Genomic DNA, 144,179 nt, shown 5'->3' on the forward strand with positions numbered 1-144,179 from the left:
GAGGATACTTTCCTAAGCATTTCTGTCTGATTGGAGCCAGACTGAGCCATGACGTAGAATGGATCCTCAGAAATCAATGGAACTCATTTAATCACAATCAAATTAACTCCCATTGATGTGCATGGGTTTGCTCTACATCCGACTATGTTTGGATCTGACCCTTAATCTTTGAAACCACATTGGCTTCTGCTGTTTCTTAATGAGATCTAGTAATTAATTTTGCTTAGAGAAGCCAAATATCTGCTGAGCAATCTATGCACACTGGCTGATAATTGACAGAATTCATAGTTGTGGATAACAGTGGGCTTACCAGAGCTTTTGGAGTGAGATATTCTGCACACTGATTGACAGTCCTCTTGACAGCAACCTAAGCCAAAGGTTAACCATACAGTATGGCCTCCCTGGGTTAAAAGGGGATGTTCTCCTAGACCCTATAATATATACCAGTGGTTAATATGTCATTAGCTGGCAGCCCTATCAAGTTGCAATGAAGACACAAAGGGCTTTATCTCTGTATTTTATATTTTAATGGCAATTAAAAATTGCACAACCATTGTAGAATTTCTTGATGTAAAGACAGTTAGCAACCTGTCTTACACTTTCCTGGCAAATAATTGTTTAGGTCTTTGCTTTTCTTAATCTGGGCTATGCAGCTGTATATTATCAGAAATTTGTTGCTAATACAGCTTTCCGATTTATCAACAAAAAAGCAGGTAAGGCTGTTGGTAAATAAAAATGAAGGACACTTCCACATTGGAGCCCCCTCTATTCTCTTGTTGCCAAGAATGAAAGGAATAATAGGCTTGATTTGTCTTGTTGTTGGGTTTGTTCTTGAAGTCTAACTTCCCACACCACATTTTAAGGGTGATTTTAATTCTAAAAATCATTTCCCAATGAAATTAATGCTGGTTGTTGTGGGTTTTTTGGGCTCTTTGGCCATGTTCTGAAGGTTGTTCTACCTAACGTTTCGCCAGTCTCTGTGGTCGGCATCTTCAGAGGACAGGAGTAGCTGCTTAGAGTTTTCTGCACACATCTCATCATTGGCATCCTTCAGTCTCGAGAGACTATGGTAACGTGCTCTAGCAAATGGCCAAGATAATGTTATTGAAGTAGCCCACTTGAGGTCAAAAACAGTATAATTGTCTCAACATTTAAATTTGTTTCAATTTTACTCATATATAATATACTTCCATAATTTTAAGTCGAGCAACACTCTGCAACAAATAAGGAAGGAATTAAAGGAAAAATTTAATTAATTAGGAGATCAGGAAGGTAACATTTCTTCATCTTTTCAATAACATCAGAGAAGAACTATAGAGCATTATAATGGCAGCTTTGATCTGTTTTGGAATTGATGTTCTTCAGATATAAGGACTAAAGAACAGTGTTTGACTGCTCGTTGCTTATCTTCCAGGTATTGGGTATTAGATTATTTATGCTCTTTTCTTTTTTTAATCCCCTTCCTAGTTGTGCCTACCCAGCATTGCAGTTCTCTTGAATGCTGGTTTGTCACAGAGAGTTTCGAAAATCAGTTCCAGCAGTGGAGCTTATGCAACTCAATGGCAGATTTACATTTTTGGGGGCTCTGAAGCTTGAACTGTTATGGGAGCCCCTTCAAAATTAGCAATGAGGTCTGGATAATCAATGTTATCTTCTTCAGTGGGGTTGTTCCATGACAGATCACCACATTCTTTTTTTAAAAAAAATGTGGACTAAAGTCGCTTTTGGGACCCCTCAAGCATTAGGGCCCCTAAAGATCAAGCCTCTTTAGTTTCATAGTAGAAAGGGATCCCTCCTGGAGACCAGAGCCTGAAACAAATTAGTTGCAAGTAACTTAATTAACCTGGAACTAATTAGATTCAAATAATGCAATTGACCTGTAACTAGCTACTTTTGAAGTAACAATTAATGTAGCTAGTAATTAGAAAATAACATTCTAGGTGTTGCAAGCATTAATGTTCAGTTACTTTCAAAAGTTACTTTCAAAACTTTTAAAACATTTTTAGAGGCATCTTGATAAGAAGTTTTCAGATTTGATACAATTCTCTTATTTGTCCTAAGGCAAACATTCTTTTCTTTTGTCTTCTGCCTTTTAATAAATATTGTCAAAGCAGAACACCAGAACTGTTCACTAAGGGGAACCAGAGTGTATTTCTCTGGCCTATTAGTAATCACAATGCAAAGTATTAGTAGCATCAATGGAACAAGTTATTTGTGTGTTTGGGGCAACAGTAACAATACTGATAACAATAGCAGCACTCTTGCTGCCCAAAGGCCATGAGCAATACAATGTGTTTCTTTTAAAATGCAACGCTCCGGTATGGACGCTAGTGGGGCTCATAGCAGGAACATGACAGTGGACAAAGTTGGCTATTGCATCGCTGATCTTCTTTCCTGAAGTCCTCCTGGCATGTGCAAAAAAACATCTGAATAGTGAGGTGGAGTAGGGGAGTTTGATTCCCCACTATGCCTTTGGGGAGTCTTGGGCAAGCCACACCATTCTGGAGTGCCACCAAAAACGAACTGGTAAACTATTTCTGAGTACTGTACTTTTTAGCTAGGAAACCCTGCCAACAGTCACCATAAGTGAGAATTGACTCGAAAGCACATTATTATTATTATTTCAATGTATCAATTCATGCCTAGTAGCCACTGATAGCCCATCCTCCATGAATGGGTCTAATTCCCCTTTTAAAGCCCTGCAAATTGTTGCCCATTGCTATGACCTGTGGTAATAAATCCACAGTTTATGACTGGCAATTATGTATTGCGTGGAGAGAGATTTCCTCAACAAACTCTCTCATCATCCAGCTTTAGGGGGTGACCCTAATTTCTTATACTAAAAGCAAGAGAGAAAATGTTTTACCACTCCATCTTTTTTAAAACATGTATCCCCTTATTCTCCTTTCTTTCCTGCTAACCCCTCAAGGAAAATATATCATAGAAGCCAATCATTATTCGACAGCATCTATCAGAGAATAAGCAGGCTGTACCTTGAAAACAGCATTGTTTTCCTGTCCCTTCGATGGTTGAACCAGTGACTGATTTTTATTATCATTGTTCTTCTGTTGTACTGGTGGAGCATTAAATTTGCTAGCCACCTTGGCTTTTTTTTTTTAATAATGGAATACAGGATATAAATACAGTACCTTATAAAATACAAAATGCGTCACATAACAGCTGAATCAATCCGTTCGTGATCCGTTTGTGCTTTTGTGAATGAGGTTTTAGGAGTTCAGTAGCATGAAGAGGGCTGCTACAGTGGATAAAACCCATGAAGACTGCTAATCGTTTTAAAGCAAGACTCCAAATGCCATTTCACTTTTAAATCCCCAACGGAGACCAATTGCCATGCACACTTATTGAATCCAAGCAAGAAAAGCCTTCCTTTTAAAGATTCTGATCATGTAAACAATGTTGGGATGAAAATATGCATTATATCGTATTTTACTGAAAGTGTGCCACGGCTGATTTGTATGAATGGCTGTGTTGTATTTTCCCCCCACAACTGTGAAATCTTTAATTATCTAAGTTCTAATTAAGCTTTTATAGCTTCTGAAAGCACAAGCTTATTTTATTCTTGCTTCATGCTAAGGTTTTCAGATGCACTTATCTTAGAGGCAACAATGTATTATGAACATAAAGCAAGCATGAGGTCTTTGAATTTCCTTGCTTTTTGTGGATCGCACCATTTCCTCCCCTTATTTACAGAAAATCTCAACAAATTCCAGTTCTCCTTCTTAGAATATCTCTCCTAAATTCACCTTGGCTATGTGACTTCCTGTAAATCACAGGAGCCAAGACAAGGATGAATAAAGACTGGTTTGCTCAAAATTACCTGCCAAGGAAGAAGATGCTGAGTGAAAGGGAATTATCTGCAGTATTGTGTTTCTTTTTTCCTGGTGGGTTTTTGGCTTGTGATGCTTGCAGAGGTCTACAGACGGATTTCTTGGACAATGATATTATGGAACAGGCTGGACATTTTGCCAGTCAGAACCCAACCAAGAGTTAGGCACGTTCTCTGACTGTTTCAAAAGAACCACACAATACCAGTTTTGGCAGCTCGGTGGTCAGATCATTGCCATTTTTAATGGAAAATAGAACAGCTTTCTAAGAGTTTGCATTCTTTTTGTTTTGGAGTGATATAACTTTCCAGTTTCCTGATTAATTTGCTTCCATGTTAGAACAGGGAGTCATGTTTTGCTGAGTTATCCATATTTTAAAATTTCATTTCACTAGCTGCAGTTCTTGGTTTCCATCTTAAATATTTTATATACAGCAATGAATGGTAGCTTTATCCCTTCCTAATTAAATATAGTGTCTGTTATAAGTGTCTATTATGGTACAAATGTTGTGTTCTGATATTCTGAGGCATTGTACTTCATGGTGTAAATCTCTGCGATGCTAAGAACCTAAGGCAGTGGAGGATTGTTCTCTCTAAAACAATGGTTCCCAACCTTGGGCTCCAGTTGTTCTTGGACTAAAATTCCCAGAAGCCTTCACCACTAGCTGTGCTTGCCAGGACTTATGGGAATTGTAGTTCAAAAACATCTAGTGATTCAAGGTTGGAAACCACTCCTCTAAAACTTTGCTATAGCTATACATTTTTGTGAATCAAAAGCATTTTAGTTCAGCTAAAGAGTTTCAACATTACAGAGATTTCTCTGGGAATTCTTCTGATCCTTCTGATGTTGTTAGTTGTTTAGTGGTGTCCGATTCTTTGTGACCCCATGGACCAGAGCATGCCAGGCCCTCCTGTCTTCTCTGATGTTAGTACTAACCAAGTCAAGATATTGGATCAAACAAATTACTTTCCTTCATTGTTAATGTTTTAGAGCCAACTTTTAGTTCTCCCATGGGTCTGTGACTTTATCTGCCCAACTGGCAGAGGGGGGCTGAAAGGGCCTGAATGCCACCACAGGTACTGATGAAGTGGGGCATTAAAAGATCTTTATCAAATTGGTGGACAAAGGAAAGTCAAGGAAGCTGCTTATGGCTGGAGTTGAAAACCCAGGCACCTTTCCCTCTAACTATCTCAAAGAGGTTGCTCTTGTCTTGAGAGGACAATCTTCTATAGTCCTTATAGCACATGGGAGTTCAGTTACACCAGAGGCCCTGCCCAGTGAAGTGCTCTGTACTCATTTGAACCATCTTTATAGGCAGAAGGATCAAGACACTAGTTTCAGACAGTATGTCCTCCAAAACTTAGTCTGTTTGTGTGCTTTCATTTGAAGCAGAGACGGAGAACAGGGAGTCCTACAGATTTTGGTGGACTGAGGCTCCCATCAGCCCTAGCTAGCATAGCTAATTTTGAGGGATAATACTGTACTAGTTGTGCTCCAATGACAGCTGGTGGACCCACCATTCCCTTTGTTGTTGTTACATTCCTTCATGTTGGAACCAACTCAAAGTGATCCTATCAGGACTTTCAAGGTAAGTGAGATATTTAAGGAGTGGTTTTACCAATTCTACACCCCTAGTGAGTTTCTGTGGCTGAGCCAGGATTAAAATCTAGACCTCCTAGTTTCTTACTCTGTCCACTATACCACACAGGATATCAGATATTCTCTATCTGCACATGAAATTTAGTCTGTTTCTTTGCCCCCTCAACCCCAGAATAAAGACATGAGACAGATAATATGGGTCAAAATACGGGCCAAACCTTATTGATTGAAAATTCAAATTAGCCATCCTTTGGCAAAGGGGAGAACTGCTGTAGTGTGGAAACAGGTAAATCGCAGAGATATCCAAACCTCTTAATCAACATATGGGCAAGTCCCCGGCCCCAGGTTCTCATGGTCTTAAAGACAGCAGGAACCGGGCCGGCCGCTAATAAACACCCCAGACCTCAAGCCATCTTTAGTTGATGACTGTTGGTCCGGAAGTGGCCCAGCGCATCTCCCCCCCCAATCACTGTAATCGCACTATCCGCAGTGCTGGGAGGTCCGATCCGCTGTTAGCTTACCTGATCTTACAGTGGGACTCACTGGAAAATACCTGCTTTTTCCGCACTACGCGCCAGTGTGACTGGAATTTCCACCAAAAATGCCAAGCCCTGTTCCAGTGCGGGATAGGTCGAAAATCCCCCCATCCAAAGGCCAATCAGGATGAAGGTCAAAAATTCCTATCTGGCCCCAAAGGCGACCAGAAAACTCGCATTAGAATTAGGGCAGAAGAGGGTGGCTCGAGGGGGAATGCCCCATAAGTAACCTGGCATTCCTCCCTCACTCTTTAGACCTCTCAAGAGACCCTCAATGTCTCATGTTATCTGGGGGTGGGAGGGAAAGAGCCGGCTGCCCGAAGCCTTTCTGACTCGGCAACGGCTGCAGCATTCTCTGAGTGGTTAGCTGTAATGCTTCTGACAGTCTAGATAAGGTAACAAGATGTTGCTAGACTTCTTCTAGGACACCAAAGCAGGAAGACAAGGCATTAAATGGTCCTGCAAGTAAAGTTATTTCATTTGGGACTTGGTGTGAGATCCATGGATATCAGGTATTTTCTTGTTTGGTTGAATCCTTATTCCAACTTGGGATTTTCTTTCTGCTACACAGTTCAATTTGAAGAAAGACTTTCATATAAAGATTTGGGTTCTGTCCTTGCTGAGGGAAAAAAAGTAAAGGCTCCTTCTCAGCCTTGCACCCAGTCTTGCACTGGCTGCCTCACAGCCACTAGCTGCTACTGTGGTGTCATTTTAACGAACATATTAAACCTTTAAAATATCTTGCAATCTGGCATAGCACTAGAATGGAATGACAGCTACCAAAAACAAAAAAAATAAAAAATAAATAAAAATAAAACAGAGGTTTCCCTGCACCCCACTCAGACACACACACACACACACACACACACACACACACACACACACACACACACACACACACACACACACACACACACACACACACACACACACACACACACACACACACACACACAGAGACCCCAGTGGAGAAGGAGAATAGAACCCTCAGCTGGGGCTGAAACTAAGTCTTGAACTGACCAGAGACATAACTAGGCACACACACACACTTTGGAGAAGGGCAGGGAGCACAGAAGGCACACCAGTGAGTGGTAAACCCCACAGACACAATTTATACCGATAGAGGCTTTCACGTGTATCAAATTGATTCAAATCAAATCAATGTGACATCTAAGTTAAAATAAACAACCATCTGATTGAAAAGTAAAGTGCCTCACTTCTGATCAAAATAATATGATTCCTTGTCAAAACAATCTGTGCTTTCGTGTGCGTCATGTAGTCACGTTTAAAAAGATTGATTTAAACCATGCAAAACCTGATTTAAAAGTGTTTTTCCCCTAGCGTAACCCTGCTGTCACTTACATCAGACAGGCTTTGCAAAACTGATTCAGATGTCCATACAGAACAGACTGCTCCTCACTATCATTTGGCCTGTCACTATTTTTGACCCTATATGCAAATCAGTAGTTTTGAATATGTGTTCAGGGAACAAATAGAAATATTGGAGCTCCTGCACATCTTTTGCTGATCTTACTTTTAAGGAGGTTTGGTTCAGGCTTGCCATTCCTCCATTGGCAGGTGCCAGAGGTTAGGATAAAGAAGCAGAGGCAGCCTGTGAGATGAACACTGTTGCATAGTTGGAAACGATGAGAGTTTGTCACACGAAAGAACCATATTGCTGGCAGGACTAAATTTGTTACAGTTTCTACAGCTGTCTAAGTCTTCCTGCCAAAGCTTGTGCTTTTACAATGGTGTGTTCCTGTTTGTTTCTTTCTCTCTCTCTCTCTTCCTCCCCCCCCTTACTGTGCAAAAGCCCACACAAACAGGGAAAACTGGCAATATGGGGCGTAGGGGTGGTGAAGACTCTCGGTGCTTATTCACAAAGCATTCAGTCAAACGAAATGTGTAAATAATGTTCCAAAATAGTTCCTCTCCTTGTTATTTCCTTCAGATGGGCCATGTCATCTGCTTTTTAAAATTTCAGCAACAGTGGCCTTAAACAGCATTGGAGGTCTTTGTGAGATAAAAGACTCAGACATCAGGACAGATTCTAAATATTTTTGTTCAACCTGTGAATCACTCTATAGCCAAAATCCTTGGGTTGATGTGCATAAATGCAAAAGAAACACAAGAAATTCAATAAAATCTACCTAAACACAAGCAGCACCCACAATTTTGTTTTACACTGAAGACTAAAAGATCAGACACCACAAATATTCAAAGGATCAGAAAAATATCCACAGATATAGTTCAAACATGCAGGTTTTAAGAGACATCTAAGTAATTTAAAGCAAATGAAAAACAAATAGATTAGATTTTGTCCAATTCTGAAAAATCTGTGTAGGGCATGTATGAGGCAGCCTCAAAATCGCTGTTTAGTTATTATAAGTTCTGGGTCTGCCAGCGCACTTAGAGGGGATCATGTAACCTGAACTCCTCTGGCTCTGAAGAGGTGAATGGCCCAGCTCGTCTGCAAGTTCTACATATGAGTAAGAACTCAAGTTTTCCAGGTTTCTTCTTTCTGGAGCCTACACATGAACAGGGACTACCTAGTGACAAAGGATATAATTTATACTCCGTATTGCCACTTGCTGAAAAACTTCATGAGGGATTATATTGGATTGGAGCCATTTTTAAAAAAAAAAAAAAAAACTAGACTCAGGAAGAAGGTGTACAGGAAGGCTGGGGTGGGGTCAGGGGTTGTTAACCTAGTTCAAAATATGCTCGCCCTTGTGAAGCCACTGTTTACCTAAACACAAAAGGTGCCATTGGCATTAATAGCCACTTTCCTTTTAGAGGAAGTAATGGCTGTCTAGATGGGTGACAGCAATTCTCATCAAGACCACAGCTTGTTGAGGGATGATTATGCTGATGCTGTTACCTTGCCTTCATGTGTCATAGCTCTACAAGTGAGTTTTTAAAATAAATATTTCCCACTAAAGGCACATTAAATGTAATACAATATATTGCATTACAGTGGACCCTCGACTTACAGATGGCTCGACTTATTAACTTTTCGAGTTACAGACTTCTCTGGCCGCAAAATGTAGGTTCGACTTGCGGCCAGATAATCGACCTGCAGACCAGAAAAAACCAATGTAGAACAAAAACAGCTGGTTACGGATTAATCGGTTTTCAGTGCATTGTAGGTCAATGGAGACTTGACCTACAGACTTTTCGACCTGCAGCCACCATTCCAATACTCATTAATTCCGTAAGTAGAGGGTCCACTGTATTGGACTGATAGTTCATTTTAGCTGATCAGTTTCCATTGAAACACAATTTAATTTTAAAAAATTGAACTCTATTTCCCATGAGCTATTTTTAAATCCCTGTTTTGATCTTGAAAAATTAATTGTTTAGCGCTTGTCACTTTATAATTGTTCATCTTTTAGTTTTATTTCGACAATTGTGCCCTGTATTCTTTATTTTGTCCATTGGTGTCATCTTGATTTTTAAATCTATTGCTTTGATGTATAGATATATTGTATCTTACTTTATAAGATAATAGAATCAAACATCAGGACAGATTTTAAATATTTTAAATTCAGTCTGTGAATCATTCTATAGCCAAAGCTCTTGGGGTGATGGGAATAAATGCAAAGGAAACACAATAAAATCTAGCTAAACACAAGCAGCACCTATAATTTTTTAAATACTGAAGACTAAAAGATATTTGAGTAGGATTTGGCTGTTCTTTGTATGTTTATTTTATTGCTATAAACCACTCAGAGTAGTGGCAAGGCCACTAGGTGGTGAGGTATAAAAATATAAATAATAAATAAATTGTAATACATTGCTTTCTAAGCCCTATTCTGCATACATAATTTGAAAACCCTCCTATTCATCCCCTGGCTTGTTGGGAGCTTGATTCTCCACTCAGCCTCCTGGGAAAATAGCATGCCTGTGTAGCCTTGAGGAAGCTGCACAATCCCAGAATGCCCCTAGGAGAAGGGAACGACAAACCACTTCTGAGTACTCCATATCCATAAAACCTTGGAATTGATTGCCATAAGTAGACATCAACTTGATGTCTGAGGATGATGATGGATCCCTCTCATCATGTATTGTGAGTACTCTTGGGCACCCCCTAGGCAATGGCATGCCACTGGCAAATCCTGCACTTCCAGAAGTGTTGCACTGGAACATCATGGAACCGGCCCATTCCATGGATGCCAGCCCCTGGACAACAACTGAAGTCAAGAAAAAGTTTCTGCGCATATCTCAAGCTCTGACCACTTCATGTCAAAAACAGACTGATGGTCCTGTCATTTTAATTAGTTTTTTTTTTTCTGTATTTCATGTGCACACATGATTTTGAATTGTGAAGTGTTGTGATATGAATAAAGAAAGACTAGGAGCAGAATTTGTTAGAACTGACTCCTTTCTAAAGAAATGGAAACAGCTATCTTTTGCATGTGAGTAGTGACTGACTAATAATTATTTATGGGAAACTGGAGTCTACTTTGGCAGGAAGTAGGAACTAAGATAGGCTAGCATGCTTCCGTGCTAGAAGTGCCTTACATTTATCATGTAAGACAAGGGGAAGTTATATAAAGAGTTTCAGCATGATGAGGATGGGACGATTTAGTACATCCAGAGACTGTTTTTTTTTAATAATTCAGAATGAACTTAATTTTAACAATGAAGGCAAAGGGCAGTCACAGGCTTATTGTTTGGCTCACACTTAAATAACTTCCTGTACTAGACCTGTAAAGAAGCAAAATACACATTAGTTGATAAACTTAAGTGGTTGAAAACAGAGGCTTCATTGCTCACGTTAAAATATAGCAGTTTGTCTTTAAGTTGCCACAACTTTTTTGTCTTCTTTATTTTCATTTTCATTTTGTCTTTGCCTGATATATTAGCATGGATTAAACTCTGGTACCTATGTATACCTTTTGCAAAATCTTGCTGTTTAATCAGATAATCAAGGAATGAGATTAAAGTGGTTGAATGAAAGCTAGGAGAAAAATGTATTTGTGAAGGCTTTCACGGCCGGGATCTAATGGTTGTTGTGGTTTTTTCGGGTTCTTTGGCCATGTTCTGAAGGTTGTTCTTCCTAACGTTTTGCCAGTCTCTGTGGCCGACATCTTCAGAGGACAGCACTCTGTGCTCTGGTGCAGTTTGTCAGGGAGCTGAGAATTTATGGCTGTGAGATCAGCTTTTGTCCTTTTCAGGAGATGGGTGATCAGTATGTTTTTGTTGTGGGTGTATTGTTGTGATAAGGGAGAGAGATTATCTGTTACTGTGATTGATGGGTGTCCTTTGTGTGTAGGAGAAAAACTCAGCACAAAGCCTTTGCTCCCTTCTGCCCCCCCCACAATAAAACAACTGAAGAATCCAGTAGGATGAAGTTTCTGAGATGTCTGCTTGTTTCTCAGATGGAAAGCCCATAACTGAGTCTTGCAGCAGGTGCGTTTAAGTTGATTTCAACCATAACATGGACCAAGTATTTCAAATACATCTGTTAGAAGATATTCTATCACTGGGAAGACATCAAACAAAGTAGCGAGTCCTCAGTTGTCAGTGTAAATAAAACTTTTGGTGCCTTGAGGAAGTAGTTGGTTGTCGACATAGATGTTGAACAAAATAGGAACCAGTACTCTGCTCCAGGATGGACCATTCTTCTGAGTCTTCCATTCACTGTGCTGTCCGTAAAAAATCTGTGATCTTGCAAAAGGCTTGCTATGTAATTACTTTATAATCCTAGCATAGACTATAGAATAAATAAATAATAAAACACGACATTGCAAAATGTGTGTGTGTTTCATACATTTGCCATGATAAATTTCAATTTGTTTTTCTCCCCCAAAAGTTAAAGATTTTTGTCGTAGAGATGGATACAAACTGTGGTTCAGCAGTTCAGCTGCATAGCTATTCTGTGGGTGCCCCCAGCTTCCTTTGCCCTGCCTCCTCTAATGGGCTCCCACTCAGAGGCAGCAGCGTGGCTTCCCACCCCTGTATCCTCTGGGTGCTGCCTCTGGGTGGGTGCCCACCAGAGGATGGGGGGCAAGGGAAACAGAGGCGACTGTGGAACAGCTGTGCAGCAGAACAGCTGAACTGCACCGAACTGCCAAACTGTGATTTGTGCCCTTTTCTCTAAACTGTTGTGATGCTATAGGATTTATACTACAAATGTTTTGAGATCAATCGGAGAGTCAGGGGTCAAAGCCTAATTCAGCTGGAAAGTCTTGGACCATCAGGTATCTCTCTACCAACTTACCTTACTGGTTTGTTGAGAATATGAAGTGTGTGCTTTCGTAAGCTCACTGGAGGAGGACATTAACAAAGAAATGATAAATACATGTAATACACAGCTGGATTCTTTGTGTATTTACTCATAGGTAAGTAGCAACCTACAGGTAAATGGCATCCCCTCTTGAATAGGCCTTGCTCCCAGATAAATGTGCTTAGAAGATTGCACACAAAAGTTGCATTGACTCCACTGAACCTGGAAAAATGTTGCTGGTTTTTTGCTTTCTGGGTGTGTTGGAAAAAGCTGTGTACAGTGGACCCTTGACTTACAGGTGGCTCCACTTACAGACTTTTCGAGTTACAGACCTCTGGCTGCAAAATTTAGGTTCGACTTGCAGCCGGAGAATCAACCTACAGACCGGGAGGAAAAAAACCAAAATGGAACAAAAATGGCCGGTTACGGATTAATCGGTTTTCAATGCATTGTAGGTCAATGGAGCCTCGACCTACAGACTTTTTGACCTGCAGCCACCGTTCCAATACAAATTAATTCCTTAAGTTGAGGGTCCACTGTACCTAAAACTGTGATTTTGAAAAAAAACTTGACAATGTTACTTTTTTGGCATGACAACTCTTAAATATTCCCATGGATTCTGGGAGTTGTATTTTTTTTTAAAAGAGTGTAACATTTTCTGTGCTCTCGTTTTGAAAGATGCACCCCAGCAATCACCACTCCATTCAAAGGTCCAGCAGCAGAAGCATTGTGGATCTAATGCTGAAATCCCCAGGTGTGATCTGATAGGAAAGGGGCAGCCTGCCAAAAGTGGCAGATGAAAGATGGGCAAAATCTTTGATTGCCTCTGTCTGATTTATGGTCCATGCCACTAGACAGGGATGCTGTTGCTTTAATGATGCCTGTGACAGGTTTATATGTTTATGCTTGCAAAGGTGGTTCTGAAACATCAGTGAAGGCAGAGCAAGCCTCAGCTCCATCAGTGCACCACTTCTGGCTAAAAAAATCCACCACTACCACCATGAAACCAACAATTCTTCTCTACAGATGAATGTAGAGGCATAGGTATAGTTCTCATCCTTCTCCATATTTTCTTACCTGTGCCACTTTCTATGCATGCTCCAGCATACAGTTCCCCCTTTTTAAACTAGTGTATTTCTCATCTTAGGAATTCATTGTGGCATTTGGAAGAGAAATATGGGGAGGTAGTTCAGTATTTGATTTAGTAAGCTGTACCTTAAGAGCAGCAAATGCACACTCGCCCTGCACACAGAGAATGATGAAGGTATCAGCTGGGTACTGCCTCCAGTTATGTCAAACAAAGTATGCATTGAAGTGCCAGCTTTCCTTTTGCGCGGTGACACTGAATGCTGCCAAAAGTTATTCAAACAAGCTTGCGTGAACTAGGTGGTGGCAGCTATAACTATCTAAGTTATTGCTTGGCAGCTGAAAATGCTACTTGGAAGCTTCTGGCAGTGAGTACATATGTGTGTATACACACACACACACACACACACACACACACACTCACTCACACACACACACACACACACACACACACAGAGAGAGAGAGAGAGAGAGAGAGAGAGAGAGAGAGAAAGAGAGAGAGATCTTCTGTTTGTTCCTATTCTACCAGCTGAAGGCATCAAAAGCAGGCGACCGTGGTGACACCACAGCACAAGGCCCCTCGCTACCACAAAAGAGGCAGCAGCTTAGCAAAGTCAACGGAGAGGCTCTTGGGCAGCTGCTGATAGAAGGCATATTTCTTTTGGATGGTGCCCCAATCTGCTTCCTCCTCCCTCCCTCCCTCCCTCCTGTGGGTCAATGTGGATCCAAGACGAGCGGATGGCAAAACAGCAAACGTACGCACACACGCACACACTCCCACAAAACACCCCGCCCTCAGCTTTTCTGTGTTATTTCCATGTTGGCTCCAAATGAACGAGTACAATATAGCCAGATCCACGGCCGTGCCAATACTACATCTGCTCTCTAAAACCTCCAGCAAATAAGAATTACTGTGGGCTTGTTTAACCAATGCTTACAATATACACACTTTTCATTTTTTTAAAATTTTTCTTTTCTTTTTTTGGTCACTGCTTCTCTCTGCACGCTGGTGGCAAAGGTTTGAGAGATAATGGAGAATGATACCCATCAGGCGCTTGCTGTTTTTTCGTCTTCTTCACTTCTACCCACCCCCATCTCCCGGGTGCTGTGATGCAGGGCAGAGGCAGTAGCAAGCTAGCCTCATCTGCTGGCAAGTGAATCAGAGATATAAAATTTATTTCATTGTCCTGGGCTTCTGCGCGGGGGGGGGGGAGTTTGGCTCTGTGGTGTATGTGCATATGTGTGTGATTTTTGTTGTTGCTATTGTAGTCTTATGTTGAGTTTTCTCTTATTCAGCTGGCTGTTAAATAATTCATACACCTCATGAATGTAGCAATTTTGGAGGTCCCTTTCTTTCTTTCTTTCTTTCTTTCTTTCTTCCTTCCTTCCTTCCTTCCTTCCTTCCTTCCTTCCTTCCTTCCTTCCTTCCTTCCTTCCTTCCTTCCTTCCTTCCTTCCTTCCTTCCTTCCTTCCTTCCTTCCTTCCTTCCTTCCTTCCTTCCTTCCTTCCTTCCTTCCTTCCTTCCTCATTTTGCTTCCTTGTGAAGTCAAGTCCTGTATTTTTTTAAAAAATACAACAGGACAATAAGAGTATTTTGTTTGGCTTGAAATAAGTATTTAATAGTTTTCTTCACAAATGTAGATTGGTCTGTCTGTTTTTATGTCCATGCAAAAACACATGCATTTATCCGCACACAGAAGCGCATGTACAGATGAATACACACACACCTTTCTTGAAGGAGAAGTTTTGCAGCAGCACACAACATGCTAGACTCGGAAAATGTAATAGAAGATCTGGAAGATCTTTTGCGTTAAGCATCTTCCACAGCAAGGTGAGTTAACAAGAAAAACAACATGATAATTAATATAATCAATAACCCTTTCTTCCCACTTTTCAAAATAAGAGGTAACTGAACACACATTTTAGTCCATTTCCTCCTGAGACAACTGAGTCTTTGAATCTTTTCTGTGTCGTTTGAGCTAAATCTCAATGTTCCTACTTCCTAAAAGCCAGAGGAATCAAATGTACATATTCTTTTCAGTGAAGGTTTTATGTTCATATGTTAGAATGGTCATTGAAGGAAAAGAGTATTTAGACATCTTTCTTTACAACAACAGTTCTAAAACCAGCAGAGTTAGAGTGTGGAACTCAGCTCATTTTTTATATGGAGTTTGATTCAAACCCAGATCCACAGGACTTCACCATCTTGCTCCAGAAGGTTGAGGGACCCTCTTGAATGGTGCATGATGGGTTGAAAGACTTCTAGAGCAGGATAGGAGAATTTGGAGAGTTAGGTAGTTCTAACATATATATAAATACAATAAATCAATCAATAAATACTTGGTAAAATCCATAGGTTGGGTTTGCAGATGTGTTACACACGTGGAAAAGCCCTTATGCACGTGAAAAAAAAACAAGTAAGAAAATAGAGCACCTCCACAATAACATGCCACATCCTTAGCAACCAGCTAGTTCCCCAAACCAAACTTGAATTAAAAACAACAACAACTGAAGAACAGCAGGAAAGGGACTGACTTGCTAGGAAAGTCCACTTTCCATGTTCTAATCCTAAACCCATATCTCCCACTGGCTAACAGGATGGACAATGTTCTGTTCAATATTTGTATGCACAGAGCTCCAGTTGTGAAAACTGTTCTAGGGGTTTGATGAGGTGTTGGTTGCATGTGGCTGAAGGCCTGCTCACATGACCCAATTGCAGAGCCATGACTGCTCCTACAGTTGCCATTGTGTGCACATAGATATTGAACAGTATACAGTACTGGCTGTAATGCTATGAAGTGCTAGATAGCTTAGTGGCTTAGGTATCTGGTTGCAGAGCCAGAGGTTGAGAGTTCAATTCTCCGCTGTGCCTCCTACACAGGGGCTGGACTCAAATGATCCATAGGGTCACTTCCAGCTCTGCTGGGTTTTGAAATTGGCTGAAATTCTACAAGTATTCCTATTCAAGGATAACTTGGAAAAATGAGATGCATAACGTAAGCTATGGTTCCTGTGGTAGAACCAATAATAAGCCAATTTCTTTCTATGCATCACATAATAAATAAAGGATATACTATTTATTTTTTAACCTAGTTTAATGTAGAGGAAGACTATGGAAAATAAGATCTGGACAGACTGTTCATCCATCTATCCTAGTATTGTTGACTCTGATAGGTTTCTTGGATTTCAGCCTTTCATATCACCTGGTGCTTTTCACTACATCTGCTAAGGATGGATATTGGAATTTATTGCATGCAAAGCAACTGCTCTCTTAGTGAATTATTGCCCCCTTTCAATGATCCCTTTCATTCATACAAAAATTGGTGCCTTTGTATTACAAAATCTACCTTGTTGCACTTTCATATATGTCTCAGGGCTCATGGAACATAAGAGCGAAGGGCAGATTCTGCTTTTCATCAGCTCCCCAGATATTTTGGAAGTGGGTTGAAGTTGTCATTCTTGGCCATGATGACTGGTCTGATGGGAGATGAGGTTCAGAACATCTGAGGAACATCAGATTGGAGAAGGATACCAAATGGCCTATTTCTTTTTCTTCTTCCATTAGCCTATAAGTGATCTATTAAACAGGTGAAAGAATCTGGGACAGTTGGGGTGAAGTAGGACTTAGAACTTACTTTCTCATTCTTGTCATGAAGCAAAGGATGGTGGACCCCAAACTGTGGAAATCCCGAATCTGTATCTGAGCAGTGAGGGATTAGTTGTGGGTTTTACACAAATTAATGCTCAATCTAAAGAAGACAGAAATTCTCTTTATCAACCAAAAAGTCAAGAAAACCTTTTTGGATAGGGTTGTACTTGCTTTGAAGGGCCAGATTCACAGAATGGTGAGTTTTTGGACTCAGCACTGCTCCTGAAAAGCAAGGCACTGTGATCATGAGTATTTTATCCTGGGGCACCAGTGGCACCTCCTTCCTAGGGAAGGTATATTTAGCCACAGTGATCCACGTCCAAACTACATCTCGGTGAGACTGCCACAAGATACTACGTGTGGAACGGCACTGAAAAGTATTCAGAAACTACATATAATACAAGAGACAACAGCAAACCTGTGTGATGTGCACGTTAGGTATTTTGTAACCCTGTTCTTGAACCAACTGCACTCATTTTCAGTTTGCTTTCAAGCTCAAATCAAGGTTTTGATCTATAAAGCCCCAACAACTTAGGACTAGGATATTTGAGAGACCATCTCTTCCTATGTGCAGCTATGTGCAGTTTGAGACCCTTTACAGATCACAGTACCTTGAGAAGCTAAGTTTATGGGCACATGAGACAGGGCATGCTTTGTAGCAATATCCTGATTATGGAATTTCCTTGCAAGGGAACTTCAGCCAACTCTATCAGTGTTGAATAGAGATGGGCACAAAGCCAAAAACAAGCCAGGAAATTTGTTGAAAATCGTTGTTCGTTGATACGGGTCAGTTCAGTTTATCCAAACCGGAGAACCCAAATTTTCCAGAACCAACAGACTTTTATGCAATTTAATGACGTTCCTGGTTTGTTTCCCCTCCCCCACAACCTGCCCCCTTCCCACTGTCCTCATTCCCTACCTACCTTGTCCTCCTGCTGCCACTGTCACCTTGAGAAACAGCGGCCCGGCTTCCCTTCTGGGTCTGCTTTCTCTGCACATGTGCCTGCCTCTCAGCTGATGCTGGTGGCAGGACACATTAGGGAGGCTACGGGGGCAGGAGTAAGGGGGAGGGACAGGCTGTGAGGGTGGAGAAGCAGCAGGATTTTAAATTATTTTTTAATGATAGCCACTATGCTGTCTAAAAAAAAAACTTAAACAAACCAGTGAACTGATTCATGGTTTGTTCAGGAAAAATTCCCAAGTCATGGTTCACGGTTTGTGGACTTCCACAAACCACCATTTTGCTGATTTGTGGCCCATCTTTACCACTGAATTTTCAATAGCTACAATGATACTGTTTTGTTGTTGTTTTTTGAAAATCTCTGAGATTGGTTGTTAAAACTATTTCTCCAGGCAAATGGTTTTGTTCTACTTTTAAATGTTTTGTTCTACTTTTAAATGTTTTTAACATGTTTTTGAAAGCCTTTGGTTTTTTTAAGATTTTAAAATCTATTCTTAATAAATTTAATTTACTGTAAACTACTTTGGGAGCCATAATGGGCAGAAAGGTTATAAACAAATATTTAAAATACCTCCCTAGCTACCTCCCTATATACAATAGACTGGGGGACCCTTTGCTTTGTGCAAATATGGACTTGTTTGTGCACATAACCCTAAATTATGGTTTACTGTTACTGTACATTCAAACAACCATTGTTTAAGCCTGGGTTCTCTCTGTCTCTCTATCCAGGCAAACAGCATTGTGCAATATGAGAAGTGGTTTGTACTAAATACTGAATTTTCTTGGAAGGCAGTATTTTTTCAGTGGGGGATTGAGGGGTACAATGTTAACATGAATCCATAATATTCATCTTCATTTTACTTTGGCAACAACACAGCAACTACAGCAACATAAACCCAACAGGAATAACAGCAATATATAAATAAACCTTCTGGGATCTGCCAACATGATATGTTCATGCACATTGCAGCAGAAATTCTTGGTTTTCTTTTCTGAACAGGTTGCGACAGCAATGCCTCCTCGTTGGCAATGCAGATGGGTGTGTTGTATGTCACGGAAATGCTGACAGACCTTCACTGTTACGGCACGAACAGCACCAGTAAAATAGCAGTGGAACAGATGCTGCCATCACTGCCCCTGGTGGGGGAAAGACGAGGAAACAGAAGGGCATTAGAGTTGGTGGATGGCAAATTAATCCTTTTGTACTAGCAGCTGCAACTTGCGAGATGTTAGCATTCACGCACCGGCTCTTCCAGTGCCCCAAGCCGTGGTAGAGATGGTTGGAAGGGAAGAGATAATGAAAGGTCACCAGTTTTCAATGGAATAATAATGATGGTGAGATGGGGGTGGAGGGGGGAAGGATTCATGGACATATTTTGTGAATGGGACCTCCCCTCCTTCCCCAAAGCAGACCTGGCTCAGCTGGGCTTCTTCACATAGTCTTTGGTTTTGTCAAGTAGATTTGGTTGCTTTATAGTATGAAAACCAAGCATACTTTTGGATTTTGAGTTGCCTTTCCTTGTTTTAAACTCTCTGGCAACCCACGGTCTAAATCTTGTCCATGTGCAATGAAATCTCTGACAAAAAAAGGGGGGGGGGAAGGGAAGGAAAGGAAACGGGTCTCCTTGTTCATTTCAAGGGAGAAACAAACAGGCCATTCCAATGTTTCCCAAGAATATGGTTATGTTGGCAATGGATCAGTAAAACCGCAATCTTGTCTTCTGGGTTCAAACAATTAGACTCTTAGTGCAATGCAGCTGATTACAAATGAAGCCTGCATGGATGATGTGTATCAAGGTTCTTGCGGGCTATCTTTTTCTATCTGGTTCTTACAATTCTAATAAGAAAACATGAAGGCAGCTATTTTAACCCTAGGCTACATAAACAAAGTGGGCATCCAATGATTCTTAAAAGTCTGAATAAGAGCTGCCGCTGCCGGCCCCACCACCCTCCCCGCCACTGCTTTCCTTCAACACGAGACACTGCCAAGAAAAGGAGTAGTTGCTTTAAAACATTTGCAAATGGAAACGTACCAACAGCTGGTCTCAATCCAACTTAGCTATTGTAGGGATATTTAAAAAGGCAGGGCAGAGAGTTTAAAAACTGCTGCCAAACTCTCTGGGGGGCTAGGGAAACTTTTGACTAGATTGGGATTGGAAAGGGAAAAAGTTGTTTTTTTAGTATCTTCCAAAGATCGGCAGCGCAAATCGCCTAGGCAGGCCAAGGCTTGCTTGGCATCCTGGACAGACCCATCTTACTTGATCTCAGGCTTTGATGGTGTTTCACCCTCTAATGAAAGAAACTGGGATGAGTTCTTGGGGAAATCAAGCCAGCTGAGAGCCACGGAGGGTGGCAGCAGCATGGTTGCAACCACAAAAGAAAATATATGCAAGGAACAACGACGACAACAACAACAACAATGAATAACCATCTCTGCAACCCTGAGTTGTTGGTAGGACTCTCAGCTCCCTTTCCCCCCCAAATCAGCCAACTGAGAACTGAGCATGCTCGGTAGCTGCAGAACATAGAATGTTCATTGGAAAAGGGAAAGCCTCCCCCCCAAAAAAAGGGGGTGGAAAAGAGAAGACAGCGAACGGAATGGCCTGCTGGAGAAAAGTGAAGCTGGATGGACTGCACCCTGCATAGAAGCCTTGTCTATTTAGGAGGTGAGCATGCAGTGGGATGTTTTGTTATGGGTCTCCTTTAAAAAAAAATACAGCATGTTAAAAAATGAAGTTGATGGATTGCCTATGTTTATTTTTACTTTTCCCCACAATTAAAACAAAAAAACAGATTATAGTACAATTGCCAGCCAATTCGTAGCAATGTTAAGAGCAAGACAAATGCATTAACGTAGGGTGTTATCACAAAAGATTTTGTATTAGTGGCCAAAGTGCTGTTTTGAAGATGTTGGAGTAGTTAGACGAATACAGACTTTTGCTGAGAGTATTGTCTTCAGAGAGAGAGAAAAAAACTTTTTTTGGCTAACCAGTTACCCAAAATGAATTCTGATTTGGAGGGAACTCCCCTTGTCCCCCTTTTCAAATCTTTAAAACTATATATTCAGTTCTAAACATTGCTCAAGCAGTGAAGCAAAACATTATGAAGTAAAGTAAAATCTTGTGCTTTTCGTCAGGTTATCTCTTTTTATGACAGGTAGGTCTGCTTCCAGAATGGTTGAAACCTTTGATAAAGGACTACTTATGCTTTCAATAATTAGCAAATATTATTGTATAAAAAGTAACTGTCACTGATCTGCTAAAACTAACAGGAAGAGAGTTTGTTTGTTTGGTGTAAATTTAATCTTGAACATTTGAATCTTGTGGTCCTGTGGAACTCTGTCCATGTGGAAATGGTTCCTTCTTTTTCACAGGCACCTGAAATGGCCAAAGTTCTAGGAAAACCCAATATCTTCTTGTAGGTTTGGTTGTTACTTCCTTGCTTTGTAAATCTTAGAAAAATCCTTTAAAAAACAAACTAACTAAAGTTCACATATAGTATAATGCTGTGCATAGTTGTGAAAAAGCATAGCAATGTGATCTGAAAACATCATAGGATTGCCACTAGTGTCTTCTTTCTGATTTACTAAAATCAAATTATTCCATCATATGATATATGGGGGGAATGTGCTGAAAGGCAATCATGACCCCAAAGTTTAGAGGTATCTTCCTGCCTTCAAATTAACATATCAAATTGTTTTGATATGTTTGTTTATTATATGTATACAAAGGATAAACCTGTCAAATACTATATTGGTAGAGACACGGAAGATGCTTAGAATTTAAGTCTACCGTTGTTCAGCTATGAAACCTCAGTCACATTCATTTACTGAATGCTTTCAGACTGTATATTTTTATATCTCCATGGCTGCAGCAGTTCACACCATCAGTAGAATCCTAATTCAAGAAGGTGGACGTCCACAAATTGGTGCTGCCATAATGTGCCATAAGCACAGTGAGAATGACGAATTCTTTTGGCCAATAACTCCAGCCCCCATACTCAGCCACAGAAGGTACATCAAATCACAAAACATACAATACAGCCCTATATAGAATGGTCTCAAGAAATTAAGCCCTTGTAAATATTTACCTGTTTTGCAGAAAGGTACATGGGGGAAATTAAATTTTCTACACATGTTGGTCATTTTATGTAAATGTAGCACAAGTAAAAAAAGAAAAATCTAAATATTAGCACCCACCCCACCCCTGAGGCAACATGGTATGGAAAATCTTGAATTCTTTAGGAATACTTCATTGGTGCCCTGGCAATAAATTGGTGTTTTTCGGAGAAATCCTTGTAAAGGGAGTGTTCCAGGAGATTCCTCTGCTAATGCTTTAAAAAAAAAACCTTCATGAACCTAGGAGGAGAATCACAATATCATTTGTTTCTAATGGTGCAATGTTTTGGAACCATGGCTGCAATAATTCCCAGGGGTGTGCTTTTTAAAAAACATTAAGCAGCACAAGAAAATTGTCAAGCAATTTATTCAAAAGTTATCTCATATTTTTGATCTTTCCAGAACAGGTTGCGACTGCAATGCAGGTGGCATAAGCAGATCTTGGAAAGCTACTGTTTAAAGTAATATTTTCATTTGAATTATTTTTAATCCACTTTTCTCCTTTAAAAGGACCCAAGGTGACTTACAACAATTAAAAGACAGTATTTAAGCTAATAAGACTGCAAACACAATACTAAAAAGATCAATAAATATAATACCAAAAAATCGCAATATTTTGATGCAGTAAGGTACAACAAACCATTTAAAACCCTCCACTAAGCAGCCATTCAAGGAAGACTTCCCTGAAGAGAAAGGTCTTTGCTTGTGGAAGTACAGTAAAGATGGGACCAGTCTAGCCTCCTGTGGGAGGGAGTTCCAGAGTCTGGGAACAGCATCAGAGAAGGCCTTCACCTGTGTCCCCACCAAATGCACCTGTGAAGGTGACAGGATGAAGAGGAAGGCTCTCCTGATGATAACACTTGTGTAGGCTCATAAAGGGAGATGCGGTCTTTGAGATAGCTTGGGTCCAAACCATTCAGGACTTTATAGTTTAGACCCATCACAAGTAATCAGTTATTGTTCCAAGGTCTTTCAGGTAAGGTAAAGGTAAAGGTTCCCCTTGACAAATGTCCGACTCTAGGGAGCGATGCTCATCCTCGTTTCCAAGCCATAGAGCCAGTGTTTGTCTGTAGACAGTTTCTGTGGTCATGTGGCCAGCACGACTAGACACAGAACACAGTCACCTTCCCACCAAGGTGGTACCTATTTATCTACTCACATTTTTTACATGCTTTCAAACTAGTAGGTTGGCAGGAGCTGGGACAAGAGACAGGAGCTCACTCTGTCATGTGGATTCGAACTGCTGATCTTTCAACCTTGCAGCCCAGAGGATCTGCAGTTGAACCCGCACCTCCACCACGTCCCATGCACCACCACATCTCTTTCAGGTAGCTGGGTGCTATTGCAGTTACAATCAATTTTTCATTTCTCCAATATAGTCAATAGTTAATATTTTAGTTAAGTTTAGAAGACTGCTAAAAACTGTTGGTCTGTGGTAGAAAACACAGTGTCCTCCTGCTGCTCCCTTGTCATAATCTTAACACTCATGACAAAACCTGAGGCATGAGGGACAGCGCAAGCCAGCACTGGAATCGCATGATTTCTTCTCCTTTGCCACTTTAATAAGTCAAACCTCTGCCACTACTAGAGCAGGCAAAAAGTTAGTTGCACTGTAAACATAGTGAAATTTATCTCTAATTAAGTTACACATCACAACCCAGTATAGTTATATGTAGAGATGGGGATAAACTGCCAAAATGGTGGGTTGTCATGGTTCGTGGGTCAAGGTTGACGACCTACAACCCCGAAATTTTCCAAGAATTTCTGACGAACCACAAATCGTTTGTTAGTCTTTTTTAGACAGTCTGTCTGGTGACGGTCGCAGTGGTGGTGACAGGACAAGTTAGGGAGGCAATGGGGGGCAATGGGAAGGGAGCAGTGGGCAAGCTGTGGGGGCAGAGAGCACGGTCCATAAGCAGAGACAGCAAACTAGGCTGCTAGAACAGCCATTCTAGCAGACTAGCTTGCTCTTTGCACTCAGGCCCAACGAAGAGACGAATGAAAAAGGTAAATATTCGTCACTTCGTATTCGTCAGGGCCTCCAGAATTGGTGGATACAGTGATGAATATTATATGAATCAGAGATTTATGACAAATATTACAATTCTTTTTTTATTCATCCCCATGTCTAGTTGTGTTAGTGTGAAAAAGAATTGCAAATCCACTAAAATAAACTATTTTGAAGTTCTCTGTGTGAGATACATGTTAAGCTCAGTGCTCATGGAAACAATTCCTAGAGTTACAGGTGAATATAATCTAAGGCACTTTGGGTGTTCTTAAAAATTGAACTTTTAAATCTATACATTTAAATTCTATTAAGATTGTATAAAAAGATCCCCTGGGCAGAGCGCCTTTGCCCATGTGGAATGGAACAGATAGAAACAACTGAACATGTCCTGTTGTGGTGTACATATTACAAGGAAGTACGTGAAGAACTTGTTTTCCCTTTGATTGGCCGATTTCCCGGCTGTACAGGGCAACAATGTATGCATGTGCTGCTGTCTGACTCCAATCCCATGCTTACACACAGGGTTGCCAAATTTCTTACTGCTGCAATGGGCATTAGAAAAAGTGGATGAGCCTCTGTAGTTAGAGCATGGTTTGCTACACATTTTGGAATTGCTTTAGGAGAGATATTTTGATGCTGTTGTCGTTCACCTCAGAATCGATTATTGCTTTGCACTCAATCCCAATATTTTTGTATACTTCTGTATATTTATATATTTTGATGTTATATTTGTGGCTGGTCTTTGGACCATAATAAAGTTTAATCTATTAAAATTAGAGTTATCACCTGATTAAAGGAATCTTAAACTATTATGCACGTATTTTTATTTGATTAATTGATCAAGTTTGAAAATCTTTGCAATAGCAGAAAATCTAACGGAGACTCATACTTTTGTTTTGCTTTCAAAATAATGCACATGCATGATAAGAGGTGTCTCATGAAGGAGAGACATTCCTCTCTCTCTGTATGTGTGTGTGTGTGTGTGTGTGTGTGTGTGCATGCATGCAGTTGTTAAAAGTATTAAACATTTTCAAAGATGTTAAAAATCAGTTGCCAAATTACTGAAGGCAATATTTTAAGTGTCTTTGTAAATGTTAATCCGATTAACAGTAATGGTCTTACTTCTAGGACTTACTTCTAGGGAAATTTTACAGGATTGTGGCCTAAGTGATTAAAAGTTACAGCTTTGATTAAAATATTAATAATTCAATTAACAGTTTCCAAGAAGCTCTAAAGAATGGACAAGAACATTTTAAAACAAAAAGCAGATTTTTCCAGGAAAATAATTTCCTCTTTATCAAGGGCCATTTTTAAATAGGTTATGCAGGTGTGTATGTGTGTGCATGCAGTGTGTGTGTGTGTGTGTGTGTGTGTGTGTGTGTGTGTGTGTGTGTGTGTGTGTTTAAAGAAGCACTCAGGTTTTCTGTTGCTCTCTAGCTTATGTTGCATTACATATATTCTTCTGCTGCTTCTAAATCTCCAGGAAATTGTGGAGCTAAAGGATGTTTTATAGCTAAATATAATTATTGATGAAGTCTGTGACCAATGCACTACTGAGTGAAACAGGAATTACTCCAATGGCCTTCGTTATTAACAGTACAGCTTATATATTGCTGGCTTTTCTGAATGAATGAAAGTCAAGCATGGAGGCTCCTCTGCCCCAATTCAAAGATAAATGATGATGTTTGTGGATCCATTTTTATTTCAACTTGACATTTATGTCAAACTTTTGTAAAAGGCCCATTAATTATTTTAAAAGATGAGAAAGGCAGAGGGAAATGTAAAAGTGCACCAAATTAGCCTGAGAAATAGTGATCTCTATATTTTTCCCTGTCCCTGTTTCCTACCCTGGTAAGATATTTGTATTTAAAAGATGTTCACAAAGAATGGCACATTGCCCACTGGTTTGGCACCTCCCGCTTTTTCTCTCTCATTCTCTCCCTCCCTCCCTCCCCGCCACTTCTTTAACAATCATATGGCTTGATTCTGTTTTCCAGATCTTTTCGGAGAGCTGCTATTTGAAATAAAAATGTTTGTATCCATTTCCCTATTAATGGCCTCTCATTGTCATACAACCTGCTGCAGTTAAACTGGCAAAACAGATGCAACAATGAAAATTCAAAGTGATGGACACTCAGCTTTCCGTGTAAAAGCTGCTAACAATTTAGAGAACTGGAGTGGCTTTTGGAGCTCCAGATATGAGAATGGAAAGTGCCAATGAAAAGCAAAAAGAAAAGATGGCTGTTTGTCAATGGGGGAAAAAACTGTGCTGGGAATACTACCCAGCCTAGGCCCACATTTTTTCCCCTTTGGAGCCTAGCCTTCGTCTATTGAGAGTCGTTTTTAATAGAAATGGACCCAACCACTTTTCTTCTGCGGTTTCTGACCTTACTGGCATTTTGAGTTGAATTTAAAAATGGGTGTGCCTGCCTTGTAGAGGTTGGTATGTGGGGTGGCCTCTGCTAAAGAAGAGGTATTTCATTTTTCATTAGGCCAGTGGTTGGTAATAATAATAAGAAGCAATATCTTTAAAAACTGTTTTGGAGGCTGACATTTTCTCTTGGAAGCCATTTCCAGGTTTCTAAATTGTCTCTAGAAGGTGCTCTGCATCTTTAGAAAAGCAAGAGTTGAACTAGAAGACTGTGAGTGTCTTGTTTCCTTTTGCTAGCTCAAAGGCTCAAATACTCTTTTCTAGTTACACTCTCCTAACACAAATGGAGTAACTTTTTCATTTTGACATTTTCTTAAAGAATTATTTTAAGAAATTAATTTTGATGGTATCTCTTGCATACTGAGTTGTGTGGCTCAGCATGCAACTGATTATGTCTATGGGGACATCCTAACTTGAGTCAATTTGCCTCCAAAAAGTATGTTATTTACTTAGGAGTACAAGAGGATTTGGGCCAAAGAGTCAAGCATGTTATCTAGATTACATCAATTATTGCTATCACTGCCTTGAATGATGAGCCCTCTTTTTTCTTTCTCACTTGCTTTTGTCTTGCTCTACTCCTTTACTTGTTCAGCTTGTACTAGCTTCAAATGAGTCCAGAGCCCTCACTGTCCCCCTTGGTGACTCCCATTATTTGTATTTCTTCCTAGTGCTTTTTGCCTTTTCCATCCCTCTCTTCCTCCTCCTCATTGAACTTTATCTTTCTCCACATAGCTGCTCAATACTACATTAAGCAACAGGATTCCAGCTATTATGCTGGCAAACATGGATAATTATGCTTAATTGGTTTATAAGTCCAGAAGCTTGGGATTTGGCTATGTAAAGCTTGGACTTAAGGACTTCCTGCTGTGTCTTTAGATTGAGAAACTCCCAAATGAAAATAAATATACGTATTTTTTCATGAAAACCTGATTTTATTCTGTTATGCTGACACCAGAGGATTTCTTCATTTTGTTGTATTGATTGAAGCTGCTTCTCCAATTTGAGAAGAAGAAAGCTCAACGGGACCTTCTTTAAATGGGGATAAAACATATAATTGGAGATATTTGTTTCTATGGATTTGTTGCAACAACTGGAATTAGAAATGTGTCCTTAAAGCAAAAATCTCAGAACAGGAATGACTACTCTGACATGGAATCAGAAGAATTAAGTAAACTATGCAAGCTACTGGTAAGAAGAAAATGGAATGCCTCCACTTTGCTGGAATATTGCCATGTTCAGAAAATCCCTGACAGTCTTAAGAATTATATATATATATAAAACACACACACACACATAGATAATGAAAATTTGTATACAAAGGAAATGCTAGTCTCAACAAATGTTCCTGAGATCTCGTGATACTTATTTTGGAGACCTTGGTCAGCTGATAATTCAAAAAGACCTTTGAGGACAAGGTTAGTATAAATAAATAAAATCTCAGTATAAATAAAATCTCAAAACTAGAGAATATCAGAAAGAATTTTATGTGATTGGATGTGCATAGCATAGCATGATAATACTAATACAAGTGTGTGTGTGTGTGTGTGTGTGTGTGTGTGTGCGCGTGCGCGCGTGCGTGCGTGCGTGTGTGCGTGTGTGTGCGTGTGTGTGCATGCAAAGTACAGCTCCAACACCATGGAATGAGCAACCCAAACCTTGGCATCCATGCTAAAGGGACTGTGGGTGCCTGCAGAAGATCAGCCTCTTGGTCAGGGCTTCATGAATGTACAAATTGTCCCAAGTGTTGTTGGTTCAAAGCTGCCTCCCTCTTATGAAAGGTGGACTCCAAGAACACGTGGAGCCCCAAGTAATGGTAACCATTGTTCTTGATGCTTACGCCTAGCTTCAAAAATCAGGAGAGGCTGTCTCTGCACTTTTATTGTATTGTATGGGCTAATGTAATATTCCTGCTTCCCTTGTATGATCTGAGATGGTTCTCAGAATTGGCAGCATAGTCCCAGAGCTCTCTACTTTAAAACATAAGGCTCCTTATTCAGTCTTTTGTGTCCTGGAAGGTCCCATTCTTCCATGCAATCTCTCCCAATTATTTCACAAATATTCTCTACTAGAAAAAAAGCAAAGCAAAAAAGCAAAGTGTGCTGCTTATATACCGCCCCATGGTGCTTAATGAACTCTTTGGGTCGTTTCCAGAATTTATTTATACAGACTACACATTAATCTTCCAGTGAGCTGGGTATTCAGTTTACCAAACTTGGAAGGATGGAAGGCCGAGTCAACCTTCAGCCAGAGACCTGATCCTGTTGGAATGAAACTCAGGTTGAGAGCAGAATCCCGACTGCAGTACTGCAGTTTAACGACTATGACATGAGGCTTAATTAAATGGTATGCATAGAGTTTTATTTGCAGTCTGTTGTATACCATATGTATCAACACATCCTATTTGAAATATTTCTTATCTCATCTAGGTGTGAGGGGAAATTATAGTTGGTTGACATTTCTAAACAAAAAAATACACCTAATTCTCCCTTATTCATTCATTCATTCATTCATTCATTCATTCATTCATTTAACTTATATGCCGCCCACTCTACCCAAAGGTCTCTGGGCGGCTTACAACTATTAAAATTCAATTAAAATTCAATAAAAAATAAAGTTATTTTTATTATTATTCCCAAATTATTCCCAGATGAAAACAGTCCTCTGGATTTTAAAAGGCAGTTCTTGCCTCAGCATTTTCATACATTAGGGGAAAGTGCATAGAGAAGTACACATTAGAGAAAATGTTAACGTTGTGCACAAAATGCATATGTGTGTGGGGGGGGAACGTACAGGAAAATAAGGGTGATTTTCCCGAGGGCTTTAAAAAATAAATAAATCTGAGATTGTTGGGGAAACATGACCCGATGGATTGGTGACTGAATACCTGCCTTTCTGACAGAGACTGGGTGCAGCTTCATTCTCCCAGTTGCCTCTCACATCACATTCATCTAAGCTTTCTCAGTATCTGCCATATAGATATCTATTCCAAAGGTCTGAGCAGTTAAAAGGTTGTTGTTGGTGGTGAGTTTTTTTTTTCCCCATTTCATTTTTAAATTGTAGTCTGAAAGTACTATGATCATCTCTGCACCAACAGCAGTTAGGTCAATTCTGAGTCCTATTTGAATGGTGGCTCAGATCTGAAAAACATACAAGTGGATAAATACAGCATCTGAATGGGAAGGCAGCCCCTATTGTCGGCTCCTCCTTGTGCTGGAAGAGGCAACTCTCCGTTCCTGTGTGCTCAAAGGAGCTGAGCCTCTGTTGTGCACAATACAGAGACATCATTACTAATATAAAACACTGCTGGGGAGAAGGGACGCCTGGGCGGGCCAAGATGGCAGATGGCTTTTAGTGGCCTGCTGCTTTCTGTTCTTCTACCTTTTAGCATGCGTGCAATTTAAAGCCCTTGGTTACTATGTGGTTTTTTTTTTTTTAACCTTTGCTGTCCATTGGCCCTAGTGGGAGCTTTTGTTGTCAATGAACAAATGCAGAGAATTTTTAGCGAGAGGCCATGGCCAACTGCGTGAAGCTTTGCTTTCCTGACAGCAGCAGTATAGAGAAGGGCTAATCAAGGAAGAATCAGACATTTGAAGAGGAATTTACAGATAATATCCACTCTAGCTTCACCTTGAGATGCTGGTATTTTAATAATATAGCTGTTTAGATGTTACACTGGGGCACAAATGGAAGAATTAGGATTTCTATTCATGACTTGTACAGAAGGCTTGCTGCTGAACGCCAATTATCTCAATTGATTTCAGAAATTAAGTTGATTTGGCCTGGTTAATCCTTGTGGGGATTCTATGAGGGATTTCCAGGGAGGGCTAGCAAAGAATCTTGCTGGTACAGTGGGGTCTCTACTTAAGAACGTCCCTACTTAAGAACAATCCAACTTAAGAACAGCTCCATTTGCTAAATTTTGCTTCTACTTGAGAACACAAATCCAAGATAAGAACAGGAAAAAAAAAACCTTTCCTGCTCTTTTTTTAACCTTAGGTCATCTTAGGTTAAAAAAAAATTCTCCGCCTAGTGGTAGAGTATGTATTAACCAGCTTTGCATTAGTTCTTATGGGAACTAATGCTTCAATGTATGAACGCACCTCTACATAACAAAAAAACAGCCAGAACGGATTAATTGGTTTTCAGTCCATTCCTATGGGAAATTTTGCTTCAACTTAAGAACGTTTCAACTTAAGAACACCATTCCAAAACGGATTAAGTTCTTAAGTAGAGGTTTCACTGTACTCCAGATTGCCCCTGCCAGTCAGAGCTGGTAATATTGGGCCTGATGAATCACAGGTCTGGCTCAGTATTAGATACTTTGTTCTATTTCTGAGGTTCCAGGTCCAGTCCTCGGCATCTCCAGTTTGGGCTGGAACACACTCCTATCTGAATCAGGGATGCTGCCAGTCAGTGTAGACTATGCTAAGCTAGAGGAAGCAAATATTTGACTCATCTGAGATGGGAAGAATTACTTCTTCAGACTGCAACAGTCCATAATCGCTCAGCTGTATGGCCACTGGTTTACATGTTTGGTTTACACATTTGCAAAAGACTGGAAAACCTTGGCCTGCCGGCCTTTCCTCATATTTGACCAAGGCAACTGAAGTTGATGGGATCTGGACTCCAGCAACATCTGGAAGACTAAAAGTTTTTTAGCTCTGGTGTAAATTATGTCAAAAAAGCAGAACCCAGAAACATTACTATTTTGGAATTCAAGCTTCACAAATCCTCTGGAAGAAGCCATGATGGATGGGGAATTCTACAAGTGGTAATCTATCCATCCGTCAAACCAACAAGCTCCCTGAAGCCCCCCCCCCGAACCTTTTCACATTCTGTTCATTATAAAGCCGCTTTCTAAATCACCAACTGTACAGGCTTCTTACATGCTATTCTTACATACAGCAAACTTCCTGCTATCATGCCGTCATGATAAAAAAGGAATTCAGTAGCATCTAGCAAAAACATCCCCTCAAGGCTGGCTCTATCTATAGATAGAGGGAGACACAGTTGCCTCAGGCAGCAGATTTTTGGTACTAAGGAAAGGCACAACATATTTGATTATTCATTAATCATCATATTTTTTTAAAAATGAGACATCCAGTGTGGTGTAGTGGATAGAGTGATATACTAGGACTCAGAAGACTTGAGTTTGAATCCTTACTCAGCTATGAATCTGTGGCGTGATGAAACGCACTCCTTAAATCTCCCACTTACCTTGAAAGCTCTATTAGGATTGCTATAAGTCGATTCTGATGTGGCGGCATCTAACACACAATTTTGTAGCAGAAGTAGACAGACATCTTGCTGAGATATTCTACTTCAGGTAGTAAAACAACTTGAGTCCAGTTTATCTGTCTAAGTATGTGGGGCATGCTAGCCCTTCTCCCTTCATCATCACTTTCCACATGTGAAAGCAACCAGCTGATGGGAGGGAGGGAGGCTGCTTTATTCTCCATGTGAGACAGAATTCCAATTTTCATGGACACTGGCTTATGCGCAGAAACCCACTAAGTGGAGCAACCTCCAACTTGTCAGATGGTTGGTTTTACAAATAAAAATCAGCCATGGAAAGGGGAAGGGCTAGCATGCTTCTCTGAACACGGGCGAGGCCCAGACACTTAGACAACAGTGGCTTGGGTTGGTCTTGGCTTGGGTTTGTCGCTCCAGTCCGGCGTTCAAGCACTTGTTCAAGCCCAAGACAGACTGGATTTCTCTCACTGAACAAGTTGAACATCAAAACCATTTATAGCTTTTTGTCTAAAGTTGATCAGTTGCTTATCTTTAACATACCGCAAAAACCTCTTTAGTATTTGTGAAGATTCACAAGTTTAAAATAAAAACAATCATAACATCACTGTTTCATTTTATTTTTAAGTAAAGTTGGTTCGGCCCCCGAACACAGTTCAAATTTTTCATGTGGCCCCCCCTATAGAAATTAATTGCCCACCCCTGCTCAGTCTGGCCATGAGAGCTGAAATCAAGCCCACCTGAAACGTTCTGTCAGTTATATGATCCCCGCTTTCTCAGCCTAGCTGCTTATACAGGATGTGTACTTAGCACCACCTTTAATATCATTGTCACCTTTCATATGGAATACTCATATATTTACATTTGCCTGCCTCCATCCCCAAGCCCGGGCCTCTTTGTAATGAAAATCTATGCAGCATTCACACAAGCATAGAAGCTTGCCATCTGATTTCCATTGTGTTTTGGCGCAAACTTTGATCTTCTAACTCACAGATGCAAGAGTATGTTGATATTTTTTGGCTCATTTGATCTCATCCATGCATCTGGAATGAAGTCTAGGTCTCATATACATTCTTGAGACCAGGTTCGGCATTGATAAAATACAGTTTGGGACTGTTAAGCCTCTTACATTTTTTTATCAGATTCCATGCATCCAGGACACAAATTTATAGCAAGGGTTGCTATTATTATTAATTTTTTCCCCTACTAGGGATTATAGCTGAGCAAGAAGCATGAATTTGATAATGGATTTTCAGCTCTATTTTTCTGAGGTTGTTTTTATTTGAGTTTATGGATCACACAGTAGCTATAAAAAGTCATATTATATTTTCAAGGTCTGTTTCATTATTTATGATCTGCATGTGAAAATGTTGAGCTAGGTGGGGAGGGCTGAACATGACTGAAAGATACTGGGCGATGGGGGGAGGTTAAAGCATCTGAAGGAACTATAAAGGGTATCCAGACAGGGAAAATGCGCAGCTCCAGGAAGATGAATGCGAGGAAGTTTGTATTTTTCAAGACATGGTTAAAGATGACAATTTCTCCCCCTGTGTATTCTTTGTTTCTTTGCTTTGTTTCACATTATTTGGTAAACCTTTCTCCCTCCCCATCTGTGTATTTAAAGCTATCCAAGATTCACTGACCAAAGGATGCTGATCGATAAATCCTAAAAAAGAGAGATCTGCTCCCAAGAGCCAGCATAGTTGGGCAACCATGATGGTCCATGACCCACAGAATAGAAATGGGAAAATCAACAAGCTTTCCAGATATTACCACATTTGTCATTTGAAAATCTTGCCTTCTTTCTGTATTAAAGGTGAAGAAATTTATAAAATCTGGCCAATTCATCAAAAAAGAAACTGAAAGGAAAAGCTCCCCAGTTTTTGCCAGTCTGTTTCAACAGAGAGTGACAAATATCACTGCCAAATTACCCTCACATCCAGATTCAGCAGGAAGAGTCAATGGAGGTTGATTCTTTAGAACGAGTGGAACACTGACCCCCACCCCCACTCCCACCCCCGTCAGCTCAGGCAATGTTCAGCCAACTCCTATCTGCTTGCCTCTTTGTTAACTATTCTATGGTGGAACATTGTCTATTATCTTTGATTTAGTCAATTTGTCATTTTTCTGTGTATAAATCTTAGTAGGTAAGTCCCCTTTTACAAGGCTTAAAGACATAGGGATGCCCACCCTACAAGGACAGAAGGGTCTTCATAAGGAGATGTTTCTTTTAGGGGTGCACAACGTGCAAATTGTTGTATTCCTTTCATTTTGGTTCATGGGGGCGCTGTACCATTTTCATTTTTAATTTTTTTTCACTGATCCCCTTTTGTTTTCACACAAAAGGGAAAGCCTTTTTTGCTTTCTTATCCATGTTTCCTTGCTCTCCAAAAGCCCTAAGTATCCTTAAGAACAACTATAAAAAAGCAGAGGCAAAGCAACAGAGAATCAATCTACTCCAAAAGGAATCAACAGTACACAAGAAATTAATCCAAAAATGCACCAAAATACAACCTTTAGCAGAATAAATACACTATAAATGTACCAAAGAACAATCTGTAATAATCAATCAAACAAGTAAAGCACATCTTATGCACACACAAGGAAAAATAGCATGAACAAAACAAAACAAATCAGGCAGCTACAAAAATAATCCAATAAATGAAAGGACCTCACATTAGTCTAAAATATTAGCTGAAATATTATTGGGTGGTGGAAATTTCTGACTAAACGCAATCCACCTGGAGTAGGAATTGGCAATGCCACTTCAGTATCTTTGCTAAGAACACCCCATGACCAGAAACAAAAGGCTAAAAAATATGACACTGGAAGATGGGCCCCTCAGGTCGAAAGGCGTCGAACATGCTACTGAGGAAGAGCGGAGGACAAGTACAAGTATTTCCAGAGCTAACGAAGTGGTTGGGCTAAAGCCGAAAGGACGCTCAGCTGTGGACGTGCCTGTAAATGAAAGGAAAGTCCAATGCTGCAAAGAAAAAGACTGCATAGGAACCTGGAATGTAAGATCTATGAACGTTGGGAAGCTGGAGGTGGTCAAACAGGAGATGGCAAGAATAAACATCGACATCCTGGGCATCAGTGAACTAAAATGGACAGAAATGGGCGAATTCAACTCAGATGATTATTTATATCTACTATTGTAGGAAAGAATCCCATAGAAGGAATGGAGCAGCCCTCATAGTCAACAAAAGAGTGGGAAAAGTAGTAATGGGATATAATCTCAAAAATGATATAATGATTTCAATATGAATTCAAGTTTATGCACCAACCACCAATGCTGAGGAGACTGAAATTGAACAATTTTATGAAGATTTACAACACCTTCTAGAACTGACACCAAAGAAAGATGTTCTTCACATTCTAGGGGATTGGAATGCTAAAGTAGGGAGTCAAGAGATAAAGGGAACAACAAGGAAGTTTGGCCTTGGAATTCAAAATGAAGCAGGGCAAAGGCTAACAGAGTTTTGTCAAGAGAACAAGCTGGTCATCACAAACACAAGAGGTGCCTCTATACATGGAAATCACCAGATGGGCAATACCGAAAACAGATTGATTATATTCTCTGCAGCCAAAGATGGAGACGCTCCATACAGTCAGCAAAAACAAAACCCAGAGCTGATTGTGGCTCGGATCATCAGCTTCTCATAGCAAAATTCAAGCTTAAACTGAAGAGTAGGAAAAACCACTGGGCTAGTCAGGTATAATCTAAACCAAATCCATTATGAATACACAGTGGAAGTGAAGAACATTTTAAGGAACTAGATTTGGTGGACAGAGTGCCTGAAGAACTATGGATGGAGGCTCCTAACATTGTACAGGAGGCAGCAACAAAAACCATCCCAAAGAAAAGGAAATGCAAGAAAGCAAAGTGGCTGTCCAACGAGGCCTTAGAAATAGCAGAGAAGAGAAGGGAAACAAAATGCAAGGGGGATAGGAAAACTTACAGAAAATTGAATGCAGACTTCCAAAGAATAGCAAGGAGAGACAAGAGGGCCATCTTAAATGAACAATGCAAAGAAATAGAGGAAAATAACAGAAAAGGAAAAACCAGAGATCTGTTCAGGAAAATTGGAGATATCAGAGGAATCTTTTGTGCAAAGATGGACATGATAAAGGACAAAAATGGAAGGGACCTAACAGAAGCAGAAGACATCAAGAAGAGGTAGCAAGAATACGCAGAGGAATTATACCAGAAAAATTTGGATATCCCGGACAACCCAGATAATGTGGTTGCTGACCTTGAGCCAGACATCCTGGAGAGTGAAGACAAGTGGGACTTAGAATATTTTATTTATTTATTTATTTATTTATTTATTTAATTTATACCCCGCCTATCTGGTCAGTGAGGACCATTCTAGGCGGCTAACAACAATAAAATACAATAACAATATAAATAAGCAATTCAAATTAGTAAAGGTTGGCTAAAAACAAGGCCAGTGGAGGTGATGGCATTCCAGTTGAACTATTTAAAATCTTAAAGATGTTGCTGTTAAGGTGCTACATTCAATATGCCAGCAAGTTTGGAAAACTCAACAGTGGCCAGAGGACTGGAAAAGATCAGTCTTCATCCCAATCCCAAAGAAGGGCAGTGCCAAAGAATGCTCCAACTACCGTACAATTGCACTCATTTCACACGCTAGCAAGGTTATGCTCAAAATCCTACAAGGTAGGCTTCAACAGTATGTGGACCGAGAACTCCCAGAAGTACAAGCTGGATTCCGTAGGGGCAGAGGAACTAGAGACCAACTTGCTAATATGCGCTGGATTATGGAGAAAACCAGAGAGTTCTAGAAAAACATCTACTTCTGCTTCATTGACTATGCAAAAGCCTTTGACTGTGTGGACCACAACAAACTATGGCAAGTCCTTAAAGAAATGGGAGTGCCTGACCACCTTATCTATCTCCTGAGAAATCTATACGTGGGACAGGAAGCAACAGTTAGAACTAGATATGGAACAATTGATTGGTTCAAAATTGGGAAAGGAGTACGACAGGGCTGTATATTCCCCCGGTTTATTTAACTGATATGCAGAATACATAATGTGAAAGGCTGGACTGGAGGAATCCCAAACCAGAATTAAGACTGCAGGAAGAAATATCAACAACCTCCGATATGCAGATGATACCACTCTGATGACAGAAAGTGAGGAGGAATTAAAGAACCTTGTAATGAGGGTGAAAGAGGAGAGTGCAAAAAACGGTCTGAAGCTTGACATCCCATCACCTCCTGGAAAATAGAAGGGGAAGATATGGAGGCGGTGACAGATTTTACTTTCTTGGGCTCCATGATCACTGCAGATGGAGACAGCAGCCATGAAATTAAAAGACACCTGATTCTTGGGAGGAAAGCAATGACAAACCTTGACAGCATCTTAAAAAGCAGAGGCATCACCTTGCTGACAAAGGTCCGCATAGTCAAAGCTATGGTTTTTCCTGTAGTGATGTATGGATGTGAGAGCTGGACCATAAAGAAAGCTGACTGCTGAAAAATTGATGCCTTTGAATTGTGGTGCTGGAGGAGGCTCTTGAGAGTCCCCTGGACTGCAAGGAGAACAAGCCTATCGATTCTAAAGGAAATCAAACCTGAGTGCTCACTGGAAGGACAGATCCTGAAGCTGAGTCTCCAATACTTTGGTCATCTCATGAGAAGAGAACACTCCTTGGAAAAGACCTTATGTTGGGAAAGTGTGAGGGTAAGAGGAGAAGGGGACGACAGAGGATGAGATCGTTGGACAGTGTCATCGAAGTGACCAACATGAATTTGACCGAACTCTGGGAGGCAGTGGAAGAGAGGAGGGCCTGGCGTGCTCTGGTCCATGGGGTCACGAAGAGTCGGACACGACTAAATGATTGAACGACCAACAACAGTGGAGAAAGAGAGAATACTTTTTGCCTAGAGTTTTTAATAACAAAAAAGTTCTTCCTTTTCACACTGTGCGTAGGAAGAATATATTGTGCCCAAGGCAAAGCATTTACACACAAAAGAGGGTTGAAGACAGAGAGAAGGACTGAATTTCACAGTACTTTACAAGACTGCCTGTTGAAGAAAACTTGGCTCCTTATTACACAAATTCAAGGTATACTTAAGCTTAATTTGACTTTTAACAGCAATCCCTCTCTGCTTTTAAAAATTTCCATGTGCCAGTGCTGGTGTTTCAGACATGTCTGTCTCAGGAAGATTTCTAAGACATTTGAGAGTCAAAAGTTGAGGAAATGAAAATTTCACTTGACTTCAAAAGGAACACAGCAGTAAATATTGAAGAGTTGCATATATTTGAGAAGCCTTACCAATGGCCTTCAAAAAGTCCTGGTGTTCAAACTGTGCTGAAGAAAAAACAGAAAATGGTGGCAGGTAAATACTTTGGTGTGAAAAAAATAAGAATATGGGTAGGATTGCCCTCATATTAATGGAGAGGGGCAGGAGAAAAAGCAGTCTGGTATTATAGGGGGCAAACATGTATTTCAGTTCATAAAGGTCAGTATCTGGTAGTTCAGGGTGGGCATGGGGAACTTGTGACCCTTTGCTTTTCTAGTGGCTCTAAAATACAAAAGATAGCTTCAGAGAATTTTAATATCCCAGGACACTCAGTTATTGATCTCAAAGTGGTTATTGTTAAAAAAGAAGAGAGAAGAGAATTAGAAAGGGAGATTTGAAAGGAAGACAGCTGAAGTACGCTATAGCCATAAATTCCAGTATGCACCTAAAGGCTTAAATAAAAACTTAGCAAGCTAGTTTTATATATTGTCTTATGTACAGACAAAAAGTTATTCATCCTTGTCAAGGCTCAGGCCTCAGCATCAGAAATTGGCAACCTCCTGAATTAAAATTATTTGCACTTCAAATACAGCCTGCATCTATGGCTGCTTGCATAACCAATGCTTACAAGTTCATTATCAGTGTTAATAATGCTATTGCCATTTTGCAAGTTCAAATCTTTATTTGATCCCTGTTGCCAAAGACACAAATACTCTGAGGAAGTACATTGCAATCCATGACAGCTCTTACAGAAATAAATATATAGCAAAGTTCCACAATGCTTTGGTTATGATTACTTTTCAAAAGACTTTAGGATTAAGAGTGGCATAAAAATCCCTACCAGAGTGCCTCTAAAATGCCTGAAAAAGCCCTTTTAAATGAACCTTAAAAATGACTTTAAAAGTAACTGCAAAATATTACTCCTTATACTAAAAGGATGACTTTGTTCCCGCTTGTTATATTGCTTTTGAAATGTAACATTTTTATAACCTCATCAGCTCCAAAATCAAGTCATTACAGCTAATTATACTGCCAGTTACTTGTTACTTCCAAGCTCTGGGTCTTAATTAGGGAAAGTGAACCTGTGCCACACCACCCCCCATTACAGGACTACAATGTCCATTAATCCCACACATCATGAACAATGAAGATGCATGAGATCTGCAATCCAACAACAGCTGTAACACCACAGTTATGAAATCTTAATCTTGATGGACCATTGACTTGATCCAGCAGGGCTCTAATATTAGCCAAGTAGACTTAATGTTATTTCCACTTTGGATCAAAGTACTGGGACCACTGAAAGGAAAAAAACAAATCTTTCCCGTCACCTTGGCTAAGAGGCCAGCTGCCTTTGACATTTTAAGCATCTTTAAAGATCTCAAGTTACAAGTATAGAACTATACTCCTCCTGGTGTTTGTGTAAGGTTTGTGCATATCTCAGTTGTATGCCAGGTTGTGCACCTGACTGCACAACTGAGATACACCCTGTCACCTCATCAATTAGCTACAAATAGCTAAGTTATACAAATAGGCAACTTGCACAAATCTTAGGCAAAGACTGATATGATTCCTGCCAACATTGCTAAAGTAGGTAGACAAACAGATACTGTGAGGGTAGTTAACATTTTACAAAAAATTACCTAAATAAATTTTCTGAGTCTGAGTCTTGAAATAGTCTAGACCAATGGTTCCTAACCTTGGGTCCCCACATGTTCTTGGAGTAAAACTCCCAGAAGCCTTCATTATTAGCTTTGCTGGCCAGGATTTATGGGAATTGTAGTCAAAGAACATCTGGTAATCCAAGGTTAGGAACCACTGGTCCAGACACTTGAACAACAGGTTGTTTTCTTTGGACTTTGCCTTTCCACCATTGAGATCCAGTTGGCAAGTAGGGTGGCCATGGAGCCAACATTCCTTGAAAGATGCTCCATTTAAAGGCCTATCAGGTCTCAGCGTGAACTAGCTGGTTTGTTTTTTTCTTTTTGAAGGGCTGCCTAGTCCAAATCTAGTTTTGAGCTTTTCAGTACACTGCTGGAACACAACTTTACTGAGGAAAACCATTACATTCCAGAATAGTACCTGGCTACAGAAAAAACCAACTTTCTGTGTCAGAATGCTGGCCTGTGGTTTAGCTTTGGCTTAGTTTCATTTCCTTAGAGCCTTCATATTTTACTTATGCCCCATCAAGATATTGTATATACAAGCTGGAACTAACATTTGGATGACTAAGGGGGAGATTTGGCCACTGAAAGGTGGGGCTTTTGCTTTTTTCAACAAAGCAGTGGGACACCCAGAGCAGAGCTCCTTGTAGTGCTGAAATTTGGCCTCCATCTTCTCTAAGAATGAATCTTGAAACAATACCAGCATGTTTATGGTTACATAAACTAGATGTTTGTGCATGCAATAGGCCATGCATTTGGCAATTATCTGAGCTGTGTCCTGGCTGTGATTGTTGGAGGGCAAGTTTTGTACGTTGGTTTCATACAGTGCTGTCTTTGGAATTTGTCAGTTGTTAGAATATACAAATATTCCATATAAGTTCCTTCATTTTTCTCTGGAAAATAGATAAACGGAAATGTTTTTCAATCTGATCAGTTTCTAGATTTTCCACTTTTGCTGTCTTATCCTGTTTTTCTCCAACCATAGTTCCACAGCTATCTCTTTGACTTTAGTTTGAGCACTATTGATGCAATTAGATTTTTCAAATTTTGCAGATTTCTTTTTTTCCTGTGAGACGACGGGCATCCAGTTTGACTTTAAAAAAAAAAAAATCCATATTTGAATCTCTATTTCAATCAATGGATTTTTAAAGAAATGTTCAAGGGCTTGAGGGATTCTCTCCCCCCGCCCCCGTGTCAAATGCCCAATCCTATTTGCTTTTCAAATGCTGCTCTCCCCCCACCTGACCCAAAAAGCTGTGGAAAAATCACAGCTTGGAAAAAATTATTTTTAAGACTACAATTTCCCAGTGCATTTCAGCAAAGTCAAAGGACAAGTCTTTGGCATTCGGTCTGCATTTTGTCTTTAGAGATGAAGAACAATGGTTGATTCTTCATTCTGATAAACAGGACTCGGTATAACATGATACCATCACCTATTGCTGATGCGCAGAGTCTGCAGTCTTCATCATGGAAGTCCAGCTGTTGTTGGCCTTATGGCCACAAGATCTGACTTGATTTTCCAATTTTTCAGGGTCTGCTCACTCCTCTTATTTACTTCTTTCTTGCCTACTGAAAAGTTTTGAAGAACCCAGTAGCGTACATAATCTTGGGACATTATGCAAGCTAATTCTTTATCAGTTCATTTACTGAAGATAGTTCCAAACTGACCTATTGCATTGCTCTTTATCAAAAAATGTGGGCACAGGATCAGAAGAGGTGGTGATTGTGATCCTACACATGAAAGGGACATACACACAACAGAAAGTATTGTTTCACTTTTGGGGGGTTTGTGTGCATATCTAGGGAAAATAGTTACGCACAGAGAAAAAGTGTGTATTACCATATTGACCCTATTTATTTTCACAGCAGGTGCAGGAGGCTATCAATGACCACTGGAAACAAAGACGGCCCGAAATGTGAACTTGCTTTCACCTCTTATTATTCCACAGCAATATCAAAGGTTAATGTGCAAAATAATTTAGGTCACCATGATTTGAAACCAGTAGACCATGGAAGCTTCTTTCAGTGCCAGTCCAGTCTTACAATCAACGTTTCAGAGCATTTGCATAGCTGCGACTAGAGCAATTCCATATTGGATATTACTATTTTTGCAACAGACCACTGCCACAAATAATTAAAAAGAATACTACTTTGCCCAAGATTATCCATTTATTCAAAGAATTCAGGCTTACATATCCTACACTTCAATGCAATACTGGCCTCCTTCCTTCTTTTCCCCATAGAAATATAAAACCTAGTTGGTGCAGGGAAGGATGTGGGTTTTTTATTGGTACTGGTGGTTTGTGTACATTCTTTGTTTTTGTTTAGTTATTTAGTCGTGTCCGACTCTTCGTGACCCCATGGACCAGAGCACGCCAGGCCCTCCTATCTTCCACTGCCTCCCGGAGTTGTGTCAAATTCATGTTGGTTGCTTTGCAGACACTGTCCAGCCATCTCATCCTCAGTCGTCCCCTTCTCCTCTTGCTGTCACACTTTCCTAACATCAAGGTTTTTTCCAAGGAGTCTTCTCTTCTCATGAGATGGCCAAAGTACTGGAGCCTTAGCACTGTATAAATAAAACTACCGCTGCAACATGCCTATATTATAATTTACTTTATAATTCATCTAAAATTTACTAAACACTATAAACCTATAGTCTGAAGTAGGGAACAGACCTGAGTTTAGAAATGTGTATGTGTGTGGACTAGAGTTCTAGAAGCCCCCAAGATACTATGGTCCCTTAGGTGGTTCAGGGAGATAGTCCAAAAATATGACTCTTCCTAGGACAGACTGTAGGGTTGTGAGATCTCCATTGCTGTTTATTAGAATCATGAGTTACTTCATTAGAATCATGTGTGTGATCCGGTTAGAATCATGAGTTTGAGATTGGATCAAAAGACAAACATTTAGAATTACAGAACTCTGAGCACAGGAATTTGAATGTTTGAACTGGCTGGAATTCAGAATCCACCGCCACCCACAAAATCCCACTTTGCTACCCCAAAGCTTACTCAATTGCTGTTGATCAACTGGGAGTCAAATCACTGGGGCCAGAAATTGTTGTCAACCTACTTCAAATTATTCAAAGATCTACCGGTAGCTCCAAATTTACCTTCTGTTGACCCCCAATCTAAAAATACAGGGCACAAAAGGAAAAGAGTGATGGGGAGAGCCGTGAATAGGCATTCTTCCAATCTGGAAGTCACTCAGACTTTCACGTGTTCAACTTGAACAGAAGAGCTTCTGATAACGGGTGAAAACATTCACATTGTTCCCACGACTTGCAACCCTGAGAATATAGGGCTTCTGATAATGGAAGCTGTGTAAACATGTTGAACCAAATGCACTTAAATGCTCTGCAGTGAGCATTAAATCCTTTGCAGTGAACACAGGAAAATAAGGGACATGGTGGTGCTGTGGGCTAAACCACAGAAGCCTGTGCTGCAGGATCAGAAGACCAAGCAGTCGTAAGATCAAATCCACGCGACGGAGTGAGTGCCCGTCACTTGTCCCAGCTCCCGCCAACCTAGCAGTTCGAAAGCATGCAAATACAAGTAGATAAATAGGGACCACTCGGTGGGAAGGTAACAGCGTTCCGTGTCTAAGTCGCACTGGCCATGTGACCACGGAAGATTGTCTTCGGACAAAACGCTGGCTCTATGGCTTGGAAACGGGGATGAGCACCGTCCCCTAGAGTCGAACACGACTGGACAAAAATTGTCAAGGGGAACCTTTACCTTTACCTTACAGGAAAATATGCAGTTGTTGTCTCAAACAAGCCAGTGGAGTGGAAGAAACCAAGTTTTCCATTTCTCTCTCTGTTGCATCCAGATAGAATGGCTACTTGTAGATAATATTTACAGTGAAAGGCATGGGTAGTTCCTGGCCAGGAAAGGAGTAACCCTTCAAATTTGAGGTAAGTTACCACTGAGGCTCCAATACTTTGGCCATCTCATGAGAAGAGAAGACTCCCTGGAAAAGACCCTGATGTTGGGAAAGTGTGAAGGCAGGAGGAGAAGGGGACAACAGAGGATGAGATGGTTGGACAGTGTCATTGAACCAACCAATATGAATTTGACACAACTCCGGGAGGCAGTGGAAGACAGGAGGGCCTGGCGTGCTCTGGTCCATGGGGTCATGAAGAGTCGGACATGACTTAATGACTAAACAACAACACCCACCATCACCACCCTGTCCAACTACATGAATCACCTCTTGTAGAAAGCCTGCTTCGCCTACTGTCAAACACCGTTTAAGTCACACTCATTATAATAATTTATTTAAATCTTTCCCATTGTGACCAATAAGACTTACAGAGCTGGAAAAAGTAATCAGCCATGATGTTGAGAGGATTCTGGGCATTGCAATCTACCAAAAAGAGAGTAACATTTCCAAGCTCTGCTTAGATTCGGTTGGGTCCTATCCTGTTTCATATCAGCTGAGCAGCCAGATGGTAATCTTGTCCTTTCAAAGCAAAAGCCATGCAAGCTTGCTCTGGGATATCCCTACCAATGTCCTATGGAAGGACAAACTCACACACAGATGTTCTCCACTGCACGTTCTCTGTCCTGCAGCGCTCTTGTCCAATGTACTCTGAAGTCAGTCAACCCTCCTTTAAAAGGTTTGGCTTAGGGCAAAAAAAGAAGCAGCTGAAAGGCAGGTGAAGGGTTAACCTAAAGCAAGCAGCTGCTAATATTAGTCTCTGAGGCAAACCCAAGTCTTCAGGGATCATTTGTCCAGGCAAGATTTGACATGAGATGTGACAATTACTATCAAGCACATCAAGGGCCATTGGGTATGTTAACTGAAGCTACTGAAGATACCTCTCCTTGTCTCTCTTCCTCTCTGCTTTCCCTACAAGAAGCCACTTCTCGATCCTTCGTATTATCCATTCATTTATCATCTACCTTATGAGTAGCAAACATGTAGCCAGAAACACCCTAAGTCCAAAGAAAATCTGGATCATTGCTCTTTCCCTGCCTGCAGAGATAAATCCAATATTGTAAAATCAACTAACTTGAAGTTTGGTAGGTGCCTGTATGGAGGTACCCACTGTAATGTAGTGGATAAAGTGACAGACTAGGACTTAGAAGATCTGGATTCAAATCTCTGCTCATTTATGAAAACTCACTACTTGGTGAAGTGTGGCACTGATAAAATGACTCCTTAAATATTTCATTTACCTTGAAAACCCCATAAGATTTGCTGTAAGTTGCTTGTGACTTAATGGCACCTACCACCCATAACATTCATATATATCAGTCAAGATTCTTCCCCGCCCCCCAGGAAAGCCCACTGAGGGGATTTTCTTTTTGTATATGTGCTTCTCAAATATGTCTCTACCTAAACAAATAATTCAAATGTTTTCACATCACCAAGGAGGTTGCAGTTTGGTACACACATTATCCAAGACACTGTGGTTGACAGGGAAACAACAGCAACAGCACAAGTTACCAACACAAGTAGGGTATTTGTACAGTTCATCCTCAAGTGTGAAGATGTGAGAATACCCCAGAATGATTACTGTATTTTCATACTGGCGAAACAGCTGAAGAAATCTCACAATCTATTCTCTCATGATAATACCCTAAGGTAATAGGTGACTGAGTGACTTAAGCAGCCTCAGATGGAAAGGCAAGATTAGCAGTGACAACCAAGAAGAGCAACCCTCAGCACCCTTCAAGGACATTGAGGTGAGTGGAGAAGATGACAATTACCTGTAAACAGGAACCAGCATGAGATGGGATGCTGGGCTCTGAAAGACCTGCTTCACCTTCACACATGTCAAGGAGTGTAACATAGTGGTCAGAGTACAGGCCTAGGTCTGGAGAGACTCATAATCAAGCCACTATTCAGATATACAGCTTAATTTGGGGATTTTAGGCCAATCTTTTTTTCTTATTGTTTACCTCAGAGTACTCTTGTCAGGTTCAGTAGGGTGAATCCCGCATGCTGTGGAGCTCTTTGTAAGAAATATTAGGTATAAATGAATAAAGATATAAATAGACATTACATTTTGGGACTGAGAGCCAAGAACATGTCTCTGTTCTTTGCAGAATTCAAGGTGAATTTGTGTCAGTCAGGGATGGTTTGTGTAAGTGAAGGGTAGGGCAGAATACGGCCCTCTGGAGGCCCGAGGACTACACCTTCTCTCAGTCCTTAAGGAACACTAGAAGCTGTACTTCAACAACATCTGTAGGTTCACACTTTTACCCCCGCACAGGGCAAAGAATAGAAACATGGAAAGATGCTTTAAATCAAGGGAGATTATCTACCCATCCTAATTTCTGGACAATTTGTGTGACTGTGTACATTGCATAATTTTATGCACAGAATTGAATACTTTTGTGAAAAGCAGTGATCTCACCCATACCAGAACTCTACCGAGAGCACCAGGAAACTCCTCAGTATCCTCACAGGGGGGAGAACAATGTTGCAGTCCTTGTTATTTCACTTCATTTCAACCTCACTTTCCCCCTTACATTCATGAATGATAATAGCAAGGATTTACATTCCTATTGAGAATTAAGATGTAGAAGAGTTCAGAGGAACATACCTCTAGTACAGGATTACAGGCTATTCTGTTATCTCCAAACTTTAGTATTGCCTTGATTTAGGTATCTGACTCTGAAGCACAGGTTGGGAGTTCAATTTCCCACTGTAAGTAGAGCCAGCCTGTGTGGCTTTAGGCAAACTGCATTGACCTAGGTTGCCACTAGAGGAAGAAAATAGTGAAACCATTTCCGAGTACCCTATACCTAGAAAAACTTGGAAAGGGTTATTGTTGTTACTTTTAATGCTTTTATCTTTGTTTTTGTTCTCTATTATATGTGTTGCAAACTGCCAAAAGTAGTGCCTTGGCACCAATAGGAGTGTGATACAAATGGAAGGAAGGAAGGAAGGAAGGAAGGAAGGAAGGAAGGAAGGAAGGAAGGAAGGAAGGAAGGAAGGAAGGAAGGAAGGAAGGAAGGAAGGAAGGAAGGAAGGAAGGAAGGAATCAGAATTGACTTGACAGCACATGATTATTATTTTCTCTTGCATGTGTAGGCTAGACCTTAGAACTGGTCAGTTCATCATCTACTTTGAGCATTTCTGCGTGCTTGAATAAAACCCAATTTCTTTTTATTTCAATTTCCTTAAAAGTTTTGCATGACCTTCATTTGGAGGAGGAAAAAAAAAGGATATAACGTTCTGTCACAACTGAGGCTGGCTTGTTCATCCTCCTGATGTGCCTGCAAACTCCTAGAGCTGAATTTGTGATGTTACAATAATTTCTTTGCCAAGTGAACGTGCTGGAACAAACACAGGATTATGACTTGCTCTGTGAAAATCGAGTGGAAGTTGGGGGAGGGCTGAGGTTGTAGGGAAGGTGGGAAGAAAGCTCACATGTAAACATTAACAGCATCATTAATTAGCAAGAATAACGAGAAAAGGGAAAGAAAAATGATATGCTGAATATTTTAAATAAAATACCTTTCCCTTCCTCTGGTTGCATGAAGAATGGCATCTTCAGGAGGCCCAGCACTATTGTTCCCCCAGCCTAGAAGCATCATCTTATGGATCATGAAGGATAAGGACAGAGGAAGGTGATTGGTACAGCTCATAAACAGGCACATGAGTATCGACCTTTTGAATTTTGCATTGATCCACTGAGCGAGAAGACAATGTACTTTGACTTTGAGACGAAGGCAAGTGTCTTGATTTTTCAGCAACACTCAAACAGAAAAAAGGAAAAGTTACTTTTCCATCCATGACTGCATCTCCCAGAATATCCCAGACAAAGTGGCCAATGGCCATGCTGACTTGGGAATTCTGGGAGATGGCCATGCTGGCTTCAAAATTCTGGGAACTGAAATCCCCTGCAGTAACTGTTGCAAAGTTTTGAATTTCTGGTCAAAATTCTTTTTGCATTGTAGAAAGTACAGAGATCCACGGAGGAGAATAGCTACAAATTCCCCCAGAGTCCACCCCTTTCTCATCAGCTGACACTTAAAGTCTCAACAACTCTCTCTGATACATTAGACATGCCTCAGACTTGTTTATGCTGCTTTCTTTACTACATGCATACTCAGCAACGAACTGTATAATTTAACAGCAAAGAGACAACTGCTGCCAACAGACTAAAGAGAGGGAAAAAGATATTCATCAAAGAGGTGGTGGTGGTGGGTCTCTTTGAATTCAAAGACCGAAGGCTAGTGCTGGACACATAATCACTCCAGGCCAGAAAAGTTACTCCCAGTCTAACATACTACAGTCAGCATCTGAAGTTGCAAATAAAACCTCAGACATTAATCTTCCCCAGCTCTGACATAGATTTTCTACTTGCATAACAACCTCAACATTAACCCAAAAGCTATAAAAGGCTATGAAAAAATTAGAAGTCAAATTATGGCTACAATCCTCTGGTACAGTAAATGTGTCCTTGAGGCCATAGGAAAAAGTGACTCTTCGGTTTTCTTTGATGACGCCCAGCAAAGCTCCAGTTACGGAGAAGGGGATTTGCTGTTGGATCTTTCTTCTGCCTCCTTGCCACCCACCCCCTGGAAATTTCTCAGGTAGCTTCAACCATTCCTTTCCAGGAAGTCAGACAGGGACAAAGTGGGTTGATGGAGAGGGCAAGGAGCCTGAAATGACCTAGGCACAGCCCTTTCAGTCTCTCATAGAGATTATTTTAGAAGTTCCCTCAAATCATGCCTAACTCTAATGGCACCCATACATTACATTGAGAAGGTTTTCTTTTCTTTTTTAAATATGTTGATTTGGGGAACCCTGAGAGCAGTGGAAAGAGCCAAAATTTGGCTTGTCCAGGTCTTCTGCCCTGGTCCAGTTCTGGACATAAACATGGGTTACACTGTCAGAGTGTCCCCAAGTGCCTTTCGTTGTGAGGCCTTTAAAGCTAGATGTCGAAGTAAGGTCTTTAGTCTGGTCCAAATGCACTTCTTATGTTCTTGCATGCATGCAAGTCCTTGTCCATAGTTCCTTTAGTGAAAAGAATCAGATAAGTGGTGCCAGTCCAGCACTGCGGAGTGAAAGAGGGGCAGAAGAGTTACAGAAGAAGACTCACGAATGCTCCTACCTACGTATAGCAAACTACCACTCCTGGAGCAAGAGTGCTTTTTGAAGCTCCTGTTAATGGCTGATAAAGGTTGCTAGATCTCAGGGTGCTAGCCAAAATCTGGGGGAATTGCTATGCTCCAGGCAGGAAAACAAATCTCAGAAAGAGCAGCAATGGAGGACAAGAAAGGTTGATTTAGGCATATACAAACATAATATTAAAGTTTGGGCATGCTCTTGTCACTCTTTCTGCACATTTTGCCATTTGTCATTCCACCAAAAGCATGCCTTTTCCTTAACACTTGAATGAAACATTACCTCAGTAGTTGGGTTTTACCAAACGTCTGGGCCCATTTGCTTGGATTCACTTTAGCACAAGGGGTTGGCCCAGAACTGGTTCCACAGTTCCACTCCTGGCCTACCTCTATGCCAACACAAGGGCCAAGTCTGTTGGCTTAGGTGTTTGCTCTGAAATATCAGGGAATAAGATCTGCTGACCTGGAAACTCTGCTGACAGGTGGCCTACTCAGCAGAATAATTTATCCTAACAGTGGTCTCAAAATGAAAACAAAAAAAGGCCAAAAATGAAATAGAATATCTGAGGAAACAAGGCTGGCACCCTGCTTGAGCAACATGTTGGCTGAAATCCTGTTGCTTAGTGGAGGGTGTCACAGTAGAATAGTTGGCTAGATAGTGGAGTAGGCCAATTGAATCAATGGGGATTTGGTGAGTTAATTCCTCCATATTAAAGGTAAAGGTTCCCCTTGACAATTTCTGTCCAGTTGTGTTCGACTCTAGGGGGCGGTGCTCATCCCCATTTCCAAGCCATAGAGCCAGCGTTTTGTCCGAAGACAATCTTCCGTGGTCACATGGCCAGTGCGACTTAGACACGGAACGCTGTTACGTTCCCACCGAGGTGGTCCCTATTTATCTACTTGCATTTGCATGCTTTCGAACCTCTAGGTTGGCGGGAGCTGGGACAAGCGACAGGCGCTCACTCTGTCACGTGGATTCGATCTTACGACTGCTTGGTCTTCTGACCCTGCAGCACAGGCTTCTGCAGTTTAGTCTGCAGTGCCACCACGTCCCTAATTCCTCCATAAGTTCCACTAATTCAAATGGGCCTACTCTAGTTGTGATTTGCTACACTACAATAAGTCACAACTAGGATAGGCCCAATTTTATCAATGGCACTTACAGAGGAGTTGATTCACCAAATCCCCACTCCCTATTCTAGCATAACTAGTGCATTAAGCCAGTGGTTCTTAACCTTTGTTACTTGGATGTTTTTGAACTGCAACTCCCAGAAACCCCAGCCAGCACAGTTGGTGGTGAAGGCTTCTGGGAGTTGCAGTCCAAAACTCCTGAGTAACCCAAGGTTAAGAACCAGTGCATTAAGCAACAAGCTGTGTCTGTGACCCATGATTCAAGGACTGTTGCAAGGAATAATATTTTGCCAGACTAAAACTATTTCATTTGCACTACCATTATGGGGCAGGATAAAGGTCAAAGCAACAACAACAACTGCTACAGCAATGTGTCATCAAGTTAGTTCTAATTTATGATGACCTTCCTAAGCTGTTTTAAGGTGTACATACTCCAAAGTGGTCTACCAATTCCTTATTCTGGTTCTGGTGGAGCTCTTTGGCTGTGCAGCTTGCCCAAGGAAGCTGAAGATGACAGGGGGTGTAGGCAGGGATGTTGGCGAATCTTTGGGTCCATCCCAAGTCCAAGTCTTTGGTACCAAGTCCTGAGTCCCAAGTCCCAAGTCTGAGTCCCTATTAAAAACAAGCTCATTCCTCCAGAAATAAATGGAGGTGGTCAGTGGGTTGCAAGTTGCAAGTCAAGTCTGAGTCATTGAAAAAAAAAATCCCATTGTCTAGTCCAAATCCAGTTACCGGTGCAACTTTAGTCTGACTTAACAGTGAGCCTTGCAACTTGAGTCTCCATCCTTGAGTGTAACCCTATCAGCCAAATGTGCTCTGAGTGACTTGGCCTGGGAGGAACCATCAAAATTCAAACTCCCAGCCCCAGCTAAATTGCAATATGAAGACCTATTGGGTGCAGTTGGGTTGATTTGTCATTTAAGGCTTTGACTAAAACTCTCTTTGATGCTTTCTAAGCACTGGAGCTTTTGTTCATCAGTTTTGAAAATTTGGGCACAGCTAGCCATATGGCAAGCGGAAAGCTGCACTCAAAACCGTTTCCACACATGGCGCTTTTGCTGCTAAATGAAGATTTCATTTCTAAGGTACAGATTTCACACGCAGGTCTCCAGAGGAAAGAGTTATGTTATCAACAGGGCTGGAAGAGTTTGCAACAGCCTGCTCAAATACCCAGGAGTCGGCTGCCGAAACCTCTCCCTTCCCCTGCCTGCAGCCTTTAGCTCTTGGGCTGTTTTTAAAACCTTTTCTCATCGCCATTCTTTTCTTTGGGTTTGGAGAGCAAGAAAGCTGCTGTGTCGGCTGCATCGAATCCACAGCAGGCTTGTCAGCCACAGTTCTTCCAGCATTGTCTCGGTGGAATATCCCCTGAATAATGCTCCAATTTGTGCCTGGAAGCTTTGGACGAAATTTCTCCATTCTCAGAACTAGGTTGTATTCTTGTAAATAACCCACCACAGCCAAGACATCTGCTGGGATGGGAATTGTACCCCTTCCACCCCCCACGCACGTGAGCTCACCATATAAACACAAGTTGTCATTTATTTCTGTTACTTTGTGCTACAATGAAAGTTATCGTTCTCAATAGCAAAGTCAAAAGGATCACCAGCTTCCCTTTATTGGCAGACATTTCTCCGGGTATTAACAATGAGGTTGCCTTGAAAAGGAATTTGCAGTTTCCAGATATTCCATGGATTCAGAAGATTTGTGAGGTTTCAAAGAAGGCAAGGTTTTTGTTTTGTTTTTAAACATGGAACACAAGACACCTCCGTATACCAATTAGTCCTTCTGGCTCAACGTTCTCACCACTGGAGAGGAGGAGGAAACTATTGGTCCTCCAGATATTCCAGACTTTATCTCCTTACCACGCGCTATGCTGTGTGGATACGGATGAAGGACCAATGTTTTGGCAATCCTCAGCTATGTAAGGATGTGTCACTGGAGACCAAGGCTATCCACAATCTGGTATTTCCAATCATCATGTCTGGGTATGAAAGCTGCACAGTTAAAAAAGCTGACAAGGGAAAAAAAATGATTTATTTGAAATGTGGTGCTGGAGGAAAGCTTTGCAGATACCCTGGACTGCTGGAAAGATGAACAATTGGGTCCTAGAGCAAATCAAGCCTGAACCATCTCTGGAGGCAAAAAAATTGAAAGTGAGGCTGTCTTACTTTGGGCATATCATGAGAAGATTTTATCAGAATATAGAAATTTTGTAGGCCTGAACCTGAATAAATGTATCATTAACAAGCTGCCATTGTGCACAGATGTGAGTATGCTGAATCATTCTGAAGCTGATGCAATGTCTGGAAATGAGAAGAAGACCAGGTGCAAAGGATGAAGTCATCTGCCTTCTGATTGGACTAGAAATGCCATGTACATGTATATAAGTGAACAGTGTCTTTGTATCCTCCTCTTCCTTCTACACCATTTGCTGCTGTGCACTATGTCCGTTTGTGTAAAGAGTTCCTGCCATGCTTATGTGATGCCTGCCTGTAAATACCTGTAAATACTGTAAATATAACTGTCTTGCAAAAGAAGAAGAACTTGTAAGTGTCTTCAATAACTCTGCGTTTTTTCCTGTCGCCAAATCCGTGACAGATTTTCTGGAAAAGATAACGATGCTGGGAAAGATGAAAGGCAGCAGGAAAAGAGGAAGACCAAATACGAGATTGGTTTACTCCCTAAAGGAAGCCACGGGCTTGAGTTTACAAGAGCTGAGTAGGTCAGTGGGGACATAACATTTTTGGAGAGCACTCATTCGCAGGCTCACCATATGCTGGAGGTGACTTGTTGGCACATCGCCGCCACCACTACCAAAGCTTTAAGGTTTCAGAGAGGGATATTTCCTTGTTTAGCCTGAAGATGTTAAGCTTCTTTTTGTGTGTTTTCAAGTCAGAACTGACTGTAAGTTACCCTGATAGGGCATTCAAGGTAAGTGAGACATTTAAGGAACAATTTTCCCAGTTCCACGTTGCCAGCGAGTATACATGGCTAAACGGGGATTTGAACCCAAGTCTTCTAAATCCTAGTCTCTCACTTTATCCACTACACCACACTGGGTATCTATGTCAGGGTTATATTGCAGACTTTTTGCATGTAAGACTTCTATTCAGTCACTGAGCTATAGCCTTTCTCTGTGAAGGCACCCCAGGAAGTTCTTAAAATTTTATAAAGCTAAGCAGAGCATGGAGAGAATAGAAAATGAGGGAAATATTTCTCTTCCTCTTACAATATCAGAACATAAAGGCCTAAATCCACTTGCTAGTACCAATCATATCAAATGCATAGAATCTGTGGAATTTACATAGGAACCATTCAGCAAATGGTTCAGTGGGTCTGATTTAGGTGAGATAAGATTTAATTGGTTTTAAGCCAGAAAATAGAGAATATCCACAGTGTACCTGTGTTCAAATCCACTACTGAGTACAACAAATCTTTATTTCAGCAACATTTTGGGTTGGGTTTTTTTGGTTGCCATTATTTAAAGGCCATGAAAATCAGAAATCCTTGATGATTGCCCAGATCTCTACCAGTAGGTCCTGATCTACTTTCTCTGCCTTTCTCTAGTGAAGGATATCTGGCTGTGTGTGTACAGATGAATTTAAGCAGCAAAGGGGTGGGGATGAAATTTAGTATGAATTGAGTTTTACAAGAAACACATTAAGAATAAAGCACTTTTTCCTTGGAGGCTACTGAATATGCCTGGATCTTCTAGCTAAAAAAGAAAATTAGGTAAGAGAGGCAGAGAAGAAAAAAAGCTGGAGGGGAATGAAACAGGCTCAGTGAATAACATACTCGAGAGCACTCCTGCACAATGAGATTAGCGCAATGTGATCATTTTGATGCCAAGGTGCTAACACAATAATACACGTGAGTTTGCCAACTTTTCAAATTGAATGTATTTGATTATTTGCTTTTAATTAGGGTGAGTTTTGGAGTATGTACAGGATTGTTAGAGATCTGTGCAAAGCCTCCTACAGGAGGGCGATGCGTTTGCCGTAAAGATGGTATGGCATTGTTCTTTTTGAGCTGTGAAGAATAAGATTTAACAGCAATGTTAAACGTTTTAGCCTCTTCTCTCTTTTGTGCCTCAGTGTTTTAGTGAGCTGGCAGAGCCCAACAGCTCAGAGAAAACAAGGCAGTCTTTTTTTTCCATAAACACTTACTGTACCTGGAAATCACATTTAACTCAGTGGGGCTTTATTTGTAGCTGCCATGTGCAAGATTGCACCATAAAGCTCTTACTTGATCTTTATTTCAATGGCTCTGTGAGATTAAAAGGTCCAATTCTTGATATATTACTTTCAGACTTCTTCTCAGTTCCTTAAGTGAAATCTTAAGAACTATCTTGTTTCATCAGTTGGAATGTATGAAGAATCCTGTTTCAGACCAAGTTTCAGTGTACTTGTTTCACTTAGCTTTTTCTGGACCACTTCTGGGTAGTCTGCTTTCTAGAACCCTCATATTTATCGATTGCTACAGACAGGTCTGAGAAAAAAAAATGCACACATTGGAAAAGTGGGCATAGAAAAATGAGCACATTTTAATGCCTTTTAAGCCAGTGTAAGAGTGATCATTCAAGCAATGCGTACAATTTTTAAAAAAATTCTCAAAATGCAAAGATTTAAAAACATGTACAAAAAGGGTTGCATTTCATCCCATCAAATAAGAGAAAATTTAGAATAAGACCCAGATGAAATCTGACATGCCGTGGATAAAAGGAAAGGGTGGAAAGCAAGGAGCTTTCCTGATGCAAATTGTGTACACGGGAATACCTCAAATCACTGAGCAACTGCTTCTTCCAGTGTGTATTATGAAGGTAATGGACTGAATATGCTTTGATAGCATTAAGAGAGCAGTTGAAAGAAAGGAAAGGTGTCCCACTAAATAAGAATTGCAGCTCATCTTGCAGTGATTTTTGTATTATTTGGGAATAGGATGATGGGATACTAGCATTCCATATTAGCTACATTGTTTCTTAGATTACTCTGCTTGCTTAGATAGCTCTCACTTCGCTCCCATCTTTGAGGACATTTAGAAACAGCTTTTCAGTGTAAATAAACAAATAACTACTGAGACAATGAGGTAAGTCTCCTTTTCTCTCCTTCACTATCTCTGTTTCTCTTCTTGCTTCTCTCCTTCTGGTTTCTCACTTTCTGTTGGACGAGGCAAGAGAAAAGGAGAAAAGGAGCAAAGGAAAAATGGAAGGAGAGACACCCTGCCTGCATTGCACTCTCCTCTTCCTCAAGCACCTTACCTTCAGTCTCAGCTAATCTCTTCCACCTATCCACCTGCCAAGCTGAACTATCTTCCCAGCCGTGTCTTCTCCTTCACTGGTACCTTCTTGCCACACAATCAGTTCCATTCGCTAGTCCTGCAGTTCTTTTCTCCAAATGACTCAATGCTGTGTGGCTGGTGAACATTGCAGAATCGCCATAGGTCTGTTTTACTTTTCCCCAGTCCTTAAGATAATGGCCCAAATCCAACAACATGTTTCAGCTAGAGTAGACCCACTGAATTAATTCCTGACTGGTGAGTCAAAACTTCTGTAAATCCCATTGATTTGAGGGGCCTGCTTGTATTAGACTACTACTGTATGTTTCCATATATAAGAAAAATATTTTGTGAGCCGCCCTCACAAAACAAACAAACAAACAAACAAACAACTTTTCCCCAAAATCAGTACACTAAAAATTGAGGGGCCTCTTTTATACAGAAGTAAGCTGAGATAGCTAAGCTGGGGAGAGAACAAAATGGCACATACCTTGCCTTTGTAAACAGGCTTCCTTCAGTCACCAGGCTGAGCTGTCAGGAGACTTAGCTTCCTCCAATCATGGGCTTTACAGAACTGATGTCAGCTGTACAAACCAATTGGAACACACCTTGTTGGAGGTGGTGGTCTGTAGGCTCAGATTCAACAGGGACTCCTAATGTCCAAGTGTTCTGAGCCCAGAGGCTGAATCCTGAAAGATAAGTTTTCTTAATTTTTGGGTTAGAAAATTAAGGGGGTGCATCTTATAAACAGTAAAATACAGCAATCCTTTTCATTTGTACTTCTGAGTTGGTTGCAAACACTGTGTTTCTTCAGAGCTTGCTGATATCTCCCTCTTGTTCCTGTAAGTTGCTGTTTTGAGCACGTGACTATTGGGGCTTGCCCAAGAACATCACAAATAGAAGTCATAACCATATTGATGATCCTGCTTCAAGACACTTTTTGTCATATTGTAGAGTCCTTTACAGTTTCCACAACCAGATGCTTAATGTGAAAATCTCAGCTGGATTTTCTTCCAGTTAAGTCTCCCATTTCCCCTCTGGTGTATCTAAAACAAGATGAATGGACTTTGGTAATGCATTTCAGCCTCTGTTTGAAGAGAATGACACAAACGGTGAGCTTGTGGCAAAACAGTTGGTAAACATTTGTAGTGACAGTGACTCAGGGCACATTACTTGTTATTCAGAGATCCAGATGCAATCAGAACTGAGCATTTTTGTGTGTCAGCAGTGTCATGTATGCTGGTTGACACATTGACTTACAGGGCAATCTTAAACGTCTTTACTTCAAGGTAAAGCTCTTTGATGTCAGAGTGACAAATTTGACTAGTTTGGCAGTGTTCTTATTTTCCTCTGTTTGTTTTCTTTCCATTTCAGCACCTTGAAGCCTGGGAAAGAGGAGACCTGCTGTCTCCAAGAAACCCAGAGTGCACCTGGAAGACAACAAGGAATGAATCCATGGGCTAATTATTTATTTAAGATAAAGGGTTACACGTGGCCCTTTAGACACAGGATCTCCACAACTGCAGCAGCATTGGGTCATGTGGCCCTTTTTAGTGAGCATGAGGCAAGATGTGAACAGCCAGGATACCAATTATTCTGTCCAGCTAATCCAAACAGAGCTTGGAAAGTTACAGTTTTGGACTACAACATTCATCATCCCCTTGTCAGCATGATGATTGAGTCTGCAAGGCTATGGGCATTCTGGGAGTCGTGGCCCTGAAAACAACTTGCTCAAGCTATGCATTCAGTGCATACTTGAGATCAGATCAGGGGACTTGTGACTCTCTACAGGTGTTGAACTCCAAATGCTATCAACCCTGGATTCCAAATCTCATTAGCTACAACCAGTTTGGTCAATAATATGGGATAATACGAGTAGCAGTTCATCAATATATGGAGGGGCAGAGTATAACTGTCATTGGCTTTGAGACTAAGGGGTGTGTAGAACACAAAAAGTAATAATGATCCTGAAGACAGAGGCAGGAATCCTGTTGCACAGTTCCATGTGCACAATGGGAATGGTGTCATCATCAGTGGCAAATCAGCAGAGTTAATTTGCCATTGCTACTAGCATTTCTCCCATTGTGCATGTACAGCAGTGTTTCCCAAACTGGAGGTTGTGATTGCCAAGGGGGTTGCAAACTGTTTTCTGGGGAGTTGTCCATCATCTTATATGTGTTGTGGCCCTTGTTAAATAACTTCTTCCTTGACCTTTTAGATCAGGATGTCAAAGTTCGTGTTAATGCGTATATATGAGAAACAGACCTTTGGGGCAGGGAAGAAGTCTCTACTTTCTGAGAAGGGATGAAAAAAAATGCCTTTTAATGCAAACATAGCAAGGGGAGTTGTGATTCAAAAATGGTTGGGAACCACTGATACATATTTCTACCAGTAGGAACTCATCCAGTACTTGCAATCAAAGATCTAGAGGAAACTGAAGAAGAGAACAGGCTGAGAAAAAGAAATGCGAGGAAAGTAGCAAAAATCAAGGATGAGAAGACAGTGCTTTAGAAGAGCAGCACTATGGGGTCAATGTTTATGATGACCAGCTGAATAAACATTGATGAATATAAGTGGACAACAATATTGCTAAAATATATTCACATCATACCAGCGTCTCTTCTACTAAAATTTGATGGTAACAGTAACTTCCTCTTGGAAGAGTAGAGCGATAATAAAAAGAAAGTAAAATTAATGCTATACCAAATTAAACTGTCTACTTTTGACTGTCTCGATTACTTAGCAGCCTTAAAGAATTTGTTTATTTGGCAGCCACTAGAAATCAGGAGGCGAGACATACATTGTGTGCAGTAGCACTAGCCTTTTTTTACTTACATACTTTTTCAGATGGACATGTATATTTAAAATCCCCCCATCCCCTTAAACAATAGGAAGAAACAAATGGTTGACAATAACAACGGCAGCGGCTCTCCAACAAAAGCATGCAATTATTACAATTATACTATCCTTGATTAGGCTCCCATGCATTGCATTTCAATGTAATTGATGTTGTAGGTTGACACATTGGACACCAAATATTCTCGCCTGTCCCTTCACTCTTTTGTTTCAGAGCCTGATTTGCATTTTCTATGCTTTTAGTAATGAAGACTTAGCACTTTTCCTCCATTAGGAAAAAAGAGCGAGCAAGAGAGAAAGGGAGAGAGAGAGAGAGACATGTACACACATACACACACAAACTAATCTGCAACTCGGCACTTGTTTAAGGATTCTGACCCCCCCCCCAATACCACTTTGCTTCACACATTAGCTGCTTACAAAGAAGGGAGCTAATGTATCATCTAATTGGGCAAACCACTGCATCTGATTTCTCTCAATCAGACTATTAGCTTCGTAATTACCCATCTGCCTCATGTGGAAAAACGGCAAGGCGAACACCCAGCTAATAACATTCTCAAGAGCTCTCCAGCACAGTGAGATGAGCCCAGTGTTGCAAGAGATAGTCCCTAACCATTTAAACACCAAGAAGGTCTCTCCAATGGTGGTGTTGGGGTGTGTGTGTGTGTGTGTGTGTGTGTTAGAGAGAGAGAGAGAGAGAGAAGAGTTGCCAATCTTTCCCGTTCAAACACGGTTAATTATTTGTCTTTAATTAGTGTGAGCTTAGTGGGTCCGTCAGGAGTTTTTGTTTTGCGTGTGGGTCAAGAAACATATGACAGGAAAGCCCCTAAAGTAACCCATCAGTTTGTATTTTTTGAGGGAAAGATGTACTCCAGCACAGGCTGTGTCGTGTCCATGCAGCAGGAGCAAATGGGACTTAAAACTTCTGTATAGTTTGTGGTTTCCTCACATGCAGCTGGGGCACATATATCTAGATTGTGGCAGAATTATTCATGACAGAATTGCACACTGGCGTTCTGTAGAACTCCAGACATCATGAAAGATCTGTGGCTATCATAAAAAAATAGCAATACTCTCCCATTACACTCTCTCCAGTAACATGTAGTCAAACAAAATGTACAGCATTTGCTGCCTTTCAAAGAGAAAGGAGGGTAAAAATATTTTAAATAAATAAACAAATCAATATGACATCTTCATGTTGTTAGTCCAGCTCCTTTTATTTCACTGCCACTTGTGAGGAAATACAGAATGTGATATCCTAATAAGACACATTTTCTTTTACTATGTATTCTGTGAAAGAGAAGAGGAGGGGTAACTGGATTCAGAAGGCTCCACATTCTATTATGGCTAGACAGGGCTGTGTAAAATTTAATGGCTGATCCTCCTGTTTCATCCAATAAGTTGCACTAGAGTAGGGCCACTGAATCAGTGGGAATTTGGTGACTCCACTCCTCCATAAGTTCCATTGATTAAGTCACAACTGGAGCAGGCCCATCTGAAACACACCTTAAAGAGCTCATGATGGCCAGTGTAGGTGATGGCCTGGCTCAGTAGAAAAGAAAACCAACAATGAATTTTGTGATGCTACAAAAAGTCTAACTTAATTTGTTGCAAGTTTGTGTCTGACATCTCATTGGATGCATTTGAAATCATGGGCTGTGGTAAAAGCTTATATCAAACAAAATTTGTCAGAGTGGAATCCTCTTGACAAAAATGGAACATAAGAGCTTTGCTGGCAGAGTGCTCCTTGTGAATTCTAAGCAATCCCAAACTTGCAGTTATATGGGCCGGACACTGCCCAGTGGCAGAACTGAGTTTTCTGCTTCTGCAGAAAGTTAGTGGTTTCCTCCCTTGTGGCGAGCAATGGAAAAAAAGGAACTGAATGTGAAACAGACCGTTCCACATAAAGTAAGGAACTGAAAGACGCTGAGTGTAGTCTTTTAAGGCACTACAACACTCCTTACTATTTGTATTACAACAGCTTTTATGACAGCCTAACATTGTACCTCTGACGTTGAACTCATAGCATCTAGTTGAGCCTTAAAGGTCACTTTATATATTTGAGAGGATCAAGTGGTAAAATAAATATTTTTTTGCTGCAAGATGTTTGCTTGTTTGAATACTCTACCACAGTTATTCTCTCTCTCTCTCTCTCCCCCTCTCTCTGCCTCTCTCCCTTCGCACTCCTTCCTCTCTCACACAAACATTCAAACACCTTTTCACACACAGATGTCCCATTATGAGCTGGAGTCTAAAGGGCTGAGCTAATAAAACACTGGACAAAATTCTTCAAGTGGTCAGGACCATGGACAGCTCATTACAACTGTTGGCAAGCCAAGTGGTTGCAGTATTCCTTCAGCAACAGGCTGCTGTCCGATATCAGGCCTGCAGCCAGTTCTTTGTGTGTGGTCAGAGGAACTCTGCTTGGGCTAAAAAGGTCCGTGTCTGTTTCTGAAAGCTCCTTCTGTAGTGAAGCTGTAAAGCTTCTTGTCACAGAAATATACAGTAAATTGCTGCCTCATACTGAGTCAGAGCACTGGGGTCAGCTAGCTGAAGCTGAGAACATGGTGACCCTGCTAGTCTTCACAGGTCCATTTCTTTGGGAGTCTTTGGCAGTGCAATTACTGACCAGTTCTTGAAGCCAGTGTCGTTTTTGCTGTTTTTGTTATTGGATTTTTTTCTAATGATGTGTATTTATTTAGGAAAGGAAGGAAGAGATTGAAGGAAAGACTCCAACCTTTATCTTCCACTCTGAGCATGTAAACAAGCAGAGTCTACAAAATAATGACTCCTCTGTAACAGATTAACTCATGGCACCCCAGACTGCTACTATTATTATTATTTATAATATAAGGGGATGGATGGATGGATGGATGGATGGATGGATGGATGGATGGATGGATGGATGGATGGATGGATGGATGGATGGATGGATGGATGGATGGATGGATGGATGGATGGACGGACGGACGGACGGACGGACGGTTGATAAAGTTCAGGATCAGTTGACCTTATATGAAAGCCAAGTTTAGCTAAGCAATGCATAGCTTAACCATCCTTACAGGATGGTTGTGAAAATAAAATGGACAAAATGGATGTGTATATACAAGCCTGGCATGGTACTTTGAATTCAAAAGGTGGGGTGTGAATGAAATGAATAGAAGAAAATGAGCCCTTAAGCTAATGTAGTCATAACATCTCCTGCAAAATGTGATGTATTTAACACTATGTGGAACTTCTTATTCATCTCCTACCTATTACAAAAGCCCATGCTACCCTTATAAGCCAAGGCAGAATATTTAGAATGATGGATCTTATAAATTCAATTTTCATGTTATTATGTACAGCAGGTCATGAGGAAAGGACAAACACAGATTCAAGGTTAGAAGAAAGCTCAGGCTTTTGTCAGTAAATTAATATATCTGGACCAAAAATAACTTCAGAAGTGGTAATTTTGCTATATGCATAAATTGTCAACAAATTTCTGCCTTTCTGAAAAAAATGAATGGAAGATTGCCTTGTGTTTTACTGTGTATTCGTTTTTATTTATTATATGATCAGGTCATTGCTTCCTTGCTATCTAGTAATAGGGTTTCTGTAGAACTCCAAACAGTAATACTTCCAAGTGAAACACGTCTTATGTAAATTAAAGAAAGCAATAATGTCAGAAGATCATATTTTCAATAGCAGAGATAGGATAGACTGGGATCAGCCAGTACGTCTCTGGACGATTCGTAGTTGAAGAGCAATGAGTTACTAGTGCCCAGTTCATTAACAGAAGCACAACAATATGACTTCTTCTGCCAGAGTTTTCTGCCAGAAAGTTACTCAATGTAATCATCATCATCACCATCATCTGTCAAGTCAATTCTGACTTACGATGACCCTTCTCAGGGCTTTGCAGGTAGAGAATACACAGAAGTGGTATACCATTCCCTTCTTCTGGGGGCACCCTGGGACAGTACAGCTTGCCCAAGGCCACACAGGCTGGCTCTACTGAAAGGGAGCAGAGTGGAGAATCAAATTCCCAACCTCTGGCTCCGCTGCCAAATGCCTAACTCACTGAGCTATTAACACCATCCAAAATCCTCTAGTCAATATTCACACTGGCCATGAAGGGGGATTCTGGGAGCTGTAATTAAAAAAAGGTAACTTCTCCAAGCTCTGCCTTTCTTTTCCCAAATTAGGAAAAAGAAAAACCATAGGCACAAGCAGAAGTAGACTATCGTATGAAAGGCACCCCGATATCAGTTCATTCTATGTATTAAAATTACAACTCTTTTGTTAAAATGGGATTGGATAGTGGTAGATGGGCACTGGAAAGATATGAGATTTTCTCACAAAGGAAAAAGGTGATATGATGCTGAAAATATGCTAAACGGAGCTCCTGTTCAGAAAGTGATTATATTTTGGATACTATAGAAGTGAACACCGAAGACAAAAATTTGGGAGGGCAGTTTTTTGGACAATGTGGCCTCATAGTACAACCACACTAGGTGAGGTCTCTCCCACTCCCACTGGGTATTTACACGACCCTTCTATGAATTAGTCAAGGATTTGTATATTTCTCTGTTACCCATTACTTTCCTTTCTTATCTCCCTATGTGATTTGCTCACTTGAATGAAATGGCTTCCATCTGTTTCCACACTATGTTTAGTTACTGGGAGAGTCTGGTGCTTACTGTAGAAAGACTGAATGAGCAGATCAGTATGGAATGATTGCACAAGTCTTTAGAGTTAATTTCAATTTCTTTGAAACCCCCCCCCCCCCGACAAACATTGGATCAGAAATGTCACACAAAGACTGGAATCCAGTTGTGATGCTACACTAAAGATCTGACTTTAAAGGTGAATTGTACAAGTTAAGAAATCCTTGTAGGCATTGCCTGTTGCATGCTAAGTGTAACTGCACAGCAAGATTTCAGCCAAAAAACCTAAAATATGAAGGATGTTAAGCTAAAATAGACCAGATTCTAACTGAGGAAAGACTTCTGCATGAGGCAACCATACAATTTCCCCCCTTTTGCTTTCTGTCTTTCTTGTAGTTACTTGCACATTTACTAAATGATCTGGTTCGCAACTGGTGGCCTACAGAACAGGCAGAACAGGTTCTGTGGTTGCCTTACGTAATTGTAAGGCAACAGGATTCTGGCCATTAGAAGATCTGTACGTTGTAATAGTTTGTGCAGCAGAGTTGGGTTCCAACTCTAGTGTCTGTTCTGTTATTCTGACTATATAGGATATGGCTATTAAGTAATAAAACTTTGGACAATAAGACATCTTGTTGCATGCTCTCAGTGTATACACATGAATAAAAGACTCCTTCTTTGGAGTAAGATAGGTGGAGTTTCTTTTGATGCGCTGAAACGCCTATGGTAGAAGAAATACTGCGAAGCTTTGAGAAGTTACAGCACCATAAGAGGACTGTAGGTTTGCTGGGCTGTGAGTCCAGCAAAGTTGATGTTGGCCCTGGAAAAGCTGATACTTAGGCTTTTGCAAAATACACTAGCCTGAAATCCTTCTGCTTTGTTCCATTGAAGTCAGTATGAGACGGAACAAATTAAGGCACTGACACATATCCTTGACCTAGTAGGATGTGAAAGGAAATAGAAAAAAAGAAGGGAAAGGCAAGGTGAGCACATTAGAAAAGATCTAGAAACAACCGTCAAGGGTGGGGAGAAGAAAAGGTGGAAGAAGCATCTAGAAGAGGGCTTCTGTTTGAAAAACATCATGGCTAGTAATGTGATAAACATCATAAGCAAATAGAGCAGCTGTGAAACACGGTAAAATCACTTGAAAAGTTCATTGATTTTGCAGTAAAACTGTAAGTACTTCACTTTATAATGACTGTTCTGCTCATGCTCTCAAATCTTGTACTTGAGCTACGAGTGCATTCAGGTCAGGGTTGCGTTTTTTTTTTTTTTTTTTTTTTAAATAGGCACCAGAAGACAATGAAGCTTGACTGGAGAGATACTTTAATCATGAGCTAATTTACAAACCAAAGCAAAACAAGACCATTTAGGTAGAAGATTATTAGAAGATGCTAATTCTTTGCTTAAATTATTTTTCCTAGCCTAAAAACTCCCCTCGTCTATTTTCATAATTATGTTTATCATTTTGCATACATGGTTGCGTGTAATTTTCTCTCCACTCCTCTTCAATTGGTGAGCCTGAGAGGCCTACCGATCCAAAGTCTTTTGCTTGGTGTATATTTTCATACAGAATGGTATACCGACGGAGCTAATTGAATGTAGTAAACATGTCCTTCGGGTTGGGAAATATATTTAAAGTAAACGAGCAGCTTTAGAAGGAAAGCACATGTGCAAAAAGTGGAACCCTGCTAGGCACAAACGGCTTTCCAAAGACACATCCCCGTGTTAGCCAGTGGTAAACCATGAGGCGTCTCTCTGCTATGAGGAGGTGTAGATTTAGAAGGAAAAGGTTGCTAGTATGTGAACATTTGCTTCAGTTTTAAAAATATTTTTTTTAAAAGGAATTCAAGATCATGAATATTCATAGCAGCATGATCGGGGAAACAGAGAGAGATGAATTTGAGTAATGAGATTCTTAATAAGTCTAGGTACCAATGGTTTAAGTACAGTCCAGCACAAAGTTGGGCATGCTGTTGTCTCTTTGATTAAGGAAAGGTACAAAAACCAGGTTTCACATCACAGTTCTCATTGAGTCAGGACACTGACCTTGGACTCTCTGAGCTACCTCACAGGTCAGGCTGGTGACAAAGTATGGAAGGGGAGAGTCTCAAGCTTCTGGGAGAAAAAGGAGGACACAATTCTAAATACCGTATTTTTCAGTGTATAAGATGCCCCCATGTATAAAATGCCCCCTTTTCTAACCCAAAATTAGGAATAAGTGGGGCTTAGCAAGTGTAGGGGGAAAGGGATCAAATCATGCAGGCTTAGGAAAAAGATGGGGAAAGGGATCTATGAAAAAGGAGGGGGAAGGTCTAAGAAAAATCCCTTTGACCCTTTCCCCCTACACTTGCTAAACCCCATGGGAATTAGTAAGCAGAGGGGAAAGCAAGGATCAAAGCCCTGCAGGATCACTTTGATCCCTGTTTTCCCCTACACTTGTTTTTTCTCTCCTCAGCTTACTTCCATGTATAAGACGACCCTCAATTTTTAGTCTAAAGATTTTAGACAAAAGTATAGTCTTATACATGGAAAAATATGGTAGTAGAAGAAAGTAAAACTAAAAGCAAAGTTTGCTGCTTTTATACCATCTCATAGTGCTTAAAGCATTCTCTGGATGGTTTACAGTTCAATTATGTAGGCTACACGTTGCCCCCCTCAACTTCCAACTGGGTACTCAGTTTATTGACCTCGAAAAGATAGAGTGTTGAGTCAACCATGAGCCAGCTACCTGAGCCCAGGATCAAACTCAGGTCACAAGCAGAGTCTTTACTGCAGTACTGCAATTTAATCACTGTGGCACTGTTGCATTTTGTAAAGTAATATGCATTACTAAATGCAAACATCATGGGTGAAATATCCACAGTGTTAGGAAAACAACAACGAGTCTTCAGACATAATTAAAAAGCATAAAACCTCAACTGAACCATCAATAAAGGGGGAAAAAAGTCATGTCTTAAGCCTGACAGCTCCAGCCTCTCTAACACAGAAAGACTTCATGCAGAGCGCTGGTAATAAATGCAGTAGATCCAAAGGCCAAACTTCTTTCCATTTGGTACCCACAGCAGTCCATGTCCTGCTCTTGAGATTCAGAGGCAACAGGCTCGTCTTTTGAGTGAGCATCTTGCTTTCTTTAATCTGCTAGAAAAGTGAAGATTTGGGAAGCAAATCACTACAAGATCATTAACATCAACATTTGCTTGGTGTATATAAGTTTTCCTTCCCTGCTGCCAAATGTTAGTACCAGACCATTACAATGCATTGGCTGAAATCCTGTTGTTTAGCATAAGCCACACTAGGGCAGTCTCATAGAATCAGTGGGGACTTAGTGAATTAACTCGTTGTTTAGCCGTTAAGTCATGTCCAACTCTTTGTGACCCCATGGACCAGAACACGCCAGGCCCTCCTGTCTTCCACTGCCTCCCAGAGTTGGGTCAAATTCATGTTGGTAGCTTCAGTGACACTGTCCAACCATCTCGTCCACTGTCGTCCCCTTCTCTTGCCTTCACATTTTCCCAACATCAGGGTCTTTTCCAGGGAGTCTTCTCTTTTCATGAGATGGCCAAAGTATTGGAGCCTCAGCTTCAGGATCTGTCCTTCCAGTGAGCACTCAGGTTTGATTTCCTTTAGAATGGATAGGTTTGTTCTCCTTGCAGTCCAGGGGATTTTCAAGAGCCTCCTCCAGCACAACAATTCAAAAGCATCAATTCTTCAGTGGTCAGCTTTCTTTATGGTCCAGCTCTCACTTCCGTACATCACTACAGGAAAAACCATAGCTTTGACTATTCGGACTTTTGTTGGCAGGGTGATATCTCTGCTTTTTAACATGCTGTCGAGGTTTAGCATCGCTTTCCTCCCAAGAAGCAGGCGTCTTTTACTTTCGTGGCCGTTGTCACCATCTGCAGTGAACATGGAGCCCAAGAAAGTAAAATCTGTCACTGCCTCCATATCTTCCCCTTCTATTCCCCAGGAGGTGATGGGACCAGTGGCCATGATCTTAGTTTTTTTTATGTTGAACTTCAGACCATTTTTTGCACTCTCCTCTTTCACCCTCATTGAGAGGTTCCTTAATTCCTCCTCATTTTCTGCCATCAGAGTGGTATCATCTACATATCTGAGGTTGTTGATATTTCTTCCGGCAATCTTAATTCCAGTTTGGGATTTCTCCAGTCCAGCCTTTTGCATGATGTATTCTGCATATAAGTTAAATAAGCCGGGAGACTATATACAGCCTTGTTGTACTCCTTTCTCAATTTTGAACCAATCAGTTGTTCAACTTACTATGAAAAAGTAAGTTGCGACTGGATCAGGCCCATTTGCATCAAAGGCATTTACAGAGGAGTTGACTCTCCAAGGCTTCTTGTTGTATGAACCTTGGCTGCAGTGGCACCAAGCCTGGAAAAAAAAATCACCCCCATCCCAATCTTTGCCCAGCTCTTTGCTTTGACATCCAAAGGACCCACTCCTGGTCTCATGCTTTGGCCCTGAAATCTCACGAGAATGGATTGCAGACTTTGCCACCTGACTTAACAGTGTTAGATTCATACATAACTCATAAACAAAAGGAAGAAGAAAACATATTTGGCAAAAAGCGATACATCTCAGAAAGCAGCCTGAATACAACACTCTGTTCATATCTCATTGCAAAGCGATATGCACAAAGTGATATATATTTTGATGGACACCTCCTAGTATTGTTAGGATTTCAGCTTGGTTTGTCATTCTTTTATACGGTCTTGTTTACAACACTGTCACAGTGGCGCTCACGGTGCGATATCTCCTTTTCCACATCACCCAAGGGAAAGATGGACCGAGACCCCCATACCAGCTGCCTGAACTTTGTTCTGCGGGTAGTCCTCAAGGACTGTCTTCTCCAATTTGTTTTGACTGGCTCGCTGTTGGGCAGGCCTTAGTACTGTGCTGAGCTAATGCACCACCTTGAAGAATCTCCTCCCCTCCCCCCCCTTGTTCCATCAGCTGGCTAATTAATGCTTTCTGGGTGTTCTTGTTTCAGTACTCATTCCAAGTCTTTGACTGTGTCCTTTCCCTCATGTTCCCACTCCCTTCTTCTACCCATCTGAAGTTGCTCAGCCTGCAATACTCAGCTGAACTAATTTTCCAGAATTGCTTTGAGCAGCTTCTGATCTTTTTACTGCTGCTTGTCAAGGTTTTGTGGAAGAGCGGGCAAACCGGATGGCCCAGTTCTTTTTTAGGGATACTAAGCACAGAGCGCACAAGGGCAATAATGCCAGATGGGGCCCAGTGTTCATGAACGTTAACATTCAGTTCTCAAAAACCTATGTACCTTTATGCTGAAGGGTCACTGATGTATTATTGCAGTGTATCTGTCAAAGAGTGGTGTTTCCTTTGCCTATGGAACAACAATTTTCAAATGAGTAGTTAAACAAAATGCTAAGTTCACTGCCTTTGTAAAAGCACCCTAGGAACATCTGGCACCTTAAAAGAGAGATATGTGTTATGAACTGACTTGCTGCTGGGCAGGTCTTTGTACTCTTTCTTTGCTTGAACGTCAGAATGCAAGAAGCCGTGTTACACCCAGAGCTGAGAAAAGTTCCTTTTTTCGGACTGCAACAGCCAGAACCTTCAGCCAGCATGGTGAGTGGTGTTTTGATGTTTGCACCACCTCTTTGTGTTTTATGAAGACAGCCCTTTTGAAGTCATCACATGACATGAAAAGCACATAGAAACAAGTCCCTCTTTCCCAAGCCTCCTTCCACCCCAGCTCCACTAAGCACAGAGTGCAGCCAATTTCTTACTGAATCATGCTACCGTCCTTATTGTTAAAGTTGAGAGAAATTCTTGAATAGGCCAGTTTATCATTCTTTTTCCTATTGCATTTATTTGGGAATCATAGGACTAAAAGGAGGATGAAACATTTTTTCAGCTTTTCTTGCCCCCAGTGTTTTGAGGGGCCTACTTTAGGTGAAACCCCTGAAACCATCACATCATTTGCTAGACTCTGACCTGAATCACTGACAACCCCCCCTCTTCATTTCATATCAGGGTACCATGTACTGTATACAAGAATACATTGCCATCAACTTAGTTTCCCCTCTGCATCCTGTGGCTGAAGAAGAGATCTAGAAAGCTTGCTTACCGTTTTGTGCCACTTTGGTTGTGCCCTACAAAACATGGTACATGAAAAGGGACTCGGGTTGAAAGCCATTCCTTTTTTGGGTTACGGTTCCCAGCATACCCTGGCCAGCATGACCAACAGTCATGTTGGCTGGGAGGCTATGGCTTTTGTACATGAAAAGAAGGAATTAACACTAGCCACACTTTAACGCTAGTATCCTGTTGTCTAGATGCAGCGCAGAAAAGGTGTGTAAGAATAATAGAATAATTGAATATGAAAGGGGCCTATAAGGCCATTGTATCCAACCTCCTGCTCAATGCAAGAATCCAAATCAAAGCAGCTGTGACAGACGGTCCTCCAATGTTCTCTTGAATGCCTCCAACATTGGAGCGCTCACCACCTCCTGAGGTAATTGGTTCCATTGTTGTACTGATCTAACAATTAAGAGTCCCTCCCCCCGATATTCAGCCTAAAACTGGCTACCTGTCACTTGAGCCTATTATTACATGTCCCTGCTCTCTGAGATGATTGAGAACTGATCTTGCCTCTCCTCTGTATGACTACATTTCAAATATTTGAAAAGTGCTGTCATATCTGCCCTCAGTCTTCTTTACTCAAGAATCCCCCTTGGTCTGAGAGGCTTTCCTTTGTACAACCAGTTGCATGACTACTTATGTGGAGGGAATCCTTATGTGATTTCCCTTCTGCTCCACATTTAGGCAATGGAATACTAGGATCATTGTTCCCTAGAGGTGAGAAGATTGTGTTTGCCATAAATATGTGAGGGAAATAATATAACCGTTTCTTTGGTAACAGCCTCCTGTGAGTGTTAAGCCCCTCTGGTGAGGCCCCACTCTCCACTCCATGTTTCATTGGTGCATGGTGCAAAAAGCATGGTTTTTTCAAAATGTTTAATTAAAGATTTGGATACTCAGGTATTTACGTGCAAGCATAATTATAAGCACTCTTAAAGATAGGATGGCAGATGTTTAGTTTGATGTACGTAACTAGTGTGAATTCTCTCTGTGTGTGTCTCAAGACATATGGATGCAGGCATGTTTCTTCCCAATATATGTGTCTGTCTGTTCTTACACTTATATTCATCTCTATATGGAACATTTTTTTTGTAAATTCTCACATGATGTGTGAAGGCTTGAGAATATAGGCCATACTTTAATCAGCACTCTGGCATTTTAAATGGTAGGACAATATTAATAATATTTTTTTAAAAATCTACGAAAAGCCAGGGAATTGCAACAGCGATTTTTCATTTCAAAAGCTGTATCAATAAGGAATTCTTCAAGATTACATCTCTGTAGCCTGGGCTCAGGAGGTGGGGGAGGAAAGGAAAGGAAAAAAGAGCATGAGCTTTAAGCATTAATGTAGTTAATCCCACCGTGTAGCACTTGGTCATAGGAAGGATTTGGAATTAAGACTCAGATGGTGATATTTCAAGGGGAAGGTCAGTTTGAAGGGATAATAATGCTTTGAATTTCTCCAGTATGGCCTTTTTCAGATCTAGACCATGCTATGGCTGAATAAGTGGTAATGTCCAGGACAGCTGTGAAAGAGCTGTCCCACTTTTGAGGCTGTCCGTTTTATACAGGCCAACATGAAAAGTAGACATCATCTGTAGGGATGTGAAGGGATAACCCACAATACAGAAAACACAGGATATTTATTGTAAAATTGAGGTGTGGAGGGAGTAATATGAATGCTTAGATATTGTCTGTTTGTTGTTTTGATTTATATAACACTCTTTGGGTGGTATACATCACCCAAAATTAAAATTAAAATTAAAATGAGTACTCAGCTTGTGGGATGGGGGGGATGTTGTTCATAATTATGTGAACAACATCCCCCCATCCCACAAGCTGGGTACTCATTTTACTGATCTTGGAAGGATAGAAGGCTGAGTCAGCTTTGAGCTGGCTACCTAAATCTATTGGGATAGAACTCAGGTTATGAGCAAAGGCTCAACTGCAGTACTGCAGTTTAGCAACTGCCCCATGGGACTCTATAAGATATTACAGATATATTGCCACGTGGCTATCAGCAGCCAGATTGCTGGAGATGGTTCTAGCAACTAGTATGTCTGTTAGGGAAATAGCAGGTCATCTTTCTGAAAGGTGGAAACTATTCTGGAAAAGGGAGGCACAATTCTCTGCTCTTCCTATCAGCCTCTCCTAGTGACAATTCAACAGCAATGGATTTGGCTAGGGCTACCTCTAAGTATAGTCTTTCATGTTTTCATGAAAAATCCAAGGCATGAAAAAGGCTCTCTTTTGTGTATTTTGTGTTATTCCATGGACTCCCAAAAGAGAGAGTCTATAATATAAATGATCTGCGTTTATGAAAGAGGGACACACAAATATTTATTGTTTCTTTTGTGCCCCACTCTTTTGTGTAATTTTTCCTTTACTCTTTGTCTATCAAATCACTTGAGAATTTTTTCATCAAATAGAGCTATGAGGGCTGCTGTTGGCTCATCAGGACATCCAGGAGAAAGCAGGAATTTTGAATCTCTAAAATTTGTCAATGGCAAACCAGAATATCGGGGAGGGAGGGCAGGAATTAATATATAGATGGGTCTAGAACCTAGTGAGGACTGAGAAATGCTCTTTGCTTCAATTGTTCCTTGTGGGTTTATTTATTTATTTATTTTATTTATTTATTTTATTTATATCCCGCCTATCTAGTCTCATTGAGACCACTCTAGGCGTGTGTGCTGAACTCCTAACACCTTCTTAGATTGCTTTTACTGCCTGTCTGCCTTCTTTGCCTCCATCTTGGATCAATTCCTTTCTCTCCCCACCCCTTTCCCCGCTTGGATTTTTGATGGGGTTTCTCCCATTTCTTCAGATTGCTTTTGTTGCTGCCACACAGCTTACCTGTTCCAGCTTGCCTCCTTGAAAATACTTTTTGGAACCTCCCCCCCACCCCCACCCCGAATTCACTGGAGTCTTTTCCTTCTGTTTGTTTGCTTTTCATTGTTTCCTTTCTTACATTATTTTTGCTGCTGTCTTCTGGACTGAGAGAAGAGAACAGAAAGCATTATGATGTGAGAGGAGAGAAACATTCAAATTTTCTTGTAGTTGTAGGACCTGAATGACACTGTTTGTCCTTTTATGTAAAACAAAAAGACCATATTAAAAAAATACGAAAATGGAAGAGAACAAAAGGAACCTCCCTTGAAATAGGAAGCTAGCTAGCAAGCAAACAAACAGTGTTTTTTGGCCCAGCTACATCCCCTTCCCATTTCCCCAGTAGGCATTCTTGAGTCTGAAGGTGGGGAGTAAGTTTTCTATCTAGCTGAAAAACTGAGGAGAAAGGTTGCAGTCAGCTTCTGTAGTCATTTCACTCTTATGGGAATTCTTTTTTTGAAAAGGGAGAAATGAAAATGCCTATGTGTTCTTGAAAATCCTGGAGGCAGGGCAACCTTACAAAGAAAAAAATGTGATCTTCAGAAATTGTTCTTCAAGTGCAGATTCCACAGTCAAGCCATGCCTTTATTGGGAGCTACTGAAGTATCATAAAATGTTGAGCAAATGCTTTTAATTGATAAAACTTGTGTCATTTATAGAGTTCACATATGTCTAGGCAGTAAAGAAACCTGTAAGAGTGTGGGGAGATGGATTTAAAAAATCATCTTCATCTTGAACTGTCCCTGTCTGCCAGAGATTTAAAATACAAGGATGGAGATTTCAGGTTAGCTAGATCAGTTTTGTAGATCTCAGTCAGCAACTAGTAAAATAGATGAATTTCACATCTTAGACAGGACCTGTGAAGACAGATCTGAGCAACTAGTAGCTTACATATTTTCAAAAATGAGAGATTGATCATTACGTATATGTCTGTTGGTGTCCAGGTTTAGAAAAGTTGACTTTCTCTGGCTCCCAGAACCCCCATGATAATTATGAGACTGGACATTTATGGGATCTTCTGACAATTGGGACTAACCCCCAAAAGTTCAAATTCATGTTTTTGTACTATTGCCGTACTTCATTTGTATATAGTGGCCGGTGGAGTCTGGGAGATATAGTACAAAAAAGCAACCTTCCCAAGATGCTACTCTGTTTATGGCCAGTGTTGAGGAGACAAAGGAGGGATGGAAGGACAAGGCTATGCCTGCCTTGTGTGCTCTCTGGTGCTGACCTCTGCTGGGCTTGCTGATGAAAGGACAGAGGGTTTTCAAGGGTAAGGGGGATGCCTGCAAAACCTCAATGATTTTGTTGGAAATGAACCAGAAGGTATGAGAGGAAGAGACATTTCCCAGTCATTGGCCTACAGAAGTAAACAGAATTTGGCTTCTCTGCTTTCTCCTTCTTGAAGTGCTTGGGTTATTTCTGTAAATTATGTGCTAAAAAACTTGACCTGAAGACATGGGATTGTTAGTGATGAAAAGAAGAAGAATTTATTCTGTTAAAATGGTAGAAAATAGTTTTTTTCCTCTCTCAAACCCATGGCTGAGGAAAGAGCTCAACATAATGTCTGCTTGACAAGATGGAGAACAAGCAACAAGAACTAACTGAAGAACAGACTGCCTCGGAGTGGGGAAGGTTAAGTACCTAATGGCAGGAAAGAAAAAGAGATGCTGATTGGTTGCTTAAGAACAAGTGAACAAACAAGTTACTTTTCCTAGAGAGGTTTTCTCTTCTAAAGGGAATCCTGACAAACTGTGTTAGTAATTAGTCCATGCATAGTATGCTGGATTGCTACATATTTCAACAATTTCCAAGGCTCGCTCCTTCCTTCTTTGGGCTACAACCTCCAGAATCTCTAGCAAGCAGAGAATGTGTAGTTTAAAAAAAGATAACATTTTCAAGCTTAGACAGCTAGATGAGAGACAGAGAGAAAGACTTGCTAAATATTTGATTTAGAACAAAAAAAAAAGGGTTAAGGTTGGTCAACAACTTGGTGCCGTCCAAATAATTTTGTACAATAAGTCCTACAATGTCCAGACGGGGGATTCCAGAATGTAGTCTCCCAAAGTAAAATTTCCAAGCATGACATGTCATAGCAGGTAAGGCCAGCATATTGTATTGTCTAAGTACACAGTGAGGTGGAAGCAGGAAAAAGTTTTCTAGGCTGGACCTAATCTTTTAAAAAGAGAAATCATAATTTTGAAAAAAACATTGTTCCATTTGGAATGCCTACATTTTATTCCCAATAAAGTGTTTTTCTCTTCCTTAATTATACCAGTTTTCAGGAGGCGAAAAAGACCTCCATGCTTCATCAGATGCTATCAGCTGCAGCAATACTATCAGTTATAAAACAGGAAATATAAAATCCCACCACTTGAGTGGCCCCTTGTTCCCTGGTCCTTCACCAATCCTATCCAACCTCGTTCCTGCTATATATCTTACAACAAAACAGCCTGTTCAAAGCAAAACACTGTTGAAATCGATTGCTAATTAAATTTATGTCTAAATTAATAAATCACAACTATTCAGATCGTGTTGCTTTGAATAATTTCAATTATGGTGAACATAATTATTAGATTTTGCATTTAATGAACCATATTGTTCAATGGTAGTCTTCTGACAATTGGGACTAATAGAATATGTTAACCTTTATTCTCCTCAGCTTGACACCACATTAGATCATGAATTAATATCAAAGCACTTTGGAGAGTTTCATAATTGAGTAGCTATTGTGACTCTTTCGGCCTGTGGGATGAGTTATGTTCTTCCTTCAGTAGGAACATTTCAAGTTAGCCAACAGAGGCCCATACAATCATGGCACAATTTTATGACTGAGGATATTATACCTCTCTTCTGCTCCCTGACAGACCAATTGCTTTCTGTACAGTTTGCTGAAGCTCCATTTTGGAAATTGGCTATGATGACCCATCCAAAAAGAAAAGAAAAAAAAAGAAAAAAAGAGAAAAAAATAGGCTCTCCTTCAGAGAAAGAACAATTTCTCTGTCTGTGCACCAAAATTTTGGCAGCTGCTGGGGATATGGGATATAAATGTTTCCAAGAGTTTCGAAAGCTATTTCTTTTGGACTACAGCTTGTGACCATGGTAGCTGGGGATTCTGGGACTTGGAGTCCAAAATGTAACTTTTCCAGGCTTGGATTTGCCTAAATTGCAAGACTTAGTTATGTTCTGAGCACACCACTGGCCCATTTCTTCTCTGGTTTAGTTTATAAATCGACATGGAGAGGAATTTCACAGTCTACCCAAGGAGTAGGAACTGCCATAATAATGGCAGTAGAGACTAATGTCTGAAGAGGCCTATCTTCTTCCACCTTTTACCTTACTAGCAACTTGAGAAACAGGTCTAAATACAATTACTTGTGCCAGCTGGAGTACACAGACCCACTGAGTCAATGGAAATTTGGTAAGTTAATACTGTAGTTTTGTAAGTTTCATTGCACCAAGGAGACATTGGTAATTCAACACCTACTTAAGTCCCATTGAATCAATGGGAGTTTGTTAAGTCAACATTTGCTTGATTTGAGTGGACTCTGTGGCTTTACTTTAATTGGCACAAACAGTTGGATTTATGCCTTAAATGTATTGTAGAGAACATGCACAGAAGAGTCCACAATGTTTTGATTCTGATTATAATTTAGATAGCTCAGTGGTTTAGGTAGGTTGAGAGTTTGATTCCTCACTGTGCTGTGAGTAGCCTGTGTGGACTTGGGCAATCTACTCATTCCCAGGGTGCCCCCAGAAGAAGGGAATGGTAAACTGCTTCAGAGTATTCTCTTCCTGCAATACCCCTGAAAGGGCTACCATAAGTCAGAACATGTCCATGTTTAAAATACCTGTAAGTTTTGGTCTGTTTGTTCTACCTGGAAGAATACAGCTAACCATGTTGAAATTTCCTGGAGCTCCAGAAGAATCAAATATTGCTAGCAACTTCTGAGATTTAACGAATGAATGAACGAATGGATAAGGCTGCTTTCTCCCTGTTTTCATGTTATTTCATTGATTCCTGAAAGAGAGGGTCTTAATCACAAACAATTTGTGTTAAATGAAAGAGAGGGACTCAAAAGTTGTGTTTTGTTTGTTTGTTTCTCTCTTTTGCTTAACCTTCCACATTTTATTTGTAAAATTGCTTGGGAATTCTTCATCCCATTGGGGAAGAGAAGACTCCTGGGGACACAGGAGTCTCCCCAATGAATGTGAGGACTTTGAACACATTTGGGAACCCCATGAGCAACAACAGCACCCTGTCAGCTGATACTTCCACTCTGGAAGCACCATTAGATTGCATCTGACATAAAAGGAGAAGCAGCCAATCGGAAATTCTGGAGTGGAGGGAGTAGAGATTTTGAATCTGTAAAAGAGTCTGGATTAGTTGGGACCCATTGGGGATGCTCATTCTTTGTTTCGCTCATTCCTTGTGATGTGTGAACTGGCTTCTTCCATGTGTTTGCCTGTGCTGCAATGTATCTTGGATCCTTTACTTTTCCCCCAGTTTCTTTGGATTATTATTGCTGCTGCTCCCAAGCAGCCTCACTGTGCCAATGTACCTCCTTGGGATCATTTTTACCCCCTTCCTTCCTTCCTTCCTTCCTTCCTTCCTTCCTTCCTTCCTTCCTTCCTTCCTTCCTTCCTTCCTTCCTTTCTTGGATTATTTTTGCTACCTACCTGCTGCTGAAATGGCCTCTGTGGGGTGACATGACATCCAGTGGTAATAAAGGTGGTGAGGAAGGGAAATAATCTCCCCATAATTTAGTCATTTTGATGGAGGAGGGGCTTCGAATGTATTTTTAACTTCTATTTGTTCCTTTGCTTTTTTGGCTTTGAGGAAAAGTACCTCACTGTTTTTTTACATTTTGATCATTTTCTCTCTGTGTGTGAGGGGTGCTTTCCCTGTTTGATTGTTTTTTTCAAATTGTTATTTGGTTAATTGACTTGTTTATTCTGTTAAAGGTTTCAGTTTTGGTGGAGTTTTTTTAAAGGACTCTTTTGTTTGGTGGTTGTAACTGTTGGTTGTACTATTGTGTTTCCCCAAAAATAAGACAGGGTCTTATATTAATTTTTTCTCTGAAAAATGCATTAGGGCTTATTTTTAGAGGATGTTTTTTTTTCATGTACAATCTAAATTTCTTTAAATACAGCCATGTCATCTTCTTCTGGTTGCCACACAACGCTGCACAATGGTGAAGGGCAGGGTTTCACTTAAGTGGGGCTTATTTTTGGGGTAGGACTTATATTACGAGCACCCTGCAAAATCATACTAGGGCTTATTTTCAGGTTAGGCCTTATTTTTGGGAAAACAGGGTATTGCCTGCTTTTGGAGTAGATTGATTCTATGATGTCTTGCCTCTGCTTTTTTTGGTAGTTTTTTCAGGTTCTTTAGGGTTTCTCGGAACTAGTGTTAGAAAACACAAATGGAGAGAACCAAAATGAAATGACCCCCCCCCCTCTCTTTGGCCATGTAAATTCCTAGATGCTGCACTTTTTCCTCCCTGCCTTCTTAGCAATTTTCTGTGCAGAATATTTCTTACACTGTGAAGGACAATGCTGCATACCTTTCAGTACTGTTCTGTGGAGCATTACTGCCTTGTGTTTTTTAATTTATCCATTCATTCCTGCAGATGGATCAAATTGCTAATGGATGAGGTGCACCTGAGCGTGGGCCATTAAGGGCTATTACTTGGTCACTGCAAATTAAACACAAGATTGTGATAACCCCCACCTTTATGTCTTTTTGGTGGTGGTGGGTTAGTGGTTATATTACCCCAATCCACCTGCCCTGCCCTCTCTAGTGCTCCCAACCAAAGCTTTTGCTGATAGTATATCATACTAAGTGTCTTAACAATTTGTTTCACACACAGAAACCTATTCAGACAGACAAATACCCAGTGAACAGTTATACAGAAGGCAATTCCACAATGGCCGCATTCCATCCACTGCCATGGCTTTGTTAGATTTCTTACTGTCTTCCCAATTCCACCCTGACTTCCTTGATGTTCCAGTTGGTCTTCCTAATCCTAAATATCTTTCTTGGCTTTTTGTTGTTGATGATGATCTCCTTATTTTCCCCTGACTTCCCTTGATTTGTTCAGTTTGACCTCTGTGACAATCACCCATGTTGCTCATGTCATTCATATTCATGAGCTGATTTGCATGAACCCATGAGAGGACTGGAGAGGTGGAGTTAGCAGCTGCATGAGGTTTGGCGGGAGAAGGAGGAGTCAGATAGGGATGGTTAGTCAGAGAAGAGGGAACAAATACTGACAGATAGAGTTGGTTAAGAAAATAGGTAGAGAAGGTGGTAATAATATAGCAAAAGAAAAGAAGTATGTACTGCACTGAGAGAACTGTTGATGATTTGCTTGTGTATAATGTTTATCTGAGAAACCTCTGTTATTATTCAATCTGCTTCACTTCAATAAATAAGTTCCGTTTCTGTTCACAAGTCAAGTGTTCAGACAAACGTCATTTATATTGTGGATTGAGGTAACCCACTGGTGGCAGCAAAGGGAAAACATGAAATGAGCCTTTGTAAGGGAAGAACAAGTAGGGGCCACAAGGGCGAACGCCACAATTGGTGTCCAGAGGAATAATGCAGTAAAGCCAAAGTTTAAAGGTGAATTTTCTGGAGTCATGGATATCTTTTAGTCAGAGGTATGTGGTGAAGAAGTGGGTGACCTGCTAGAGCTTATGTGGAAAAGCTTGGTGGTGGGGCTTCTGAACGCAGATCTGGGGGAACTAAAGATAGGGAACCGACTCTAAAGGAAAAATTCTTTTTTGTTACCTCAGGATTTGAAAGACCCCATGGCCTAGCTTGAAATCCAAGGCTCTGAGAGTTAAGGGAGCACTTGTGGATAAAAAGTGGAAGCCAGGGTCATAGCAGATCTGAGGTGATAGGAAAATAAAAAGCAGAGGGTTGAAAACAGAATTTGTTTTGTGTCTGGAGGCAAGAAGGTTGTCTCAGACCAAGAAACATTGTGGCTTGTGTGTGAGGCCAGAGTAAGTGTAGCCATCTTAGCTGCTGAGTGAGAGCTACATAGTACCCCAGAAAATTACTGGGAAAAGAAAACTGTAGTACAGTGGTGCCTCGCTTACTGATCGCTCCATCGAGCAACGAAATTGCTTTGCGACACTGTTTTTGCGATCGCAAAAGCAATCGCTTTCCGATGTTTCCTATGGGGGAATTTCACTTTGCGATGATCGCGCGGAAGCGACCATTGCAAAGCCCCTGTTTCCGGCCAGCTGATCGGCAGTTCCAAAATGGCCACCGGGTAAACAAAATGGCCACCCACTGTGTTACCTCACTTTAGAGGCACCCAAAATGGCCACTGCAATGGAGGATCTTCGCATAAGGTCAGTTTTCAAGCCCATAGGAACGCATTAAACACATTTTAATGCGTTTCTATGGGCTTTTTAAAATTTCCCTTGGCGACGAAATCACTTAGCGACGTTTTTCCTGGAACAGATTAACATCGCTAAGTGAGGCATCACTGTAAAAGTGTTTTAAAAACAGGACTGACTAACTCAGCAATAGAAATTGGTCCCTTTTATTAAGAAAGTACATACTTATGCCACCGAAAAGAACTAAAAAGCCAGTAGTGAAGGAAATTGATCCTCAAGAGGTTGAGGGGAATAGGAATGGAAATGGAGACCCTCAAATGCCTGATGAACTGGAGGAACCCTCAAGGGAAATTATTCAAAGCTTCCTATATCTAGAGAAATGGAAACTGGAACAGGAGTATAGACTCAGAGAGAAAGCTCACGAACTACACTTCAAGGAATTAGAGATTGAGAGAAGAAGGCTGAGGGCAGACAAATGGAATTAAGACAAAGAGAAATGGCATTTGAGCAAGAAAATAAACAAAGGGAAATGGAATTTCAAATACAAATGAAAAAAATTAGAATCTCAAAATAACAACAATAATAACAGTGCTAGTGAGGGAAATCTCTCAAAGATCGATCTAAAGAAATTTCTCCAATATAGGAAGAGAGATTGCCCTGAATCTTTTCTCATTTCATTTGAGAGAGCATGCTGGGACTTTGAGATTAAGGATGATGAAAAGATGATAGTGTTGAGATCACAAATAAGTGGCGATTTAGCTGATTTTTATTCTCAGATGCCTCTGGAGCACGATAGAGATTTTGAGGCATATACTAGAAGAATGGTATATTCTAGTTTTGGCATAAATGCAGAACACTTTAGAAGAAAATTTCATTCTCTTATCAAAAAGCCTGAAGAATCTTATGCCCAATTAGGGGCAAAATTGATTCAGTATTTGAACAAATGGATGGAATGTGAAAATGTCACTTCTCTAGACCAAATGAAAAATGTAGTTGGTTTAGAACAATTTTAATCAGTGTTGCCAGGGGAATCGCTTTATTTGGTCAAGGACAAAAATCCTGAAAATGTAATACAGGCATCCGAATATGCTGATTGCATCAGTGAGATTAGATATCCTCGATTTTCTGAGGTAAAAATTGGTAGAAAAGTGTGGGATGACAGGAGGAGAAGACCCCCCACCTGGGAGAGATTACCTCAGAAATACCCAAGCTACTGGAAGCCATTTTGGAGGCAGACCCTCATCTCTAGAGCACAGTTATCTGAAACATAATAGCTCTGAGAGAAAGGTTAATAAGGCCCTTTGTTTTGAACCTAAGGCTAGTAAACTCTGTTATACATGTGGAGAGAAAGGTCATTTGTGGGCTCAGTGTGAGACTCAAAAGACTAGGGATTGTAATCAGCATAGAGGTGGAGATTCTAGTCCCCCTAAGAAGGTGTTTTGTGTACAGCATGATAAAACAACGAATGTAGCAGTTGAAGCTAGCCATGGAGCTGTTGCCATAACAACACAAGTAACAGAAGGTCAGAGAGCCAAGGTCTCTGAGGCTAGGGCTGTTCAGTGTTTTCTGATAGAAAAAAATTAGAATCGTCTTCTACACAGCTCAGGAGATGTTATCTATGTTGATAATAATAAGTATCTAGCACTCAAAGATTCTTGTTCACAGGTTACAGTATGTCACCCTGATGTAGTCCCTAAGGAAAATATGTTAGACCATGAAAATATTTCTGTTAAAAGGATTGGTTCTGAAATAGTGGTGTTGCATATAAGGGATGGTCAGGAATTTGGAAGGTGGACATATCTGATCAGATTCCTAACCCATGTTTAATAGGTCTGGATTTAGCTGAGCATGTGCAGATTGTTTTTGTGACAACTCGCTCTCAGGGAAGGCAAACTGAAGCCACTGAGGAAAATGATGGAAATCTTCCTGAAATAAACAAAGTGAGAGAGACAGCTGATCTGGTTATTCTGAGAAACCTTAAGAATCTATCTTTCATCAAAGAATGAAAGGAAGACCCTACCTTAAATGAATGCTTTGCACAAGTTAAGGAAATTCCACTGACCCCTGAAAATCCTGAACGATGTCCCAGTTTAGAGGAAAACTCTGAGATAGCAGAAAGGGTTGAGGTGATCATACTGGAGAATCCTAATAATACTTCCTGTATTGATGAGCAGAAGGAAGATAGTACTTTAAATGATGGTATTACAAAAGCTAATGAGAATCCCTTTCCACTGACCCTTGAACACCCAGAGAGGTTCATAACTGATAAAAATCTGACGTATAGAGAGGTTTTAAAGGGACCTCATAGAGGGGGAGGACCCCACAAACATCTATTTGTCCCTGTAAAATATAGGGAGGAGGCTGTAGTAGTAACAGAGCCAAGCTTGCGGGGTACTCCTGGAAAGGAGAAAGGCTTGTATGAGGCTCAGGAAACAACATTCTGTCCTGAGGACAAAGTAGTGAGGCTGAGACCCATAGAAGGGAGTGAATTGCAGTTAGCAGGGTCAGAACCTGTGGATTTGTTGCAGCAGAACTGGAGGGCTGAGGAGTCTAGTCGCTCTGCAGCTGAAAAAGTCCTTAAAACCTTGCAATGCAAACCCCTACTTAAGAAACCAAATAGTAAAGATATAGAACCAGATGATGAAAATCTCAATGTATCTAAAATAAATCAAGTATTTGAGGTTACACTTAAAAGAAATATGCCTGTGAATTTGGAGGTGGCCCATGATAGTGGTCCCCCACATATGGAGAACTTCACAACAAATGTACCTGTGGGTGAATCTGTTGGTGAGGAGAAAGGCATAATCCATAAGATCTCGAGGAACAACGCAGTCATAGCTGTGCTGGAGAAGTGGAAGAAATCGCCTAACCTCCCCACAGCTGAGAAAATTAAGCCACTATTTAGAAAGAGAACAGGCTTAACCCGGAAGAGGTGAGCTGAGGACATCCAGTGGACTTCAGAGTGCCCAATGACTGCCAGTCAACAGAAGAGAGCACGGACTTCAAGATCTGCCTTTGTTGTGCCAGACTACAATCTGTGTGGATGCATCGAGCGTTGGACTTGGAGTGGTGCTGTGCCAAGCGGATGACAGCGGGAATTTGCACCCCATGACTCTGATCAGCAGGAGATTCCAACCAGGTGAGAGACATTGTTCTGCCTTTGAGAGGGCATGCCTATCGACTGTTTGGACACTGCAAAGACTGAAGCATTACGTTTGGGGGAGAAATTTCATCCTTTGCACTGACCCTTTCCCTCTGGTGTGGCTACAAACTATGAAAGACACTAACAGTAAACGTGCAAGATGGACACTGAACCTGCAAGACTTTGACTTTGAGATCCGCAGCATGAAAGGGACTCAGAGTGTGGGCTCTGATGCCTTGTCTCGAAGGCCAAATGACTAATGGGTGGATAAAAGAGTGTAATGTTGTATTAAATGTTCTGTTTGTGTATAGTTATGAAATATGATTAAAATGCAAAGTTTGGATAGTGATGAACTGAGAGATGTAGAATGATGGTAAATATAATGGTGAGTAGCCTTATTGATGTGGAGGTAGTGTAATGTAAATTGTATTGATGTAAGTAATGCAAGAGGTTGGTATGTCTTTATTAATGCAAAGGTGATGCAATGCAATTGGTATTGATGTGGTTAATGCTAATGTTTTAATTGATTGTTTTAAATGTTTTAAGTGATGAGTTTGATCTAGTAAACATAGTAATAGAAAACTAGTATAAGGAATGTATAGGTATATGATATATATTAATTTATTTATTTATTTATTTGATTTATACCCCGCCTATCTGGTCCGAAAGGACCACTCTAGGTGGCCAACAACCATAAAATAAAACAAAACAATGTATTGGAAGGCAGTTCTCAGGTCGAAAAGTTCTTAAGTCGAATCTGCATTTCCCATAGGAATGCATTGAAAACCATTTACAGTGGTGCCTCGCTTAACGAGTGCACCGTATAGCGATGTTTCCGTATAGCGATCCCTTTTTCGGGATCGCTATACGGAAACATACCCGATCTTCGCAATGGGGAAAACCCGCATTGCGAAGATCGGGTATTGCGGTGGCCATTTTGGACCCGCCGAACAGCTGTTCGGCGGGTCCAAAATGGCCACCGGAAGCCCGGAAATGGCTGCCGGCAGCCGTTTTCACGCCGTGCCCTCGCTTAGCGAGGGCGTGAAAATGGCTGCCGGCAATTGGAATCCTCGCTGAACGGGTAAGTAAGAAAGGTATTGGAACGCATTAAACTAAGTTTAATGCGTTTCAATACATTTTCCCTACCCGTTTAGCGACGATTCCGCATAGCGAAGGTTAATCCGGAACGGATTAACCTCGCTATGCGGGGCACCACTGTAATCCGTATCTGCTCTTTTCGTCCATAGAAACTAATGGGAAGCTGCTATTCCGCCTTCTGCCACTAGAGGGGGATATTTTTCTTTTTTCCTTTTAACCTAAGATGACTTAGCTTTAAAATAGGGGGGGGGGAAGAGTTCGTAACTTGAATCTAAGTTCGTAAGTCGAGTCCATATATTCCTATGAGAGCGGTTCGTAAGTCGAGCCGTTCGTATGTCAAGCCGTTCGTAAGTCGAGACCCCACTGTACTAAATGATAAAACCACTACATTAGGTCACACAGTATGTAAGACAAAACAATATGAAAGAAAAGAGAGGGGTCAAGAGGTGTATGATGGAAAGGCCTGCCGAAACAACCATGTCTTTAATTGCTTCTTAAAGATACCCAGCGAGGGAGACCCGCGAATCACAGGAGGTAAGTTGTTCCAGAGGCGAGGAGCCACCGCCGAGAAGGCCCGATTTCTTGTCTTTTCCTTCCAGGCCTCCCTCGGCGTTAGGCTCCTCGGCCTCACCTCACATATAATGTATTATATGTTGAAATATGCTATATGATTTAGGACAGAACTGGTAAGCATATTATTATGATGGTGTTTTGTATGTAATGTTCCCTGTATGTTACATTGTTCATAAGGGTAAATTGTAAGGTTTTCCCTCATGAAACAAACTTTTTCTTCGGGGGGAGGAATGTGACGATCGCCCACATCACTCGTGCTATTCATATTCATGAGTTGATTTGCATGAACCTATGAGAGGACTGGAGAGGTGGAGTCAGCAGCTACATAAGGTTTGGTAGGAGAAGGAGGAGTCAGAGATAGGGTTGGTTAGTCAGAGAGATATTGAGAGATGGAGCTGGTTAAGAAAATAGGTAGAGACAGTGATAATAATATAGGAAGAGAAAAGAAATATATACTGAGAGAACTGTTGATGATTTGCTTGTTTATCTGAGAAACCTCTGTTATTATTCAATCCGCTTCACTTCAATAAATACGTTCTGTTTCTATTCACAAGTCAAGTGTTCAGACAAATATCATTTATATTGTGGATTGAGGTAATCCACTGGTGGCAGCAAGAAGAAAACGTGGCATGAGCTTTTGTGAGGGGAAAAACAAGTAGGGGCCACAAGGGTGAACGCCACAATCTCCATTCTCATTTCTTTGTGACATTTTCAAAGTCCTCCCAATCCACCATAACTCTCCTCATAATTTCTCAATCTCTTCATCGTTGGTTTGCGTCCAACTCCAAAGGCAGATATGGCATTTTCCTCACCAGAAACTTGGAGTCTGATTTGGATAAAGAAACTTCCAAGAGCACTCTGTTAGGGAAAACAAACCTTGGAGTCCAAGGTTACAAGTTACACAGAATGTATTTGAAGCTATCTGGTAGCTTCAAATCTTCCCCTTTATAAGCAGAGCAAAGACGCGGATGTATAAGGAAAAACATGGAGAGAGTTCTGATAAGACTTATAACACAATATATTAGACTCCGTATATTAACATTGGTCAGGCATATATACATGGCATTATATACATAGGCTTGTGCATAGATCTCTCAGAGCAACATAACATTCACACTGAGTGGTAAAGTGCTGTGCTCACTCTCTTGCTTAAATATTGTGAGCAGCCTATCACTGCAGACATAGCAGCTGAACGTGGTTAACAAGCTGCATGTCATCAGTCATCCTTTGACTTGACATTACAGGCATGACTTTGCATTCTCACTACAATATTAAATTTAACCCCTTGTTCACTTAAAGGAACAAATATTGACATTCATAACGTCTCACACCCATTCACAGTGCCCGCAATCCCTCATGGCTTTCTTCAAACCTTTGCACTTCTTTTCTGAATTACCCACAACTTCCTTGATTTTGCCCTCCCCTGGTTTCACCCAACTTCTGTGTCCCTGCCCTGCCCACTCTGGGCCTCCTTTTCCTCTCTGCTGTGCTCGTCTGGTCTTGGATGCCCTTTCTTAATCAGCTTCTCATTCTCCTCTCTCTGCTTTGTGTTACATTTCTGCTCTCACAATGGGCTCTCAGCCATGTCTTTGTTTCCTTTGTATGTGCACAGGTAATGTTTGATGTCAAGAGGAGAAAGGGGAGATCCCTGATTGCATGTGGGCATATCTCTTGAGGTCCAGTTATTCAATTAATTCTTTGGTCCATGAAAAGTGGGCAAGACCGCTACTGTATATTCCTAAATATGGTACCCAAGATTCTTGATGCTCTGGATGTTTGGAGAAAGAGAGAAGGGCATGGAGAAAGGAGTATATGTGAAGAGAGACTGCACAACAAAGAATCTTGTCATTTGGAGTGATTCTATTGCTTCTAGAGAGGAGCATGGCTGGGGGCTTCTTTCAGATATAGGTGAGCCTCTACTTCCAACCACCCACACTGTGGTTCATCTCTGGTGGTTCTGTGACATACCAGTTCCGAGCAGCGTACATTATACAAAGATGCCCAAGTGTTGGTTATAATAGAGTTATATATTGTGCCACTGGAACTGTTGGGATGGAAACACCATGGTATATATTCGCTTATTACTCATATTGTAATACAGGGAGGAATGTTGAGACTATGCTCATTCTGAGCTGATTTTTTTTCATCCATCTATCTGCTGGATGTATGGGGCCAGTACCCACCCTCTGTGTGCAGGTGGTGTGTCATAAAGAAACATATTATGCTCTTGGGTGAAGCCATGACCTTTGAAATCTTCACCTTAAATTGTAAAGTTTCTAAAGGACTTAGGTGTTCTCTAATGGATGGACCTTGGTGATGTTTTTGGGATATGGGGTACATTCTCTGGATGATTGCCTGCTATTTTTGGATTTTCCCAGCCATGTGTATTCACTTCCCATCTAGGAGAGTTCACCTAAAAATACAGTTTTCTCTCCTAGCAATTATAAGTGAATAACTACCGGCTGTGCCCAAGACACTAAGTTTTGTTTAAAGCATCTAAGTTTGAAAGTTAATCTCAGAAAAATAATTGTGTGTGTTAACCTATACATATTTTAAACACATACATTTTTCCACTGGCTCCAGGTTGTTGTCTTGGAAGGCTGACAGATCGTCCTTGTCATGTGACCGACTGTCTGATTTCCGACTCAAGCTTTTCATTTCCTAAATGATAATGGATAAAAGATAAAATCTGGCACACACAGGTAATCTTTGCCATCTTAATATTTGTTAAGCTTTGTGATTTACTGAGACCTTAAAGTCACTGCAGGTCACACAAAACCTGCACGTCGGATCTGCTTCATAAAGCAGTCTGAGTGAATACTTCAGTCATTTATGTCACCGTCCTTAAACCAATGTAGCTACATAACTGTGTCTTCAATAATTTAGAAGTCTTTCAATTTATTTCTGATTCTACTTATATAGGACGGGGCCATGACCAGCTGGTCCTGGTGATTTGTGTGCGAGTATGGAAGAATCCTAACATATTTCTTGCATAACGTAGTCTTGATCCAGATTATGTTTGAATTGAAACACTTATTATGGGAATCCTTTGAACACAGTTCAGAAATATCCAAGGTGACCCATGTTTAATATCATCCATCTTTGGCACAGAAAATATTTCTGTGCCCGAGCGGCTTCCTGAAGGAGGCAAACATTTTTGAAAAGCTTTTTCCCCATTTTCTGCTAGAACTTATCCTCTCTCTCTCCCTCCTTGTCCCACAAACACAGACAGGCTCACAGTGCAGAAGGAGTCATATGATCTGTATATAAAAGAATCTGGCAAAAAGTGAAATCTGAGCCACACGAACACTTCTGGACATCACACATTTAGAAGTATCCAGTGTGACTCTTTCTCACTGTGGAGTATTGGAAGGCTCTCTTGTAGCTCAGATTTCACCTTTGCCAGCTTTTCTATCCCCCGGGGATTTTATCAGGGGTAGAAATAAAGCAATAAGATGGAAGCAATACTTCTACTGAAACTAGAGACAAGAAACTAGAGCCTTCCACAGAGATACAAAGATATTGCTCTGGCTAGAAATCCTTGGCCTCACCTAGGATTGGTGGAAAATTGCCTACAAGATGTTCCTGAGATGAATGCTGTTAAAATGACTCTGCTTTTTTATATATGTCAGAGGAAGGATGAAGTTTTGCAAAGGGCTTTGATTGTAATAGGTAGGAGGAACAGTCATTGCAATATCTTGCACTGGGATATCATCAAGGAACAGGATGTGAAGACAGTGAAGTCTTGTTTTATTTTATTTCTTTACTGTATGCCTTTGATTGGCAAATTACTTTGCAAAAAAAGTTTTTGTTTTGAGCTGTAAAATTGCATCTCAGTTATGGTGACCCTATGAATGAGCAATCTGCAAAATGTCCCGTCTTCAACTATCTTGCTGAGCTCTTGTAGTCTCAAGCCTGTGGGCTATTTTAAGGAGTAGTCCGCCTCATATTTGGCCTTCCTCTTTTCCTGCTGCCTTCCGCCTTTTCCAGCATTATTGTCTTTTCCAGAGAAGCCTGACTTCTCATGAGGTTCCCAAAGTAGGATAGCTGCAGCTTCAACATTTTTGCCTCCAGAGATACTTCAGGCTTGATTAGGTCTAGAGCCCACTTGTTTGTCTTTCTGGCAGCCCAGGGTATCCACAAAATTTGCAAAAATGAAATTTCCTCAATTTATAAATTACTACACATCTCACTCTCTGTTCTCCTGTTTACCCTCTAGTACACTATGAATAAGGAATGTTACTGAAACCTGAGGCTACTCTCTACTAGTAGTTGTGAATTTTTATTTTGAGGGAATGAGAGACAACTGCAGGTCTCAGCAGGCAGATTTTAAAATTGTATCCTTCTGGAAATTGTGCTGCTGAATGTACATAGGAGCATTCATATCAATTATGGGGAAACCTATACACCATTTCCTCCATGTAGTGAAATTGATCAACCAACATTTCTTACAGCTCCTTGCATGGAGAAACTCCACTGTGAATGTATTCTGAGTTTTCTCAAAAAGCCAAGGTGTATGTGAACAATTTCCCCCCAATAAATCTTCCAGAATGCTTTGTAACCCTCCTGTATAGGACGGTAAACCAAAGGGAGCTTCAATGTAGGCATCCTTCAGTCTCAAGAGACTTTGGTAATGTGCTCTGAATAGAGGTCTTAGAACAGCATCTAGTGTGGCTGAGAAGGCCAATTCGAGAGTGACAATCCCTTCCACACTGAAGACAAATGCAACCTGTCCCCTGTCCAGCTCCCTGATTTTGCTGGTTTTGGGACTGCCTCTTTGCCTTGGCCTGCTGGACAAGTGTCTCTTCAAACTGGGAGAGGCCATGCTGCACCGCCTGCATCCAGGCTGAATGCTCAGAGGTCAATGTTTCCCATCTGTTGAGGTCCCTTCCTAAGACCTTCAGATCCCGCTTGCAGATATCCTTGTATCACAGCTGTGGTCTCCTTCTGGGGTGCTTTCCTTGCACTAAGGGAGCTTGCCATCCCAAATAAAAATGAAATAGAACCATATGTCTATCTATTCCTTTGATTTGTCTGTTGATAGATTAACACACACTGCGCATGCTATGTACTGCATGGAACACAACCCTTTCTCAGGCATGTTAAATCAACACAGGAGGAAGGGCATACCTCCAATGTCAATCTCCATATGGGACGCTCTTCAGTCAGAAGATAAGACTCTCCAATGCATCAGAAAGTTCTCTATGCAACGATGGGGGATATGTCCCACCTGCATATTTAACAAATTCAGAGTAATTCTTTTCTGTAATCATGTTCCTTGCATGTTCAGAGTAATGCTTGGCAGATTCATTCAATCAATACAAAGATCGTGCTCTTTCTCTACATATCAGCACCCCAGGATGTATGACCTGGTTGTTGTTCCTTAGCACAGAAGAAGCAGACTATATATCTTCATATATCTTTTCAAATATTACTCCACACACTGGTTTTTAATAGATATTCTCAGGCATTAATATCTACACACATCTGGTTAGATGAGCGGGGAAAGGCTACACATAATAATGGGTCACATCACCATTATTCAGCTGCGTACATATCTGGACAAAGTCCAGTTTGATGGTGTTACATATCTATAAATATTTTCCTGTTTTGCTAAAAGCAAAGGGTTTTCTCAAAGACTTTGCTGTTAAGTGTTCAAGTTCTATGTCCTCTGCATTTGGTTGTCAACGTTACTATTCATTTATATTTCAGGTCTCTGAATAAGACATTGTCCTCAGGGTTTTGAATTGCTTGGATGGCAATCTGAAAACGACCAAGCTTGTACCTTCATATTCTATTGTCTTTGATGAGGGATTCTTTGCAGGAAAATGCCTCTTCTTGTTTGGAAGATCTCTCCTTTGCTGACAAACTTTGAGATGTGGTGATGAGGAGGAGATGCACCCTGCGCTTTAACCTTCTAACTGCCAAGGATGGCAATGTTTGAGTTGTCATTGGCTGTGTCACAAAGACTCTGGAGACCAACGGAGGCTGATCTGTTAGGGGAAACATTCGCACTGCTTCCTTTTGAAACTCAGATGACCCTCAGCTATGATACTCCTGCTTGCTTGCTTACCAGGAATGATGAAGTGGACTTGACCAAGAAAGTTCACATTAAAAAAATACAAAAGTTAGTCTTTAAGGTGCTACCATGTTTTTGTCTTATTTTACTTTGTTTTCAGAAATGACCCTGTGAATTTTTCCAAAAGGATCAGTAGCAGACAGTGAGGTCACAAATGTTTCCAGGAGAAGGGTGAGAAGGGTGCTATTTACCCAGAGGTTATGAAACTTATTTTTGTATAGTCACAGTAGGGGAGAATGAACCCACAAACCCTCCAGAAGAAGGGAAAGACTTCCAAGCATCTTTCTTTGCATCCTTGCCACTGTGAAAGATGTCTGTTGCCAAGATAATAAGAAAACAGTGAGTGTTGACAGGGATGCCCTAATAATCAATCAGATAATTTCAGCATCTCTGGTAATTCAGTGCGCCAGTGTGTACTGGCCATTTTCTTTATTTCTGTTTAGAGCACACCTTGGTGTAAGCAGCAGCCAAGCCTTGGCTGACGAACAGAGGGACTTGATTGCACTCTCCCCTGTCCCAGTATTTTTTTCTAAATATTTTCTGTGAGCACCAGGACTAGATTTGCTATGAAACTAATGAAGCTGATATTTCAGGGTTCCTAATCCTGGAGGGGTCCCAGAAGCGGCTTTAATCCATATTTTGTTAAAAAAAATTGTGGTGATCTGTCATGGAGCTACCCCATTGAAGAAATTCTACACAGGACAAGCAGGACAATCTCTACGGAAACCAATTAATGGCCACATATTTGACAACTGAAACGACAAGACAGAGAAACCTGCCTCCAACAATTTCAATCTACCAGGTCACTCTGTGGGAGATGTAAAAGCCACGATTTTAGAACAATATAATTATAAATCAGGAATACAGAGGGAAACAGCTGAAATAAAATTTATATGCATGATGGATACACATAGAAATGGATTGAATATAAGCCTAGGTTTCTTAAGCCACACTTCTACTTTTATCCACCACCACTGTTATTTTCTTCACAACTACCAGTGCCCATCTCTAATCACAAGGCTCTATGGCAAAAACTGTCTGTTTTGTTTTGTTTCTTTGGATTTTGCCTGATATGGGGTTGAGACTGATGGAATTATTTCAGGTCACAGAGAATGAATCTGTCAAAATCCTAACAAGAATATGCCAACAAATATGGAAAATGAAACAATGGCTCACAGACTGCAAACATTCACTATCAATGCCAAGAAAGGAGATGCCAAGGAGTGCCGTAACTATAGGACCATTGTTCTGATTTCTCATGTAGGCAAAGTGATGCTCAGTGTGTTGCAACAAAGGTTTTACCTTATATGGAGTGAGAAATGCCTGATGTTCAAGCTAGATTCTGAAAAAGAAGAGGCACTAGAGATCATATTGCATATATCCTCTGGCTACTGGAAGACAAGAAAAGAAATTCAGGAGAAAACCAGTCTATGCTTTATAGACTGCAGCAAATCTTTAACTGTGTGGATTATGAGAAACTATTGCTTATTCTGAAAAAAATGGATGTACCTCAGCAATTGATTGCCCTCTATTGTGGACAAGAACCATTGCCCTCCCAACCCCGAAATAAAGATGCAAGACAGTGATATGGGTTTAATACCGGCCACACTTTATTAATATATATTCAGGTTCAAATTTTGCCAACCTTTGGCAAATGGATGGGGGCCTGCTGTAGTACATGGCAGGGCTATCCAAATATCCCCTCGATCAACAAATGGGCGAGTCCCCGGCCCCAGGTTCCAGTGGTCTTAAAGACAGCAGGAACCCAGCTGGCCACTAATAAACACCCCCAGACCTCAAGCCATCTTTACTTGATGACTGTTGGTCCAGAAGTGGCCCAGCGCATCTTCCCCCCACAGGCACTGTAATCGCACGATCTGCAGTGGGACACACTGGAAATACTGTACCTGTTTTTTCCACACTACCCACCACAGCATAGGGACTAGCCTAGCTATGTCCTATTATAAGCAATCTACTTAGTCAGTTACTAATTTGATTAAATATACCAATTAATTTCCCACTTGATTAAATCAAAATTACAGTCCTACCAATGAATTAACTATTGATTAATTCAAATAGATTCAGTTGCCAAATATATCTTAGTTTAATAATTAATTTGCTAATCAACTAAGTATTAATTTATTAAGGTTACTAATTAACTTACCATTAATTATTTATTATTAATATTAATATATATTTGTGCTTCTTCTTCCCATTTATTTATTTATTTATTTATTTATTTATTTATTTATTTATTTATTTATTTATTTATTTATTTATTTATTTATTTATTTATTTATTTATTTATTTATTTATTTATTTATTTATTTATTTATTTATTTATTTATTGCTTATCACTACCCAACTAATTATTATTCACTATAGTCAATTCCTCAATCAATGTGAGTTTCAAATTATTTTATTTTATTTTATTATTTATTTATTTTTTATTTTATTTTAACCCCGCGGATGCGCTTGCTAGTTGCCGCACCCAGCCACTAGCACAGTTCCCACCTGACCGTTAGAGTTTGAATAAAAGCCAAGGGAAAAAGGTGCGCGGTTTTGCAATGCCAGATACAAGTCCTTAGGATTCCCCCAAAGCCAATAAAAAAAAAGAAAACTAGGCAAATTACTAAGAAACAGAACCGAAGAAAGAAACGAAAGAACAAAATGATACTGCCACTTAAAATCAGCCTAAACGCTACTGAAATTCAGTGCTGTCCGGTAAGCCACCCACAGGTGTACTAGCTTTTAAAACTTACTTCTGTCCAATAGTAAATGCTCTATAATTATATATTCCCTCTCCTTTCCAGCTCTATTGTTATTTATATAAGTAGTATTTATGTACTCCTAAACTCCATGCACCGAGGCGCGGCGGGCGTGAAACACGCCGCTTTTCCTCTTTACCAAGCAATCAATTCAATCAAAACGTGGAGCAATTAATGTAACAGAAATTAAACGTAACGAAATAAATATAGATAATAAGGAGCAAGTGGATGCTGTCCTCCCCTCCAAATAATTGTCAAAGCGAGGTGACGCAGCCTAAAGGATGCAGGACCACACCAGAGACTCCTTCTTTTCCAATGCCTAAAAAGACGAGGGCGGTGTGACAGGGGAGAACCCCTTAAGTACCTAAGGCTTTCTCCCCTCCCCCTGCAGATCATGTGAGACTGGAAGGTCTCGTGTTATCCAGAGTGGAGGGCAAAGAGCCAGCCTCGCTGTTTGAAGCCCTGTGGCCTCTCCAGCGGCTGCAGCAATTGTTATGACAGAATATGGAGAGACAAAATGGTTTCTTATAGGCAAAGGTGTAAGACAAGGGCATATTTTATTCCCTTACCTGTTCAAATCTGTAGTAAAACATATCATAAATGTTGAAACTGAGGCTGTCTTACTTTGGGCACATCATGAGAATGCAGGATTCTATGGAAAAGATAATAATGCTGGGAATGGCTAAAGGAAGCATCATTCAACGTTTCTGCCCCCAGACATGGTTCAGGCTTGATTTGATCCAGGATCAACTTGTTTGTCTTTCTGGCAGTCTCGGGAAACTCTCCTCTAGCACTATCTTTCAGACAAATAATTTTTTTATTTCCAGCTTTCTTTGCTGTCCAGCTTTCACACCCATAAATCGTGATCATAAATACAACAGTATAGATGATCTTGTTCTTGGTTTCCAGTGACACATTATTGCACTTGATGATATTTTCTAATTCCTAATTACTGCCCTTCCAAATCCCAGTCTTCTGATTTTTTTTGTCTGCAGTCTCCGTTTGGACCGATGATTGAACTAAGGCAAACAAAACCTCTATTTCAATTTCTTCATTGTCAACAGTAATCTGTAGTTTTTTCTGTAGTCATGATTATGGTCTTCTTAATGCTCAACTGCAGTCCTGCATGGGCTGCATCTTAAGACACCATACCATTCTTTCATCTTAAGACACCATGCCAATAGGGGTTTAGCCATGAAATGACATGTTGGTCACTCAAGAATTCGGCAACGCCAGTGAAACAATTTCATTTAACATCTTCTCGGTGCCTGTTTCCTTGAATCCATCTTGGCTTAATATCGCCCCACTCTCTGAATTTAGTATGAATTCTTAACCAAGGGTTCTTAGTATTCCTGGTATATATTAAGAATGGCTATGTGAAATAGCCTAGCAAGTACTGAACTATTTACAGATTGTTTTTAATGTCAGAGTACATCCCAAGCCCCTAGACATCATTTTTAACATTGCTATTGTTGTTGCATGAATGAGCATGATAACTGCTTTTCCTTATATTCCTTTAGCCATCCAACTAGGGAAGGGTATGACTCTAAATAAATAATTTGGCTGTCTACCAATTTAATCTTGAACAATGATCCAAGACATGCAAGGAACTGTATGTTCAGAGAGATGTTGCAGGTCTGTTTTCCTCTAATGTGCCTTTGGGTCTTCCTCTCCCCCCTGCTTTAAATGGCAGGGCTGAATATCTGAAGCAACTTGGCAGTAGCCTCAATTGACTGAGACTAAATAGAGTTCAGAGGAATGTTAAGTGGAATAACCAGAGCAGTCTCTTTAAGAGAAACGGAGAGGAAGATTGCCATAAAGTGTCTGGCCCAGTCTACACTGAGCTTTAAGAGGCATCCAGCATCCACTGTCAATTCTCAGAAACAAAAAAAAAGAGTTCAGAAGGAAAATAGTGGTTTATGGGGATGTTTCCCAGCATTCCAGCTACCGAAATTTCCCTGGTTAATTGTCTTTACTGTCCTCCAAACTCTACTTAGTCTCAGTAAATTGAGATCCATAACAAGTTGTTTCAGATACTTAGGCCTGTCATAAACTGATATTGCCTTTCATGGTCCCTCAGTGGGGCCTCAGGCTTCAGCTTGGACTCTGCAAACTATTTTATTGCATGGTTAACTGCTGCTTCCATTCATGCTGCTATCACATTTCCTAGCAAGAGATGTGTTCTTTTAAAAAGAAAATGACATGTGAATTTTTTATTTCAGTCAACACTATGAAGAAAGTTCCTTATATCATGTAATCTAGAATGCATCCAAGGTTAGAGAAACAGTGAGAATCAGGATTGTATAGTACAGTGGTGCCTCGCTAGATGATGATAATCTGTTCCACTGAAATTGCTGTTTAGCGAAATCATTGTCTAGCGAAAAGCATTTCCCCATTGGAATGCATTGAAACCTGTTTAATGTGTTCCAATGGGGAAGAATCATCATTGTCTAGCGAAGATCAGCCATAGGAAAGCTGCTTTGCGAACCGCCGATCAGCTGTTTAAATAGCTGTCTTGTGAAGCTTAGGTCCCGAAAACACCTGTTTTGCGAGCGCAGAGGGAGCTGTCAAAATCGTTGTCTAGCAAAAATCAGTTTGCGAAGCAGGGACCAAACATTGTCCAGCAAAATGCCCCCATGGGTGTATTGCCACATGAGTTGTTCACTCCTAAAGACAGTGATGAGGTGATGTTCTTGCTGGAGGAAACCATCCCATCCCCCTGTGGTCCTATGCACACCTTTCTGGCCCCTGTTAGAGAGCTCTGCTTTTCCGTGGTAGAAAAGATTGCTGTGTTTTAGCCTGTTTCCAGTGCATGTGATTGGTGGAAATGAACCAAAGCAAGCCTTCCTCTTTTAATTTGCCAATATCATGAAGAGAGACACTTCAGGATATTGGCAAGTAAGTACCTCCTCAGCTCTGTGCAGGGGCCAAGTAAGCAATTTTTTGTAGGCATGTATTAGAGTAGTGAATATGTAGTGCATAACTTTAAAAACAACATCAGATATGTGTACAAGTTAGATATGTGTACAACGTAAGACATACTGTACACATATCTAACTCGTAGTACGCATACATTAAATGTTGTTTTCCACTTCTTTGGCCATTCCATTGAGCTAAGAAGTATTTAATTTGCCAATATTGTGCAGTGGCTCCCTTCTTAAGCCACTTTACAGTACTGGCAAATTGCTTCAGACCAAAAATGGTCACTTGAGGTCTGTAGGCCATTTAGATGTGAGAATTGCATCAAATGGCATACCAGAGCCCCTAATGACCCAAATTAGCCGGCTCCAGCCTGCTCTAGCCCACCTGTATAGACAAGCTCTCACCTGAGTGGACAGGAGGATAAAATGTTGTGAGTGAGGCAGTAGAGAAATGTGTATACTGTACTGACTTGATCTCCTTGGAATGATAAAGTCAAAAACTTGATGAAATACAAAATACAATGAAAATCCACATGGTTCTTCTTCTTCTTCTTCTTCTTCTTCTTCTTCTTCTTCTTCTTCTTCTTCTTCTTCTTCTTTGTGACATATGCCTCTTAAAGAGGTATGATTTCAAAATCCATTCATATGAGAAGAGAACACCTTTCCTCAGGTGCTTGGAGTAGATGTGATCTATTTTGTAGGATCAGGCCTAGCTAACTAGGCATGGAAGGTCAACAGGAAGTTGAGAATAGAGAAAACAAAATTCTGCTGAGATCATCACTTTAAAATAGCCTGAATATTCAAGCCTAGCATTATTTAGAAGTAACTCCTACTGAATTTAGCCTTTCTTGGGCAAAGGGGAAGAATATAGCAGAGATAAAGAGGCCTTGCTAAGGGTCAGCGTAGCTCTCTAGGCACCATCTGTAACTCAGTTCAGTGTTCCTGGGCTTACAAATGGCATTACAAATGGCATATCTGACCAATGCACAGAATGTATGGTCACTGTACACCACCTGGCTTAGCAAACTAAATTGGGGAACAGAAGAAATGGCAACTGGAACTCAACCCCACTCCTCCCATTATTAAGAGTCCCTTCTTGTAGTGATCATAAGGGAGTCAATATTTTGTAACTGGGACCAGAGTGCCTTGTTACTGACAAAGGGGGACTACTTCAACAGTAACCCTAGTGCATGAAAATTACCATTTTTACATTAATGTTTAATTCTGAATTTTCTATGATCAGTGTAACTACTACAAACAAACCGCAGTCATGTGTCGCATGGCACATCTTTCCAGAGTCTGGAGCATGTAAAAAGCTGTTGCCCTAATTTCCCAGGAGTCATTTTTCCCCCTTTGAAAAATAGAGTTTTGGGAGGAGAATTAAATACTTGAGGCAGAACCTTGTGGGAACTGTGGAGCGTAACATCTCCACATTATATCCTGCTTGCTGTTGCGTGAACTGGCGAGTTCCTCATTCAAAGCCACAGAGCGGCTGTACACAGAAGGTGGTGGCGAATACTTGCTTGCACCATAAAGGAATTATACGTGCAACAGACCATTAGGCATGGGGCAGAAACAAACAATTAGGACCCCCTACCTACAGACCTCCAACTGAGTGAGAAGGGCCATCCCTGTTATTAGACAGATTGAGACAAATGCTTCAGCTGGCAGGTACTAGAGGGTATTAGTGCCCCCCCCAGGAGGACCGAACTGTACCTGCTATGGAGCTCATCCTATCCTCTCTATATAGGTCTTCACTCCTACATGTAGTGGATGAATCTATCAAATTGCCAGTGTTGATGGAAAATTCAGTTGCTGGATCCAATCAGCATCTGTCATTGAAATTATTTTTGTAAAGAGCAATACCTTTCCCTCCTGTATTAAATTTTCTGTGCTGGCTCTGCAGTGAAAGCCTTTGAAATGAAGAAAAATGGCCAGAATCCCATTGTTGTTCACATAAGGTTTGTGTAATTAGCCACAGCTAGTAGTTGGTAACTGACAAGGTTCCAGCGCATGTCTTGGTTGCATGACTGGCCAATCACCCAGCCTCATGGCTATTAGCACTGTTGCGTTCTCAACACAATCCACAGTCACTTAATTTCTCAAAGCAACCATGCTAAGGCAAAATGATTCTCTCTCTCTCTCTCTCTCTCTCTCTCTCTCTCTCTCTCTGTCCCTCTCTCTCTCTCTCTCTCTCTCACACACACACACACACACACACACACACACACACACACACGCACACGCACACACACACACACACACACAAGAACAGACACACAAACTGTGCATCTATGACAATGTGAGCATTTGTTCAAGTTTTCTGGTTGCTTTGTGGATCCCCTTATTTGCTACTGAAGAATGATCTTTGAAAAAGATTATGTTAAAGAGATTATGCACTGTATACATATTCTCGAAAAGGAATTCCAAAGAAGAGATTTTCTGATTAATCTGTCAAATCAAAACTGCTGGAAGACTTATAATATATGTTTAAGTGTTTTAAACCAGTAATCTCTGAAGAGACACAATCTAAAATGTCTTTCAAATTATATACAACTCCAGCAAATTTAATAAGGTACATGATTTAATAAGATGCAGATTTCCGATCCCCTGACAAGTGGAAAGAGCATCTAGTGGGGTGGGGAGTGGGGCAATCCTGGAGCATCTGTGATGTGACTGCTCATTTTTATTTCTTTCCTTTCCTTTCCTTTCACCAACCCTAACCAATGCAGCCCAACAACATCTGGAAGGGTTAAAAAAGTATATAGGATGAAACCAGAATCCCCTGCCTACAGAACAAATGGGTTAGGGAGAGTTACTAGGCACATACTAAGGATGTGTAGATGTAAGCTTCTCTTAGTGTTTGTATGCACCCATTAGCTGGATCACCATAAATAAGGCATGTAAATTATTTATTGTTATTTTATTTTATTACATAAATTTGTATACTGATTTCCATTAGTGCCAAAGCACTACTCTGGTGATTTGCAATAATAAACAAAACAAAACGAGATAAAACTAAAACTGTTGAAAACCAGCATCGCAACTTACCAATAAAACCGGATGGCGCTAAATCTATAGAACAAAAAAGTGGTGGACAAAAGGGGATCAGCTAGGGGTTGGTGTGGAAAGCCTCCCTGAAAAGTCATGTCTTTCAAATTATATACAATTCCAGCAAACCAGTATGTAAAGCCTGCACAATGTTTTATTTGCAGCCTTGCCTGGTGGCTATAGTTTGTGTGACTCGGAGGGACATTTCTCATTTGGGGTGATTATCTATCCAGCACTAGCTGACCGTTCTTTCCAGCATTTGAATTTGAGGAGAGTCCCACCTCTCTGCTGAGTGTTTTCCCCTCTCTCTTTCCTAGGTTGATAGCAATTGTTTGTTTGCTATTCAATCTGCTTGGTTGGTTGCTAAGTATGTGTGCAGTGCAGTAAAGAAAGCAGTGCACATAAGTCTGTAATATCAAGCAACTGTAAGTAAAGAAATGTATTTTATTCTTTTCCCCCACATATGTCTTAGAGAGAGTTATTAAGATGTTAAGTGCTAGTTAATGAGAAAGGGGTGGACTCTGGGGATCTTGTAGCTATTCTCCTCTGTGGGTCTCTGTACTTCTATCGTAGAGCAAAAGTAATTATAAACTTTGCAGCTCACAAGTCCTATTTGGTTATGCTTTAATGCATGTATGCCTTGAGGAGTGCATGCTAGCCCTTGTCCCCTCCATCATCTCTTTAATAATTGAAATGTCACTGCCTAAAAATGGGGGCAGGGGAAAATGCCTGATCCATATATCCTCTCTCAGTGGCTCTCTCCACCCCTCCCCCTAAACTGGGTTCCCCTTCTTCAGAAATGTATGTCTCCATAATTAAAGAGTTGCTGAGGATAAAGCCAATGCTGTCCCCTCAACACCTCTAAGCATCCTTTAAAACATTGGCTGAATAAAGCTATAATGCCCATCATGCATTTTGCCATGTGAGATTAATATTTTGGATGTGAGAAGGCTATGCTAGCTGGGGTATTTTGGAGGTTATAGCTCACCAAAAGCAAATTTCCTCATTGTTTTGGTTATGCCTCGCAAATATACAATTTCCATGTACCATAGTTATACCTTCCTTAGGGGAAATAGTAATGAACAAAAAATAATAATTTAGCTGTAAGGAGATGGTTCTACTTTCGGCCACCAATTCATGAATGTGCCCCAAACATTTGGCTTTTCATGGAACCCTGTATTTGTTTCTCTCTATTCACAGTGGACAGCCTCTGCATACGTTCGTTCCTCCTGATCATACTTCCTTAGATTCTTAACATTGACCGCATATCAAATATTTTCATTATTAATTTGTTCCTAAGAAGTCTAGCCTTAATCCAATGTTTATTAAAAGTGGACAGGATTTACTAAATTGATTCAAGATTATCAAATATGAGCAGATCTTTACATATATTACCTTAATTCTCTTTCTAAATATTTGCAAAAATTCTTACTGCTCTTTGAAGGATTTTTTTTTAAAAAAGAAACATTTTGAAAAGCCCAATGACAAAATGGTTGACACTGCTTATCAACAATGCATTGTGCTTCTGCGGATGCTCACAGCAGCATCAGCAGTACAATGTATGGCAGTGCTACCTGTTGCGTTTAGGCTTACAAGAATTGTAGGTAAACCTTACTCTTCAAATTTAGCGGAGCAAAGATCATGTCAGAGAGGGAGTTTATTTTGAGAAAATCCATGTGCTTAAGATAACTGTTGATAATAGGGATGTTTATTTTTTGTTTTATTTTGGATTCGTTCAGGGAGGGACTGCCTCTTTCATTTTCATGACTTTTGTGCACTGGTTCTTTCATTAAAAAGGAAAGGGACTTGTTTATTTTGGGTTGTTTTATTTCATTTTGTCCCGTTTGTGTTTTGTTTGGCACTTGTTCATAAATGCTCATAAGAACCAATAAAAAGTTGACTGACACCCAGGAGCTTACTGTTTCACAAGGAATGTAACATGGCAAGGATAAAGTGGTGGAAATTCCCTCTTTCACCACTCTGACTGCCTTAGTAAGAGTCATGGTCTTCTCTTTCTGGGCCTCTCTCAGGGCCAGTGATCTCAGGTATCTGGCCTGGGATAACTGAGTGGGTCAGGTAGATCTCACTGGAAGAAGGTGTTCTGTTTAGGGGCCTCATAGCATCATCGCCTTGAAGCTGGCACAGTGGGGAACTGAATTCCCAACTTCCAATTCTGCAGCCAGAAACCTAACTCTGAGCTATCCAGCAAGTTCAGCCCCCACATGAACCTGAATTGCCACCACTGTGGTCAGAGTATTCAAAATCAGCTTTAACCCAGTCCCAAGCCACCCCATGCCTCTCAAGGATGGCTTTTACTGCCGTCTGCTTGTTAGTGTCCATACTTCCTTAGTTGCTCCTGGAGATGCCACTGCTGATTCTTTTGTCTTTTGTGTCTCACACACCTTCATTCGGTAGGAGTGGGACCTGGTGCCCCACTGACCACCAAGGTCTCCAGGGGCTGGATGAGTGAGGAGGCCATCCTGATGGACTAAAGACGGCTGTTCCTCCCCTGAACTCTCCTCCTTTGGCCACAAAGGCCTCCACTAAGACTTCATGGCAGGGGTGCTCTATGTACCATGCTCTATGACTCCATCTCCTCAGCTGCCTCACCCCGCATATAAAATGGAAGTATTTCACTTCTAGTATGTAATTTGCACTTTATGTCTGCTAACCCATGAACTGCTGCCTCTTTATTTTGATGCCATGCATAAATGCATAAAAATTGCCATGTAATCTCACTATTATACCTGAGGAAGTGGATTTGATCCAATAAAGATGTAACAGTCTTTAAGGTACCACAACATTTTTGTCTTTTGTCGTTTTAATATTTCTTTTTGTTTTTGCCTGATAGGCTTGAACAGAGTAACACGGCTGCATCTTCAAAAACATAAGGAACACCTTCTGTCCCTGTCATGGAGGCTTTCTCATCTTAATGCCTCCAGGAGGTAAGTCTTCTCTTCGCTCTCCTCCTCCGCCACCTCTACCTCAACAATCTTGAAAAGACCAAAACCCAGTACAATGCTTCCTTGCTTTCAGCTAGCAAATTTCCTGCTGTTATTTTAAACATATTTTATCAGGCAAGTGTTTTGAGTCAAAACATCTTGTTTCTAAGAGTGTCTCAAGAGACAGTAGCAACAGAGTGGAAATGGCATTTTTTTTAACAGCCACAATACATATTATGTGACATTCAAACACAACAAGTGCTATTCAATTGCTTGTAAGTCACTAGAGGTGAGCAAAAACACTTATCTCTTTTGTGGAAAGAGAAAACGGAGGTGGAGTATCCTCCACACAAAGCTCTGCTTTGACTTTGTACATGCACACAAACACACGTGTGTGTGCATGCGTGTGCATGCGCGCGCATGTGTAGGCATGCGTACGCACACACACATATAGGGCAAGCAGCTCTTGCAAATTTGTGAATACAAAGTCCCTCATCTATTAAGAATCTGAAGACATATTTAAGCTTAGATCTTGAATAGCTGTGTCGTTAATGCAGCAGTGTGTCAAGGACACCACACAAAGCTACATTTCATAATCCAAATTGATCCAACTAAATCAATGTGTGCCCAGGCACAAAAACTGACTGGCCATACTAGCTAGCAACCATCAAACCACATTTTCATTCTGGTATACGTGGGGCAGGGATATGTGTCAAAATTTAACATGGCTGACAAAAAATAAAAATAAAAAAACATGGACTCCATAAGCATCTGGTAAAAAGATGCATCTTTTTATCTTATTCCTGCTCAGTCCTTCCAGCAATATGGAGGGGGAAACAGACAAGAAATCCTGATTTGGGAGTCTTCCTCCTGGCCACCTTGCATGCATGCATGTGTGAGGCTTATATACTGCCTCATAGTGCTTAAAGCACACTCTGAGAGGTTTACAGTTTAATTATGCAGGTCACACATTGCTCCCGCCCTGAAGCAAGCTAGGTACTCAGTTTACTTATCTTGGAAGGATGGAAGGGTGAGTGAACCTCGAGGCATTGAGCCCAAGTCGTGAGCAGAGTTTTGGTTGCAGTACGGCAGTTTAACCACTCTGCCATGAAGCTCCTTGCCTTATCCAGCAGGCCCTGCCATGAGCCAGAGTGAGATTGCTGTCTCAAATAGCAAGCTGGGGGAGAAGAACTTCCTTGGTTGCACTAAGGAAATGTAACATGATAGCACTGCACTGTGACATTTACCACTGCCCCACTGCCTAACAAGAGATGGGTACTAGAGATGTCCTCCACTGTCCGTATCTCCTCCGCCTCCAGCCATTGCCATCTTAGCGCCCCTCAACCAAGTCCAATTCTCCATTGTACCTCCTTGACAGGCAGTGGGTTCAGTGATCCATTAGGTCTCTTCCTGCTCTGCAGTTCTGCGATTATCATTATCATTAATATTATCATTTAAATGAAAGAATAGTGCATAAAAATGTTGTGCTTTTTCACATTTCTTCTGTTAAATATTTCCATTACTCTTTGTCAGTCAAATCACCCAGGAAAGTCTTCAGGTGATAGCATTGTGACAGTTGATGTCAGTAGCCAATCAGAAAGTCCAGGAGAGGGAAGTGGGACTTATAAAGGGCCTTGATTTGTTGGCAGGTGCTGAGGAGGAGAGCTTTCCTTTCTTTGCTTACACAGCATTTTGTACTACCTGCTACGAATGTGCATGACAAAAAATTTCAGGAGCTAAGATGAAAGGACGAAGGCGTGGAGCAATTTCTGTCTTTTATTCTTTGAACTCTCTTTTTATACCTCTGCTGTGCCTATGAGAAGTGGGGTAGGGAGCCAAGAGAGAAGGAAATAGGAGCAGTTTTTACCTTTGGTACTTTTAACTCTTTTTTATACTTTTAAGACTATGTTAGAACAGAAAATAAACAGACTGACATGTTTATTTGACTCTTATTTCATTGTTATGTCTATGTGGTTATTATTTAATATTTTATTGTGGTTTATTTTGTTGTGAACAGCCCAGAGTGGCCTTAATAGCCAGATGGGCAGTATATAAATAATTTATTATTATTATTATTATTATTATTATTATTATTATTATTATTATTATTATTATTATTATTATTATTATTATTATTATTATTATTATTATTATTATTATTGTTGTTGTTGTTGTTGTTGTTGTTGTTGTTGTTGTTGTTGTTCTTATTATTATTATTATTATTATTATTATTATTATTATTATTATTATTATTATTATTATTATTATTATTATTATTATTATTAAAAACACCAGGCACAATCAAAACTATAAAAACTTTGGTATTATATGACAGATACAAGCTTTAACTAAAAACCTAAGTATCTATTAGATATTGGTGCAATATGTATGCTGTTCCTAATATTCCTGGGGTTTTTGTAACTCTAATGGTGTGATTTCTGAGATCTGCAACTGCTTATACTACTGTGTAAAATTTCTTGATGTTGTTCCCAAAGCCCCGATGATTACGGAGACCACTGAAGTGTGTTTCATCCACAAGTGAGATGTTTTGATTGCTAGGTCTCTATATTTTGTTAGTTTTTCCAATTCTTTATTTTCAACCCTGGCATCCCCTGGAATTGCAATGTCAATGATCCAGACATTTCTTCATTCTATTACTACTATGTCTGGTATATTATGTTGAAGATGTCTATCAGTTTGGATCTGGAAATCCCACAAGCTTTTGGCCTCCTCATTTTCTGACACCTTCTCTATATGATGTTTCCATGAGTTTTCAAGGCTGGCAAGTTACATGTTTTGCATAATGACTAATTCTGCCACTCTATCTAATTTTGCCACTCGATCATGTCTAATGTTTTATTGAGTTTGTACAATCTTCGGACATTCACAGATGAGGTGTGACACAGTTTCATCTTCTTGGCAGCGTCGATATTTGTTGTTAGCACTAATTCCTTGGATCTTAGCTTTCATCATGTTGGTTTGGATTGCTTGATCTTGTGCAGCAAAAACCAAGCCTTTGGTTTCTTTTTTAAGGGTCCCCAGTTTTAGCCATGCCCATGTTGAATTATGATCATGCTTTCCATCAATATTTCTCAGGTGTTGTCCATGTAATGGTTTATTTTTCCAGCTGTTTAATTTATTTGCAAATTGTTGTTTCTTATATTGAGCCTTTGTTTCTGTAGTTTTCAAAATCTCAATTTTCCAATTTTGAATAATAATAATGAATGCTAGGGGGGCTAGTGGAGGCAACTCAGCTCCCTGAAGGACTGCCAGGATGGGGAGTGGCTGGCACACTTCCTTTCCTTATATTTTGCTCCCCAAGTCTACTAAAATCAGGTTTGAGCAGCTCATATAGTTTGCAATTTATGGAGACAATGGCCAAGGAGGGCTAGCACTAGGAGAGATTTGGCAGTACTCAGAGGAGGTAAGGGGGCCAGGGGGATGGACTTTGCAACTGTGAAAGTGTGTCACTGGGCTGCTTCAGTGGTTGTTATTGGTTGAGAACAGCTCATGACATTTTTTTCTTTTTGTTCTTGGTTTTGTGTTGTTTTAGTTGCTTTGGTAAGTGGGTTTCTGGTGTTGGGTGAATGACACAGAATTCATACTGTAGTTTTTTGCCTTTTCTCATGTTTTGTTGTTTTTATGTGCTGTAAAGTCACCTCCAACATATGGTGACCCTGTGAATGAGCAATCTCCAAAATGTCCTGTCCTCAACAGCCTTGCTCATCTCTTGCAAGCTCAAGCCTTTGGATTCCTTTAAGAAGTCAGTCCATTTTGTACTTGATCTTCCTCTTTTCCTGTTACCGTCAACCTTTTTCAACATAATTTCTTTTCCACAGAATCTTGCCTTTTCATGATGTGCCCAAAGTAGGACAGCCTCAATTTCCACCTTTTTTCTACTTTATTTTTGGAGTAGATTGATTCTCTCTTGCCTTGCCTTTCCTTTTTTGTGAGTTTTTTTTAGCAGCTCTTTAGGACATTGGAGTAGAAGAAAAATGAATGGGGATACATGAAATTGGGTCATGCTGGAACCTTCTGACTTCTGGGAATGTGCAGCTCGCCCAAGGCCACACAGGTGGCTCTTCTGAGATGCACAGTGGGGAATTGAACTCCTTTCCTCCAGTTCTGGAGCCAGAAATCTAACTCTCTGAGCTATCCGGTATATGGAAGAGGGATGGCAAGCATACTCTCAACACCATCTGTCCCGTGAGGCTACCATTTCACACTACCTAATGGCAGGGTTGGCCTTCTGGGAATCAAAGAGTTGTCCAAGCACTGTTCACTTAAAATGACTTTAGCGTATAATTGTATTCATTTCCCATCAAAGTAATGTTAAAGTTATGCCAATTGTACATTTTCTCTTGTTTTGTTCTTAATTATGTTAAATTGTGAAGAATATTGGGTATTTATTACTGCATGAGCTTTAAAGCCCTAAACGGCTTAGGACCTGGTTACCAAAAGGACCACCTTCCTCCATATGAGCCTGCCCGTCCTCTAAGATCAGGCCAGGAGGCCCTTCTGAAGGTGTCATACCTGAAAGAGGTGAGGGAATGGCATTCCGAAATAGGGCCTTCTTGGCTGTTGCCCCCCAACTTTGGAACGCCTCTCTTTGGAGATCCATCTGGCTCTGAAACTTTTGGCTTTTCGGTGCCAGGTCAAGACCTTTCTGTTTAGCCACCATTTTAATTAAATAGTATTCTTTAGCTGGTCATATGAGCAGCAGGATTTATTAATATTATTTTAATGATTGTTTTAATATAGGATATTATTATAATATTGCCTATTTTTCATGTTTTTCATGTTTTTAAAGTTTTAATATTGTTGTACGCCGCTCAGAGACCACTGGTAATGGTGCAGCTAAAAATTCTTGTAAGTAAGTAAGTAAGTAAGTAAGTAAGTAAGTAAGTAAGTAAGTAAGTAAGTAAGTAAGTAAGTAAGTAAGTAAGTAAGTAAGTAAGTAAGTAAGTAAGTAAGTAAGTAAGTAAGTAGTGCCCTAACAAGTTATATTCCACAAAAGCTGATAATATAATACTTTTATTATTATGTCACATCTCTCCCCCCCTCCCTTTTCTTGGCATCTCACCTGTGTCTGAAGTCTATTGCATGAGATGAGCCTGCATTATCAGAGGGTGAGCTACAGTCCTGTGGAAGCGGATACTAAGTGAAACCTGTTGAGTCAGGAGCCTATTGGATTTTACTACACATATAAAGGCAATTTCACAATCAGTTTCCACATTTAGTGGCCTGTCTGTTGCATAACTGGGCAGAAGACTGCTTTGTGCACAATGGATTGAATGATTCCCAACTTATGTGATTGCCAGCTGAGTGACTGTGCCTCCTGGACTTGAAGATGATCCATAGGGTCCCTTCCAGCTCGATGGTCATGATGATGGTGACTTTAACAGGATACTGGCCTTGGTCTTTATGATGCCACAAAAATATTTGCTTTAAAGAGGAAGAGGAATTGTGGTGGTATCCTTGAATATATCTTATGCTCATCTTCAAAATCATAAGCCAACTTTGCCTTGACTATAAGATGACATTAGATGGGAGCATATGTGAATGCTTAGCATACAATATACACCAACATACTATAGATTAATCAAGTGAACTCTTATCGTGGGCTGGTTGGCAAACAATGCTCTTTTAATTTTCCCCCCCCCAAGAGATAACCCAGAAGTGTAGCATTGTACCACAAATAAAAGTGGTGCCACAATGCCTGTAAATCAGAGCTTTAAACTATGTTTCAATTATCCTTCTATTATCCAGCTGGTGTTTAAGCATGTTTATTATTCAAATCAGCCGAGAATGTGCGGCTGTTGTGTAAACAACTGTCAATTGGTGAAACAATGATTACAAGGCACCATCTCTTTCAGGTGTACTTAGAGGTACTTATACCTCAGCCACTTGTATTTAAATATCATGCAAACACAATGCTTGAGTGACTACTTTCCCTCCTGCACCCAATGCCTCTTGCCAATTCTATTACATTAAGCAGGGAAACCTATTACATTTCCCCCCATATCCCCCCCCCACCATTTAGAAGCATCTGTCCTCTGTTTTTAACCATTGTATCGCGAAGGTGCGAGTTAATATAATAGATATGCTAAGGGATGCAGACAATATGTATACTGAAGGAAAATCATTTTGCTCACACATTATTTCAGGCATTTGAAAGCTTTTGCAGGAAATGAGAGAAAGAGAGAGAGACAGAGTCCATCAAGGAAAGGGAAATGATACTCTAAAAAAGGGAACAGAAGATCCAGACATGGAGCTGATGTCCACTGCAGCATGTATTTACCTGAGGCTCACCAAATATTGCATGCAAGGGAGTTTAGGAAGGTTGAGGTTGGTAAACCTACTCTTCCGGATTATATATCTCCCCAGCCGGCATGGCTACCCAACTTCAACAACGGATAAGATTTCCCAGGTGATGAAGGGACAACTGAGATGGAGCAAATCTAGCTTCTGTCACCAAGGAATTCCAGAATCTGGCAGAAGTCACCAAGAAGGCCTTCAATTGAAACCTAACTATATTTGATATCTCGAATGGCACTCTGCCTTAAAAAAAGGGTTTCCTTCAATGGTCTTAAATCCTGGGCTGGTTTGTCCGGAATAATATAGTCTTTCCAACAGCCCACATCCCTGCTGGATACTCCTAGCCACTCACTGGATATGGAGCCCACAACTCTATGCACATAAGCCTCCCTTTCCAGTGTGACCAAGTGTAGAAACACTGGGGTGAGTAGGACTTATGAATTTGGCCATCCTTCCCAGTTCCACTTCTGGGTTGTATGTAAGGTTGCCACCTCAGGGGATTGCTATACTTCCCTGGGTCTCCTTCAGGCTGAAGCATCTCAGAGTGACCAGCAGTAGAGGAGGAAAAAGTCTAATGTTTGTGTGTGAGAGATGGGTTCACACCTCCACCAATTCCCAATATTCCCAATTCTTGCCTATTTTGCCCACAAGATATCATAAGATCCCACCCCTAGTCTCAAATTTCTCAGATTTTGGAGCTGAAACTTGGGGTGAGACGACCTTTGCTGGCCCTTGGGAGTGTTCCTGAAATGGCCTATAATTTCATCATAATCCATGAGCACCGCTGGCCCTGAATTTATATGGTTTTACAAGACGATTAGACCAGTATTAGACTATAGGAGAAGAATCTACAGTTGGTTGCTGAATCAATGTGCTACTTCTAAAATCAGTGCTGCGGTCCTCTAATCTACTATCAATTGCTAAAGAACAGTAGCAGAAAAGAATGACTATACTAATGTCCTTCTATTGTTTTTCTCAAAGATATCAGGTTGTCTGTGTGAGGAACAGGATACTGGGCTAGATGAGTCTTTCAATGGATTTAACAGGATTGTTCTCATGCCCTAAAAATTTTCTTTCAGAAAAAGAAGATGCAATTTTGAATTTATTTATTACATTTTTTGCTGACTAACAAAAATTTTCACTCAAAGTAGTTTGTGCAGTTTGACCATTACGCCAAGAACCTTGTGGTGGAATGGTTAAACTGCAGTACTTCAGTCAAGACTCTGCTCATGACCTGAGTTCAATCCCGATGGGCTTAGGTAGGCAGCTCATGGTTGACGTAGCCTCCCATCCTTCCAAAGCACTGAACAATTGTAAATGAAATGAATAAACAAAGTACCTGGATTAATATGTACATTGACATAAGCAGTCCATATATCTGAAGAAAATATCCTTATCAGATGATAACTAGGGATGCGCATTCTAGTTATCACTCCAAAAGTGGATGAATGAGAGCACATAAATTATGATCTGATCCATTCTGTGCTCTTTTGGGGACACTGGGCCCTGATCCTTGTCTGAGTCTATGTTGGTTTTTCTATGTTTTTGCTTCTTCGTGAAAATGCCTCCTCTTAAAAATGGAAAAATGCAATTTAACAAGGTTAGGTCACACACTGAAAGGTACAAGCAGAACAGAAGGGCTTCTGATCCACAGCAGTTGCAGATCTGGATACTCTATTTTAATATTGTCATTGGTTTGTGGGTTGTCAAGACTGGATACATGAATGACGAGTTGCTCCCCAGTGACCTGACAAACAATGAATCAATTTGTCATTCGTCAGGTCATTCCCCCCCCGCCTCCTCTTGCTATCACCTGCACTGCTGTTGGATCCCTTTGATCCTCTTCCCAATCCTCTTGCTAAGGCTCATGGGGCATAGCAAGAAGAAGGGATCAAAGCGATCCCACAGATCTTTGATCTCTTTCCACCTCTTGCTAAGCATAGCAAGAAGAGGGAAAGCAGGGATCAAATTGATCCCACAATGGGACTGCTGGATTGCTTTGATCAATTTCCCCCTCCTCTTGCTAATCCCCATGGGGCATAGTAAGAGGAGGGAAAGCAAGTATCAAAGCAATTGCACAACCCCGTTGTGGGATTGCTTTGATCCCTTTCCCCCTCCTCTTGCTAATCCCTGCAGGGCATAGCAAGAGGAGGGAAAGCAGAGATCAAGGCAAGCCAAAAATAGCTGGGGGATCCCTTTGATCCCTTTTTGATCCCTTTCCTCCTTTTCTTATGCCGTGGGGGCATAGGAAGAGGAGGAAAGGGGACCCAAGCCATCCCCCAGCCTCGGGGGTGGGATTCCCTTCGGCCAGGCTTTAGCAAGCCACCTGAAAAGAAAACCCCTCTCTGGTTATGCCCTCAGGGAACAGATGATTGATTGCTGAAACAATGATGAGACAGGGAACGAAGGGACAAATATTAAAGAGTTATATTCATTCCTTCATATTCATTGGGGTCTCTGGACCTCAAGAATATGAAGCAACGAATGTCTGATGAAGCAGGGAAATTTAATGAATACAGTGGTGCCTCGTTTAGCGATGTTAATCTGTGCAGGAAAAAATGTTGCTAAGCGATTTCATCTCTAAGTGAGTTTAAAAAGCCCATAGGAACACATTAAAACACGTTTAATGCGTTCCTATGGGCTTAAAAACTCACCTTATGTGAAAATCCTCCATAGGGGCGGCCATTTTCGGTGCCTCTAAAGCGAGGCAGCACAGGAGGCGGCCATTTTGGAACCGCCGATCAGCTGTGCGAAAATGGGGCCTTTGGGATGATCGCAGGGGAGCGCTCCCCCACACTCATCTTAAAGGCCCTGCTGATCAGCTGTGGGAAAATGGGAAGCACTCCCCCGCGATCATCCCAAAGGCCCCATTTTTGCACAGCTGGTTGGCGGGGCCTTTGGGATGATTGTGGGGAAGTACTTCCCCGCGATCATCGCAAAGCGAATTTTCCCCATAGGGGGCATCGCAAAGCGATTTCAATTTAGGAAGCCTGCTGTCCTCTAAGCTTGACCCATTCTCTCTGGCTTCACCTCTTGTTCCCTGGATCTGAAATAAGAGGTGCCAAGGCCACACAATTTTCAGACCTCTGGGTAGTGTGGGCGGCATATAAATTGAATAAATAAATAAATAAATAAATGGGAAAATTCATTTTAAAGATTAAAAATAACTTTCTCAGGATCTGTAGATGTGCTACTAAAGATTTCATTTGGGAAGGTTATTGGTTGACCTTCAGACTAAAAAGAGCTTCTTATTGCTTGTTTTTTGAATACATCATTTGAAACATAGAAGTAGTAGGCAAGAAATTAATATGGATCATGCAGTCAGAAGAAACTGTACGGAGTGCTTGTAAATCAACACTCTTTTCCTAGAAATTAATAGAGATGCTTTGACTGTTCCGTAGTCAACAGCGCTGGTCTAATTGGTGGCCTTGGCAACAAAATCAGGTCACACTGAGATCAAGCATATGTAGATCTTCTTGTTCAAATATACATTAGAATAAGAACCTTTTGTAAGAGTCCATGGTGAGACTGAAGACAAATACTCCCACACACAGCAAATGTTACTCAAAATTGTTTACTTGCTTGTATTATTTGAAGCAGTTTTCTCCAACCTTAAGCCTTCCACATTTCATGGACAACAACTCCCAGAATTCCCCAGACAGACTACCATAAATTGTTTTGTGTTCATCATAATAATGTAAGTAAAGGTAAAGGTTCCACTTGACAAATTGTCCAGTCGTGTCTGACTCTAGGGGGTGGTGCTCATCTCAGTTTCCAAGCCGTGGAGCCAGCGTTTGTCCGTAGACAGTTTCCGTGGTCACGTGGCCAGCATGACAAGACATGAAACACCGTTACCTTTCCACTGTGGTGGTACCTATTTATCTACTTGCATTTTTACATGCTTTCAAACTGCTAGGTTGGCAGAAGCTGGGACGAGCGATGGGAGCTCACTCTGCTGCGTGGATTCAAACTGCTGATTTTTCGACTTTGCAGCCCAGAAGCTTTGCAATTTAACCCGCAGCACCACAACTGTCCAGTTTGGTGCCTTGGTATGTGCTGGCCCTCAACTCCAAAAAGACCCTTCGCTATATATGGTTGCTGCATAGCTAAAGGTCACCAGGATGGAGAAGACTTCATTAAAGTGATTTTTTTTCCTCCAGAGCAAAGAAAGGATGAATCCTTCATCGACTCAAGAAATAAATTCACATTTTTATAAAAGACTCACAAAGCAGAGCGTCTGCATACATGTGGCTTTATAGCACAGTGTAACGGTCTCCTTTGGGTTTCTAATGTGCCTGGCACATATATTTAAATGTAATTAAGTAATCAATGGTGTACGTTGTCAAATGAATGTTTAGGCTGCTGAAGGATGATTTTTCCAGCACTGTTGTTGCAGCTGCGCAGTCATCACTTACTTACCAGTTTTTCCCCCTTCCCCCTCTATAATTATGACTTGATTCATTTACATAGTGATGATACTTCATAGAAGCAGAACTGTTGAGCCACTGGCTGGGTATAGCTACACAATAATATTTATAGGATTGTGAAAATCTCCTGCGGCTCAACTTTGTGGCATTTCTCCCGACATCATCTTCATTTTCTTCAGGTTTTTGTCTAGTATCAGGTTGTGAGACTTTGTTTCTCAGTTTCCACACTGGTATTTTTGAGCAGTTTCCTAATGAGCACATTTATCTATACATTTTACACAATATCTCCAAGTATTTACACATGTTAGCTATTACTCTTTTATTTACTTATCTTCCCTAATTCATGCTTTCCCTCCTCAGTGACTCGGGCACTTTTTGAACAATTGTATGCATTTAAAATGTCCGTAGTTCTTCTTTCTGCACAACACCACAAATGCCTCACAAATGTGCAGGAGGCGAGGTGCATTTCCTTTTCCAATGCACCTCAAGAGGTACAAAAATGTGACTTTGTTGAGAATGTCAAATCCTCCAGCATTCTGTTCCATCTGTAAATGCCCTTTACCCTTTTCTGCTCAGCCATTTTGTCACCCTCAATTGCTAATGTAAAGTCAGGAGCGGGAGCTGTTTCTTTTCCCCCTCAGGAGCCATATTTCCTTGGAGGTAAGCTGTCAAGAAGAACAGAGGCCAATTCTGCTTGACAGTGGATTATGCACTGCTGAGAACATTTGTGTTATAGGGGCAGCTCTATAAATACAGTAGATAAAGGAAAGTTAAAATAGATTGGTACTTCTGATTATTCCTTGCTGGGATTTCTGCAGGAAAGACAGAGTAGTACATTGTAGTGTTTCTATTCCTACTTCAATTGTAATAGAAAAGCAGGGTTCCAATTCTAATGGAGACCTGTTGCCTTTCACCTGTCTGGAGTAATGGAAATGATGACAGAGCAGAAGGAGCTAGTCCTGCTCATGCACTGTGTATACCCAAACATTAACACCTGAATAGGGCTAATGAAGAAAATATAATGAGAGTATCAGCTTCACATTTAGAAGTGCTCCCTAAAGTGATAAAATATTGATCATTGTAATACAAGCTTTGCTTACCTTCATATTTTACAAAAAAAGTTTGGTTTCTCTGATTGGTCATTGGGAGAATATATAACATGGCAGATATCTTGTTGCTTAATGTAGTATGTTGCATTAGAGAAGGCCAACTAAATCAGCAAGGATTTGATGAGTCAATTCCTCTATAAGTTCTATCGATTCAAATGGACCTACTCTAGTTGCAACTTATTTTAGTGTAGTAGATCACAACTGGAATAGGCCCATTTGAATGAATGGAATATATGGAGGAACTGATTCACCAAATCCCCACTGATTCAGTGGGTCTACTCTAGTGTGACTTACTATGTTAAACAACAGGGTTTCAGCTGTAGGCTTAATGTGCAAATCTGATATTTTAGGCATAAATGAATGGAAACGCTGATGGAAATTGTGTTGCTGGAGGAAAAAACTGCTATTGTCTTTTAATTATGACCTCAGTGATTTGTATTGTTTGAACCTAAGATGTCTTAACAACTTAAGAAACAAAAGCAACCATTCTTTATTAGAAGAATAAGCTATCTTTTAAATATATTATTTATTTCAGAGGGAATGAGCAAGAAGAATGTCTTGAGCTGTGCATTATGTCCTCATCTGCCTTTGAGGAAATTATATTTCTCCCTTCAACAATGCTGGGGTTAGGGGTGTCAGATCCCTATGTAGCTCAAAATCTGTGTTCAAAGCATAAACAGTTCATTCACTCGCAGCCTACTCCTACGATCCCCATCAGCCTCCCAGCATGCCCCAGCATCCTCCCTAGCTGCCACATGGAGCTACCATGACAGGGGTATACCGAGGCTGCCACCATCAGGCTGGGGGCGGCCACACTGTCAACAACAGAGCCCCAGGTAAGCCTGAGACCCATCTTTCTCTGGCTACTTTCAGGAGACAAATAGCAACACAGTATTTATTGAATATTGGTTGACTGACTGAAAAAACGTGTATAACTAAAACTATATTGCTCATATCCATGCAATTCAAGGGAGAAATGTAAAGTTTTGCAGTATCTTCTCTCTTTTTGTCTTTACCTAGGGATGTTTTCTTCTTTCTTCCTCCTGTTTCTGGTGAACATCCTAGTCTTGCCTAGGCCTTGAGGAGAAGCATATTAATTATGTACCAAACCATGAGAATCTGAACAAATGTTCTTGCTGATGCACGGTGAAACAAAGGTGCTTGGGGAATAGAAAAAGGGGAAATAACGATGATGCTTATTGTCAAATGATACTTTGTTGTGGGGAAGAGTCTTCTGGTAGAGCCAGGATAGATTGGTTAGTGATTAGGAGATGATAAAGCTTGTAAGGTTAATATCTTCTTTGTTTCACTTCCACGAGCATTTCTTCTTCTTCTTCTTTTTTGGCATGGACATGTCAACAGGTGCGAACAAGTCTATGGAGATGCAAAGTGCCAATGCCTCATTTCTGGCGGAGGAGAGCCTCCATGCACAAGAGACAGAAATTGCAGAGTTGCACAGGCTGCCCATCAATCCGCATTGTTGCCTGGCACCTATATATCATCCAACATGTGTGTAGGCAGCGTGCCATTTGAACAGATGGTAAAGACTGGAAGCAGCCAAGCTACTATGTACAGTAGGTATGCTAAAGGAAAAGTGGAGAAGGTGTGATTTCCATCCAAGACTGTTGGACTCGCTCACTTTGCCTTGGATTTAGATGCCCAGAGTTAAGGCGGTGGGCAGCAGCCATTTCACTGAACTCCCTTCTCTGCTGGTCTCCCTCTGCACAAAAGCTTCCATGTCAGTTCAAAGGGTTGATTGGCCTAGTCAGTGAATGAGGTGGAATACTGGAAGCAGTATCAAAATGTGTATTTAAGTAATCACTACCTTATCTGGCTTTCCCCCAAAAGATTTCACAGCTGAGGACAAAAACAAGTATACCCAATCTAGATTTAAACAAAATTTGCTCAGAAACACATTCTGTAGTTCTCTACCATTAACTGAGTTCTAGGCAAAATCCTTAAAGATAAAAATTGCTGGCAAATTGTTCTTCTCTAGGGGACAGTGTAATTGAAGATGTTGGCCTGCTATGTACCTTTTTAATAAACAAGAATATGGTTTCTCAGTCTCTCTCACACATACACAGTAATCAGTGATGACATTTCTGCTGTGTGAAATAGTTTATACCATATTGCAAGCAGGATACTACGTTACAGTATTAAGTCAGAAATCTGCACCTAGACTCCTAGTGGATCCTAATTGGTTTCATCTCTGGATTTAATTCAATTCCTCAGAAAATCTCTGGTTTATGAACATAGGATATTGTGTTTCTGGATGCCAAGCTTTGCAAAGGAAAGGCTTGAATGTTGACGACACCAGTGGGACAGTTGGGATGGTCTACAGCGGTGGTTCCCAATGTTGGATAACCCAGGAGTTCTTAGACTGCAACTCCCAGAAACCTAGCTGGTGGTGAGGGCTTCTGGGAATTGTAGTCCAATAGCACCTGGGCCACCCCAGCTTGCAAACCACTGGTCTACAGTATATCCTCTTGAGCTTACTACCATTCATGGAGTGAAACCAAGTAAGTGAATATCTCAGAAGCTGACTCCTTTTGTCATTAGTTAACTACTTCTCACCCAAACACAAAGCAATTATCAGGACTGCTTTTCAAGAAGTCTGGGGCTTGTTGTAATGAGCTGGATAGTACTACACTGCATCTTTGTCAATTCATAATCACTTTTTGGAGCTTATGGTTACTAGTAGGGCAGATCTGAGGAGCAGCAATATGTCCATATGTCTCTTTGCACTCAAACAGTAACTCCCAACACAATCTGTTGTACAGGAAAACATCTGAACAGAATATACGCAGGTGCCTTCTAGATTTGGAGGAAAACATATGTTGATAGGCTGAGGTTGACAGATTTCCCTATTGGAAGTTATGATGCCTGATTATGTTTAAATGTGTTGTTTATATGATAATGGTAAGCGTATCATTTTGAAATGGATTGATTTGATAAGTGTATGACGGGAGTGAGTGAGTGGGGCACATGGAATGTTGGTAGGGATGGCTCTGATTGGCTGGGAGAAAGTGGGGAATTGAGGGTTGGTAGGTTTTTGGAGCAGTCTGCGTGTAGAGAGATTGGATACAGGATGGTCGTTAAATAAAGAGCTGGGAATTGGCATGGGTGGGAAAAGTGAAAGCCTGAAGAATTGTGCTGTACAAATTTAAAGCTTAGGAATAAGTAACACCACTTGGACACTATTGTTCTAATCATTTAAATAGAATTCTGTGAAATTCATTCACGTTGAGTGGTATGGAGCACAATACCAGAGGTTGGCTACACAGAGGAAGTTCTAATGGCCTGAGAACACACACATTGGGGCAGCTAAAGCTTGCTGGCAGCAAAGGAGGGGGAGATGAAATAAGTGAAGATTATTAAAGAGGGCACTTTTTTCTGTGGTTACTTAAAGAGAAAGTTGCCATTAGTCAACCGACAAGACAAAGAGAGCTTTGACCTCGGTATAGGAGAAAAGAGTAGGACAAACGTGGCAGTCTCCAAAGAGTGCTGGATAGCTCCCTGCTGAGGGTGTATTATGGGAAATTTAAATGCCAGGTTTGTGACCCACACTAAGATCTGTTTGGTGCTCATGAGAGGGGGGAAGGTAGGCATGTGTAATGGGGCCTGCAGAACTCTTTGGTCCCTGCCATCTTTTCCAAGGATGATGGGATGAAGGTTTCATTTCAGAGATGAGAAATGTTTGGCACTACACTGAGTGTGGTATTTTTGGAGTTGTAGTCTGAGAAGCAAACTGTTCTCACTTTTGTTTCTTTTGACATTTCAGTCCAGAATCTCCAGTTCGGTTCTTGAAAAGAACCCAATGCCTTAAAGTTCTAGCCCTCGTAGATCAAGATGAAATATATATATATATATTTAAAAGTTAAAATATAGCCATTTTGAACGAGTTTTAAACAACAGATAACAGATAGCCGCCTAGAGTGGTCCTGAGGGACTAGATAGGCGGGATATTAAATAAATAAATAAATAAATAAATAAATAAATAAATAAATAAATAAATAAATAAATAAATAAATAAATAAATAAATAAATAAATAAATAAAATTTTTGTTCTGTATCAGGATTTTTTAAAATCTTGTTTTAGCCTTTATGTCTAATTCCACCTATCAAGGTATTTTGAAGCCTGACTTTGGGTTTTTCTCATTGGAGGATTTCCAGTTGAGAACAAGAATGTTATAGAATGAGTGAAGCATCTTCAGCAACTATCTGGCATCTGGTGGGCTGGTACCCTGCAAATTGTGTTAATTATATGCAAATAAAAGCTGCAAATTAGCTACAGCTCTTCTGCTCATGATGTGTTTCTGATGTAGTCCTCTGCTGGATAGGTGGCCCACCCCCATCTCATTAGCTGAAATCTTGCAATTTAATTATCAGTTATCCAAAAAAAAAAAAAAAAAAAAAAAAAAAAAGAAGAAGAAGAAGAAGAAGAAGAAGAAGAAGAAGAAGAAGAAGAAGAAGAAGAAGAAGAAGAAGAAGAAGCAACATTTACTTCTTTTGTGGAGCCCCCCCAACAAAAATTTGAGCCTCTGGGAAATGTACATTTATATATTAAGGGAAATGAATATTTTTCTTTAAATTGCAGTAGACCTATGACTATTATTCTGGTGACAATGGCAGAAAAATTAACAGGTTGTCATTGGCCCTATTCAGCCATCATCTAAGTGTGTGGCGTCTACCTGGGTTCAGGAGAATGTGTTGGCACCACTCTTCCATTGTTGCTTTCAATATGTGACAGTGATAGACAGATAGAGCTGATTTATCTTCTATATATGATCAAAAATCAATTTTTGAAAAAGGTTTCAGCTTATATGGGAAGGTTAAAGGGACCGAAGAGTCTTCCCTTTTTCAGACTGTTACTTTCATTTGTTGAAAGCAACAGTGGAAGAGATAGGACTTCGCACCCTTCCCTCAGTGTGTTTGGGCTCCACTTGCTTGGATAATGACTGAATAGGGGCTAGTGAGCTGGAAGACATTGGCCAAAATTTTGTTGCACAGTGTATAAAATTGCACTACAGTAGGCTCAATGAAATGGCAATTTGGTGAGTCAACTCTTCAACAAGTTCTAGTAATTCAAATTGGCCTTCTCTTACTTCGATGTACTTTAGCATAGTAAGTTACAGTCAGAGCAGCCTGTGTTAATCAAAAGAACTCAGGGAGAAGTTGTCTTGCAAAATCCCCATTGTTTCAGTGAGTCTACTCTAATTAGCGCTTTATTGTGCTAAAAAACATGATTTTGCCCTTTGTGTGGGTCACACTTATATCCAGTGGAATGAATGAGACTTCATTTAGACAAAACAAACTAACCAACAGTGTCTACACAAATGTTTCCAGGGAGTGGAAGGCTACATAATCTAGGCTCTGAGTAGGGGTCAATTTAGTTACGCTAAGTCTTCTTAATTCATCCAAGATTTTAGTGAGTCTAGCTCACAGGGTTTTTAATGGCTGAGCTGCTGCATTGTTGTTGTTACTGACATGCTTTTATGCAAAATGGTTTTCAATTCAGCTGTTTTATTATTATAACTTTTAAACAGTGTGTAAGTATTATGTCTTAACATATTTTAAACTGTACTTGTTTCCAAATCACGTTGCAAGTCGTGTTCAGTCTCTATTAAAGGAAAAATAGAGGAAAACGGGGTTAACAGCTTTGCAGATGTTCAGATGGAATGGCGAAGGGTGGTTTGTGCTAAAGTGGATGAGAGAAAGTAGGAAAAGCCTTGCCCATCAAACTGTGATTTGATGTTATGAAGGAACTAATCCAAAAGCACACAATAGTAGGGCTACCATGTCTCAGGTCATGCCAAAGCTTCAGGGAATTGATATGTTTTTCTGGGTCTCCAGATGATAAGGCAAACCTCTGGGTGAATTTCACTGAATTAGGAGATTGTTTGATTTTTGTTTTGTGATATGGCTTATGATATCCCTTCCTATTCCCATGGCACCAAGGCTCAGTGACTGAGGTTGAAGATATTTGTGTGTTTGTTGCTATCAGTGACATGGTGGTCCCCAGTTCCTACACTAATTGGCAGTCTCCCCTTTCCTTTTAACCATTACTGTCTTCTGGCTTTGCTAACATAGGACCTACAGGCTGAATTGGAACAAGGCAGAGAATGAAGAAGTGGAATTACAGCTCCTGAAATATCTTGTTTTTATGACAAAAATAGCACAAAGACGGCCAGAGTGGTCGAGTAGACCAGATGGGCGGTATAAAAATCAAATCAAATCAAATCAAATCAAATCAAATCAAATCAAATCAAATCAAATCAAATCAAATCAATCAATCAATCAATCAATCAATCAATCAATCAATAAGAACCCCCTTCCTCAAACCTTCTCTGCTTTGCCTCTATGATATCACAAGTGCCCATCCAGGGCCAGATAAAGACCTTCAGAGGTCCTAAGCACTGAAAAAGTTATGGGGTCTCCTATGAATATAACACATGGTAGGTCCCACGGCTTTAAAAAAACAACTCATATAATGCACACATTAAATGCATGAAAATACAGTAATTTAATTGTATAACATGTGGCAAAAAAGAAACATATATCATATGCAAAAATCATACATACAATCAAATTACCGGCTTCTAGCCAAATTTTCTTTTATTATTTGTTTGTCTATTACTTTGGTTTATATACTGCCCCTTTAGTGCTGAAGCACTATTGTGGGCAGTTTACAAACAGTTAAAATAGACCTACAGCAAAACAAGACACAAAAATATCATAGCAATAGTAAAACAAAGTCTAAAAACTAGAAGATAAAAACTGCTGTTGTCTCCGGATCAGGCCCAAGGGCAGCCCCACGTGGAGAGCATCTAGGTAGGGGTGAAGTTGGGTGATAAGCCTAAGTTGCTAAAGAGCCAATTTGGACATGACTGTGATCTGGGAATCCCAAGAACTTCCACTCCCTGCAGAGGTGGTAAAGGAGAGATAGAGTTTCATGTCATCAGCATACTGATGCCACCTTACTCCAAATCTCCTGAGAGATGTTAAACAGCATTGGGGATATTGATGACCCCTGGGGCACCCGACAATTGAGAGGCCAAGGGGTTGACAATTCATCCCCAAGATAAAATCTCTGGACACAGTCCTCAAGGAAGGACCAATGCTACGCCCTTGGGAGCCTGTCCTGAAGGATACCGGGGTTGATGGTGTGGTGCACCAGACCTCCTAAGGGGCAAGTTACACTCAGTCAGAGAGTCCAACAGGCCGCTTACCTACCATCTTTGTGCTGGGGCAAGTCCCAGGACCTCAAGCAGTGTGTAGCATAAGCCCTTTGAACAAGTCTGACCTAAAAAGAACATTTTACACTTAACCAGTACTTTGCAAGTACAAACACTTGGGCTTTGTGATTCCTTAGAACTCACAACAGCTCAGTTAGGTAGGACTCTTAAAAGATAGCTAGTTTGTGGCCCTCCCCACCTCCTGGATTTAGCCAGACCCTGCTGTTCAAGAGACCAGTCCTTTTGTAGAATTTTTATAATTAATTTTTATTAGAAAAATAGAGTTTCATTAGAATCAGTTTATATTGCACAAGCTTTAGCATCAAGAACTTATTCAAAGACCATTGCAGTTAAATAAAATAACTATTTCCCATTAAAATAATAAAAATACTAAGCTAATTAAGGTGGCCTGTAGTAGGCTAGCTCCATCTCCTGCTTTCTCCTTATTTACATCCTCTTGAATCCAGATCAGAACAACACTTGAATCTCCATTCAGCATTCAGATTCTTTCACATAACCCATCATCCATTTTTCTACACTCGCTAACTCCTCCCTTCTTCTTGACAATTCTAGCTGTTAACCAATTAGCCTCAAGAGGCTGTACTACCTTCCTCCTTCTCTTATTCCCATGAGAGTTCAGGTGTTGTTTATCTCTTCTCCAACTAGCTCGGAATGTTGAGTCTTCCACGGGCCTCTCAATTTAGTCTTCAACGCTATCTCGAACCAGGCTATAATGGTAATCTTATCACTCACATGGCATTTGGAAAAACACATTCTGATTTCTCTCAAATCATCTTCACACAGAACCTGTCTGACTCCATCTTACATTTCTCTGAGTACATATCCCATCTTCATGACAGATGGTATCAAAAGCTGCTGAGAGATCAAGGAGAACCAGCAGGGTACAATGATCTCTGTCAGTTTCCCTTAAAACATAATTGTGCAGTGCGACCAGGGTTGTCTTGGTACCCCACTGCAGCCTAAATCTGGACTGGAATGGGTCAAGGCAATCCTGCTCCTCCAGGTATGTTTGAAGCTTGTTAGGCACCACTTGCTGAATCACCTTGCCCATAAAAGGTATGTTGCTGATTAGATAAAAGTTATTAAGATCATCTGTCGCCAACTGTGGGTGTTTGATAATGGATTTAATGATGTGTTTTTTTTACCCGAGAGGGAAGAAATCCCTCCCTCAGCAATGAGATGGCAATACTTGTGACCCAATTCACCATAGCCCCACTGACAGCTTTATTAGCCAAGTTGGGCAATGGTCAAGTACAGAGGTAGTAGTCTGCAGCTAACCAGCACCCAGGAACTTCCTCCGGTGTGACAGGGTCAAATTTAACCAAATGGGCCAACAGAGAGGGTGCAGCAGTGGTCTTCCATGGGCCAACCAAACTGCTGGTGGAGTTGAGATTAGTGTGAATGGCCTCAATTTTTGATCTTAAAAAAGGCTGTAAATTGGTCACCAGAAAAGTCAAAATGAGGCTGTGACTGACTAGAGTTGGTGAGGTTGTGAACTACCCATTTTGTGCTTTCATGCTTTGATTAATGGAGACAGATTTTTGTCAGAAAAGCACAAAGAACCCATTTGGGGACATTTTTAACAGTGGCTGTTATTTCTTTGACTTGCACATATAGTGCAAAGGCCCTAAGTCTAAAAGGCCACAACCTCCTAAACCAGTGGTCCCCAACCTTGGGCCTCCAGATGTTCTTGGACCACAACTCCCAGAAGCCTTCACCACTACCTCTGGTGGCCAGGATTTCTGGGAGCTGAAGTCCAAGAACATCTAGAGGCCCAAGGTTGGGGACCACTGTCCTAAACTACATAAGTAATAGTAATAATAAAAAACACCAAGCAATGATTATGATGATTTATCACTTTATTCAAAACATGGGTTTTCTTGCTAGATGAGTCTTTATACTTGTTAGTTTTTAATGGTTCAAACTCAGTCACTTTAGGTAGGGTGGTGGTTTTCTTCGCGCTCCTGAGGGATGGAGGGAGAGAACTAAGAGTGAGGAATGGATAGATGTGATTTGTTAAGGAGAGCGCACTATTTGCACCATGGTCCATGGTAAATCCAGCACTGAAAGAAAAACCCCTATGTGGTGCCATCTTCCCTTGCTGATGACCCAAGCACATGCTCGTTTTGCTTAATGGTTAATCTGGGGCTGGGGCCACCTGTAACACTAGATATGACTGTTTCTTCATTTCAGGTTTTAATCCCGAAATCTAAGGGAATCAAATGCCCTTCAAAATATAGACATCATCATCATCATCATCATCATCATCATCATCTCTCTCTCTCTCTCTCTCTCTCTCTCTCTCTCTCTTTTTTTCTCTCTCTCTTTGTCCCTCCCTCCCTCCCTCCCTCTATCCATCTATCCATCCATTGCATTGTCTCTATTGCACACCCACACATTACTGGATAGGTTTTAATACATGAAAATACAGGTTGTGAAGTTGCCCCTCCTTTTTCTAAGGAGATAGTTATAAAGAACTCTTGGTGTTGTGTGTGGGTTTGTTTTTTTTTTGCAAGATAGTTGGGTGTCTTATGTGCTGTCAAGTCAAAACCAACCTATAGCAATCATACTTCAAAGTAAGTGTGATATTTGAAGAGTGGTTTTACCAGTTCCACTCCCCCAGTGAGTTTGCATGGCCAAGCAGGAAATTACACCCTGTTGCCCAGAATCCTAGTCCATGACTTTATCCACTACATCACACTGGGTACCATGAGAGGATAGTTCTTTCTATATTTAGTTTCTGGAGGGGAAAAAAAGCCTTCTGCTGTTATAGAAGACCTTCATCCTCAGGAGACAGAAGTCATTCCTTTTTCGAAAAATGCAGGCGAGACAATGATGTTGTCCTAGTAAATGACTTCCTGCATACTGCACTTCCTAGTTTTCATACCCAAAGGGATCATTAAATAATATTCTTTAATCATGTTTTTTAAATGGATATGCCCTTTGTACTGTGACATCAGGAAAAAAGCAAAGCAAAATTGTTTGAAGCCTTGGGCGGACAAAGGGATTGACTTGAATGACTCAAGGAAACAAAAAGCAATGTGGTTATTTGTCTAATTACACTTTATGTGTATGGAATTTATTAAATAGCTTTTCTGTTAGAGGAAGAAAATAAGAGCAAACATCATAGAATTATAGTTCTTTTTGAAACTGCAATGTAAATGTTAGCTGAAGTTGTTTTCTGGACTGAACTTCATTGCTTCAGCAAAATAGAGGAGGGAAAAAAAATCAAAACAGTTAATTTTAGACCATGTACTCTAAAAGTCCATATTTCTGAACCATTCTTCCTGCTTCCAAATAGACACCTATTGATCTACATGGATGATATTGCTTGCCATTTGAGTACTTGTATTGTCGGTGCCAAAAGTCAGATTTGACTTGACAACACATGATTATAATTATTGTCAGATAGTAGCAGAGATTCCCTCCATCTATGCCACAGACGAATCATCATTTCAGCACTCTGTTGTATCCAGCAGTCTCCAAGACAGTGGCGAATCAGACTAACCACAGCTCAGAATAATGCTGAATTAGTATTGTTAATGACACTGTTGTTAAGGTTATAGATCCTAGCTGCAATTTGCTATCATGTTGAAGCTTCAGTAAACGTGAAAAGCCCTTCAGGCATGTTCAGCTCAAATGGGGTTTGTAAATTGGCCATAAGAAACCCATCACTCCAAGTGTTAGTTCAGTTAACCAAAACCTTCTAAAATACATATTTTGAAATTCAAAAAATGTCATGAAAGTTTGTAGAGAAGTGGTCAACTCATCCTAGAGTCAAACGGTCTAGAGAATCCCAACCACTAGAGGTGAGCCAGCCAACCCCCCAACCAACCCAAAACACCTCAGTACTCAAAATTCTCAGATATTTGGTTTGAGTTTTCTCAGTATATCGTCTGATCATCTCCTTATCTCCTTTCTTCACAAGTGAGTTCTTTTTACTTTATATAGGAGAAAGATTGGCTGCTAATTTAAAAAAATATTTCTACATGTCAAGAGATGGCATATTTTCTGATATTTGTATGCGCACATACAATCTACTTCAGAGGAATCACAGAATTAAGTTTAGCTTCTGCAGACAAGGGTTTAATAATACAATTCTGGGACTCAGGAGGATGAAGGACTGGCCTGGTGGTAAAAGAGGTAATCAAGGGATTTTCAGATATTTTTTCTACTGCTTTAAAAACATTCCCTACCCACTTCGATATGAGAGACCAAACTAGCCATGTGTCTTGGACATTCAAGACCTAAAATGATTTTCTTTGAAATTAGATACAATAAGCTGTTTATGTTTGGTGTTCTACTGAATTTCTTTCACACATGGGGCAAGCACATAAATTTGATTTTAGTGTAACAAAGTCAGAGTAAAAACTTCATGGGTGGAAGATCTCAGCCAGAATGCTTACTACTGGGGTGGGGTGGGGGAAGAATCAGTAGAGAATATCCACTTTCCTCAAAGAAGAATCCCCATTCCTAGTACATGCCAAGTAACTTTTGTGCAGATGTTTAATCTTCAGATAAAAATAGGAGTGAGGGCCAAAAGGGAAGAGCCAAATGTAATTTCCCATGAAATATGACTGATAGCTAAAGGGTATTATAATTGATGTAGTATTTTGTTGTTGTGGCTGCTGTAATAACATGGAACACTTTCTAGAGACATGAATATAGTAATGACCAAGAAGAAAAAAAACCACTCCATCAAAGACCACATCCTTCAATGCTGGAAATACAAATCACATTCTGTGGCAGCTTTCCCTCTTCAGTCCAATTACCTTTCTTGGGGCTCACTCCATCTCTCTCAGTGTGTCCGGTTCACTCATGAACTAACGTTCTTAGCTGACTTCTGCCCATCCCCCTTTGTTGCATGATCTGACAGCCCATGGCAGATATATATTCTGCCTGGAATCTGCCTCCCCCCTCATTGTTTTTCTTCCACTTTCAATGTCACTTTACGATGACCTCTTGTTTTCAGGTAGTGATCAGACAGGAGAACAGCTTGGTAAGAAGGAGAGAGAGAGAAAGAGAGCGAGAGGCAGAGAAAAGGAAAGGGCATTGTTGAGAAAATATCCCTTGAAATATCCTTCAGGGCATTCAAAAACATCTTGTTTTCAGTAAGTCAATGTCATAACCACCCAAGACATTTAGCTAACCAAAGCAGAGCAGAAATGGAAACTATCCAACCAGAGCTTAGAAAAAGTAAATTTTGGATTACAGCTCCCAGAATTCCTCAGGTTTGTATATGGGACAAAAAATTCACACAAGAACCTCTTACCACACCTGTCAGCAGGACATGACATCCCAAATCTGCCACCTCATGAATACCAGCGGAGACATTTTACCCAAAATGATGCCCCCAATCTGCTGCCAAATGAACACTAGAGGCATTTTACACAAATTACAGAGCATTTGAGGAGAGGAATAAAGGATCTCACAGAGCTCTGAAAGGCCTTGTCAAAGTTTCTCGTTCTGTCTAGACAGACTAAGGGTGTGATCAGACAGGAAAACAAGCATGGTTCAGTGTGAGCTGTTTTCCAGTGATCACATGACATATGGGCAATAGCTCTCCAGACCCAATCCATGCTCAAGATGGACCTTTTTGGTCTAGCATTTAGACTACTGTTTTTTGTGGGTTTTTTTTGGGGGTCCAGGCCAGAATAATTCCTGGACAGATGCTGGGGTCACTTTAAGGGAGATCACTCCTGGAAAAGCAACTCTTTTTTGCTCTCAGATTGCACCCTAAATCAACTAGAATGGGAAACTGAACAAGAATTATTTCCCTTCCTAATAAAAGCAGCAGCAGCTCAAATGTGGAAAACTCTTACCTATTTAGTTCCTTAAAATCTCACCTACATTTTTGACCCTTCCCCTTTGATTCATATTAGGTTACAAGAGTCTGTTTCTTTTTCCCCCATGGAAATTCGTATGTATTTTACGTATCCCTTTCCTCCTAAAATACAGATTTGTGTACACATGTTCTCTGCATACCTATTTTGTATGGATTTTCTAAATGAAGTATGTATGTATTTTCCCACTGTTCACAATTTAGCCACTCACATTTTTAAATTGTGGAAATAGATTTTGTGCATATTACCTCACAAACCCTGCAAAGGTACAGATGTTCAAGGCAATGCTCATGTTGCCTCACAAATTCTTTTCCCCTGAACCTGAAAAATTGATACATTTGTCTAGAACAGTGGTTCTCAACCTTGAGTAACCCAGCTGTCCTTGGAAAGTAACTCTCAGAAACCTCGGCCAGCGTAGCTGGTGGTGAAGGATTCTGGGAATTGTAGTCCAAGAAAACCTGGATTACCCAAGATTAAAAACCACCAGTTTGGAATCTCAAATCAAACAAATAGCAATCCACCTATTGTTATTTATCAAACATGCATTTCATTTTGTTTAGCACTCACTTTCATTTTGATTTGTCCGTACTCCTAGGTATTAGTGGTGATAAGGGTGGAGCTGATTTCATTGCTAGGTTGAAACCAGCCTTTGAACAAGCAAAGGATTCCAATAATCTTCCATTTCTTCCCCACCATAGCCCAAACCTTGACCAGTTTCCCTCTCTTTTAGAACTGGAGACATGTCAGTGCCATATTTACTCCACTGGTACTTTCTGTCAGTATAAATTTTATTTAGTAGCTATCCAGCCTCAATTAAACAATATACCCTATAGAAATCAATAGTGCTACTGAATTCTATTTTTACAGGCTTCCTCTAACCCCTTTCAATTACACTGACTGCTACATGAAAAAAAATCCTTTTGTGGTGTGGAAAGAAATAGATGCTTTATTACTTGTGATATCAATGTGAAAATGGTCATCTATACAAGCCAAGATAAACACATCGGAATCCTAATAGCCTATATTTCATAGAAAGGAGGAAAATGCTGTGTTACAAGTGATTCTTTCTTTGAAGTTGTCTGATAAAAGACTTTAATTGAGATTGTTTCAATATGCAAATAGAGCCTGGCCATCACACAGCTCTAACACTACGGCTGAAAGTACATATCCCAGTCTAACAGCTGTGTTTCTTCCATGCTTCCAGCTTTCAGCAAAGGCAGCTTATCTCAAGCAATTATCTTGGCCAAATAAAAATGAAAATGGAAAAAGTTAAATAAATAACAGAACATTTTGATGGAATCACTGTAATGCACTTCTTGGTTAACATTACCCCTGACTTTTGGACTGATAGATTTGTTAATGCACTTGTCCTTTCCTTCTGCATCAATCTCACTAAATCTTCATATATATTGCCGTGATGGATGCGGAGCTGTCCTATTTCTATCTTACAAATAAAGCCTTTAGAAAATCCAAAGATCAGGAAAAGGTTGGGAGAATAAAAAGGGACAAGATGGAAGTATATAAAGAGATGCATCGTACAAAAAGAGAACAGGGCAAGGGGTTTTTCCCCCTCCTTGTCTCATAATATAGAACCTCCATTCAGTGAATGTGAATTATAGGTGAATAATAGCAAATCTGTGCCTTAATAACTACCTGGTTAATTTTCTGTAATATGCTCTATGCGAGACTGCCTCTAGAAGCACAGCTAGTGCAATATGAGGTGGCCAAGCTGTTGTCTGGCATGCACTTTATCACACTGGATTTGAACTGGTTTCTAAACAGAATTCAAGGTGCTGGTTTTGATCTAATTTAAGCCATATACAGGCTGTCAAGTCGATTCTGCCCTAGGGGGGGACCCTTTCCAGGGTTTTCTAGGTATAGAATTGTCAGAAATGGTTCACTCTTTCCTCATTTTGTGGCAGGGCATTCCAGAACCATGCAGTTGCCCAAGACCACACAGGCTACTAGCTCTTATCTTACATGGTCCTGTGGGGAACGGGTTTCTGAATCCTGAGCTATCCAGCGAGCTGGTTTTGATTTGCAACCTCTTAAATGGCTTGGGGGCAAGGATATTTGAAAGACTGCCTCCTCTCATATGTGCAGGGTCAGAATTAGAGATCCTCAGTAAGGGCCCTATGGATTGTCTCATTTCCCTGAGGGGCTGGGTTCCAGAGCATGTAAGGCAAGGTTCCCTCTGTAGCACCTTGATTACAGAATCTCTCCTGAGGAAACAGGCTGTCTCCATCCGTGCTGAGGTTCTCAGCAGCAGTGTTGTTCAGAAAGGCCTCTGATCTCAAAGACTGGTTTTTAAATGGTCTTTTGGAAAATATTTTTAATGCACTTTCACAGAATTTTTAAAATCAGTTTGCTAAACTGATTTTAATAATTTTAAATTTAAATAATTTTAATTTGTCTGTGGTAAAATACCTTGGAATCCTCCTTATCCAGTGGGCAGAGAGGCAATGAACACATCATAAAATAAAAGGTGATAAAATAAAAAGAAGTATGGTATCCATTCTTTCAAGACATGATGATGGTTGTCAACTTACATGGCTTAAAAGGAAATTGGACAAATTGACAGATGACAAGGTTACCAGTAGGTTAATATCATTACACCCAGTAACAGGGCTAGCAGGCCTATGAATTCCATTTGCTGCAGGACATGAATGGAAGGGTGATTTTTTATTCTTGTTTGCCTGTAGACTTCCTGTAGGGACTTGAGTGGCTAGTGTGGGAACAGACTTCTAAATACCTTTGTCCTGAATCAGAAAGACTCCTCTTACATTCTCAAGTGAAGTGAAGAAGCCTGTTCAGGTCTTTGCTAATCCAGTTCTGTCAATATAATTCAGGAGAAGTGGCTAGTCACTATTTTCTAAAAAAAAAAAAAAGGAGGATAACTAGAAATCCTATTTGCATATATCTGTGAAGATTCTCAGTCATCCAGGTGAGGTCATCTGGAAGTTGAGTCATGGCAACTGGACTTCTTTCTTATTAGGTTGAAATGTTTTGTTACTCATCTACATAGCTTCTTCAGTCTGAGGAGAGCTATGTAGATGAGCCCCCTGATAATCTGTCTCCTATTTATCATGCTGACCTTTCATCCGTCCCCAGAAAGATCAGGACCTCACCCACCAGAAAGGCTACTGTTAATGACTATTAATGACCTATGACAATGGGTGGAGAAGGACTGCAGAAGTGGGATTTTCACTCAACCCCACCCCCTTTCTTTGTCCATTTAAGGAGCCTATTCAGACCAGGGGGAAGTGAAAACAATGCGGAGGATATATTAGGGATCTCCTACCAACAATCCTCAGACTGAAGAAGCTACTTGGATGAGCAGCGAAACGTTTCAGCCTAATAAGAAAGAAGTCCAGTTGCCCTCAAAAATCTGGTTTTTTTCTTGCACATAGAATGTACCTTCAGACTAGCCCCTGCTTGCATGGATTGATGAGCTTAGCTGATATCCTTTAACTGTGCCATCAGAGCTGGATTAGAGAAAGGCTGAATAGGGCTCCTGAAGTAAAAGCAAAACTCTTGAAACATTCACAACACTCTCTGTTCTGTATGCCTGTGGTGGCTATGTTTGACGTTCATACATTTATTCAAAACCAGCCTAAACAGAGGTTTAGTGTCAATCACATTTACAAACATTACTGTCTGAAATAATTAAAACAAACAGAATAAACAGAAACCCTCTGAGTTAATTTCCCATTATGTGTAGCCAGCAGGATTTATGTAAACGAACAGAAATCCTTTGCGATGTACAGCTTACACTCACTGGCAGCCTGCTGCAATAGTTTGTAACAGTATTCTTTGATAGGTTAAAAAAAAGAGGCAAAGCAAATGTCCTGAATGTCTTCTTTGTTGCAAACCTTGAACCAGACATTTCACCTCGGTCTGTTTTGATTTTCTGGGACAGCAATTTGTCATTATTAAGGAACAGGGCTAGAGATGGGCATGAACTTGGAAAATAATATTTCGTGACGGTTCGTAGTTCGTCACTATTCACAAACCACAAACGGTCACAAACATTCTGATGAAATGAACTGTTTTGTGGTTTGTGTGATTCAGGACTTCCAGAGAGACTTTAGAGATGCCAAACTTGCAATGAGTCTTCAGCTGATGCTCTTCCCCAGCATCTCCAATTTTTACGATGATTGAATTTGGGATGTCTTAAGTTATATCCCACAAAGCAGGTCCCCTCCCCCAGGAAAGTGCTCTTTGGCAGCTAGCTTGGGGAAATTTAAATGATTCATGCAAGGGAACTCGAGACAGGGTTTGCTCATTATGAGGCAGATGCAGGAGGGGACAAGAAGGCGGTGAGACAAGTGGATTAGCTAGCAGAGCATCCTCTTCTCATGTCGACTGGTGCAAAAGTGAAACCATCAGCTGAGCTACCCAGGGTGTGGCTCCTATAACCAGCTACTCCCAGAGAGTAAGTAGACTTGGAGCTCTGTGGTTGGTTGCCTGACCTGATCAGCGATCCAACACAAAGTTTTCTCCAGCTCCATTCCAGTGTTGCCTCGGAAATTCATTGAGTGTCACCAGGCTAACTGAGTGGCACCGGGGATGGCATTCGCAAAAACAAAACCTACATTTCACTAACACCAAGAATAGTTCAGTCTTTTATTTTGTTCTGGGCAGGCACATTGCCCTGTAGCACTCTGAAACTAACCACAGAATGGCCCAATTTGTTTGTTTGGTTTTTTTTGTTTTTGTTTTTGTTTTACTTTGCGGTTCATTTTGTGCCCATCTCTATGCAGGGTCAGTCTTGTCCTGGGGCAGAATAGGTGCCAACAAGATGTTGGGAGAGAGAGAGAGAGAGAAAGAGAGACAGAGAGAGACTTTATATTTTCTCCTCTTCTTCTAAGCTAGATTGCTGACCAAGTGTGGTATGAGAAGCTCTTCTATAGAGTTGGTTCAATGATGAATCCTGCTGGCTTCTATAGGTAGAAAATAAAATGTGGCTGCCACGCTGTTCTTTACCTCAGGGAACAAAATGTCCTGGGTTAGCTGCGTATTTTGCAGGACTGATCTGCAAAACACACGGCTCTTTCCAGTGAAAGTTGCTCAGTTCAATGTCAGTGGAGAGATGGATTTATTCTGCATTTCAGGCTGAACATTACAGAAGGTGTGCGTGGTGCTGAACCCTGTAAATGTGATTTAAAGTGTGGATTCAAACCTAGAGTAGATTCACTGATTAATTGACATTTGAATCACAGGCCTCCACTTTTTGTTGACCAAAGAACAATAAGACATGTTCCAGTTACATCCCTTTCCCAAAACTATAACAATTGTACAAGCCCCTGTAAAATGTCAGAACTGTAAATAAGGTAAAGCAACCAAGTTTTGTCCCAGGGTACAAAATTTAGAGGGCAGACACCCACCTGAGTTCAGAGACTAATTTTGCAGCATGATCTCCACCATAGGAAAAGATGGTGGTAGACCAGGAAGATCATCATCACCATCGTTATCATAGAACTGCTGAGCTGGAAGGGACCCTATGGATGACCTAGTCCAGCCCTTGTCAAAAAGGCACAGTGAAGAATCAAACTCTCAACCGGATACTTAAACCCCTGAGCTACCCAGCAGTTCATCTTAGAAGCCTGTGGCACCCCACTAGACCAGGCCATGTGGGGAGAGCAGAGGAAAGGTGATTGAAGTATCAGGCTCCACTGAGGCAACAAATCTCCCAGGGGTTCAGTAGGTTGCATCTCTGAGATGTATAACAATAAAAGTCCAGTTATTAATATATATGGTATGCTAAACAATATGCATTCACTTTTCTTCTGTTTTTGCAGGTCTGATAATGCAGCACTATAGTTGTTCACTCTATTTGTTCATACTATGAATTACAAAGTTGATCTGAGGATACATTTTATGCTGCCAAAATGGCTAGTTAAAATTGTTGGGGTAATAGCAATCTTGCATGAGCTAACACTGGGTAGCTCAGTGGGAGGGGCTTTACAGTCTAATGTGATTGCTCTTTGCCACTAACTTGGTTGGTAAAGTTCTTTCCCCACTTTTGCCATTTGAGGCAAGCCTCTACCCCTCTTTATGTTTGTTTCTGCTCCCACTGTTTTGTTGATAGAACTTTCTTCTTCCTTTGACTTTCATCAAACTAGCAAGCATGCAGGGACCCCCGCATACTGGAGACTCCATTTGCCCCTCCCCCTTTCCCTCTGACTGTAACTATTTACTGTAAGTAAAGACACATTTTTTCTACTTGAAATGCTTCTAGAATGATTTTCTCTGTATAAAATGGGGGAAATTTATTTGTGTGCAAATCAGGAAAGATGTTTGGTGAGATTGGGCTGATGTCTCCAGATTTTTTTCTGTCTTATACTCTAATAGCTAAATGAATAAACACATTCCTAGAAAACAGTCACCCCTCCTCAACTTCCTATAACAACTCTATAAAAAGTACCCATGGATTAGAATCTGGATCTGTCAGTTGCTCAGCCCCAATCTCCCTCTCCCCTCCTCTGAATGTTTTTCCACAAAATATATTTTATTTTTGGTTCCAGGAAGTCACCTTTCCAAAGTTTGAGGCCTGAAGTTCAGCTCATTCAGATGTTACAGGAGCAGAAGATGGAGGAGCTACCTTTGATTCAAGAAGCACCCAAACCAGCTTGAAGTATCTTGCTTGAGCCTTTGCAGATAAAGTGCTGTGAAATGACTCCTTCTTCTGATCCAGTGAAATGCCTTAAGCCGTATAAACTTTGGCCCGCAATAGGCCCCATTAATGACTTCAATAATAACTCAGGAAGTCAGGAAGAAGTGAATGTAGAGATTAAAATGGTGTGGAAGGCAGAATATGAAATAGGGGCATCATGGTGAAAAAAAGAAAGGAGAATAATGAGGAGAAGAAGCCGTTTCTTTAACCTTCCCCCACACATTATGCACTCAGAAAAAGAATGTGAAAGGGTGCGTTAAAAACAGAAAAATGGGATTAGAAGTTAAAATAGAGGTGAAAGAATAAAAGATAGGAAGCAAAAAAGAATAAAGGAAGAGACTGAAAATATAACCCTGGAGGAGGGGGACAATTCAGATATAAGAATGTTTGAAAAAAAGAAAAGAACTTCGAGACAGAAGGAAAAGCCACAGGGAAGATGTAATACAGGAGAGATGGGGGAAAATCCTTAGTGACTATATAATAGCTGCCACGTAGGGTTATTTTTTAATTTTATTTTATACCCTACTAACTCACCTGTGACTATATACCTAGGTTGAAGGTTTGTGACATTAGTGGATAACATCCACAATGCTTTTGTGTTCGTCTAAAGAGCTACTTGTGTCCCTGACAACTTGTTCTAATTGCTGAAGTTCAAACACTTCTGCTGTTTGATGTGGCTAGGAGCACTTTTGAAAAAGGTTGCCGTGGTGGCAAGGCTTTCTCTTTGTTGTCCCCATTGTCCCTCTGTTTTCTGAAAATGCCAAGGGATGTCTTTTGTATAGGGTGGGATGATGAGAGACTGCCACAGTATGACTGGAGCCCGTCTAAGCAGAAACAAACAGCAATGGGGCTTCAGAAAGTGAGAACCACCTAATTCAACCACCGGCTTCGATCTAACCTTTTCTATGGAAAAGCCTGGAAAACCACACATTCTTAAAACAATACTCAGCTGAATCCATGTCCCTGCTTCTGACCACTTCAGAAGGGATTCTCCCAAGCTGATGGCCTTCCACATAATGTATTTGGGAGTATAACACTTGAAGGCAACAAGGAGGCAGAAGATAGTGAAATAGATGGTTAGGCTGTTGGCAGGGACAGGACCTGCACTGGCTGCCAATACCATTCAGTTCCAAGGTGCTGATCATGAGGTTTCTTAAAATGATTGGCATTCATTCATTCATTCATTCATTCATTCATTCATTCATTCATTCATTCATTCATTCATTCATTCATTCATTCATTTATTTGAAAACGGCAATAAATAAATTAGGTATTGACAGGAGGGAAGGCCATGTCTTGAGTTTGCTCTTGAAAGCACCCAGCGAGGGATCCAGACAATTTTTTTGGGGGGGGGAGATTGTTCTGGAGGTGAGGGCCCACTGCCGAGAAGGCCCAATTTCTTATTCTTTCTCTCCAGGCCTCCCTCGGCATTGGGGCCCTCAGCCAGCCAACCTGGCTAAAACAAGTGATTCAGGTAGATCTAGGTGGGATAAAGGCGTTCCGCCAGATATTGAGGTCCAAAACCATTTAGGGCTTTACTTGTCATCATTAGTGCTTTGAAATCAATGTGGAAATGAATGGGCAGCCAATGCAATGCAGCCAGAGTAGGGCAGATATGCTGATGTTTTCTCACCCTGGTGCTTCGCACAATGGCATTATAATGTTGGCTGTTTTATTTTCAGCACTGCTTTTTAATTATACCAGCATGGAATTGGCCTTCTTTACTCTGCAAACTGGGTTGCACTTTCAATGCGCCGTCCACCAGCACACCAAGATATCTTTCCTGATCCATCATGGACAACTCAGAACTAGAGATAGGGACAAATAAAAAAAAAAGTGATTCATTTTGATCCGTTATTTGTCAAGGTTAACGAATCAACAAATACAAATATACAAATATTTTTTGGTGAATCAATCTGTCGATTCGTCTTCAATTTAAATGGTTATAACACTGGCCCCTGACGACCTAGAGACACCAAATTTGCAGGGAAGCTTCCTCAGATGCATTTCTACAACTCCTGAAAGAGTGTGTTGCCCCATTGGGCACTCAGGCACACAGCAGCCAGAAAGCAGGCTTTTGGGGCCCATTGGGCACTGAGGAAGTTGGCAGCAACAACATAGAGTGTGTTGCCGCATCAAGCACTGAGGTAGTTGGCTCCAAAGTAGGCGGGAAAGCATCTCTTAACAGGTATTAGGCACTGAGGCAATTGGCAGCAAACTAGGCTTTGCCCATTGGTTGTGTAGTGGCAGAAAACACTAACTAATTAAACATTCCAGAAATAATTAATTATTTAGTCAAATATGCTGTTTTTGACTACCAGGAAGGGGTTGGATTGGCCCAGCCCAAGACAGGCTTGTGGGGGCTTGAGACAGCCCTGGTTGGTACTTGGATGCCCAGATAGGCTTGAAAGCAGACTCTTGCCTTCTTTAGTGAATTTGCCTGCATAGTTAAGTTTGCCCCCAGGAGGCAACTCAGATTGCACAACAACAGCAACAACAGATGAATAGGATGGTGCTACTAACGTAACAGTGGTTAATCCGTGGTGCTGCTGGGCTTCTCAAGCAGAAGATCCAATCCATTCAATGGGGTGAGCTGAGCTCCCTTAGTTTGTTCCAGGTTCTGCCTACCTGAGGCAGTAGGAAGCTGGAATGAACAGCCAGGAATTAGGAATGAAGCCCGAGTGGACTTTGGAGCACTAATATAGCCCTTCGAATAAGCAGGCAGGCAGACTGGAAAGAACTTGGCCCGATGTCATGAGTTCAGCCAAAGAAGATCTGGAATCTGAGGGGTTAATTACAGCTGAGGAAAATGCTGGGCAATCAGGAACACAGGCAGCTGAATCACCACCAGATTCTCCTCCCCAGTAGCAGCCAGAATGAGAGCTAAACTTCGGCAAAGACTCATGACACGGAAGTCAGAGGATCGCATGAATGCTTTCTGTAGGAATAGCAGGTTGACCAGCCCTGAGTTTTAGCAGGATGAAGTGTTTAGATGACTGCTGCTGCTATAAAATCTACACAGAGGCTTGGAAGTTTGTGGAAGCAACAAGTCAACACTGGTTTGCATCCATGCTCCTGCTTATCCTGGACCCTGTTCTCTGGACCCTTGGCTTTGGACTCTGACTGCTGACTACGGTTTGTGTTTTGGCTTTGGCATTTGGTATCTGCTTTGCATCTTCTGGACTTCTGATATTGGATTGGTGTATTGGACTGCTGCCTGTTGAAACCACCTGGGAACATGACACCCGATGGGGAAACTTCACCCAACCCAGCAGTCAAGATTTTGAAGGCCCTTGGCCTGATTCTTGGCACAGAATCAGCAGCAGGCAAGCCCAAAGCACCTGGAAAGGGATGCAGGATTTGGGGCCAACATGGCCCAAGGAGGCTGGAATTGATGCCCAGTGAGGTGGGGGGGGGATGCCTGCACAGGTTGCACCTAGCAGCAACATAGACTGTGGCACTGTGGGTTAAACCGTTGAGCCACTGGGCTTGTCCATCAGAAGATCAGCACTGCAGTTTGAATCCATGTGACGGGGTGAGCTATGTCCCGTTGCTTTTCACCCAGCTTCTGCCAGCCTTCTGGGGCAGTAGAGAAGGCTAGGAGGCCAGAATGAACAGGCATAAATAATTGGAATGAAGTCAAAGGAGGCTGGAATCATGAAATATGTATAAATATGCATTTCCAAGATTTTTCAGAATAAATGAATCAGCAGACACTGATCTTGGAGATAGGGAGGGACATGTCACACACAGCACATTTCAGGAGGAGGGAGCACATCGGTCAGGTTTGGGTAGGGCTGAACCTGGCCCTCTTGGCACGGAGATGCCTGAGGAGGGTAGGACGCTGAAGTCAGCAAGCAGCATTTGAGAATCAAGCCTGAAGAAGTTGGAATAAGTATGCAGGCCTTTTGGAAGTGGAAGGAGCTGTACGACTCAGAAAGTTGTCATATAGCCAGCGACGTAGACTTTTGGACCCATTGGGCACTGAAGAAGTTGGCAGAAAGGTAGATAGTGGTGCTGTGGGTTAAACTACAGTTCTGCTGAGCCATTGGGCTTGTTATAGGTCCTGTTGTTATTGTTACTGTTGTTGTTCAAATTTGTACGGGGGATGTCCGGACAGGCTTGGGGGGCAAAGCCCAGCTCTAGGGAAATCAGTAGCACCAGCAAGAGAAAAGGGTCCAAGCCTGGTGATACTAACAGCGATTAATCCGCAGGGCCACAAGGCTGTCAGAAACAAATGCTCTACAACCTGAAGCCATGCGATGGGGCGATGCCAGGGCAGGCTTTGGGTGGGTCTGAGACAGGCCTAGGAAATTCACCTGTCACTCACCAGCAACGTCTAACTAGACTTGCTGAAAACCTTCAAATAAACAGTTGATAGCTCTGTTCTCCACTCGAGGTCTGAGGTGCATGCTGCCAAGCCCCCCTTGATTCGAGGATCACACAGGCAGGCCATGCGGTAAGCTCTGCCACTGTAGGCAGGATGGAGTCACTTCTGCACGCCTGTCTGCAACCTTTTCACCAAAGCCATGGTCCGTAGAAGGAGGGAGGATCCTGGTGCCACACCAGTCCCCAGGGACCGATCGAGGGCATGAATCAGGGTGATGACCTACCCCAGGCTTGCCGTATAACCATACAAGGTGTCCGTGGTTTTCAGGAAGGGCTTGAGCACCTCCACCATCTGGGAGAGGGCCAGCCAATCCATGGCACTGATACCCACCTCTCTCCCCCTGGGCAGAGTGGGCATGGAGGACATGATGTCCTCCAAAATGGCCTTCTGCTCCACCAGGTGAGACACCATGGTGTAGGTGGAGTTCCACCTGGGATCAGGTCTGTCAGGAGAACATGGACCCAACTCCTCCTGCCTCTTCTGACTCCAGAACCAAACTCATCCTGCCAGTTAGTGGCATTCCTCCAGGAGTGCCCATATCTCCCGGGTGCCTATGTTCCAGTCAGACTTGACATGGCTGCCCAGGCCAAGGGCATCGTGCACCACAAGGTGCATTTTGTGCGCCATGCATACAATGCGCTCACAGCCTGCCATGTTTAATGACGCCAACATGTTCCACCCAGCATCTGTGACCATGTGGCCACGGGTCATCTCCCCCTCCAGTGCCCACTCCTGCAGCGCGGACAGGAACTCATCGGCGATGTTCCTCCCCATCGCCTGAGCGTCCACATGCTGCACCTGCAGCAGAACGGACCTGTATCCTGGGGGCATGGCAAGGGCCTCCCCCCGTAGCCCTGTCACTGATAACCTGCCACTACTCAAGTCCTCTGGCTCCCACCAGTGGGCTGTGAGCAAGAGGTAGCCATGCTGACCTCAGCTCCACAGGTCCGCTGTGAAGTGCACCTTGTGCTCCTGTAGCCGTGAAAAATGGTCGCGGACCACCTCCCTCACAGAGTCATAGAGTGAGGACAGCACTCTAGAACTGAGAGTTCTCCATGAGGGGAAGTCGTACCAAGGGGCCAAAAAAAAAATGCAGCAACTGGAGGAAGGCTTGGGATTCCACGATGGACAGTGGAAGTCCGATCATCTCAGCTACTAGACAAGTGGCTGTTTGCTGGGCCTTGCCCTTTGACCACAAGCTGAGGGTTATGACGGACCCAACGGGAGCCACTTCATGGAGTTTAGTTTGGCCTGCCTCATGGTCTGGGCCCCAGAAACCCCTGTGGCTGCCCTTTTGAAATGAGGCACCTCTTCCTGCCTCCCTTCTGCCTCCCCTGGAGTTGCTCTTTTCCCTCTCCCAGACAGCGTGGACGAAGTGCCTTCCCTGGTCAGGAGCCTTGGGTGGTGCCTCTCCAGATGTTGGCGGAGAGGGGTGGAGGACAGATGCCTGGGGTCTGACCCCCTCCGGACCACCCTAAGGCCCTTCTGCCATGTTTGCCCAAACAAGGATCCACTACCTCTCCCTGACTGCTGGCCTGGGAAGACCTCTGTGTCCCAGGGGTGTTGCTGGTCTGGGAGAAGGGAACAGATTACTTTGGGGACAGGGATGGGGGGGCTGTGAAGCCTGCCCTACCATTACTGGTTCCACATCAGACTGGGGATCTTCGGAAACCAGTAACTCCTCAGATTCTTCTAGGAACAGGAGCGGCAGTTCTTTTGTCGCCTCTGGAAGCTTTGGTTCCATGCCTGCCTGCAAGAAGGAGGAACAGTGGCACTGGTTATCGCAGATGTGGTTGTGCACGTGGTGGTCGTGATGACGGTGCTTCTGCCTAGCCTGCGTAGCTTCACAGCCTTCTTCCCCTTGGATTGCCCCTGAAGAAATCCCTTCCTTTTCTACTGCCTGCTTAACAAGCCAACCAACCAAATAAAGCAATGGAGATTGAAGAAGGAAACTAATAGAGGGTCAGAGAGTGTGTATAAATTTTATTTTTAGAATAATGGTGGTATAATTCTTTTACTAAAATGTGACCTGCCTGCCTAAACAAAGCACCCCTCTCAGTATAATGTAATTAGGAAAGTCCCCCCCAACCCACTGTGGCAGAGAAGCCAAAAAAGTCCAAAAAGAAAAGCCCTGCCAGCTGTCTCAGTCAAATTCAGTCAAACACACACATGCAGTCAAATTCAGTCAAACACACACACGCACAAACGCGTGCACATACACACACACGCACACACGCACACACGCACACACGCACACACGCATACACACATACACACATACACACACAGACACAGACACACACTCACACTCACACACACACACACATATGTTTTGGAAGAAAAAGGAATGATCCAGCCACCCACCAAATTCTCTGAGAGACAGAAGCCTTTCTAAAATGAACTTTTGAAAACTGAATATAAATGAAAAGAGATTTCATAGTCACACAACGACAGTTCCCCCCCAAAAAAAACCTCCAGGAAAAAAAAGGAAGCCATTGAAATCCATAAATATCAACAGAACTTCAACCAAAAAGAAGGCCTAAAACTAAATAAGGCCTGGCTCCCAATACTGAAAAATACAGTCTGCAAAAGGTCAACGAACTCTACTCAGCCACAACGACCTGGGATCACTGCACAAAAAAGACCAGCTAATGACACCCATCACAGTGACAGATAATCTCTCCCTCTTATCACAACAAAAACACGCTGATCACCCTATCTCCTGAAAAAAGACAAAAGCTGTTCCCACAGCTATAAATACTCAACTATCCAACAAACAGCAACAGAGCATCGACAGAGTTCCTACTCCAGTCCTCTGAAGATGCTGGCCACAGAGACTGGCGACACGTCAGGAAGAACAACCTTCAGAACACAGCCAAAGAGTCCGAATAACCCACAACAACAACAAAAAAAGGTTTGATTGATTTGAATTTGAAAAGAAATTAAGCCCTTCTGAAGAAGTAGCCTAAGCTAATTGAAATCCCTCCCCAAATTCCCAGTAAAGTTCATGATGATTGATGAATGATGTTGAAAAAGAAAAATATAAGTCTTTGCTTTGCTGCCACAAAAGCGAAACTGCAAGAGCGCCAGTGATCAGCTCTGGAGAGCACGAACAGAAGTGGGGAACAGCTGGACGGGAAAAGCTTACATGAAGCATCTGTAAAAGGAGATACACCTTTTAGCAGCGCTATTAGCTGCCAGAAATGCCAATCCAGGATCTCTGTCCGGATTGGCCAGAGCTTCAAATTGGCACCACCAAGCTCAGAGAGGCCCCCAAAACGAATATAGTAACAAATATAGACGAATATGAACGGATCAACGAATAAAACAGAGGAAATATTCGTCAAGCCATATTCATCCTGATTCAAAATTTTACAAATACAGATTGACGAATATATGATGAATAAGCTATGTCAGAAAAACTGATTTGTTTTTATATTCGTCACCATCTCTACTCAGAACCCATCACCTGATAAAGTTTTGATTTGTGCATTACTTTATATTTTGTTATATTGAAATGCATTTGCCATTTTGCCGCCCATTCTCCCAATTTGGAGAGATCCTTCTGGTAAGGTAAAGCTTCCCCATGGCATTTAGTTCAGTCATGTCTGACTCTAGGGCATGGTGCTCATCCCTGTCTCCAAGCCGTAGAGCCAGCTTTTGTCCATAGACAGTTTCTGTGGTCACGTGGCCAGCACGACTAGAGTTCCTTCTGGAGCTCTTCACAATTCCTTCTGGCCTTCACCACCTGGAAAAGTTTTGTGTCATCTGCAAACTTGGCCACTTTACTCCTTATCCCTGTCTCCAAGACATTTATGAAGAGGTTGAAAAGCACTGGTCCCAGGACAGATCCCTGGGACACACCACCCTTCACCTCTCTCTATTGTGAAAATTGCCCATTGACACCTACTTTCTGTTTCCTGGTTCTTCTCTTCAAGAGAGCAGAATAGAATACAACTGATAAAGGATAAAGACAATTCTAAATATTTTAAAGATGACAAACATGTAGGGCAGTAGGCATGGAGCCATTGGAAGCGTTGCAGGTGTGTTCCTGTTCTCCCCTCAATTTTAGCCTTCCAGTGGACAAGCTAAATCCCTAGATAACGCTACTCTTTGTGACTCTTAGTAGATCATGAGTAAGTTTGGAAAGTATGGAAAAAACTGCTAATTATTAATAAGAGTCTGGATAATAAATTAATACTGCACAGCCAGTGGCTGTGCTTTGCATGCCTGTATTTTCATTATAGCTGAAGTTGCAGGCAGGTGGCTTAACTATCTTGTTCTTGGGATCCTATATTTTAGGAAAATTCACATTGATCCATTTGCTGAAAGAAATTGCTTTGTAGCTAGAGATTTGCAAACCTAAACATATCTCCTCAGAGTCCGAGCTGAATGGAACATACTGTTGGTTAATAGGCACAGGACCGCCTCCCCTCGCCGCCCCTAGAGTGTGCTTCTGGATCAGGCCTTTAGAACCACTGCAAACAACAGTCATGGAAAGATGTATTCTCAGTATAACAGTTATGAATGGTACCCTTGAAAGAGGTCTTGCGAATGATAACACCACATGCAAATCTTAGCACAGGTCAGGCTTTTGACCTTCAAAGCATGAATACAGGAAGCTTCTTGTCTAGTAAGCTGGCAGCAAATTTAGTGCCTTAGGCCCCAATGAAAACGAAAGAACACAACTGTGTCTCTCTCTCAAACCGAAAGAAATCAGTACTTGCATTCATAGACACCTGAACCACTCAGCGCTCAGAGGCAGACATTGCCCTCAAGCAGCAGATTTTGCAGTACCTGTGTATTTTTGCCATCTATCCATGGCATGGATCCACATGAATTATAGTGTACACTCATCTCCAAATCATTGCCCATCTCCATTTCCTCGGTTGTGGCACGGGCGTGAGAGGTTGGACAGCTTTTTTGAAGTGGCATATTTTCTCTCCACTTGTACTCTGCAAGGAGTGCTCAAGGTGTTGATGATGAAGATGAGGCTTGCCAGGTCTCAGAGAATGAGCTGCTGTGCCAGAAAATGGCTGGGCTCCCCTGAATCTCCAGGCCAGGCAGAAAAATGTCAGGAGCAGTGGCGGAAGGGAAGGAACCAGTCTTGTTTGTTGTTACGGAGTAGCCATAGTGTTTGGGTACCAACTCCAACCCTCTTGGAATGGCACCAGGGCTCACTGGCTTCCTGGGTCTGTCCAGCACAAGACATAATATACTTGCTTAAGAGCTCAGACAGGGGACCCACAATGCCTAGCTCCCTCCCTCACACACGCATGGAGAAATAATATGTTCCCAATTCCTGTGATAGTACAAGGCCCCACACCAGGACTTCACCAAGACCCACCCCAGGTATTGGGCCTCAGATATAATGAGGGGATGGGGAAGATAATCCCGTGACAGCCCCTGACAAACACGACAACATTTCAAAACCATTCTGGAAAAATACTTTTATTGGTTTTGGAAAAGAGGCTAAACTAGTATATCCTCAGTGGAGACAACAGCCTGGTTCAGCTCCAGCAGGACACCAGCCTTCTGGTCCTTCGCATCCCCCTGGGGAAGAGGAAGCCTCACGCCCTGCAAGAGAAAGAGAAAAAACAGTTAAGGGGGGAGCTCCTCCACTCCTATCAACAGATGCTTCTGGCAGTACCCGGGACAATGTTGTCTCGTGTGCTGCCAGAGGCATCTGGTGGGGCCACTGTGAGATACAGGGAGCGGGACTAGATTGGCCCTTGGCCTGATCCAGCAGAGCTCTTCTTATACGTTCTTATGTTCTTAAGGTGCTGAAATTCCCAAAGCTTCTCAATATAATATCAATAATATAAGCGTATTCAGTGTTAACACCTCTGGAATAAAACATTAATCATGTACTTCCTATCATAGCAGAATGTGATACATGTGGTTGTGGAATTCATAGAATCAAAGTATCATAAAATAATTGAGATGGAAGGAGCGTAGAAAGCCATGGGGTCCAACCCCCTGCTCGGTGCTGTAATCCAAGTCAAAGCAGATCTGACACACGGTTGTCCAATATTCTCTTCAATGCCTCCAACGTGGGTGCACTCACCACCTGCCAAGGTCACTGGTTCCAATGTCATACTGCTCTAACAGTTAAGAAGTTTTTCTCTATCTTCAGCCTAAATCCGGCTTCCTATAATTTGGGCCCATTATCATGTGACCTGCAGTCTGGGGTGAGTGAGAACAGATCCTGCCCCTCCTCAGTACAACTGCCTTTCAAGTATTTGAAAAGTGCTCTCATATCTGCCCTAAGTCAAGGCTAAAGATTTGCAGCTCCTTCAGCATTTCCTCACAAAGCTCGGTTTCCAGTCCCCTGATCATCCTGGACATGACTACAACAGAAGTCTTCCAAATGTTGAAAGAGCTGCTGGCCTCTGAACTAAATTGCTAAATCCCTAGATTACGCTACTCTTTGTGACTTAGTAGATTATGAGTAAGTTTGGAAAGTATGCTGCTAATTATTAATAAGAGTCTGGATAATAAATCAATACAGCCAGTGGCTGTGCTTTGCATGCCCGTATTTTCATTATAGCTGATGTTGC

The 144,179-nt window shown here is 41.1% G+C and overlaps 2 long non-coding RNA genes across 2 annotated transcripts; both read left to right on the forward strand.

Moving 5' to 3' along the window:
* The first annotated feature begins 14,171 nt into the window (after nucleotides 1–14,171).
* On the forward strand, nucleotides 14,172–41,812 carry LOC140704481 (uncharacterized). The gene is made up of 2 exons (XR_012083693.2): nucleotides 14,172–20,574; nucleotides 41,520–41,812. It is a non-coding gene; the product is annotated as an uncharacterized LOC140704481 (long non-coding RNA).
* Nucleotides 41,813–45,152: 3,340 nt separating this feature from the next.
* On the forward strand, nucleotides 45,153–57,883 carry LOC140704486 (uncharacterized). The gene is made up of 2 exons (XR_012083700.2): nucleotides 45,153–45,346; nucleotides 56,522–57,883. It is a non-coding gene; the product is annotated as an uncharacterized LOC140704486 (long non-coding RNA).
* Nucleotides 57,884–144,179: the final 86,296 nt, after the last annotated feature.

This window comes from Pogona vitticeps, chromosome 1 (assembly GCF_051106095.1).
Source record: "Pogona vitticeps strain Pit_001003342236 chromosome 1, PviZW2.1, whole genome shotgun sequence".
NCBI lineage: Eukaryota > Metazoa > Chordata > Lepidosauria > Squamata > Agamidae > Pogona > Pogona vitticeps.